The 114,697-nt window shown below is 40.4% G+C and overlaps 3 long non-coding RNA genes across 4 annotated transcripts in view; 1 reads left to right on the top strand and 2 right to left on the bottom strand.

Annotated features, from left to right (window-relative positions):
- The first annotated feature begins 22,830 nt into the window (after nucleotides 1-22,830).
- On the top strand, nucleotides 22,831-76,035 carry LOC147371270 (uncharacterized). The gene is made up of 5 exons (XR_015163390.1): nucleotides 22,831-25,594; nucleotides 30,469-30,599; nucleotides 33,784-33,914; nucleotides 58,149-58,280; nucleotides 74,766-76,035. It is a non-coding gene; the product is annotated as an uncharacterized LOC147371270 (long non-coding RNA).
- Nucleotides 76,036-97,118: 21,083 nt separating this feature from the next.
- LOC147371269 (uncharacterized) lies at nucleotides 97,119-103,951 on the bottom strand. Of its 2 annotated transcripts, none has more exons than XR_015163389.1 (3): nucleotides 103,742-103,951; nucleotides 103,016-103,113; nucleotides 97,119-100,354 (listed from the first exon to the last, which is right to left on the bottom strand). It is a non-coding gene; the product is annotated as an uncharacterized LOC147371269 (long non-coding RNA). The 2 variants fall into 2 exon arrangements; XR_015163388.1 differs by having other exon boundaries at nucleotides 98,789-100,354; nucleotides 103,016-103,126; nucleotides 103,742-103,944.
- Nucleotides 103,952-108,928: 4,977 nt separating this feature from the next.
- Nucleotides 108,929-114,697, bottom strand: part of LOC147371268 (uncharacterized) — an 18,708-nt gene continuing 12,939 nt past the window's right edge. Inside the window, exon 2 of the long non-coding RNA XR_015163387.1 lies at nucleotides 108,929-109,235. This is a non-coding gene — a long non-coding RNA (uncharacterized LOC147371268). The remainder of the gene's footprint in view (nucleotides 109,236-114,697) is intronic.

Below are 114,697 nucleotides of genomic sequence, written 5' to 3'. Positions count from 1 at the left end.
AGTCACCATCGGCAGTAATTTTGGAGCCCCCCCCAAAATAAACTCTGCCACTGTTTCCCCATCTATTTGCCATGAAGTGATGGGATCGGATGCCATGATCTTAGTTTTCTGAATATTGAGCTTTAAGCCAACTTTTTCACTCTCCTCTTTCACTTTCATCAAGAGGCTTTTGAGTTCCTCTTCACTTTCTGCCATAAGGGTCGTGTCATCTGAATATCTGAAGTTTTTGATATTTCTCCTGGCAACCTTGATTCAGCTTGTGTTTCTTCCAGTCCAGCGTTTCTCATGATGTACTCTGCATATAAGTTAAATAAGCAGGGTGACAATATATAGCCTTGATATACTGCTTTCCCAATTTGGAACCAGTCTGTTGTTCCATGTCCAGTTCTAACTGTTGCTTCCTGACCTGCATACAGATTTCTCAAGAGGCAGGTCAGGTGGTCTAGTATTCCCATCTCTTTAGGAATTTCCCACAGTTTATTGTGATCCACACAGTCAAAGGCTTTGACATAGCCAATAAAGCAGAAATAGATGTTTTTCTGGAACTCTCTTGCTTTTTCAATGATCCAGCGGACGTTGGCAATTTGATCTCTGGTTCCTCTGCCTTTTCTAAAACCAGCTTGAACATCTGGAAGTTCACGGTTCACGTATTGCTGAAGCCTGGCTTGGAGAATTTTGAGCATTACTTTACTAGCATGTGAGATGAGTGCAATTGTGTGGTAGTTTGAGCATTCTTTGGTATTGCCTTTCTTTGGGATTGGAATGAAAACTGACCTTTTCCAGTCCTATGGCCACTGCTGAGTTTTCCAAATTTGCCGGCAAGTTGAGTACAACACTTTCATAGCATCATCTTTTAGGATTTGAAAGAGCTCAACTGGAATTCCATCACCTCCACTAGTTTTGTTCATAGCAATGCTTTCTAAGGCCCACTTGACCTCACATTCCAGGATGTCTGGCTCTTGGTGAGTGATCACACCATCATGATTATCTGGGTCGTGAAGATCTTTTTTGTATAGTTCTTTTGTGTATTCTTGCCACCTCTTCTTAATATCTTCTGCTTCTGTTAGGTCCATACCATTTCTGTCCTTTATTGAGCCCATCTTTGCATGACATACTCCCTTGGTATCTCTAATTTTCATGAAGAGATCTCTAGTCTTTCCCATTCTATTGTTTTCCTCTATTTCTTTGCACTGATCACTGAGGAAGGCTTTCTTCTCTCTCCTTGCTATTCTTTGGAACTCTGCATTCAAATGCATATATCTTTACTTTTCACAAAGCAGTTGAAAATTTTGTCTGCTGCTGTGGACTGGCGTGCCTCACCTGGATCTTGCATCTTCTGTGTTTGGGTACCAAGATTATAATTCTTTCAGTGTTCTTTCTCACACTTGATTATTGCCATGTAAGTGGACCATGCATGTCAGGGGGGTGGCAGGGGGATGAGCCTGCAACCTGTTAGAATCCGCATCTGCATAAGCCTTCAGATGAGAAACTATCCAGGTCACCAGTCTAAACCTTTCCTTCTCACCTCTGATGCCTTTGGTGATCTTTTCTGTCACTGAGATTAATAGGAGAGTTTCTATGAATAAATGGGGTTTAAAACCTGAGCATACTATTTTTCATGATTTTATTAAAAGGGCTAGTTATGTTACATTAATTGTTTAGAATTTTATAATTATCAAGTCCTTTAAAAAAATACAGTTTTAATTCCTTGGTTTCTTCTGTGGAGCAAGATTTTGGATTTGCCCATAATTGCCGTCCATCATCCAGAAATCTCATGGACAGAAGAGCCTGGTACAGTCTATGCGTTTGCAAAAGAGTTGGACATGACTTAGTGACTAAACAAGAACAACAGTGTCCAAAAATCAGGTATAATTTAGGGTCATAAACTTTTCTTCTAACTTAGCTATGATACCTTGGACATGTCTTATAGCCTGTTTATGTGTAGGACTCTCATTTGCGAAATGAAGACATGGGGTTAAAATAGCAGAATCTACCTGAGGTATCCATTTTGGGTCATAAACTTCTTTTATAGTATATGTAATCTCACTGATCTCACACTGGGCTTCCCAAGTGGCGCAGTTGCAAAGAACCTGCCTGACAGTGCAGGAGATGTAAGAGACATGGGTTCGATCCCTGAGTCAGCAAGATCCCGTGGAAGAGGAAATGGCAAACCACTCCAGTATTCTTGCCTGGAGAATCCCATGGACAGAGGAACCTGGTGGGCTACAGTCCATAGGGTTGACATGACTGAGCACACAATCTCACTTACTCCCTAGGGTTTTTAAAAATCAGTGTGTCATATTATGTGTTTTATAATAAATAATTATAAATTTAAAACATCAATATACTATTGGGTTGACCAAAAAAGTTTATTTGCGTTTTTCTTTACATCTTATGAAAAAACCCAAATGAACTTATTGGCAACTCCAGTATTACAGATCTTAATCTTAGAAGTATAACTCAAAGTCCTGGTTTCTTCAGAATAGCCTGGATTTTATGTAACTTCCTGGTGATTATTAGCAGTGCCTATAATCGTCGAACTTTTCTAATTGTATGAGAAACTCTTTGATTACCTTATTTGACTATTTATATGCAATCTTCAGTTCAGTCGCTCAGTCATGTCTGACTCTTTGTGTCCCCATGGATTGCAGCATGCCAGGCCTCCCTCTCCATCACCAACTCCTGGAATCAACTCAAACTCATGTCCAATGAGTCAGTAATGCCATCCAACCATCTCATCCTCTGTTGTCCTCTTCTCCTCCTGTCTTCAGCCTTTCCCATCATCAGGGTCTTTTTAAAGGAGTCAGCTCTTCGCATCAAGTGGCCAAAGTATTGGAGCTTCAGCATCAACATCAGTCCTTCCAATGATTTCCTTCAGAATGAACTGGTTGGATCTCCTTGCAGTCCAAAGGACTCTCAAGAGTCTTCTCCAACACCACAGTTCAAAAGCATCAATTCGCGTCTCTGCAGCCACAGTGGAAGCTCACATTCGCTGGGAGGCGAATCCAGGAAAAGTTGGGACACTTGTCTCACTTCGTCTCCGAAAAAAAAACAAAAAAAACAAAAGCATCAATTCTTTGGTGCTCAGCTTTCTTTATAGTCCAACTCTCATATCCATATATGTCTACTGGAAAAACCATAGCCTTGACTAAATGGACCTTTGTTGGCAAAGTAATGTCTCTGTTTTTTAATATGCTGTCTAGGTTGGTCATAGCTTTTCTTCCAAGGAGCAAGTATCTTTTAATTTCATGGCTACAGTCACCATCTGCAGTGATTTTGGAGCTCCAAAAAATAAAGTCTGACACTATTTCCACTGTTTCCCCGTCTATTTGCCATGAAGTGATGGCACTGGATACCATGATCTTAGTTTTATGAATGTTGAGCTTTAAGCCAACTTTTTCATTCTCCTCTTTCACTTTCATCAAGAGGCTCTTTAGTTCTTCTTCACTTTCTGCCATAAGGTGGTATCATCTGCATATCTGAGGTTATTGATATTTCTCCCGGCAGTCTTGATTCCAGCTTGTGCTTCATCCATCCCAGCGTTTCTCATGATGTACTCTGCTTATAAGTTCAATAAGCAGGGTGACATTATACAGCCTGATGTACTCTTAATAATAGCTATAAAAGTACATTTAAACTTTTTCTAATTTAACAAATAACATCAGCTATTCAGTTTTTAAAAATTAGATTATGTAAGTAAACACATTATTAAGATGTCAGAAATAGAAAATGATATCTATCATGTATAACTGGGAAGTAATTGTACATTAAAATGAAAATATAAACTTAACTACATGTAGCAACATCAACAAAACTGCATTTTTTATAAGCTTGAACTTCTTGTATCTTACTCTTAAAATTGTGAAGTGTTTTATTGACTACATAGTTATGTTTTTGTTCCTAAATGATGAATTGAAAGGAAGGATTTATGTTGTTATCTACCAACATTTATTCTCAAAGAAGACATTTTATCATGAATAATCTTAAATTCCATTAAAAAATCAAACTCCATTTTATTGGTAAAATGTTTTCTTTTTTAACACTGGTTTTTATGGAACTAGAGACATGTATTTTGGTCAGTTAAGAACCTGTGGATTTGATAAAGAAAATATTAAGGAAACACATAGAATATCTTTATGTTCCTTGTGAATTTATATTTCGAGATCAGCCTTCTTTTTTTAAAAAGTTATTTTAATTGGAGGGTAGTTTCTTTACAATATTGTGGTGCTTTTTGCCATACGTCAACATGAATCAGCCACAGGTATACATGTATCCCCGCATCCTGAACCCTCCCCACCCCCTCCCCACCCTATCCCTCTAGGATGTCCCAGCCTTCTTTAGTGATCTCTCTTTAACTTATGGTACACCACAGATACAAATTAAACAATGACTATGAACAAAAAACTATCGAGAGCTGCCTAATGGTCAAAACTATGTCTCGGTTGTATTCTGATGGTGATGCACGGGTAAGGTCTGGCTCATGAACCACTACACTCGCTCACTTAACATCTTCAGCCAGATATGAGGCTTGTTCTCGTGGCTTGCTGCTCAGCCCAGAGCCCTTCACAGGCCCTCGAGGCAGGGCAGCCACAGCCTCTAGCTCAGATGCTGATCGCTCTGGAATCTCTGGACAGCTGGTCTTTGTTGCTGCTCTACCCCTGTGAGAGCATCACTCTGTGGGGACAGCTTTCTTCCAGCATGATTGCTGCTGCTGTTGCCAGTGGCCTTGAGAAAAGGTAGACTACTCTGCTGGACTGGTGCATTTCACCTGTGGGTGCTCTGCTCCGCCGTATAGTCCCTTGGTAAAACATAGACCAGGAAGTACATGTCATCATTTTAAGGTTTTGAGGATTTTGAGCGTTTTAAGGATTCAGTTTGAGGATAAAGAAAGGGAAGTACAACCTATATAAAAAAAAGTACTGCTTCAGTTTCAGATCCTCCTGGGAGTTTCTTTTGTTTTTTTCTTGACTGCGCCCTTTTTTCTTGGTCTACCAGGGGGCTTGTGGGATCTTAATTCCCCAACCAGGGATTGAACCTGCGTCCCCTGCAGTGGAAGCATAGAGTCCTAACCCACTTCTTACTTCAACAGAGTCTTGTGTCATTCTTGGTAGCCAGGAACAGCTCACCTCCCACCCAGGGACTCCAATCTCTGTTAGTACATTCAGGCTTCTGTGTTTGCTAAGTCCCTGTTTCTTCTTCCACCATCTCTTTTCAGTTCTCTTAAAAGGAAACTTTTTGTTCCTACCCCATTATACAAGGTATAAAACCCCTCATTCCTCAAACTGTTCAGTTTTTACTTTCAGCTTAGAGCAATTTTCTCCAGGAGTTTTTTGCTGACCTCCCCAGTAGGCGTTAGAGATAACCTAGGCATAGTAGGTTCTCACCACAGCCCTTGGCACATTGTATGGTAGCAGCTATTTTATTATCTACATCTTCCACTAGATTGAAGTTTCTTGGCGTGACTTTTTCCCCATGGTAGTCCCTGCACTTCACATAGGGCTAGCATAGAGCAGATGCTCAATAAATAGTTATGAATGGTGATTAGATGGACAGATGAATGAATGAAGCCTTTCCTTTTCTAATAAGAGAAAGGGATGAAGAGAATAGGTAGGAAAAGTACAACAGATGAAGAAGAATGAAGCAATCTTTTCCTTACTTGGGTCACTATGCTTTTCTTAAAAAAGGACGAAAGAAAATTAGCTTGTCAGCTTGTTGGTTGGTTGGTTTAAACTCTTGCCACAAGTGAAAGCTTGCTGCAGTGTGCCCGTTGCCTCTGTTTTGTTTTTTTTCTATAATGGTATTCATTACAAGAAACTTGTTATTAAAGTATATTATTTCAGAGTGTCACTGTATAGAATTCAGTGTCACAGATATTTATACTTGGTAATATATTAGCTGTCCAGTGCAGCTAATCACATGAATGTTACAAGTCTTAAGTTATTTCTATTTACCTGAGACATCTGATCCAGTAGGAAGAATATAGGACCAGAAAGCCGGAGGTTTTGGTTTTATTCTTATTTGACCCATTATCTATGTATCTAATATGAGAACACTAAACTTTCTATCAATAACTTCAGATATGCAGATGACACCACCCTTATGGCAGAAACTAAAGAGGAACTAAAGAGCCTCTTGATGAAAATGAAAGAGAAGAGTGGAAAAGCCAGCTTAAAACTCAATATTCAGAAAATGAAGATCATGACATCTGGTCCCATCACTTCATGGCAAATAGATGGGGAAACAATGGAAACAGTGACAGACTTTATTTTCTTGGGCTCCAAAATCACTGCAGATGGTGACTGCAGCCATGAAATTAAAAGATGTTTGCTCCTTGGAAGAAAAGCTATGACTAACCTGCTGCTGCTAAGTCACTTCAGTCGTGTCCGACTCTGTGCGACCCCATGGATGGCAGCCCATCAGGCTCCCCCATCCCTGGGATTCTCCAGGAAGAACACTGGAGTTGGTATGACTAACCTAGACAGCATATTAAAAAGCAGAGACATTACTTTGCTGACAAAAGTCCGTCTAGTCAAAGCTATGGTTTTTCCAGTAGTCATGTATGGATGTGAGAGTTGGATCATAAAGAAAGCTGAGCACTGAAGAACTGATGCTTTTGAACTGTGGTGTTGGGGAAGACTCTTGAGAGTCCCTTGGACTGCAAGGAGATCCAACCAGTCCATCCTAAAGGAGATCAGTCCTGAATATTCATTGGAAGGACCGATGCTGAAGCTGAAACTCCAATACTTTGGCCTCCTGATGCAAGAACCAACTGATTTGAAAAGACCCCAATACTGGGAAAGATTGAAGGTGGGAGGAGAAGGGGACAACAGAGGATGAGATGGTTGGATGGCATCACCGACTCAATGAACATGAGTTTGAGCAAGCTCCTGGAGTTGGTGAAGGACAGGGAAGCCTGGCGTGCTGTGGTCCATGGGGTCGCAAAGAGTCGGACACGACTGAGTGACTGAACTGAACTGAAACTTTCTATAACTAGAAAATTTACTTAATTGCATTTAAGTAAATGTTTCATCTTTGAAATAGTGCTTTTTCTGATATCTTAGATTGTGTGAAGATGAAATGACAAATATGACTATACTATCAGATACATGACAATACTGTCAGATACACTGCAAAACATGCCTGCTAAGAAGTACAGGAAGGGAAACAGCCTAGGAGTTAGGAATAGGCTAGCCTGTAGCTAGCGCTATTTATACTGTTTATTACCCACTTTTTCTCTACTGCTCTCTTATCAAACAAAGCATAAAACAAGAAAGTTAGAGATGTTTTGAGATTCCTATTAGCATTTATGTTCAATCAATCTAAAACTTGAAATGAGTGTTTTACATGTGTGCTGTGCTTGGTCGCTTCAGTCACGTCCCACGCTTTGTGACACTATGGACTATATAGCCCACCAGTCTCCTCTGTTTTTTGGATTCTCCAGGCAGGAATACTGGAGTGGATTGCCGTGCCCTCCTCCAGGGGATCTTTCCAACCCAAGGATTGAACCTGTGTCTCTTTATGTCTCCTGCATTGGCAGGCAGGTTCCTTACCACCAATGCCATCTGGAAAGCCCTTAATTTATACATAATCTCATGAAATTTCTGAAAGATTCCCATTGCTCTTTAATTCTTTCTTCCATTTCCTGGGCTGCTGTAGTTCAATGGCTGTTCCAGGTGGTGTTGTCCTTCCTTCTTTCTGCACCCCAGTGATTTTCTGAGTGTTCTAGAGCTGCCTTTCTACTTTGATGTATCTACACATGTCCTTAGAATAGAATATTCAAAATCTCCCCAGGAACCAGGAGCTGCTAAAAGCTCTTTGTGTTTCCCTCCGTAGCTATCCAAGATGATTTCAGTAATGTATTCTGTACAGCCCAGCAGGGGTTATGTTACCCAAAATATTTTCCTTGTTTCTTGACTTTTAGATTGATATTCAGAACACCTATTCCCCAGTATTCAGCCTGAAGGGAAGACAGTTCTCTCTTCCCCTGATAATGCTAAACCCAAAAGGCCAATTCCAATTAAGCAGTCTAGGCGATTCTAATTGAATGGTGAATGTTAGCGTCTTTCAAGGCTAGACCACCAGCCTTTAGGCACTTGGTGGCTTTTTATTCCTGTGCAATATAAGGTACGCATGCCTTGCAAAACAGAAAAGAATTTTGAAAATAGAGATAATTTCTTTTCAGGGGGAAAAAATCACTTCATTCGAGTATCTGCTTAGTTTCGCTGCTGAATTTGTACCTCCAAGGAGAAAAATAAGTAGCAGCTTATCCACAATTGTACTTTCCATTATTAGTTTATTAAGCGGGCTCTTTGTGCATGTGTACAATTTTCATTCAGACCATTAATCACTATTTGGGATATTTGTTCTTGGTTTCCTACAAATTGATAAGCATAGCTATAGGAAAATCTATGTGGAAATTCTTTTTCCCCATGGTTTGGCAGTTTCTGTTTAATTAGTCCTTGCAGTATCTCAGGCTTCACCAATCTGTGTTTAACTAGATGGGAAAAATTCTCAGGCGGCAGCAGGAACCCTCTTCTGTCCCATGAAATCAGAAAAAGTCATTACTCAGGTGCTTGGATAAATCTTCCTTTAAAAAAAAAAATAATAAACCTGCAATAATCTGGGTACAAGCCCTACAGTATGATTCAAACATAGGAACGAAAGTTTCTGTTAGGGGATTTAGTTTCAATCTGTAGATTTGTTCTTACTTGCTCCTGTGCAGCTGCTATTGTAGGCAAGAACAAGGGAAGAAATGATGCTTTGAGCTGGTGAAAACAGATGCCAGAAGCAATTACGACCAAATGGTATTTCAAAAAACAAACTGAGAAACAATTTCACAAAGTTTCCAGGAGGGTTTGTGCAAGCTCCACACAACCAGGAACAATGAAACACGCTACAGGAGGATTCAGTGATAAAAGTGACACTCCTCAGGCAGACTGAAGTCTTTACAGACAGCTGTGGAGTTGAGAGGCTCCAAACCTTTACAGTGAGCAATTTCCTCTAAAGAAGTAGTACACCCTCGGGTTTAAGAAGTTGGACTGCAGAGTCAGACAGGCCTGAGTGATATCAAACCTTGGGCAATCTACTTGACTCCTTTGTGACCCAATTTTCTTGTTCATAGAATAGGGGTAATAATAAGCTCTTTCTGTCATTCTGAGAATGGGATTAGATAATGCTTGCCTGGCACATTGAAAGTATTTAATGTACACATCAATAAATGGTGTCTCTTATTGCTGTTGTTACTAGCAGGTTGTACCTTGGCACGGACTTGATTGATCCAGAGCATTTGGTCACAGACTGAGCAGAGCCAAAGACTGTGTAGTCCATTGTAGCCTAGAACTGACTCAAAAATTGCATTTGGCAAAGAATTTAAAGACTGTAGCTTATACTTTCCAAAATGACTGCAACAATATTTCCCATCCTATTTGTTTGATTTTGCTTGATAATGTGACCTTGTCACTCCTCCCAAGAGAAGGGGTCTCTAGTTTCTTCCCTTGATTCTGAATAGTCTTGTGAGTGCTTTAACCAGTGTGAGGGAAGGACACTGTAATATTGGAAGCAGCAATACAGGCTTCACATGGTTGGCTGGAATGGTTGTGCCGGAAGCTGACTTCCCTGAGGCTACCGTGTTGTGAGGAAACCAAGCCACGTGGAGAAGCCTCAGATACGTACTTGGGTTGGCAGCCTTAATCTTTGAGTCATTCCCACCCAATCACCAGACGTGTGACTGAACAAGTCTTCAACTGATTCCAGCCCTAGTCACTGACTTACTCTCAGCCTTAGAGGCTTCCTGGGGGCTTCCCAGGTGGTACCAGTGGTAAAGAACCTGCCTCCCGGTTCAGGAGACATAAGAGTCTTGGGTTCAATCCCTGGGTCAGGAAGATCCCCTGGAGAAGGAAACAGCAACCCATTCTAGTATTCTTGCCTGGAGAATCCCATGGACAGAGGAGTCCACAGGGTTGCAAAGACTGTTGTTTCAGTCACGATTGAAACAACTTAGCACACAAGGTTTGAATCTTCCCAGCTGAGACCTCAGACATCATGGAACACAGAGGCGCTCACTCTTGGCTTTGAAATTGATATTCAGGATCGTTTTCAGAATGTCTTTTTAAAAATGTTGCCCAGAACAATGATAATGTTCTAGCTGTTGAGAGAAATGCCTTGATTTTCAGACAGTAAATTGTTAGCTTGATCTGAGTCTAACCACTAGAAGTGAGGGTTTACTTTTTTTAATGCTGAAGAAAATATTTTTATGACAATTACTTTGTGGTTTAAACACATTCTTCTGAACATCCCCAAATTTATAGGGAATCTTAATCCAAAGGAATCTATGAAGCTTCCTCAACATCTCAGACTTTAGGTAGATTTCACTGAGAGATTTTCTGGCTCAAATGAATAGCCTAACTCCTCCTTGATCTAGAGTTTCTCCTTCAGGTGACCTGGAGTCCATTATGGTCCGAATTATATAATATACCCGGCTCTGCCTGAATGCTATGATATTCAGGCCAGGATATGCCTGTAGTATTAATTTTGACCAATCCTGTGTTGTGCTACCAGCCACATGTTGTTGCTCTTTAGTTGCTCAGTTGTGTCCGACTCTTTTGTGACCCCGTGGACTGTATAGCCCACCACGCTCCTCTGTCTGTGGGATTTCCCAGGCAAAAATACTGGCATGGGTTGCCATTTCTTTCCCTAAGCCACATATGTCCATTTAAACTTGAAGTTAAATTATGCAATTAAAAACAAAGTAAATTAAAAATTCAGTTCCTCAGTTGCATTAGTCACACTTAAGTGCTCAACAGTCACATGTGGCTGGTGACCACTGTCTGGGATGGCACAGCTACAGTGCATTTCCTTCATTGCAGAAAATATTGTTGGATGGTGCTGCCCTTGAGCTTCATTCATGCCACTTAGATAAACAATAGCATATATGAAAATTTTTTATTATGGAAATGGAAAATAATATGATGAAATGGACCTGAGCATAGACATGTCTAACATTAACTATTTTGTTGTATTACATAATATCTGGTCCAGTGTTTTGCAAGAAATGCATAGTAATTAAGAATTCAGGCATTGACGACAAGCCGTCCAAGTTCAGGTCCTGCCTTCATCATTTTCTGGCTAAGTGACCTTTGGCAAGTTGTTTAACTGAGGCCCTAGTTTCCTTAACTGTAAAACAGAATGCGTAAGTTTCTAAATGTGATTGTTAAGCTCAGATGAGATAATGCTTATAAAAATACTTTATACAATGTCTAATACTTACAATCTATCAATATAAACATAAAGCATCATTGCTATTATTTTGTATAGAAATGTAATTTTTAGCTCAAAGTACTAATCACAGAATGTGTGCATAAACATAATCTAAGACTTTATTAAATCAGCTGGTTTTGGTACCAAGCAAATGGAAAGCAGTGCCTTTCTTCCCCATTCCTGTCCCTTTAACCCTGTTCTGCTGAATTGTTCTTCCCTTCCCTTGGGTGAGATTGAGGTTGACTCCATAGCTTTTCATGACCATTGAGTAGGTGATGCTATCCAACCATTGCATCCTCTGCTGCCCTCCTCTCCTCTTGCCTTCAATCTTTCCCAGTATCAGGGTCTTTTCCAAAGAGTCATCTGTTCACATCGGGTGGCCAAAGTATTGGAGCTTCAGCTTTAGCATCAGTCCTTCCAATAAATATTTTGGGTTGATTTCCTTTAGGATTGACTGGTTTGATCTCCTTGCAGTCCAAGGGACTCTCAAGAGTCTTCTCCAGCAGTACAGTTCAAAGTATCAATTCTTTAGTGCTTAGCCTTCTTTATGGTCCAACTCTCATATCCATACATGGCTACTGGAAAGACCATAGCTTTGACCATACAGACGTTTGTTGGCCAAGTGATGTCTTTGCTTTTTAATACACTGTCTAGGTTTGTTGTAGCTTTCCTTCCAAGAAGCAAACATCTTTTAATTTCATGGCTGCAGTCACCATCCACAGTGATTTTGGAGCCCAAGAAGAGAAAATCTGTCACTGCTTCTACTTTTTCCCCTTCTGTTTGCCATGAAATGATGGGACCGAATACCATGATCTTAGTTTTTTAATGCTGAGTTGTAAGCCGGTTTTTTCACTCTTCTCTTTCGAGTTTTCATGGACATGAACTTGGGCAAACTCCAGCAGACAGTAAAGGACAGGGAAGCCTTGTGTGCTGGAGTCCACGGGATTGCAAAGAGTCAGACATGACTTAGAGACTGAATAACAGCAACAACCATAGCTTTGCATGTCACATCAGTATCATTTACAGGGAATTAAGCAGTCTAACAGTTCAATACGTAAGCTCTAATTTCTTATCTCATTCAGCTCATCTCAGTTCTGGCTAACACTCTGAAATGAAAAGGTGGGCTCTGGTGGCTTGTTTCGCCCTTCTCAGTTCTGGCACTCCTTCGTCATTTACAAGGCTGCATCAAGATTCTCTGGGGTTGAGTGGGAGCGGTGGGTGGAGAAAATAACGCACTGGAAAGGTCTCCCCTAATTCTCTGAGCCCTCCATTCTCTCTGCTACTGCAGACATGCCTTACTGGCCTGTGGTGAGATTTTATGAATTATTAAGAGTGCCCCACAGCTGTGGCTTGTCCATCTGTGGGTCCCTGACACAGTGATGTCTCCTGCAGTCAGTCATGGACAGTTTCCTCCCCAGCCTCTGACTTCCAGAGTCTCCTCAAATTCTTCTTGGGGGTGTCATTGCAGCCTTCCAGGTAAACTTTATATTTAGGGTTCATATAAAGATGATTAAAGCTCAGCTCCCTTTGACAGACTGCCAGAATACAGAAAGGCCACCCCAAACACAGCAATCTAAACAAGATGAAAAGGCAGAGAAATACTCAGTAGGTAAAGGAATATGATAAATGCCCACCAAACCAAACAAAGGAGGAGGAGATAGGGAGTCTACCTGAAAAAGAATTCAGAATAATGACGGTAAAAATTATCTAAAATCTTGAAAACAAAATGGAGTTACAGATAAATAGCCTGGAGACAAGGATTGAGAAGATGCAAGAAATGTTTAACAAGGACCCAGAATAAATAAAAAAGAGTTAATCAATAATGAAAAATGCAATAAATGAGGTCAAAAACACTGGAGGGAACCAACAGTAGAATAACTGAAGCAGAAGATAGGAAAAATGAGGTAGAAGATAGAATGGTAGAAATAAATGAAACAGAGAGGAAAAAAGAAAAAGGAAAAGAAATGAGGACAACAGTAGGGACCTCTGGGACAATGTTAAATGCCCCAACATTCGAATCATAGGAGTCCCAGAAGAAGAAGACAAAAAGTAAGGCCATGAGAAAATACTTGAGGAGATAATAGTTGAAAACTTCCCTAAAATGGGGAAGGAAATAGTCACCCAAGTCCAAGAAACCCAGAGAGTCCCAAACAGGATAAACCCAAGGTGAAACATCCCAAGACACATATTAATCAAATTAACAAAGATCAAACACAAAGAGCAAATATTAAAAGCAGCAAGGGAAAAACAACAAATAACACACAAGGGGATTCCCATAAGGAGAACAGCTGATCTTTCAATAGAAACTCTTCAGGCCAGGAGGGAGTGGCAGGACATACTTAAAGTGATGAAAGAAAATAGCCTACAGCCCAGATTACTGTACCCAGCAAGGATCTCATTCAAATATGAAGGAGAAATCAAAAGCTTTATAGACAAGCAAAAGCTGAGAGAATTCAGCACCACCAAACTAGCTCTTCAACAAATGCTAAATGATCTTCTCTAGACAGGAAACACAGAAAGGGTGTATAAACTCGAACCCCAAACAACAAAGTAAATGGCAACAGGATCATACTTATCAATAATTAACTTTAATGTAAGTGGGTTGAATGCCCCAACCAAAAGACAAAGACTGGCTGAATGGATACAAAAACAAGATCCCTATATATGCTGTCTGCAAGAGATCCACCTCAAAACAAAGGACACATATAGACTGAAAGTGAAGGGCTGGAAAACAGATATTTCATGCAAATGGAGACCAAAAGAAAGCAGGAGTAGCAATACTCATATCAGATAAAATAGACTTTAAAACAAAGGCTGTGAACAAAGGAGGACACTACATAATGATCAAAGGATCAATCCAAGAAGAAGATACTACAATTATAAATATATATATGCACCCAACATAGGAGCACCGCAATATGTAAGGTAAATGCTAACAAGTATGAAAGGGGAAATTAACAATAACACAATAATAGCGGGAGACTTTAATACCCCACTCACACCTATGGATGGATCAACTAAACAGAAAATTAACAAAGAAACACAAACTTTAAATGATACAACGGACCAGTTAGACCTAATTGATATCTATAGGACATTTCACCCCAAGACAGAATCCATATTTGGTCTTCAGAATACGTACCCTTCTGTCCCACCATTGAGGCAAGAACAGTCACTCTGCTCTCAGGGGAATCAAGAGTTCATGTTTAAATTTTTTCTGGTGCAAGTCAGATATAATGGCCCGTGTCACCTAACTTTGAGCAGACCCTGGGGCAGCTCTCCTGGTTGACTCTGAAGCTGCCTCATTTAGTTGGGCTGGTGGGGAGTAGAAGCACTTCCTCCTTCTGCACCCTTGTGTGTTGGGTAAGAGGGACACGGAACCCGCTGACAAATCTCTCTGAGGAAATCCTCACCACCCACTTTCTTTACACAGAGGTGATGAGCCAGACGCCACCTTTGTATGGATCAGGTTTTACAGTGTTTCAGCCTTGAATTAATAAGCTCCGCTCAAACTGGCTTTGGCCTGATTTTACTCAGCTTTTGGGCCCCCACTACAATTCTAAGAGAACAAGAAAATTGATTTAACATTCTGTTCTGGTTGTGCTCATGTCTGACACTTGTAAGCTATCAACATAAAGCTATCAACATAAACATAAGGCATCATCATCACTATTATTATTTATAGAAATGTAATTTTTAGCCCAGAGTGCTAATCATACAATGTGTGCATAAACAAGATACAACACTTTATTAAATGAATTGGCAGACAAAGTACAAAGCAGTCAGTTTACAGGGATTCAGAAGTCATCACTTAGTGCTCAGGATACAGCTGCTGACTCTAGCACTTCAGTCTCTGAACAAGGAACAAGGGCAAAAACGGATTTCAAGAGGGTCATCCACATTGCACTGTGATCAGTGGAGGTCTACAGGGTTTCTTGGTGAAGGCCTTTTCTTTATAACTTGTCTTCTTTTTTTTTTTTTTAAACTGTGGCAACCTGTCTTTTGAAGAAGCGGCCCCTCAAGTCTGACTTTTCATTATCAGATTGGTTTGGACATTCATCTCTGTTTCACTGATCACACTGGGTAGTAAAAGAAATGTTGATCTGGTGACAGAAATGACCTGTTCTATTCCTTGGCTGTGAGAGACCCTTCTGAATGCAGCTCTTCTGTAAAACCTGACTCCTTCCCTGCCTATGAGAGAATACCATGCTCCACTGTCCTTGATTAACCGTTTTCTCATTTCCCAGAGGTACAGTCGGGGAGTTAGGTGACCCTCCAAGTTAATGACCATTGTGGTCACACATAGAAAGAACATAAAAATGGTAATGTAATATATCATATAAAATATAACATAATATTTGTAATATGTACATAATACTTAAAAGTACAACGTGACAGCAATGATAGTCATATTAAACCAGAGATATTTTAATATACACAGAATGAGTATAAACAATAATCATAAATCTCCACCGATTTGGATAAAATGAATATGGTAACCCCATTAAGAAAACCAGTGCTACCTTCTACTTACAAAATGGTTATTTTATGTAAATTATTCTCTGATATTTAAAAATAGTTTGCTCTTTTAAATAGGTCACCACTTGCTTTGCAGAGTTCTACGTTTTTTGTTTAAAATGCCAGCATGTTTTTTCATAAGAAATAAAAAAGATACATTTCAACTTAATTTTCAAATATTTTTATTAAATCCATGAAGGTTTTCTGTACTTGATAATCATCATAGGTTAAAAAAAATGCATTTAAAATCATCTTACTCTTAAGAAGATGAAATTGGATTTTTATTTATCTGTACCTTTTGGTTGGGTGGTAGTGGTTCAGCTAAGCGTCATGACTGTGCAGGATTATGCCAGGGCTCAGTGATGCATTCTCACAAGCTGCCACACCCTGTGGTTGAACTCTAGTGAGGGGCAATTTATGCCCGTGCCAGAGTCCTAGGATTTCATTATTGAAAAGACTTACAAATCTTGAACAAAATCTATGTGAAACCCAATGCAGCCTATTGGAACAGTAACTGATTGTCATATGTTTTCTCTGTAGGGCTTCCTGCTGACTTTGTAGGTCATCACCTTTGGGGGCTTTCCTGACCAAACATTATTTGTACAGAATAATGCCGAGTCTTAGAAGCCAATGGTATTCAGAAGCAACTAACTGGTACCAGACTCTTGACTGACAGTACATAATGGGTCATTACGCAATCTGCAACCCAACCTAGGGTGCGAAAAATTAAATTTGAGCTTTTGAAATGAAAATTAGCTATGCAGGTTTGCTAGAGAGAAAATATAAGACTTAAAGGCCATTCAAAGATGAATCCAACCATTTGCTGAGTGTGCTGATCTCTGTTGTGTTCCCCTGGCATTTGTCTCATATGTTTCTTCTGACAAACCAGGCAGTAAAAACATAATATTGATCTCAATCTTTTATACCCTTAGGAGAGGACCCTTCTATTCTTTTCTTGTTTTTGCAAGCCTGCAATTACAAGGCTTTGACGTTTGGGTAAAAGTAATGCTGTAGCAGAAATGATATGTTAATGATTTCTGAGATCTAAATATTTATATTCTGTCTTTATTTTCTACACTTGAATGAGATTGTAGGAGAATATTATATCACTTTTTAAAAATGTCATGTAATGGCATAAAATTATTTTCTTCTTTTAGGCTGCTAGTTAATTTCTCATATATTTAACAGAACCTCATTCTAAGAGTAAGACTTTTCAGTGACTATCTTTTATTGCTAAAAGAGGCAGAATTGCATAGTAATTAGGGATGGTACGGGGAGGGAGGAGGGAGGAGGGTTCAGGATGGGGAACACGTGTATACCTGTGGCGGATTCATGTTGATATATGGCAAAACCAATACAATATTGTAAAGTTAAAAAAAAAATAAGAAGAATGTAAATTTCAGAGTTCTCCACTTGGGTTTGGACCTTGGCTTTCCCACATAGTAATGATGTAGTCTCAGCAATAAAATTAGGAAAATGATCATATTCACCTCTCGGATTCATTCATTCTACAAATACTTGTTGTACACAGTCTGTGTTCGAGGAAATTTGCTGATCACCCAGAATACAAATTAGCAACACCACAGGGTTATTGCTTTTCTGGAATTTACAGTCTTGTATAGAGATATTATGTCCTGATAATCAGTCTACTTGGTTTTATTTTAAATTTAGTAGTGAGTTTAGATTTGCTTAGTTGTTTTGACTGGTGATCAATAACAGATTAAAGTGCTTAGAGTGAATGTATATGAATACACTGATTTATTATGCAGGAGGTTGCGTGGATGGAGAAGGAAATGGCAACCCACTCCAGTGTTCTTGCCTGGAGAATCCCAGGGATGGGGGAGCCTGGTGGGCTGCTGTCTATGGGGTCGCACAGAGTTGGATGCGACTGAAGTGACTTAGCAGCAGCAGCAGGTTGCGTGGAATAATGTGTAAAAACTTAAATTTCCAGCTGTAAGATAAATAAGTCACAGAGTTGTAATGTGCACATAAACAGTGTAGTCAATGGCATTGTAGCATCATATGGTGACAGATGGTAAATGGGTTTATCGTGGTGATTATTTAATAATGTATAAAAATTTAAACTCACTGTGTTGTACGCCTGAAACTAGTATAACATTCCATGTTAAGTAAAAGTTAAAGTTAAAGAAAAGATGACTTACACCTACATCGAATGGTCTAGTAGGATGTCAACTAAAGAATAATGGGTGTATAAACTAAAACAAAACAAAATCCCAATATACTCCAGAGCCTTATTACATGTTTTGGTTTGAGTGATCCTAGTTTGCAAACTGTCCTTTTGGTGTGTTCACAATAAACTTTTACTAATTGCTAAACCAAAACCAAAAAAAAAAAAAAACAATAATAATAATAAGGGGAAAAACAAACAGAAAATGAGATTGAAGTTAGAAAGTGAGCATATTGTGTGAACTGAAGTGAAAGTTACTCAGTCATGTCTGACTCTTTGCGACTGCATGATCTGCACAGTCCGTGGAATTCTCCAGGCCAGAATACTGGAGTGGGTAGCCATTCCCTTCTGCAGGAGATCTTCTCAACCCAGGGATCAAACCCAGGTCTTCCACATTACAGGCAGATTCTTTACCAGCTGAGCCACCAGGGAAGTACCAGGAAGTAAGTAAAATGTAAGGAGGGACTTGTATGAATATTATGAATGAATTTTTAATTTAAAATACAGAGAAATTATAAGGAAAGCATTCAAAAGATATGAGGTCTGTATTGCCATGGCAAAAATGAAAACAATTTCTTTTGACCTTGACAGACTGAAATTAAAAGAGAATTGCAGTAGCCAAGATCACAGAATGTCTAAAGTATATCTTTTTATTTTAAGCAGTACCTTTGGAAACAGAATTTGAGATATATGTATAAAGAAGAAAAAGATTATAAAAAGTAAGACTCATAAAATCAGCTGTTTGATAAATTGGAAAAATTAAAGAATATTAATGATTTTTTAAAAAAAATTAATATAACTCTTTGAGTTATATTAAATGTCACATTCAAAAATTTCTCTCCCTTCTACTTCTTTCCCAAGTCTGGTCTGCACCAAATAACATAAATGATATAAAGAGGATCCTTGAAACATTCAGACATTGAATTATATTAGTGAAAGTGAAAGTGTCACTCAGTCGTGTCTGACTCTTTGTGACCTCCTGGATTGTAACCCGCCAGGCTCCTCTGTCCATGAAATTCTTCAGGCAAGAATACTGGAGTGGGTAGTCATTCCTTTCTCCAGGGGATCTTCCTGACCTAGGGATCGAACCCGGATCTCCTGCATTGCAGGCAGATTCTTTACTGTCTGAACCACCAGGAAGTCCATCATATTATTAAGTATATGCAAAATTTAAAATATAAGGATATAAATCATAATTTAAAAATCAAATTGTAGTCCTTAAAGCAACTTATTATTAAAATTAATCCCAATATATATTAAAGTAACTTTAAGAGAATCAAGGAAATTGCTATTTAAACATACAGCAACATGAACTGTATTAGAAATTTAAAATAATTTTAAGTGAATCAATTTATGTTTTATACACTCAATATTTAGAGGAGTAAACCACTAAGCTCTTTTGAATAATAATTGGAGAATTATGACTGTACTAAATTGCAAATATTAAATTTGAAGAGCTTTTCCTTTCTAGAAGCACTCTACTTCTCTTGCTTCTTTGGAGGTGTTTTCCTATGGAAAGGGTCCTGCAATTCTAAACCCTCTGGGAACTTCAGACCTTCTCCTTCTCCCCTCCCCACCCCCTTCCCACTCCTCCCCAACCTTTCAATCCCCCTTCCCCTCCTCCCTTACACAAACAGGCACCCCTGGCTAATTACATGGCCTCTCAAGAAGGAAAAGGCTGCAGCCTCCCAAGTATCAATTATAAACCCTGGTTAAGATTGTGGCCTCTGCTGAACTCCATTAATTCTCAAGACTTAAACATCATCAATCAAAATAATAATAATAAAATCGTGACATTGAACAGTAAACTATTCTCATCTGGGAAAACTTGGGGATGGTAATATGGTCGTTGGAAAGTAGTTGCCACAGGATTACACATGCTACAACACGAAATTGTGACAGAATCTGAATCACTACTTGTTGATACTGTTAAAGCCTGGGGAATACATAGTTAGGTATTGTTTGGAGCAGTTAAATATATATTGGTGTGTGATGGCAGAGACTTGCAAGAAACTTTTACTATGAGAGGAACACATTGGTGTGTGCTGTCTTCTAAAACAAAACCTGAGGATGGATGGATGTTGTTGCTTAGTCGCTAAGTTGTGTACGACTCTTTCGCAACCTGTGGACTGTAGCCTGTCAGGCTCCTCTGTCCATGGGATTTCCCAAGCAAGAATACTGGAGTGGGTTCCATTTCCTTCTCCAGGGGATCTTCCAGACCCAGAGATTGACCCTGCATCTCCTGCTTGACAGGCGGATTCTTTACTACTGAGCCACCAGTGAAACCCAAAAAATAATATATGAAAGATGAGCCACGTCCTGCTGGGTGAGAAGAATGGTTTTGAAACACCTTGGGAACCTCTACAAAGCATTTTGTAGCTAGCAGAGATTAAGATCATGCAGAGCCTCCAGTGAAGATTAAGCCTGGCATGCTGGAGTTCATGGGGTCACAAAGAGTCAGACACAACTTAGTGACTGGACAACAGAAACAACCAATGAAGATTAATTTCAAGATGTTCTGGGGTGGATTTTCCAAGTGATTGCATGTGGTAAATGCGCAAGTGAAAACTGGCTGTTTCAACATCATTTCAGCTGCCTTTGATTAAATTACAAATAAAAATTGTGTACAAATTAGACATAAGTACACATTTGGCAACCATATATTCTGTCTCCAAACCCTGATGAATAAATGAGAATACTTAAAGTAAGTGGGGAAGAGTTAGAAGAGTTTTTTTTACACTAGAAACAAATGAAGACATTGACCAAAAAAATTCATGCATAGTAAAAATGCATATGGCACTTTATAGATGGTGTTAATTTTTCAATTTCAGTGATACTCAGGTCTTCAAACAGCATCATCAAATTCAGCAAGCCATTCACTTCAGAGAGACTCAATGGATAAGTAATCTTGAATGAACTGGGACATGATAAAATACAAGGAAGTTTTGACTTTTGGCCCAATATTTAAAAGTATTAACTATGGAATGAGGAAAGTTTCATAGGGATATTGGAACTGTATTGTGCTTGGCAGTGGAGTTTGAATAAATGTTCCAAAAATGCAATAATTTTTAGCCCTTCACTCAGTGCTCAAGGAACTTCACAATGAGGTCCCAGCCTACTTCATCAATGTTGTTCAGCTGCATGTCCCTAGAGCCTGAATGTGTCCTATTCTGTAGCAAAGAGGAATTGTTTGCTGTCTGTCGTACATGCCCCATAATCTTCACCTCCATGTAATTGCTTATATGTCGTTCATTGCCTTTTTCAGCATGCCAACCCTATTTAAGATGTAGCACAAATTCTTCTCTACCAGGAGTCCTTGATAGATCTCTCCAGTTACCTTTAGTGACTCAGCACTTTCCACCTTGTTTTACAGTTATTTTTGAGCACACCTTACCTACCCACACTAGACTTCTTGAAGGTAAAGTCTTTCTCTGATTCACCTTTCCAGTCTCTGTAGGAACTATAACAGTAATTACATACAGAAGACTCCTCATAAATATGTATTCAATGAATACTTGAATTAAAATGAAAAGATCTGTTGCAAAAAGGATTTGGGGAAAAATGCAAGTCTCATATGTTTATATGTTTTATGTGAGAACTGACACCTCATCTGAAAACTTGACTGGGAAATACTGTTGGACTGAGACCCTCAAGTCCTTGCTGTCTGTTGGCTAGAGACTCCTGCACTTTTTTGCCATGTGGGTTCCTCCAGCATGAAAGCCTGTTTCATGGAAGCATATGAACCGAGAAGGCAAAAGTGAGAATCTGCTAGTAAGATACAATCTCATGTAACCTAATTGCAAAAGTGACACCCACTGACCTTTGCTTATTCTATTGGCTAGAAGACAGTCATTGGTCCCATTCACATTTAAGTGGAGAGGATGGCACAATGGCCTAAATACTGGAAGATAGGGGGTACCAGGGGTCATCTTAGAAGTTGCCTACCACATTAACTGAAAGATTGTTTTGTATACTAGGCACTTTAAGAGTTCTTTGTCCTTCCTTATACTATAGGTTGCCTTATATCAAATTCTGAGTTTATAAAGCGTGTCAATATTTGAGGTCCAAATCAAATACTACCTTCTAACTAAGGTCTTCTTTGGCTTCTCCTTTCATTGTCAACCCATTATACTTTGTGTCCCTTTTATGGCTTACATTTTATTCTGAATTCACCAGGATAAATATAGCCAGTTCACCTTTGCCTGCCGTAATTAGTTTCCTATAGACACGGGAAAGGATGGAAGAATTCAGGATCAGAAGAACTATTTTTTGGAGGTTGTCTCTCACAGGCAAAAGTGAAGTCGCGCAGTCATGTCCAACCCTTTGCAACCCCATGGGCTGTAGCCTACCAGGCTCCTCTGTCCATGGGATTTTCCAGGCAATAGTCCTGGAGTGGATTGCCATTTCCTTCTCCAGGGGATCTTCCCAACCCAGGGATCGAACCCGGGTCTCCTGCATTGTAGACAGACGCTTTAAAGTCTGAGCCACTAGGGAAGTCTATAGTACTATAGCTTGAGCTAAAAGATAATAGCTATGGGAGATAAGTTTCAGAGGACCTATTAGAGCTGAATGAATGTTACATGTATCTTACAAAATTTAGGATTAAAAGTAATAACCCAGAAGACCCATCTAGTAATAACCCAGTAGACCCATCTAGACCCATCTGTATTAGAGGGAGTTCAGTCAATGTTTGGTGCTTTCCTTTTTTAGTTTTCTCTTCCCCCTTCCTGATATTCCCCCTCCTAATATGTACTCTGTTTGAAAATGATGCTTGAATTATAATATCAGGATTTGTTAAATCATTGATTGAATCTTTCAAGAAGTTTTCAAACAATTATTGAGCATCTCTAGTGCCTGGCAATATTCTAGACATTAGGGATACATAAGTTAGTAAATGGAAAAGAATATCATTTCTAGAAATGGAGCTTGCATTTTAGTAAAAAGACAGACATTAACCAATTGTGACAGATGATGACACGTACTATGAAGAAAAAGTGAGGAAGGAGATAGAATGACAAGGTGGGTACCATTTTATACAGGATGATAGAGTGACATTTACGTATAAACCTGGAAGAAGTGAGGGATTAAAACATGTGCATGTTTGGTAGAAAAGAGTTCCAGAAGGAGGGAAGAGCAATTACAAAAACTTTGTAGCAGGAGCATGATTGTTGTGGGAGGAACAGGAAGGAAGCCAGCAGAGTTAGAATAGGATAAACCAGAGGAAACAGAAAGAGATAAATTTAGATAGGTAGCTTGGGTGTTAAGAGGTGGTATAGCAGATCACGTATGATCCTGTACCTTATGGTCAAGACTAGGGCATTTAGCCTCAATAAGACAGGGTTCTCGGTGGAATATTATGGTCTCAGTTCAGTTCAGTTCAGTCGCTCAGTCGTGTCTGACTCTCTGTGACCCCATGAATGGCAGCACGCCAGGCCTCCCTGTCCATCACCAACTCCCGGCGTTCACTCAGACTCATGTCCATCGAGTCGGTGATGCCATCCAGCCATCTCATCCTCTGTCGTCCCCTTTTCCTCCTGCCCCCAATCCCTCCCAGCATCAGAGTCTTTTCCAATGAGTCAACTCTTCACATGAGGTGGCCAAAGTACTGGAGTTTCAGCCTTAGCATCATTTCTTCCAAAGAAATCCCAGGGCTAATCTCCTTCAGAATGGACTGGTTGGATCTCCTTGCAGTCCAAGGGACTCTCAAGAGTCTTCTCCAACACCACAGTTCAAAAGCATCAATTCTTTGGCACTCAGCTTTCTTCACAGTCCAACTCTCACATCCATACATGACCACAGGAAAAACCATAGCCTTGACTAGACGAACCTTTGTTGGCAATGTAATGTCTCTGCTTTTGAATATACTATCTAGGTTGGTCATAACTTTCCTTCCAAGGAGTAAGCGTCTTTTAATTTCATGGCTGTAGTCACCATCTGCAGTGATTTTGGAGCCCCCCAAAATAAAGTCTGACACTGTTTCCACTGTTTCCCTATCTATGTTTCCCCATGAAGTGGTGGGACCGGATGCCATGATCTTCGTTTTCTGAATGTTGAGCTTTAAGCCAACTTTTTCACTCTCTACTTTCACTTTCATCATGAGGCTTTTTAGTTCCTCTTCACATGGTCAAATATTAGTATTTCTAAAGGATCTCTCTAGCTGTCACATAATGAGTAGAATTTAGGAAGCAGGATGGAAGGAGAGAGACCAGTAAGCAAGTAGGCTATTGCATTACTCCCAGTGAAAGAGGATGAAAATTTGAATGAAGTAGAACAAGCAGGATTTTCTGATTGGTTTGATATGGGCTGTCAAAGAACAAGAGTAGTAAAAGATGGCCCTTAGATTTTTGGCCTAGAAGAATGGTGTCACCATTGTCTGAGATGGAAAAGACTTTGGAAGGAACTGGTTCAAAGGTGGGGGATAATTCATAGTTTCATCTTGGACATGCTAAGTTTGAGGTTCTACTGAACATTTAAAGTGAGATTTCCAATGGGAGTTTAGCTTTGTGGAATTTGAAAGAGAGGTTGCATTCTGAAGAAGCAGATTTGAGAGTCATCAGCATATGGATGGTATCTAAGAGGTCAAGCCAGGACTAGATGTGGACAGAGAAGAGCAGCAGTCCTGGGGCTAAGTCCGGGAGCCTCCCAGTGCCAAGAAAGCCTCCTTCATCTGGAACAATGTGTTCTATTTCACCAATTCTTTGGCAGAGCTGCAAGCTTTCTGTTCTCCAGAGGACTAGGGCTCACTGCCTACTCTGCTGATGGGAGGCACTTTCTCCTGGGAGAATGGAATAAAGCATGGTGAGAAAAAGCTGGAGGCAAAACCCTCAGCAGAGGAACCAATAATGGTGAATTACTCTGAGTGGCTTAAGATTCGTATAAAGATCAGCTTCAGGGGCTGAAGTGGAAACAAAGATGCATCCATTTCTTAGGGATAAAGAGCCATCTTCCTGGGTGAACTCCTACATCTACATTTTATTCTGGCAGTATTCCAGAGAACTAGAAGTTATAGAGAACAAAAAGGTTAAAAATTAGTAATGAAAAGAATAAAAATAAGATTGGGAAGTTCAGTAAAGATTAAATGATATTGGAAACCAGATTAAATTATTGATCTATTGTCTACAACACCCACCCACACCCACTGCAAAAAAAAAAGAACATACAATAAGATAAAAGAAAGGGGAAGGCAGCAAGCAAACTATGAACTAAGAACAATTAAAAGAAAATTTAAAACTAAAGGTCAGAGAGAATAAAAGAACATCCCAAACAAGCTAAAGTGATTTTTTTTAAAGTAAACAATTGATTTCAAAGTCCGAAAGGTTAGCTAAATTCAGCTAACCAGTTGAATTTAGTAAGCAGTAGCATATGTTCCAAAGATCAGCCTGAGATTTCTTTAGGCTGCAGCTGAAAAACTTGCAACACGTTTCTCCTTTTATGGCTTGACCTTGGCATGCAGCGGCCCTCTGGGCAGGAGGGGCCCTGACTTTTCCCCTCATACCTCTTCTGTCTGGTTTCTGCCAACTTTTCTCCAGTTCTGTGGCTCCTGGTCTCCCTGCCCTTCCACAGGAATGTGTCTCTTGGTAGCATCTCTGTCCCTGGGGACCCTCCCCTCTGGCTGTGACTGATGGAGTAAAGGTGAGCCCCTGACCCAACTTGGCTCATTCAGAGTCTCCTTCCTAGAAATCTGGATTTGTGACTGAGACCCACTCAGAGTTGGTTTCTTTAATAATAATAACAGCAATATAAGCTAATATTTATTGAAGATTCACATGCAAGGTATTGATATTTAAATATGTTTTCTTGGTTAAATTTTTCAATGACTTTATGAGGTAAGTGCTTTTTTGGAAGAAACTGAGGTCAGAGAGGTGAAATGACTTGTCCAGTGTCACACAAGCCTAAATGGCAGAATTAGGATTTAGGTTCATTTCTGTCCGGTCCTGGAGCCCATGATCTTAGCTTTTACGCAGTACGGTCTCTGTTAAACAGCAAAGAGAGAAACGTGGGAACTGGGATGGCTGCCTTTTGCCCACATGAGCAGAGCAGAGAATGAACTGAGGCCGAAGTGCATGAAGGCGCCAACATGCGGGAGGGCCCCCCTGAGCTTTTCTTCTGAGTCCAGGCTCTATTCTCTCACCGCGTGTCACGTATCATCCCCGCTTAACCCCGATAGGTGTTCCTTTTGGAGCGTCAAGGGTCAGACTATCAGTTGGATTTCTGAGACTCGCAGCTAAAGAGTTCTAACTAGCGCCCTTCCTTCCTGTGGCCGACGGAGGACCTCACGGTCCTACGCTGCTCGCGTTTGTTTCGCTTCCCTTGCTTTTGAATGAAAAGTGGCCTCTCCTGTCTGACTCTCAGTCCGCTTTCCTTATGTACAGAGTTCAGGTGGTTTCTGATTCTTGGCCAAGTTCATGTTTATTAAAATAAGATGAATCACAGACTTTCAGAACTAGAAAGGTTGAAACTTCCTCCTTTTTAGGGAAGGATCCAGAAGATGAGATTCAGGGAGGTTGACAGGCTTTTGCTGGGGCAGAAGAAATAGTGGTGAGAAACGCTTTCTGCCGTGTCCCAGAGATGACCGAGCCAAGCGCTTTGGATCTCTTGGGATTGGACTCTTTTTTTCTCCTCTTTTAATGGGGAGGAAATGAAGAGATTTGTGTGACCTAATGTCCTCCTTACTTCTTAAAAAGAAGCACTGTCTTACATTACCACAACTCAGCAATATAATTAGAGGATCATTGACCCATAGAGCTTCCAAATCTCTTCAGCGTTTTCCCTGCCCACCCCATCCCCTGACATATCATCTCTTGAAGCCATTCCTTCTAAGAGGTTGTCTGGCCTCTGCTTCAACATTTGAAGTGGCAGGAAACACTACTTCATGAAGCAAAAGATTTCACTTTAATGTGTGTTTGTACTTTTATGCTCTTCTCTCATCCGTAAAGAGTTGGGAGCACAATAATATATATGCATATATTTCATAGTCTCCTTTTTGCAACTGACATGCCACAGATATTTTTCATATTGACACAAAACCTCCATTTTGGCAATTATAAATATCTTCATATTCTGTATAACTTCCTTAACCAAAATGTGTATAACCTTGCCTTAATTTTTTACTTTTACACACAGAATACAATCTGACTTTGATTTGGACAGTTTGGTTATTAGACCATAAAGAGGTCAAGATTTAACTTGTATTCCTTGGCTCTAATTGTATCTTCTAGATCAGCATTGGAGAAATCTAATCTCACTTTCATGAGACAGTTCTTTTCAGTGTTTTTTAAAAAAACTATCATGTTCCTCTTAAAATTTGTCTTTTCCAATGTAAACATCCTCAGCAGTTTCAATGGTTCCTCACAAGTTGCAGTTTCCAGGCCCTTCACAAGACTGTTTGCTGTCTTCTGGATAAGCTCCAGTTTGTCAATGTCCTTTGTAAAGCATGGTGCCAAAATTAATTGCCATAATAACAATAACCATAATAATAACCTCCATTTATTAAGTTTGCACAATGTTCCAGGAACTGGGCTAAAGGCTTAGCTCATTTAATCCTCACAAAACCCTCTAATGTATGTGTTATTATCCTTTTTTTTTAAATGAGGAAATCAGTTTTATTAAGAATATGTTAACTAACATGTCCAAGGTCACATAGATAGGAATACCCAGCTAGATTAAAATATGCTCTGTGTTCTGACCACTTTATAATGGTCCAGAATTTTCCAGCCTTGTAACATTTAGGACCTAGATATTAAATTGTTGTGACTTCGTTTTCTTGTTTCATGATTTCATGTTTATGGAAAGTATGGCAGAGATCAGTTCTTCTGGGACAGGCTTAAAAATACTCACTCATTCATTTGGCAAATACTTATTGAGAGCCTACTTCCTGTCAGACCCTATTTTAGAAGATGACAATACAGAGATAAGCAAGGTAGACAAGGGGCCTTCTTTCATGGGGTTAACATTCTGCTGGGGGAGACAGACATTCTATAAGTAAACATATAAGTGTGGTAATTTCAGATGGTGATAAGTGCTATGAAGAAAATAAGACAAAGTAATGTGCTAGAGAGTGACTTGTTGGCGTCTGGTTGGGGTGGGGCAGGAGAAGATGATGAGATTTGACCAGAGGGTGCCTGCCTGCTGGTGAGGTCTGGCCTTAGATCTGAATGATGAGAAGGAACCAGCCATGTGAAGATCTGAGGCTCTGGGGGAAAGAACATTCAAGTCTCAAGAAATGGCAAGGGCAAAGGTCCCAGGATCAGGCTAAGCTTAGTGAGTTCCAGAAACATAAAAAAAAACTTATGTGGCTAAAAGCAGAGTGACCCATGGAAGAGTGGAGAGGGGTAACTTCAGAGAAGGCAGGAGTAGATCGCATGAGGTCCTATAGGCCATGCAGAGGAGTTTGGATTTTTTCTAAGTGTAATGGGAAACCCAGGTGGAGTTTTAAGCAAAGCAGACTGATCTATTTCATCTTTTTAAAAAATAACATCAGTACTGTATAGAGAACGGATTTCAAGGGGCAAAAATGAAAGCAGGGAGATGAGTCAGGGGCAGGCTCTTACCCTGTCCTGGTGAGAAATCATTCTGGTTCAGATCAGGTGGCAGCCGACCCAGCTGTGACTCAGATCACTGGAGAGAAGTGGATGAGTTCAGAAAAAAATGGGGGAAGAGTGGACAAAAATATCTGATAAATTGATTTTGGTAAGAACTGATTTAACTCTTGGATCTAGGAAGAGGTTGGGAATGTTGTGCACACCTGAGGTGTATTCATAGACCTCTGCATACTTTATACAGGCCACAGACATATTGTTTCTCACCAGAGTCCTATAATGTAGCTAGTATTCCCCAAAGCTATTTCTGACAAAGAAAGTGGGATTTAGAGAGGCTAAATCACTTGCCTCAGGTCATGTGGGTAGCAAATTGGGAAGCCAAGATGTACACCCAGGTATCAAAAGCAGTGCGCTTTCTTCTATGCAATAGCACAGCTCATGGAGCTCAAGGATCAAGGATGGCACAACTGAAGGCCCAAAACTGCAATTTGCCTGTAGGGCGAGAGGTGAAGAATGGGCTTCCCTGGTGGCTCAGACCTTAAAGAATCTGCCCGAAATATAAGAAATCCAGGTTTGATCCCTGGGTCAGGAAGATCCCCTGGAGAAGGGAAAGGCAACCTACTCCACTATTCCTGCCTGGAGAATCCCATGGACAGAGGAGCCTGGCAGGCTACAGTCCATGGGGTAGCAAAAGAGTCAGACATAACCGAGCAATTAACACTTTCACTTTCAAAGAATCCCACAACAGCCAAGTCACATGTGAGGACGTGTTCTATTATCAAGGGGCTCCATATTGCCATGATCCCCTCTGCTTCCTTGGAGAGCTAGCTTCTATTTTTGGGGTCTTATGTCTAAGAGATGTGAGCACATTGGGTGGAGTAGTGGAGTCAGAAGTAAATGATATGATTAAGCAGAGGGAGCAAATGACTTCTGAGAAATGATGAAAAGATTGCAGCTCTGTTCAATGATGACTAAAGAGAACATCAGACTGTAAGTATTTCATTGGTAGAAACAGCAGGAAGACAGGAATGTTTTGTTTTGTTTTTTTCTCCCAAAAAGTAGAGAGGAAATGCATGAAGGGACAAGAAGAGAGTTCCTGAATCCGCTCTTAATTTTATGACCATGGTGGATTATCATAACTATGTCTACATATTCTCATCTCAAAAAGATGCGCTGAGATTGAGGTTGTCTCTCTAGAAAGGCATCAAAATCCACAGAAAACATGTCTTCTTCTTTGTGTTTATTTGTTGATAACAATTTACTAGCACTCTACTCTAGGGCCAAAATATGGGTGTCCATTTTGAATAGTTTTATTCTATTCAGAAGCCTTTTTATTTTTAATGAGACATCTATTATCATGACAATTCCTCCACAGTAATCATCTGTCTTCAATCAAAAGTATTCATACACTGAAACGTATCCACTCTCATGTGCCAGGGTCTTACAGGAGTCTGGAGAGAAAGGCTAATGCTGGTACCACGGATCCCTATTGTCTGAGTCATGCTACGCGCTAAAGAATGGGGAGGCTCAAGTTTCAGACACAGGCTAGTTATTTCCTTGCATTTGCACAATATACGTTTGTCTGCACACTTGTTAGTGAAATGAGACACCTGCTTGATAACGGGGACAACTGTCTGATACATTGTGTATGTTATCTCCCTATTTACAGTAAGAAAATTATATCTACCAGGCTGCAAAGCTAGAGAGCCTCAGTTTCTCAGCTACTTCTGGGCTACTTGCAAAAGCTAAAGCCACTGAGGGAAAGGCTTCTTGAAAAACACACCTGATTTTTTTTTTTCAGATATATTTAAAATATCATGTCCTTTTTTTGAGGTTTTTGGCCCTCTGCACTTGCTTCTAAAGCATGGTTCAGAGGCAGTCCTGCAGCCCAAAGGTTAAAGAGAAATCCAAGTGGATGTGCCATTTTAATGGGCTTTGAATGAACTCTCATGTGACACTTTCTTTCAGAGTTGCTTATGCAAGTTACACCTGCAAAAATGGGACTGAGTCCAGTAAGGAAGGACGTAACATTTTCCTGAATATGCAAAAAATGAGTGGGGTGTAGTCTGTATTCCTGTGTGCTCTGGGCAGCCTCGTGGGTAAGTGAGCATTTGTTTCCTATATGCCATCGTTGAGTTGAAAATGAGTCACACACTCATGAAAAGAATGGTCCTATCTTCTTTTGTCTAGCTCTGTATGCTTTTTGTGGTTACTGAATTTGTCTTAATGGGAATCTTGACTGTTTCTCTTTTGAGGGAAGTTTTTAGAATTTATTTTCAATCTGGAACAGGATTTATTTAAATATATTGTCCTTGATTCATAATTTGATTCACAGAAATTTTCTATGGGGGGAAAAATCTTTTAGGTTCATGTAATCCCAAGTATTTCAACTAGTTTACCTTGAAAATAATAATACATATGATGTATTAACTGTCTACTCTGTACCAGCCACTGTGCTATGTCTTATAAATTGTTTCTAATCCATGCCACATGCCCAAATACAAGTAGCAAGAGCCCCTTCTTATGGCAATGGGAAACAAGGGCCAGAGAGATGAAGTCACTTGCCAAAAGTCACAGAGCTGGTTGTTGAGTGAATTTGGATGTGTACCCATTTCTGTCCAACTTCAGGGTCTACAGTCCGAAAGTGAAAGTGTTAGTCACTCAGCTGTGTCCAACTCTTTGCAACCCCATGGACTGTAGCTGCCAGATTCTTCTCTCCATGGGACTCTCCGGGCAAGAATACTGTAGTGGGTAGCCATTCCCTTCTCCAGGGGATCTTCCAGACCCAGGGATCGAATCCAGGTCTTCTGCACTGCAGGCAGATTCTTTACCATCTGATCTACCTGGGAAGCCCTATAGTTTATGGAGTTGGAAAGAGCTGGACACAACTGAGCAACTAAGCACACATACTCACCATCTAGACTACTTCCCTAAGGCACAGCTTCTTTGAAATGTTTGAAAGTGAAAGTGGCACAGTCAACCCCATGGACTATACAGTCCATGGAATTCTCCAGGCCAGAATACTGGGGTGGGTAGCCTTTCCATTCTCCAGGGGATCTTCCCAACCCAGGGATCGAACCCAGGTCTCCCGCATTGCAGGCAGATTCTTTACCAGCTGAGCCACAAGGGAAGCCCAAGAATACTGGGGTGGGTAGCCTATCCTTTCTCCAGCGGATCTTCCTGACCCAGGAATTGAACTGGAGTCTCCTGCATTGCAGGTGGATTCTTTACCAACCGAGCTATCAGGGAAGCCTTGAAAACGTTATCTGATGACAAAGTGAAGTGAAGGTCACTCAGTCACGTCTGACTCTTTGCGACCCCATGGACTATACAGGCCATGGAAATCTCCAGGCCAGAATACTGGAGTGGGTAGCCATTCCCTTCTCTAGGGGATCTTCCAGACCCTGGGATTGAACCCAGGTCTCCCACATTGCAGGTGGATTCTTTACCAGCTGAGCCACGAGGGAAACCCAAATTTCTGATGACAAGTTTGCCCCAAATTCTTATTAGAAAAGGACAGGTCATAAAGTAACCAGGTTAACAACAATAATCCCCCATTTTTATATTTTGTAGACTAGAAACACTTCCTGTCTTTCCCATATGTGCAAAGAGGCTCCTTGGCTACTGGAATAGCCTCCATGATTGAAGGGGCTCTGTGTCTAATCTAGGTTCATTCAACTCTGCCTGGCTTTGGCCTTGAAACTCCCAGACCCCAGATATCTGAGAGTCTTCTGGGGTGCACAGAAGGATGAATTCTTGCCCCATTCCAGGTTCTTGGCAAGAGGGAAGAATAGCATGTGGCTCAGATTCTGATGTAGGCTTGCAGGAGGATTTTCAAACTCCTGGAAGAAGGGGAAAGGAGACCAGAGCAGTAAATTTAATAAGAAACAAAAGAAACTTATCAAAAGGAAAACATCTGAAAAGTGTCAGCAGAGGCTGTGGTGCTAGACTGTCTGTAATCATAAACTACTATTTCAGGAAAACCTGCCGAATGGCTGGCATGTTAGAGTCGCACAGTTCAGATACTTTTCCCTATTTCCTCTTGAAAGCTGGAGGAGGGCATGCTTCTGAGGAGTTTACCATCTAAGTTCCAGGTTCTTTGTTATATATTCATTTTGCTTTCCCCTGTATTCCATTAGCTGTATTTCTACGTACTCACAGCAGTGGAGCCATTGAGAGTATGGGGCAAATTCCCATTTGTGGAAGAGGAGTATCTCCAGTCTGAGGGTGTTACAGAGCTCTGATTTTGGTTGGTTTCTAATGTACATTGATTTGGATTCTAGACATTTTTCTTAACCGATTACGGAATATCTAACCTCCCCACCTCCCCAGATCCCATCTGGCAGTCAAGGCGAATTTTCCAGAGAAGTTTGTTCGCGGTTATGCAATCATCTACGCCTGATGCATGGATTCCCGAGCAGTTTGGCCTTCTCACGTCTGTCTCCCCTCTATTTCTTCAGGTGCACATTGGAGAGAACTTTCCATTACCCATTTTCTATTTTTACAACTTGGCATTCATTTCCTCTAGCTACTCTATCTGATTAGGAGCAGCGGCCAGGCTGGCACAGCAAGCTGATGCAACGCGCAGAGCCTCTGCTCATCAGGAAATGAGTGAATTCCTTTCCATAACTGTCAGACAGGGAAAGGGCAGGGTCACACTCAGCAGGTCCTAGCTGGTTGCTCCCCAGCCGGCCACCCCTTCCTTGTAGATGAAAAGGCCTGCTCTCTCTCTTTCCTATCTGCCATATCTACATTTCCTTCAAAGGCACTTCTGCTACTACTCCAGCCCTCTCTGGTTTACTTCTCTGGTTTCTCTGACATGTTTTGCTAGGTTCCCCTCTCAATGAAACCTACATTGATCACATTGAAGGTTGTCTCGGTTATAATGCATTCAGTCACTGATATTGGAAAACCCAGTTCAAACTGAATTAAGCCAAAAAGAATGACTGGCTCACAGAACTGGAAGTGCATCCAGAAGTGTGTGGATATCAGGATTGGTCTGATCCAGGGACACAACAGTATCACCAAGGACCTGGTGTCATTTATTTTCTCTTATATGCAATATTATCAGCTTCGTGTTAAGGCTGCTGAGCTGTGGTGGACCCAGTATGGGTGATAATAACTCCTAGTTCTACATACTTCCATTTCCCAAAGAGTAAATCTATTTACTACAATGTTCCAGCAAACCCTCCCTGCTGTCTTACTGGCCCAAACATGTATCTGGGGCTAGGTGGTAGGAACAGTCTGATTTTCTTGGGTCCTAAAAATATGCTCTATCCTTAGAGTCAAAATTGGAGTCAACATTCCCAAAGCTCGTGGGCTGCTCTCTATGACAAAAATATGAGTAAGGGTATTGGATATTGGAGAGGCAAGTGTTTCATCAGTCAAGTGCAACCATCTACCTCCCTTGCCTGGTAAGCTCAAAACTCTCCATTTCCAAGCTTAATATCAGCTTTGTCTAGATATACAAGATTTGTCTTTATAGCTTTGTATATATTTGTACATATGTCTTTATATCTTTATATATTTGTTTGGATCTACTTAAAGTGATTGTTTTCTGTAGTCATGTACTGATGCTCACAGTAGTATCTGCTTCTTGGTGACCCGCTTATCCTCGGCTTATCTTAATTTTCTAGACTTTTCTGCAATAGGATTCTGATTACCTACTATCTGGATCTCCAGAAGGTCTTGAGGACAGAGTTTAAAATGCAGGATTCAGTCTCTGATTTAAAGAGACAAACTTTTTCACAATCCACGCTTTTCTAGGAATGGTTAGAAGTTGAGAATGCATTCCAAGTGACAGAGGGCTGAGAGAGACATGCTGGGGCCAGCTCCTGCTCTCATCAAAGTCAACTATTAAATTTGCAGGAACTTTGTAAACACATTGTTAAACACGGTCATTAAAAATTAAAATTGCAATTTAAATATATTTACAATTAAATAATGTTTAAAGTTAAGTGTTAGCCGCTCAGTCGTGCCCGACTCTGCGATCCTATGGACTGTAGTCCACCAGGCTCCTCTGTCCATGGAATTCTCCAGGTGAGAATACTGGAGGGGGCTGCCATTCCTTTCTCCAGGGGATCTTCTTGACCCAGGGATCAAACCCAGGTCTCCTGCACTGCAGGCAGGTTCTTTACTGTCTGAGCCACCAGAGAAGCCAATGAACACTCTAAACTCATGGTTTCCTAATTGTTTTACTATATTTTGCTGTCGTATAGGCTCTTGAAGCTATTTCTAACTATTGTGCATATAAACATTGTATATACTATACTATCCACATATGTACAATATATATACTGAATCATACTGTACAATAGAATAGTGTACTATTTGCAACTCTCCCCAACTGTGCATTCAGTGAAGTAATGTTGAAAACTTAAAATTGGCCAGTGTGAGAGTATTTATACAGTAGAAATTGGCAGACACTGTAAATCAGGGATTTTTTTGGTTACTAAGCATTTACCAGCACAATGGATCATTTTCCAAATGTAAAACAAGAATGATATCTTTATCTATGTTGCTAGCTTGATAAGAGGTTATAAGTCACACAAAGGATTGAGCTCAGGGTAAACCAGTTTAAGGCTCTTGGCTATGACTATTGCTTTCCCTGCCTTGTTAATAACATATATTTAATATCATATGATCTTTAAGGGCTGACTCAGAGTAATCATTAGGAGTATGAAATAGCAGTACATGGTGAGATTGGTAAAGTTATAGGAAGAGATAAAGCTCTGTGCAGTATGGGATAGAACGATGCTCCTACCTGACTCCTGTGTGATAAGTGAGCCCACCATCCAGGCCACACTCTGCTCCCGGCCCCGCAGTAGCTTCCTCAGGGGTTTCTTCATCAGCCTCCACCTCTCTTCTTTGCCTCCTTTTCTTCCTACTTTCTGCACTTGCTAGAAATGGCCAATGCCTTGGCCTTCAAAGGTCACTGCCGTATCATGTTGGCTGGAACATTTGTCTCTTACCTTACCTTTCTGCAAGTCAACTACTGCCTCTCTGTTACCGCCGATGTTGTTGCTTTATCCCGCGCCACTGCGGTTGATCTCTGTCCCTTCTGACTCTGTGCCTGCTGCTCATCTCTGAAACTTCCTTTTCTCTGCTTCATTTTTTCTTGTCTTTTCTGTCCCCTGTTGGCACCTCTTGGTTTGGGCACAAAATGAAAACAATTTCATTAATTGGCATTCTGATTCTGCTTGGTAATTCATTCATTTGGAAACTTCTTATTAACCCCCTACTGAATGCAGAGTGCATGTATTTATTACATATCCACTTGGAAAAAGTACTTTGTGCAAAGTCCTAGGAAACAGTTACAATATAGAGATGTAGAAGATTTAGAAGAAACAGAAAAGAGGTCAAATCCCACAAGGTGGTGGGGAGGAGAAGGCAGAGAAGGTCGAGAATACGTCCCCTTTACGTGTGGTTTCAGAAATTTCCTGGTTGCTTGGCAGTGCTGATGGACAGGTAGCTGGAATTTTAGCTCATATAATGCCCTATGTGTTCCTAATTATTTCTTGAATGTCTTATCTCTGTAACTGCATTGTATTGTAATTTCACTATGGGCTGCTGCTGCTGCTGCTAAGTCACTTCAGTTGTGTCCGACTCTGCGACCCCATAGACGGCAGCCTATCAGGCTCCCCCGTTCCTGGGATTCTCCAGGCAAGAACACTGGAGTGGGTTGCCATTGCCTTCTCCAATGCATGAAAGTGAAAAGTGAAAGTGAAGTCGCTCAGTCGTGTCCGACTCTTAGCAACCCCATGGACTGCAGCCCACCAGGCTCCTCCATCCATGGGGTTTACTGGAGTGGGGTGCCATTGCCTTCTGCATTCATTATGGGCAAAGGTATTTTTATCCACCCAATCCTGTCTCACTCCTAATGAGCACAAATGTACTCAAAGGTTGTGTATGGATAAAAATGTGTGCAACAAATTTGTTGCAGAAAAGCATGAATAATTAATCTACATATTCTGATTTGATTTGAAGCTTTTATAGCCTCTGTTGAGGAAAAACCTATATGTTTAAAAAGTCATTGAAGTTCAGAAGCAAAAAATATCTTAAGAGTTATTTGATCTAACTATTCCCAAGTGTGATCATATATCAGAATCAAGTAAGGGTGGATTAGGGCAGGGTAACTTTAGAAAGTGGTTTTCTGACCTTCACTATAGACCAACTGAATGAGAATCTGTTTGTTTTGTGACAGTTTCTGTTGAGCTGCCAGGTTTGGGACCCACAGATGAATTTTGACATCTAGAGTCTGAAAACCCCTATTTCTTCTCCTTGAGAGTATAGTAGTAACACCTTTGCAAACATGAAGATTGTCACTGGATGTCCCCAAGCATGCAGGAGTCATTTTTTCTCTCCATGGCCAAGTGAAATGACTTGCAGTCTCTCCCACATCTCTGAGAGTGCCCAAGGGGACACTTGTGCTAGCCTGAGTCTTTCCACGCTGGGGCCTTTTTCTCCAAGCTCTCCAGACTTCAGCTGTCCTTGGGGCTTACAGTGGTGTCCTCGTTTCTCCCTCCTTTGCTCAACAATGCTAACAAGAAACTGTTGGGATCGATGTTTATTAAAGTATGCATTGAGAATCATTCTCTGGCAGGCAATGCACTGAGAAGAGAATGTAATCTCCCCACAGTCAGAAATGATAAAACAAACAAGCAAATATGATCCCTACCTTCATGAAATATACAGTCAGTTGGATGAGAAATATCCAGGTGGTGCTAGTGGTAAAGAACCTGCCTGCCAATGCAGGAGATGCAGGTTTGATCCCCGTGTTGGGAAGATCCCCAGAGTAGGAACCCACTCCAGTGTGCTTGCCTGAAAATTTTCATGAGCAGAGGAGCCTGGCGGGCTATAGTCCATGCAGTCACAAAGAGTCAGATGAGACTGAACACAGTCATAACAATATTGGGTTAGCTAAAAAGTTCAGTTGAGTTTTTCCATAAAATCATACGAAAACCCCAAATGAACTTTTTGGCCGCCCAATATCTGTAAAATCTCTATCTAAAGCAGATAGAGATGGAGTATCCTGAAATACTATGAAGAAGAAGTATAGACAGCAGTAAGAATAACTAGGAAGACTTGATTTATTTGGATACTTAAAAGATGGCCTTCCTAAAGGAGTGATAATTACACTGAATATTATTTAAGATTATAGCATGTGTCAAGGGATGTGACAGGGATGATGGATACTAAAAAGAGACTTGTAGATCGTACCTCAGAGAGAAAGTAGGAATGTGGCATATGATGACACTGTTGAGAAAGACACTGCAAAGGAGACAGGATCCAGGAGAGCCTCCAGAAACCCTGAAATAGGGCTGCTACATAGAAGCCGAAGGGAGACAGAATTCGAAAAAGAAGAGCTGATCATATATATCAAGTGCCTATGAGTCAATCAAATGAGGTCTTACAAATACCTAATGGGTATAGGGTCATGTGGTCATGGACAACCTACACATTTAGTTTTGATGGTGTGGAAGGATGAAAGTCAGACTGAAGTAGGTTATAGGGTGAATGGGGAGGAGAACTTTTAAAGAGAAAGAAAAGATAATACTCTTTAGATGCTTAACTGTGAAGGAGAGGAGAAAGAAAAAGGAATAGTTGAAAGGGATTTTTTTTTATTGTGACAAAATATAGATAACATAAAATTTACCCTTTTAACCATGTTTAAGTTCTGTAACATTAAGTATATTCACATTCTGCCACTATAAGCCCCATCTACCTCTAAGAACTTTGTTATCTTCTCAGACTGAAACTCCATACCCATTAAACAATAACTCCCCATTCTCCCCTTCACCCAGGCCCTTGGCAACCACCATCCTGTTTTCTGTCTTTATGAATTTGACTGCTTGAAGAACCTCAATATTTGTCCTTTGGTGTCTGACCTATTGCACTTGGCGTAATGTCTTCAAGTTTCATGCATGCTGGAACAGGTGTCAGAATTTCCTTCCTTCTTAAGGCTAACCACTGTCTCACTGCATGCATACCCCACATTTTGTTTATTCATTTATCCATTAGTAGACACATGGGTGGCTTCCACATTTTGTGTGCTTAGTCGCTCAGTCATGTCCAGTCTTTGTGACCTCATGGACTGTAGCCAACTAGGCTCCTCTGTCCATGGAATTGTCCAGGCCAGAATACTGGAGTGCATTGCCATGCCCTCCCTCAGGGGATCTTCCCAACCCAGGAATAGAACCCAGGTCTCCCATATTGCTGGCGGATTCTTTACCATCTGAGCCACCAGGGAAGCCCTTCCACCTTTTAGCTATTGGGAATAATGCTGCGATGAACATGGACGTGTATACAAATATCTGTTTGAGTCCTGGTTCAGCTCTCTTGCATATGTATTCAGAAGAGGGATTGCAGCACAATGGTAATTCTATGTTTAGTTTGTCAAGGACCCACCCTGCCTTTCCCACCGCAGCTGCACTGTTTTACATTCCTATCAGCAGTGCGCAAGCGTTCCAATGTTTCTACATCCTAATACTTGCTACTTTTGGTGTGAGATGATATCTCATTGTGGTTTTTTTTTTTGTTTTTTTTTTAAGAAAGATCGTTTTTTAACATTTTATTTATTCACTTGTTTTTGGCTGTGCTGCATCTTCACTGCTGTGCCTGGGAGCCCCGGTGTGGATGTGGGGGTGCTATTCGCTGCGGTGCGGGGGCTTCTCATCTCAGTGGTTTCTTTTGTTGCAGAGCACGGGCTCCAGGGCATGCGGGCTCAGTCGCCTCCGTGCAGGCTCTCCAGCGCTGGCTCAGTAGTTGTGGCACACTGCCTTACTTGCTCCGTGACATGTGGGCATCTTCCTGGACGGGGATAGAACCCATGCCTTCTGCATTGCCAGGATTCTTAACCACTGACCCACCAGGGAAGTCCCCTCATTTGGTTTTCATTTTCATTTTCCTGATGATTAGTATCCTTGAGCAACTCTCATGTACTTACTGACCATTTGCATATCTTGTTTGGCAAAATACCTATTCAAATTCTTTGCCCATTTTTAAAACCAGGCTGTTTCTCCACTGTTGAGTTTCAGGGGTTCTTTATACATTTTGGTTATGAATTTCTTATCATATATATGATTTGCAAATATCTTCTCCCATTCCGTAAATTCCTTTCTCCATCTGTTGCTTGCTTCCTTTGATATGAAAAAGGTTTTGAGTTTGATGTAGTCCCACTTATTTATTTTTGCTTTTGTTGCCTTTGCTTTTGGTGTTATAGCCAAGAAATCATTACCAATCCAATGCCATTAAAGTTTCCTTCTGTGTTTTATTCTCAGAGTTTTATAGTTTTGGCTCTTACATTTAGGGCTTTGATCATTTTGAATTAGTTTTTGCATGTCTAGTCCCAAAAGGCAGAAATCTCTTCAGTTCAGTTTACTGTAATACAATTTATCTTTCTCATTATATCCACTTTATAGAGTTGCTATAGTGATAAGACAAATATCTAAAATGATATCTATCACATATCACTTCTGATTTTTAATGACATAATAAAATTATTTTGCCACATTAGCCTTTCATAAATTACCCTAAAACAAGAAAAAAATGGTAACAAGAAACAGAAACTCCATTTTTAAGTAAAACTAAGACACAGCTATCCTGAACCACACTATATAAAAGCATAAAGCAGACAGAAAAGCAGTGATGCAGTGTTTGATTCACTCATCATCTGCGTTCAGGTTCGTCACGACCTGACTGTTCTTTTCTAAGCTACGGATCTGTATTTTATTTACATCAGCAAAACTGAAGGGCCCATTCAATTGGTTTTTTCCAAAACAAGAGTGGGTCTGTCTAGATGTAAAGCTAAACTGTGATCTCATAAGGGCTAGAAAATCTCTTGCTCATCTAGGATTAGTCTCAAAATGCAAGGGTCTCTTTGCCCCTAAATACACTGGATAATACCCACTGTGGAAAGAATAATCTACGGGTTAAACCTCACTCTTTGGTTTGTCTCTTCCTGTGGGAGTGGAGAGATTCCTGTCGCCAAATTCAGCATCCAGAGACCTTCAAACAGTACTTGTTTACCTTTTCAGTTTAAGTAAAACGGAATTCAAAGGAAGCATGGCTTTGAAAGCCCCCAAATTCTGCCTTACTTTTTCCTTACTGGTGCCACTAGTCCTTGCATTGAGTCCAGGTATATAGTTTCTCGGGGTTTCCCACTGCCCACAGCTTAGTGGCGGAAGGGCCAGTCCCCAGCTTTTTGACACCAGGGGCCAGTTTCACGCAAGACAATTTTTCCATGGATCAGGATCTGGTGGGAGGATGGCTTCAGGATGATTAAAGTGCGTTGCATTTATTGTTCACTTTATTTCTATTGTGATTACGTCAGTTCCACCTCAGATCATTAGGCGTCAGATCCCAGAGGTTAGGGACCCCTGCTCCATAGGCCATTTGAGATTGTCTTTACTAAAGGAGTTTAATTGGTCTTCCCCTGGGTGGTACAAGTTAGAGCAAGACCTACTTACTCCCACACGTTGATACAGAAAGATAAATGACAAGTGGTTTCAGCCCTCACCCTCCCACCCAGTACTTTCCATAAGAAAGATAAACAGTTGGCCAGACACTCAGAACAGGGAAAGCCAGAGTTGGCTCTTCTTTTCTCTGTTCCTGTATTAAGTGTAATAAAAGAAGTTGATGTTGAGGAATCGTTTTCCCTCACAGAATTCCCTCCTGTGCAATAAGAATGTAGGTGAAATCCTTTCTGATCTGTACCAAGCCTCTCTGACTACCTCAGAGGGAGTTCCACATAGAACATTGCAGAACATTTGATAACTAGCTGTGTTGTGGTTTGCAGATACGTGGCGCATATCCAGAAGAAAGAAAATTTAGCCTTTGCACCCTGGGGTGGACTGGCCTAATTATTCTATACAGACCTTCAGTCATGAGAAAACAGTTTAGTCCTCTCTCAGCCCTGCTTAACCCTGCTGGTGGCTCAGCAGTAGAGAATCCACCTGCCAAGCAGGAGACCCAGGTTCAATCCTGGGATAGGAAGATCCCTTGGAGAAGGAAATGCAACCCACTCCAGGATTCTTCCTGGGAAATCCCATGGACAGAGGAGCCTGGTGGGTTACAGTCCACGGGCTTGCAAAAGAGTTGGACACAACTTAGCAACTAAAGAACAACAACATCCATCCTCTGGTTTTATTTGGGACCTCTCAGGTGGCACCAGTGGAAAAGAACACGCCTGCCAGTGCAGGACTCGTCAGAGATGCGGGTTCAGTCTCTGGGTTGGGAAGATCCCCTGGAGGGAGGACATGACAACCCACTCCAGTATTCTTGCCTGGAGAATCCCACGGACAGAAGAGCCTGGTGGGCTATAGTCCATGGGGTCGCAAAGAGTCGGACATGACTGAAGCAACTTAGCGCGCAGCACAGCCCAGCTCATGGTTAATGGAACAACTGAGTGAAAAGGAGATTGCCACAGAGAGTCCAAACACACTGCATTATGGTGTAAACTTCAGTTACCACTTGGGCTGATTAAGGGATAAGGCTGATTAAGCAACATTTGTAAAGAAATGTAACCTGACTTTCAAACATGAATAATCACCATCAGTAGTTGTTGGAAGTAGGCAGAGGTAGTCCCAGGGTATTGGGGGAAGCAGGAAAGACTGGATGTCAATCTGTGTCTTGTTTGCAAAAGCCGTTGCTGAAGTGCTTGCACTGCTTTGCATCTTTACAAGATATGCTCCTCTCTCCAAAAGCATCATGGGCTCTCTTCCTGGTACCTGGAAACAACCAACTTCTTCATTATACTCATTCATTCATTCATCCATCTGACAAATATTTTTTGAGAACTGTCTATGCATCGGGCACTCTTCTTGGCCATGAGGACTCAGTGCTGAATAAAAAATGAAAAAATCCTGTCCCTTATGGAGCTTTGGAGGAACAGAGAATAAACAAGTAAATAATTAAAATGTTGCTGGGCTAAGAAGATTCCCTGGAGAAGGGCCCACTCCAGTATTCTGGCCTGGAAAGTTCCATGGACTGTATAGTCCATGGAGTCACAAAGAGTCAGACATGACTGAGCAACTCTCACATAGTCTGTTAGATGTGTTGAGTGACTGAGCGGGAGATGAGAAAGGAATTGAGTGAGAAGGGTAAGGAGAAGGTGTGTGCATACTCAGCTCTGTCTGACTCTTTGCAACCCCATGGACTCTAGCCAGTCAGGCTTCTCCGTCCATGGGAACCTCCAGGCAAGAATACCAGAGTGGGTTGCCCTTTCCTCTTCCAGGAGTCTTCCTGACCCAGGGATCAAAACTGCGTCTCCTGCGTCTCCTGCATTAGTAGGCGAATTCTTTATCACTAAGCCACCTGGGAAGCCCAAAACAGAGGGCAAGATTGGAATTTTCAGGAAGGTGGCTGCAATAGGCCTCTGTGAGAAGGTGTCAGGAAGGTGGCTGGCATAGGCCTCTGTGAGAAGGTGATGCCTGAAGAAAGACCTGAAGATGGCCTGGAAGCAAGCCATGTATACTTCCGGATGATGATTTCAGGCAGAAGGAAGAGGCAGTGCAATGGTGCTGAGACAAATGCAGCTAGAAAACTGGAGTGGATGGAGTAAGGGAGGGAGTAGGAGGAATGAGAGAGGAAATTGGTGTGTGTGTGGTGGTGGGGGGTGGGGAATGGGTATAGGCGTTCAGATAGGGTTGCATAGATGATTAGAAAGACTCTATTGGTATCTTGGATCATCAGGAAGAAGTGGAACTTTTGAACCTTTGTAAATTGAAAGTTACATTTGGTCAAAATCTCTGGCCATAGGGATGTTAAGCATGCCTAATGACCTTATGGCCAGACATGGATAGGTAACTCCTTAAATAATAACCATCTAAACAGCAGGTGGTAAGAATTGCCCTGAATGTCTAAACTTCTAGATCTCACAGTCAGATAAAATTACTAGTCAAAAGTTACCTAAGTTAACTGAAAATGCAATGTTTTTCTGAGATTTAAGTATCATTTAACTCAGAATATTTCAGATTAGTTTAAAAATTTTTTAAAGAATCAGAACCGTAGTGTTCTGTTATGTAGGATTTTGCACCTAATTTAAATTTTATATGTTTGAGGAAATCTGGAATCTTAGATTGACAGACTTACAATTTCAGTTTCAAATGTGTAACTGAATAATTGATTCTGGTGAATATTAATAAGGTTATATACATTATATTTTAAAAACCTCAAATTTCATCATAGACATAAAGTTAGTCTGATATATATGAATTAATTATTTTGAAGGGTTTGCCAATCAGACATTTTTAAATTAAAAGAAAAATTGTTATTGTTTAGTTGCTAGGTTGTGTCTGATTTTTTATGATACCATGAACTGTAGCATGCCAGGCCTCCCTGTCCTTCACTATCTCCCGGAATTTGCTCAGACTCACATTCATTGAGTCAATGATGATATCTAACCATCTGTTCCTCTGCCATCCCTTCTCCTCTTGCCCTCAGTCTTTCCCAGCATCAGCGTCTTTTCCAATGAGTCAGTTGTTCACATTGAGTGGCCAAAGTATTGGAGCTTCAGCTTCAGCGTCAGTCCTTCCGATGAATATTCAGGGTTGATTTTTTTCTTTAGAATTGACTAGTTTGATCTCTTTGCAGTCCAAGGGACTCTCAAGAGTCTTCTCCAACACCACAATTTGAAAGCATCGATTCTTTGGCACTCAGCCTCCTTCATGGTCCAGCACTCACATACGTTCACTGGAAAAAACCATAGCTTTGACTATATGGGCCTTTGTTGGCAAATAATACCTCTGCTTTTTAATACACTGTCTAGGTTTGTGATAGCTTTTCTTCCAAAGAGCAAGTGTCTTTTAATTTCATGGCTGCAGTCATCATCTGCAGTGAGTTTGGAGTTGAAGAAACTAAAGTCTGTCACTGTTTCCACTTTTCCTCCATTTATTTGCCATGAAGTGATTGGACCAGAAAACATGATCTTAGATATTTTGAATGTTGAGATTTAAGTCAGCTTTTTCACTCTCCTCTTTTGTTTTCATCAAGAGGCTTTTTAGTTCCTCTTCACTTTCTGCAAATAGAGTGGTATCATCTGCATATGTGAGGCTGTTGATATTTCTCCTGGCAATCTTGATTCCAGCTTGTGATTCATCCAGCCTGGCATTTCACATGATGTACTCTGTATATAAGGTAAATAAAGACGGTGACAATGTACAGCCTTGACATACTCCTTTCCCAATTTTGAACCAGTCTACTGTTCTATGTCCAATTCTAACTGTTGCTTCTTGATCTGCATACAGATTTCTCAGGAAACAGGTAAGGTGGTCAGGTATTCCCATCTCTTTAAGAATATTCTACAGTTTTTAGTGATCCACACAGTCAAAGGCTTTGGTATAGTCAATAAAGCAGAAGTAGCTGCTTTCTGGAACTCTCTTGCTTTTTCAATGATTCAACAGATGTTGGCAATTTGATCTCTTTTTCCTCTGCCCTTTTTAAATCCAGCTTGAACATCAGGAAATTCACAGTTCATGTACTATTAAAGCCTGGCTTGGAGAATTTTGAGCATTACTTTGCTAGCATGTGAGATGACTGCAATTGTGCAGTAGTTTGAACATTCTTTGGAGAAGGGAATGGCAATCCATTCCAGTATTCTTGACTGGGCAATTCCATGGACAGAGGAGCCTGGCAGGCTAGAGTCCATGGGGTTGCAAAGAGTCTGACATGATTGAGAGACTAACACTTTGAACATTCTTTGGCATTGCCTTTTTTGGGATTGGAAAGAAAACTGACCTTTTCCAGTCCTGTGGCCACTGGTGAGTTTTCCAAATTTGCTGGCATATTGAGTGCAATGCTTTCACAGCATCATCTTTTAGGATTTTAAATAGCTTAGTTGGAATTCCATCACCTCCACTAGCTTTCTTCTTAGTGACAGTTCCTAAAGGTCACTTGACTTTGCACTCCAGGATGTCTGGCTCTAGGTGAGTGATCACACCATCATGGTTATTTGGGTCATGAGGATCTTTTTTGTATAGTTCTGTGTATTCTTGCCACCTCTTCTTAATAGCTTCTGCTTCTGTTAGTTCCTTACCATTTCTGTCCTTCATTGTACCCATCTTTGCATGAAGTGTTCCCTTGGTATCTCCAATTTTCTTCAAGAGATCTCTAGTCTTCCCCATTCTATTACTTAGAATATATTAAGTACATAAATAATGTTTACAACATTTGAAAGTGTTTAGGTTACCAAGGTTATAAGTGGGAACCAATCAGCATCATTCCAGTCTCCTTGACAAGTGGTTGTAAATATTTGCTTGGTTTATAAATAGAGCAACAAACTGAACATAAAAACTTAGGGAAGAATTAGTTTTCAGCATCTGTAACTTTAATAAAAGGATATTAAAGAAATGTCCTACATAATCTTCTCTGTGCTGAGAAGCATCCTTAACTGTACCAGAATGTTCCTATTTATCAGCAGTTGTTTACCACATGGTTTAGAGCTCCATTATTGCCTCTTTCTACTGCTCATTTTCCCACCCCTATCTTCCTTTGCACCAAGTATTTCAATGAAATTACTACTTAGAAGGGAAGAAGACTGCTTGTGGGATTATGACGAAATTCTGGGCTGTGCCTTGGAGGGGATGTATAGCAGGAGGCAGACTTTTCCCCCGTCCTTTGATGGCTTTCCTTTGCTAGTAATTGTTCTGGAGCACTGGAATGTAGCCCAGGCAGAATTAATTTACAAGATTATATGTTGCACACATCTCTTCTGGAACCATGACTTTTCCATTATGCACCTTATTTCCTAAAATTTATCATTTCATAGCAAGAAATGCAGCTTGTGTGACAAAGAACAGTGTGCTCCAGCTTGTATCAGGCTAATGAGATATCCACTAAAGGGTAATGTTTATTCGCCTGGATTAATTGAATAACTATGTAGTTCTATGGTAGGGAGGGAAGGGGTTCTTAAATAGTCTTGAGAATTCCATTACAATCTACACCTTGAATTTCTGTTTTTGGTGTATTTTAAAGTAAAGCTACTATGTGTGATAAATCACTTATTCTGAATTACTCAGCCGTAAAAGGAATGAATTTGAGTCAGTTCTAGTGAGGTGGGTGAAACTAGAGACTTATACAGAGTTAAGTAAGTCATAAAGAGAAAAATATATACTGTATGTTAATACGCATATCTGGAGTCTTGAAAAACAGTACTGATGAACCTATTTGCAAGACAGGAATAGAGACTCAGACATACAGAACAGACTTATGGACACAGCGAGGGCAGGAGAGGGCAGGATGAATTGAGAGTAGCACTGAAATATATACAGTACTGACTGGAAAATATATCACTCCTGGGAAGTTGCTGTATGACACAGGGAGCTCAACCTGCTGCTCTATGACAGCCTAGAGGGGTGGGAGAGAGTGGGAGGGAAATTCCAGAGGGAGGGAACATGTGTTTAACTATGGCTGATTCATGCTGATGTATGGTAGAAACCAGCACAACATTGTAAAGCAGTTATCTTCCAACTTAAAATAAATAAATAAAAAAAATCCCTTATTCTATGTCCTTCCATAGCCATGATGAGGTGAAATTTCAGAGCTTTTAGGACCTGACTTTCAGAATGGGAACAAGGCTTCTAGAGGTTTTTTGTTTGTTTATACATGTTTCAGTTCAGTTCAGTCGCTCAGTCGTGTCTGACTCTCTGTGACCCCATGAATCGCAGCACGCCAGGCCTCTCTGTCCATCACCAACTCCCGGCGTTCACTCAGACTCATGTCCATCAAGTCGGTGATGCCATCCAGCCATCTCATCCTCTGTCGTCCCCTTTTCCTCCTGCCCCCAATCCCTCCCAGCATCAGAGTCTTTTCCAATGAGTCAACTCTTTGCATGAGGTGGCCAAAGTACTGGAGTTTCAGCTTTAGCATCATTCCTTCCAAAGAAATCCCAGGGCTGATCTCCTTCAGAATGGACTGGTTGCATCTCCTTGCAGTCCAAGGGACTCTCAAGAGTCTTCTCCAACACCACAGTTCAAAAGCATCAATTCTTCGGTGCTCAGCTTTCTTCACAGTCCAACTCTCGCATCCATATATGACTACTGGAAAAACCATAGCCTTGACTAGATGGAGCTTTGTTGACAAAGTAATGTCTCTGCTTTTGAATATGCTATCTAGGTTGGTCATAACCTTTCTTCCAAGGAGTAAGCATCTTTTAATTTCATGGCTGCAATCACCATCAGCAGTGATTTTGGAAACTGCAAAATCAGACTTTTGGAAAGTCTGACACTGTTTCCACTGTTTCCCTCTATTTCCCATGAAGTGATGGGACCAGATGCCATGATCTTCGTTTTCTGAATGTTGAGCTTTAAGCCACTTTTTCACTCTCCTCTTTCACTTTCATCAAGAGGCTCTTTAGTTCTTCACTTTTTGCCATAAGGGTGGTGTCATCTGCATATCTGAGGTTATTGGTATTTCTTCCGGCAATCTTGATTCCAGCTTGTGCTTCTTCCAGCCCAGCGTTTCTCATGATGTACTCTGCATAGAAGTTAAATAAGCAGGGTGACAATATACAGCCTTGACGTACTCCTTTTCCTATTTGGAACCAGTCTGTTGTTCCATGTCCAGCTCTGTTGCTTCCTGACCTGCGTATAGGTTTCTCAAGAGGCAGGTCAAGTGGTCTGGTATTCCAATCTGTTTCAGAATTTTCCAGTTTGTGGTGATCCACACAGTCAAAGGCTTTGGCATAGTCAATAAAGGAGAAATAGATGTTTTTTCTGGAACTCTCTTGCTTTTTCGATGATCCAGTGGAGGTTGGCAATTTGATCTCTGGTTCCTCTGCCTTTTCTAATTTCCAAATATATTAACCAAGAGAATGGTGACAGTGTAAAAAGGTGAGCTTAAATACTGCTTGAAGATTTATAAATTGAAGTTATAGTCATCTTCTCATATTTTGCTGTAGCTCCTTCTGAGTTTTGATGTGATAGATTTTATGGCTTTTTGTCTTTTTGTTTTTCTTAACAAAACACAGTTTTTGGGTTTTTTTTTTTTTTACTAATATTTGTGGAGGAAGTGGCAGCAAATGGAAAAGGATACCTTAATGCATGCCAGTGAAATAGAACTCAAGGGAACTATGTGTACAGTAATTATTGAATACTGTCAAGAACTTAGGAAAGGTTTTTTTGTTTTTTTTAAGAAAAAATAATGAAACAATTTTTTTTTTAACATTGGGCTTTCATGGGGTTGATCTAGGTTTTTTTCAGGAAAGATTTACTTGGGGAAGGGCTATTTCTTCATCACAAAGTCCTCCTAACTGTGTCCCTGACCCCACCTCCTTTCCCAGGTCAGCAGTTGTTCTCTCTTTTATATTTCCATGGAAACTTATGTCATTCAGGATTGAAATATTCATGTATATTTCCTACTTCTCCATTGTATCAGAGGGTCCCTGAAGTCAAGATCTATTTAAACATATAACAGGATGAAAATTATCAACAAGGAGAGAAAATAACCAAGGGACCAAATGGCAGGGGTGGGGAACTAAGAATGAGAGAGGGTTCTACTTGGGCAAAGTGTGAGATGTTCTCAGAAGGTCCCAAGTGCCTGAATATTGCAAAGGGCCAAGAGTAATGCAGATTCTCCCAAATCACGTATTCCAACAGTCAAGAACATTTGTGAGTAATGCAAGCAAAGATCAAAATTTTTATTGATTTAAATGCAACACAATCCCAAGACTAGACCACCAGGGAGTTGTATTTTTGTATGCCCTCTGGAGAAATTCTTGTTCCTGTGTGGGCATTCTCAATGCCCAGTGTAATGCTTGGTTTGTAGAGGGTCCTCAGTTCATACTATTGATTGAATGTGGAACTGAATAGCTTTTCTCTGCTTTGCATTCTCTGCTTTGCATGGGCTTATTTTCATTCCTTGGAATGGATGTTTTCAGATGTTCCCTTCCTTTGTATTTTGTATATTCTGGCTTAATAATGAATATTAGGTGATAATCAACTGTTACTAACCAACTGAGAAATTTGTACAAATAATACCGAAATTGCTTAACAAGCAAATTTTTCAAGTGACATTTTTAAGAGGCATTTAATGTTTGCATTTGTGTTAGTAATTCTGACTTAGAAGTAATGCAAAAGCTTTATTATTAGAAAAAAATGATTGATAACTAGGAGCCCATGTGGTGAATTTCAGGATGTTTCAAATGTACTCATCATCTAACATTTGACTCCATGGTTCTCCTTCCTATGCATTAGCAAATATTTTAGTGCTGGGAGGCAGGGGGAAAGTTAGTGATGCAGGCAGGTTGCTTACAGGTCCATATAGTCCACAGAGAATCTTTAGGCTCTCCGACAACGCAGGGGAGTGTGCAGTTTCTGAAAGCATTTCTGGAGGCTTCCTTTAATTTGACGCAGGCAGCAGGGTCATTTGTCCTCTTAAGTCAGATGTGATGGTGATAGCTGCTCTATCTTAGCCAAAATAGTTTAGGGAGAGAAGGGCATAGTGATGAGGGTGGCGAAAGTAACAGAGGAAGTAATTACGGCAGGGGGTGAGGATTGCGGACAGGGCTAGATGGAGCTGGGGAGAGATAGAATGAACATGAGCATTCTGATCACATGAGCCCTCCGTTCTGCAATTATAAGATAGCATCAACATGAATGGTCACCTCTTTATTCACCCACTACTGGTCTTCTGAAATGATCTCAAACGCTCCACTTTGGGGATTGAGATTAGGCTGTTGAGATTAGGGTAAAGCCAGATTGGTTGAAGAGGATTTGTGTCAAAGGCAAGTGATCTGGGAATTTTCTTTTGCTTTGTTAAATTTGTCTCTTTTCCTTCTTTAGGTGTAGTTAGCCGAACATTGGCTTCATGTTTCTGTTATAATATGAATTGTTTACCTACTATCCTTGCTTTGACTTTTCTAATTTACAATCTCCTTAATACTTAAAGCTAAGTCTTGCAAAAAGACTTCTGGCTTATTTTTTTCCTAGCTACTGCTAACATATTGCATGTGGTAGTCCAACTTGAACTTGCAAATCATAACATAATAAAATTCTGTTGTAGGAGATTTTTGGTCTCACTAACATTCATTTTGTGTTCATACCTAACTTTTCATAAACATTTATTTTGAGAAAAGTAATTTATGGCTTAAAAACTCAAAAAGTCCCTACTATAAATGACTAGAATTTCTTAAATAATAATGTGCTACGTCTATTCACTTGAGTTGTTCAATAATAAGTTATCATTCACTGATATTTTAACAATTCAACTGAATTTAGTTCAGTCACTCAGTCGTGTCTGACTCTTTGTGACCCCATGGACTGTAGCATGCCAGGCTTCCCTGTCCATCACCAACACCCTGAGCTTGCTCAAACTCACATCCATCGAGTTGGTGATGCCATCCAACCATCACATCCTCTGTCATCCCTTCCTCCCACCTTCAGTCTTTCCCAGCACGAGGCTCTTTTCCAATGAGTCAGTTCTTTGAGTCAGGTGGCCAAAGTATTAGAGCTTCAGCTTCAACATCAGTCCTTCCAATGAATATTCAGGACTGATTTCCTTTAGGATGGACTGGTTGGATCTCCTTGCTGTCGAAGGGACTCTCAAGAGTCTTCCCCAAAACCACAGTTCAAAAGCATCAATTCTTCAGTGGTCAGTCTTGTTTATGTTCCAACTCTCACATCCATACATGACTACTGAAAAACCATAGCTTTGACCAGATGGACCTTTATTGGCAAAGTAATGTCTCTGCTTTTTAATACACTGTCTAGGTTTGTCATAACTTTTCTTCCAAGGAGCAAGTGTCTTTTAATTTCATGGCTGCAGTCACTATCTGCAGTGGTTTTGGAGCCTAAGAAAATACAATCTGTCTCTGTTTCTATTATTTCCCCATCTATTTGCCGTGAAGTGATGGAACCAGATACCATGATCTTTGTTATTTGAATGTTGAGTTTCAAGCCAGCTTTTTCACTCTCCTCTTTAACTTTCATCAAGGGGCTTTTTAGTTCTTCTTCACTTTCTGCCATTATGATGGTGTCATCTGCATATCTGAGGTTATTGATATTTCTCCTGGCAATCTTGATTCAGCTTGTGCTTCATCCAGCCCAGCATTTCAAATGATGTACTCTGCATATAAGTTAAATAAGCAGGGTGACAGTATACAGCCTTGATGTACTGCTTTCCTGATTTGGAACCAGTCTGTTGTTCCATGTCCAGTTCTAACTGTTGCAGCACTTAAACTGTTGTTCAACTGTTGTTGATCTGCATACAGATTTCTCAGGAGTCAGGTCAGGTGGCCTCGTGTTCCCATCCCTTGAAGAATTTTCCACAGTTTGTTGTGATTCACACAGTCAAAGGCTTTGGCATAGTCAATAAAGCAGAAATAGATGTTTTTCTGGAACTCTCTTGCTTTATCGATGATCCAACGGATGTTGGCAGTTTGATCTCTGGTTCCTCTGCCTTTTCTAAAACCAGCTTGAACATCAGGAAGTTCACGGTTCATGTAATGTTGAAGCCTGGCTTGGAGAATTTTGAGCATTACTTTGCTAACGTGTGAGATGAGTGCAATTGTGCGGTAGTTTGAACATTATTTGGCATTGCCTTTCTTTGGGGTTGGAATGAAAACTGACCTTTTCCAGTCCTGTGGCCACTGCTGAATTTTCCAAATTTGCTGGCAAGTTGAGTCCTTTCACAGCAGCATCTTTCAGGATTTGAAATAGCTCAATGGAATTCCAACACCTGCACTAGCTTTGTTTGTAGTGATGCTTTCTAAGGCCCACTTGACTTTGCACTCCAGATTGTCTGGTTCTAGGTGAGTGGTCACACTGTCATGGTTATTTGGGTCATGAAGATCTTTTTTGTACAGTTCTTCTGTGTATTCTTGCCACCTCTTCTTAATATCTTTTGCTTCTGTTATGTCCATACCATTTCTGTCCTTTATTGTGCCCACCTTTGCATGAAATGTTCCTTTGATATTTCCAATTATCTTGAAGAGATCTCTAGTCTTTCCCATTCTATTTTTTCCATCTATTTCTTTGCACTGATCACTGAGGAAGGCTTTCCTATCTCTCCCTGCTGTTCTTCGGAAGTCTGCATTCACATGGGTATATCTTTCCTTTTCTCCTTTGCCTTGCACTTCTTTTCTCAGCTGTTTATAAGACCTCTTCAGACAACCATTTTGCCTTTTTGCTTTTCTTGTTCTAGGGGATGGTCTTGATCACTGCCTCCTGTACAATGTCATGAACCTCCGTCCATAGTTCTTCAGGCACTCTTGTCTATTAGATTTAAACCCTTGAATCTGTTTGTCACTTCCACTGTATAATCATAAGGCATTTGATTTAGTTCATACCTGAATGGTCTAGTGGTTTTCTCTACTTTCTTCAATTTAAGTCTGAATTTGGGAATAAGGAGTTCATGATCTGAGCCACAGTCAGCTCCCAGTCTTGTTTTTGCTGACTGTATAGAGCTTCTCCATCTTTGGCTGCAAAGAATATAATCAATCTGATTTTGGTGTTGACCATCCAGTGATAACTACAGAAACAAAACTGACAAATTTTGCTTTATGGCTTAGATTATATTCTCAGTTCTTGGAGACTGCTTTCTTTTCAAAATGTTCACAATAAATTATGTGTATAAGTTTTAAACAGCAGCTCCTAGAAGGACTTTTCTTCCTAGATCTTTCTGGTGATGATTTGAATACACTGAAAAAGATCCCTATAGATGGCTCAATAATTACGTTGGTTGGGATGTTGTCAATTGCAAATGGTAAAAGCAAGTGGACCTTAACTGGCCTAGGGGATTTATTGATTCCCTTTCCTAAACAGTCCAGAAGTAAGGCTAGTTTTCACATAAATTCGGGGATTTAAATGACTTCAATGTTCCACCTAATCAGTTGGCCGCATTCTCCAAGGAGTTCATCTCTCATAATTGAACAGTGGTTTTTGAAGATTTCAGGTGTTCTGTTCTAGCTCTTTCAACAGCTCTACTAGAAAAGAGAATTTCCCAACAGTTAGGAACAAATGCCAATTCTGATTCTCATTGGCCCTCAGCATGCATCTCTCTGTGATATCAAGAATGACAACATTCAAAAAGGGAACAGGTGAAATTAATTTTATTAATACAGTTGACCTTGAACAGCACAGGTTTGAAGTGCTTAGGTTTACTTATACAGGTATCCCCCCTCCCAGTTCAGAACAGTACTACACAATGTGCAGTTGGTTGAATCCGTGGCTGAGGAACCACAGATTTGGAGGGCTGACATGGAACAGGATCATCACTGGGTTTTTCTATCCATGGCAGGTCCTGGAACCGGTGCCCTAGGATATTCAGGGAAGGCTGTATGTAGATTTTCTACTGTGCAGCAGGGGTAGGTGCCCCTAACCCCTGAGTTGTTCAAGGGTCAACCCCCATTACAGGCAGGTTCTTTACTAGCTGAGCCACAAGGGAAGCCCATATATTTAACTAACACTTAAAAAATACACATTTTCAGCACATAATTGATGTAAAACTTATAAATGAGGGTTTTTTCTTTTTTTTTTTCCTGTACCAAGTATTCAGAGTCCGAAGAGTCTCTTCACATATGTATACATACAGGCTCAGTCGTGTCCATCTCTTTGCAACCTCAAGGACTGTAGCCACCAGGTTCCTCAATCCTTGGAATTCTCCAGGCAAGAATACTGGAGTCGGTTGCTGTTTCCTCCTCCAGGGGATCTTCTCGGCACAGGGACTGAAACTGCATCTCTTGCTTCTCCTGCGTTGGCAGGTGGATTCATTTCCACTGTACCCTTAGAACCAATCTCAATTTGGCCCAGCCAATCTTTAGGTGCTCCATAGCCACGTGTTGCCAATGACAATGTATTGTCTGTAGTCTCAGATAGATCATCCTAAAGAGAAATTATGCAGATATTCATGCATCTCAGATGCAGAAATCTTTAGCATGTCTTGCTTAGGAACAATGGTCATGAATGTTTCTGTTCTCGAAGTCATTAAATGTCAGGTTGATGTTCAGACCTCAAAGTTGGAGGGGGGCGAGTGGGATGTGGGGGGAGAGCAGATATTCCATAGATCTCTAATATCTCTCGGGACTTCATTCATACCATTTTTTTTTCTATTTTATCTTGCTTTGTTTTGAGCTTTAAACCATTTCATATCAAAACCACTGATCTGTTTTCTTTTTTTAATGAGACAAACTGACCTGATTTCAACTAATTGTAAAAATGGACTTTATTTTTCTAAGACTTATGCTTTCATTTTCTACATGTCATTAAAGAAGCTACTAAGGGAGAAGAAAAAGAACACATCTCTTCCTATTCTAGGATAATTTATCTTTTTAACCCCAGGTAGGATGTATAGCTGGAGAAGGCAATGGCACCCCACTCCAGTACTGTTGCCTGGAAAATCCCATGGATGGAGGAGCCTGGTAGGCTGCAGTCCATGGGGTCGCTAAGTGTCGGACACGACTGAGCGGCTTCACTTTCACGCACTGGAGAAGGAAATGGCAACCCACTCCAGTGTTCTTGCCTGGAGAATCCCAGGGACAGGGGAGCTTGGTGGGCTGCCGTCTCTGGGGTCGCACCGAGTCGAACACAACTGATGCGACTTAGCAGCAGCAGTAGCAGGATGTATAGCACAGCACAGGCTGTATAAAATCATATGATTTGATACATTTATACCATTGTTCCTAAGTCAGGGAGTTGATTAGCCTCCCTAATAATTTGTTCATTTTCTCTTTTTTTCTCATACCCTTCCTTCAAGGTAAATATTTGCATTGTGGGTTTTATAAAATCAAACTTAAGTGTAATTTTCACCATAATAATAAACTCTTAGACAGTAAACTGAGATAATACATCCAATACAAAAACTTAGTTAGGGCTTCCTTGGTGGCTCAGTGGTATAGAATCTGCCTGCCAATGCAGGAGACATGGGTTTGATCCCTGGTCTGGAAAGATCCTGCGTGCCATGGAGCAACTAACCCAGTGTGCTACAGCTACTGAGCCTGTGTTCCAGAGCCCGCGTGCTGCAGCTGCTGAAGCCCGGGTGCCCGGAGCTCATGCTCTGCAGCAGGAGCAGCCACTGCAAAGAGACACTCATGCCCTGCAACTAGCCAGTGGCCCCCGCTCACTGCAACTGGAGAAAAGCCTGTACAGCAACAAAGACCCACATGGCCAAAAAAAAAAAAACCCCAACCCCCTTATTGTTAAATAACTGTTTTCCTTTTAATTTCTAAATTTCAGTTTATACCAGAGAATAACTTTTTAACAACAGCTAAGCAGCAGTTAACAGTGGTTTTAAATGAAAATATAAATTGGCTTTATAACAATCATTTGTATTTTGGAACTGTGAAACAAGATTATTAATAATCTACCATCCTGATGTTGATGTTTGATACCTGTGGGAGATTCCTGTCATTTGTAGCTGCCTATATTAATTTCATACCTGCATAACAGATTGTCACAAAGCTAGTAGCTTAAAACAGCACCCTTTAGTAGCTCATAATTTTATGTGTTGGAAGTCCAGGCGGGTATTAACTGGATTCTCTGCTCAGAGTCTCACAAGGCTAAAATTAAAGTGTCAGCTGAGGTTCCCATCTCATCTGAGGCTTAGGGTCCTCATCCAAGTTACTTGGTCATTGGCAGGATCCATTTCCTTACATATATCAAATTTGTGGACCCTGTGTCTTTAAGACCAGAAGAAAAACTCCTCTTTTTTTTTTTTTTCTAATTGTATTTTATTTTTAAACTTTACATAATTGTATTAGTTTAACCACCTCTCAGAAAGGGCACATTTCCTTTTAAGGGTTCACCTAGTTAGCACAGACCCACCAAGGATAATCACTGTTTTGATGAACTCATAATCAACTATTTAGGATTCTTAATTACATCTGCAAATCCCTTTTACTGTATGAGTGATCACGGGATAATGCCAGGATATGGTAACCATAATACCCGTCTTAGAATTCTTCTACCACACTTCCCAGAAGGCCTTGAACACCTTTTCTCTATTTGATAGTTCTCCACTTTGTGAGCTCCGTCTTCCTCAAGAAAGAAAGAAAAGAAAGTGAAGTTGTTCAGTTGTGTCCAGCTCTTTGTGACCCCATGGACTGTAGCCCACCAGGCTCCTCAGTCCATGGGATTTTCCAGGCATGAATACTGGAGCGGGTTGCCATTTCCTTCTCTAGGAGATCTTCCTGACCCAGGGATTGAACCTGGGTCTCCAGCATTGGAGGTAGACGCTTTACCATCTGAGCCACCAGGGAAGTCCATTGGCAAGTCGGTATAAACCTCCATCTTTCTAAGGCAGTTTACAAAAAACTTACATTCTCAGAGTCCCTTGTGGTTAAGCTGCAGGCATGTGACCTTGGTATTAGCAGTGAAATGCCCTTAAGTGAGACTTAAGTGGGAAAATGAACTATAGGAGGAAGCAGGATAGGGCTGTCTCATTCACTTTGCTGATGTGAGTTCTATGGTGTGGTTCCAGTAATTCACCCTAGAGGCTAGTCTTGAGCTTGTTTCTCCAACCCACCCAACGATTCTCTGAGCTATCTAATAAATTTAAGATTTATTAGATAGACTCAGTTAGCTCTCAATAAGTTCATTTTCTATTAATACCTACATTAGGTGCAGTAGATTGTATTGCTTACAACTAATAGCCCAAGTTGATACAACTCCTAATATTCTTTATGTATATCCTGTGACTCTGGAGGAAATAATGTCTTTCTAATACAGTAAGATTCCATTAAGGTATTTTTCCCTGCTGCAAAATAAGTCTTTGATTTACTAGAGAAGTATTTCATGTCTATTATTTCTTTACTATTACCTTATTTACATTTTCTGGGACATAATTACTTTATTATAGGGGACCTGTAAGTTTTTATAAAACCAATGTGAAAATAATTATGCCTGAATTATATGCATGACTTAAATCTTACCTCAATATCCCTTCATTTCATGTCACCTTCCACCTCCCTTCCCTCAATCACACCAATACCCTTAAGAGATACAAATTAATCATTATTACTCAATTTTGTGCTATCTTCTCCAGGCATTAAACAATCATCAATCAAACTGACTAGAGTTTGCTTGGAAATGTTCCTCCCATTAATGTACTTGCATCTGTTTAATGGTGACTGGCAACAAGTTAATTGTCCATGCAGGATTCTTGTATGAAGCTTTTCTTCACAGTTTCAAAACTCTACATAATCTGCATTTTTACTACGCACAGTTTTTCTGTTTGGGTTTATGGTGTATGATTAATTGCATTCTAAATTCCAAGAGAAAAGGTTGATAGCTGCAGGTGTCTTATAAACAAACTTGGATTAGGCAAAAATGTTGCATTTTCTTTCAGATCCTTTAAGCCTGGTTAGAATTTACTGATTTATTTTATGTCTGCCATAATAATATTTTTAATCAGTGTCATATGCTTAAACTTCAGTTTTATGGAGAATGCCCTGACTTTAATGATAAATAATATCCCTATACACGTACACACATATAGAAGGATACATACAAAAGACACATTCCTTACTAAATATTCTGTACCTGAAATAATTTTAATTTGTTATTCAATTTTTATGTAAATTATTTAATAAATGATAGATATTTTGCAGATTAACCTCAATATAAGGTGGAAAATAAGTTCCAATTATTATTACTTTTTGTTGTTCAGATGTAGAGCTCTTTCCTTCATAGCACAAAGTTTACACTTCTGTTCATACCTAGGTTTGCATCCTGGTGCTTCTGTCTACTACCTGAGTGACAGTGTTCGTGTTGGTTACCTTGTTGATACTCGTTTTCTCATCTCTAAAATGAGGCAGTAGATTCTATTAAATATGATCCAAAATTCACCTGTAGGTGAGTAGTACTCATATATTGTTAAAGACATCATTCTCATCCTGCTGTCATTTATCATCAGTTTTGCAACTGTAATGGTTACTGAGGGTCTATGCTAGTCTACTATTTTTCTCTTCTGTCCCATTTTATATTCTGAAAGCATTTTAGCTGGTAGATATTTGTTTTTTATTTTTCAAGTGCTTTTCTGGTAGAGTTATATGGAAGAAATCATCAAAAGGATCTTAGGGATAATGACAATTGTTTAATGAAATTACTGTATTTAAATAGTGATATTTCATTAACAAAGTGCTAGTAATCCATTTGCACCATTTTTACCCATCTCCATTCACTAGCCAATCTGCACAGATAAGAGTTGATCTCAGAAATGGAGACAGAAAAACTCATTTTATCTAAATGTTCCATTAGGTGAATATTTTCACTTCTAATAAATGTATTTTAGGTACTTTAACAAAACTGCTAAGTATTCTGTTAAAATTTCTGTTCCAAGTTGTTGCTAGGATATTTCATGCACAGGGCTAAGTACCCAATAGATTCTAAACTATAAAAAGAGTAATATGCATAAAACTCATACTTCCTGGACCCTTAAATACCCAGAATCCTTCACTGGGTGCTATCAGTTAATTTACATTGTTTGTCACCAACAAACACTAACTCTTAATGACTAAAATAGTAAAGGAAATTTATTGGAAAAATAATAGCTCATGGAAGTAAAAGAGAAGCTTTAAGAGCTAAGTGTAAGAAATAACAAGAAACAGAGCAGCTCAGGATTCTGGGGGGTTTTAGGTGCAGGAACAGATACCTTTAAGAATTAAGATTTATAAAAGATGAATCAGCTCCAAAGATTCCAATTATGCAAACAGACAGGTGTTTGCTTAGCACCCATTCCAAACCCTTCTCCTTCCTGCCAGTAGGGGAAGTTAGGAAATGAAAGTATTCAGTTTCCCAGTCTCCCACTTAGGCGTGTCTAAGTGACGCAGTTCAAGCCCTGGCCAGTATTTCTAGTCCTCTGCTTCTTTCTGTCTGGACGGTGGGCGCGAGGCCTGAAAGCGCAGTAGCCAACCTATAACCGCAAGAACCACAGCATACTGAGGATGGTGATGCAGGGAAATAAAAAGAGGCTTGGCTTCCTGATCCTTTCAATGAGCTGGCATTCCTGCCATGGCCTGCCATCCCCAGACTTCTTATTTTGGACCTAAAATATACCTTATTCGATTATGCCACTGAATTGTGCTTTTGGTTCTGGTACCTGAACACATTTTAACTGAGAGTCATTTAAGATTTATTTTCTGATTGACTTAGCTCACTAGCACAGTCCTTGGCCATGGGAGTCCTGGGCACTGTTATTTAACATTCTCACTGTGGCTGAAATGGCAAGATGATTAGCTTGCTCATTTCCTGGTCTTCCTGGGCATGGCTGGACCACAATTCCAATCTCCTTTGTCATTAGGGATAGTCACAGTCCTCAGAATGTGAGCAGACCTGATGGATGCCACTTTCCTGATCTGACCTGTAGAAATGTTTCCTGAATGCTCAAATTTACTCCTTTTCCAGCTGGATGAATTGAAGAGGATTCCCAGATAATATTGGCAATTATGTGTTGCTGATGGTGAAGTCACAAGATGGAAGTAATCTGGGTCTTTGAGTCCTCTGAACCACTTGAAAGACAGCAGCTAAATCAGAAATACTCACTGCACATTTATGTGAGCAAGAAATAATTATATTTTGAAGCCCTTGAAACTAAAGGCATTATAAGTTACAGCAACTAGCAGTACTTTAACTAACTCATACCCACTAAGATGGTATGAAATGGGAGAAGGAGGCAGGAGCTGCCCTGGAAATATGAGAGTGCCTTGTCAGGAAAAAGAGAACACGCGCTGGGCAGGCATGGTAGTCATCCACTACTACAGCCGCCAGTTGGTCCACTGGACACTCAGTTATTGTCCATTCATGAACCGTTGACGGGGACTGTGGTAGGCCGAATGATAGCCCCCAACATGTCCACGGACTTCCCTGGTGGCTCATCAGTACAGAATCCGCCTGCCAATGCAGGAGACGCAGCTTCCATCCCATGGTCGGGAAGGTCCCCTGGAGGAGGAAATGGCTTCCCACTCCGGTTTTCTTGCCTGGGAAATCCCATGAGCAGAGGGGCCTGGTGGGCTACATTTCAGGGCATCGGCTTAATGGCTACACAAGGACCACCACCAAGATGTCCATAACCTAATCCCTGACGCATTTGAGTGTTGCCTTACGTGACAGAGGGGAATTAAGGTTACAAAAGTAATTAAGGCTCTAACCTAAAATCAGTACATTGTCCTGGATTATTCGGGTAAATTGTAATTGTGCTTGTCCTTAGAAACAGAGGAGGGAGACAGGAGAGGACGTGAGAGGGCCTGCCCTGCCTATTCTAGTTTTGAGAGTGGAAGGAAAGGACCACAGGCCAAGGAGTATGATGGCCTTTAGAAGCCGGAAAGATAAGGAAACAGATCCCATCAGAAACTTACAGACATGAATGGAGCCTTGCTGGCATCTTAATTTTAGCCTAATGAGACCTGTCAGACTTCTGACCTATAGAACTATAAGATAACAAATTTGGATCATTTTCAGCTACTATGTGATAATTTATTACCAAGGCAATAGGAAATAAACACAGAAGCCTTCTATGTGCTAGGCATTTCATTGTACTTCCTGGGAATATAACAATGAATAAAGATATGCTCCCCTTCCTTCAAGGAGAGAGAATAAAAAAACAATAATTTCCAAGGATATTCAATTGACTTTTGAAAGTTTGCGGGGAGGAGATGGGAGAAGTGATGAAACCAAGGGCAGCAAAAATCTTTCCAAGAGGTGAGTAGCCCATGTAAGAGTCCAGAAGTAACAGAGAGTGCTACAAGTATTGAAAACTACAGGTTGTTCTCATTGAAAGGAAGGTAGAATTTGAGAGATGAGGATAAGATCAGAAAGGCCCTGGTAAATCTCACTGGGAGTTTAGACTTTTCTACAGATAGCAATGAGACATCATGAAAGGGTAAGAAAGAGAAGGGACATGATCAGAGTCCATTCTAGAAGTAGTCTGTAGTTTCAGAGTAAAGCATATATTAAAAGGGGCTAGGAAGGCCAATCAGGAGATTAACAGAGATCGCTCCTGTGTTCACTGCTTCTCAAGGCGAAGGACATTTCTATGGACAGAATGTTTGTGTCCCCCACCCCCCAAATTCATATGTTGAAACCGAGTCCCCCATGTGATTCTGCTTGAACTTGGTGACTTCGGGAAGTGATAAGGTCATGAGAGTGGAGTCTTCTTCATGAATGGGATTAGTGCCCTTAAAAAAAAAGCCCCAGAGAGATCCTTTGTCCTTCCTGCCTATGAGAACACGGTGAGAAGACTCTCTAAACCAGGAGGCTGACCCTTACCAGGTAAGAAACTGAATGTGCTGGTACCTTGTTGTTGGACTTACCCACTTTCAGAACTGTGAGAAGTCAATGTCCGCTGGAGATAAGCCACCCATCTATGGTGCTTTGTTACAGCAGCCCTAAGGGACCAAGACAAACACCATCTTATTCCCCAGAACTTGTGGAACATACACCCAAGCTCTGTAACACAGCAGAATGACAGGTTGTGTCCTATACCGAGTACAGCTAAGACCTGTCTGAAAACTGCCTCCTGGTCAGCAGGGCAGGGGTGGGCTCATGATACTCCAGAGGGAAAAGGTCATCCTTATGGTCACAAGTTGGTAATCCTCAAAGAGGTGATTTGAAAAGGGTATTGAGAGGTTACGTTATGAAAGGATTACAGTATGTACCCAGTAAATACTGAAGTGATGTTTTGTTGATTTAATTTTCTTTATTGAACTGCTGAAAAGCAGCACTATCTTATTACGGAAGGGCTAACTGTTCTCATTAATCTCTAGTGCCCAGAGCAATGTCTATGATTGGTGCTCAAGCAATATTTATTTTTGTATGTGTCAGGCACTGTTGTAAGGACAAAGTCGGCCCTATTCAGACAGCTCAGCTATCCTAATGTTAAGGGTGAGAAAACAGGCTAAGAAATCTGGAGTCACACTGAGCTCTAACTATAGAGGCTATTATTTCATTCTGTTAGATTGTATTTGTGGGACCTGTGAGTTATCCAATGATAATATCCAGCAGATAAGTGAAAGTAAATGACTGAAGTTCAAGAGAAAAATCTAGCATGCAGATGAACATTTCACAATAATTTGCATTTAAGTTGCAATTGAAGATAAAGGATTGGAATGACATAACTAGGTAGTAACTTTCAAACTTTTTGATGACAGTTAAAAATTGAATTTTCCAGGCAAAAGTACATGGCTATGCAAGAGTGCATAGCCATTCCCTTCTCCAGGGGATCTTCCCAACCCAAGGATCATAACCCAGGTCTCCTGCATTGCAAGCCGGTTCTTTACTGTCTGAGCCACCAGGGAATCCCCAACTACACACACACACACTCTCACAGATGCATGTTGGTCTCCCGTAATAACGCCTATCCTTATTCAGTGTGATATATTTCCTTATTTTTTATTTTCTTCAAAGCAATTTGACTTCATTTAAAATTGCTTCTTGCAATCCATTGAACTGATTACACAGTCTAATAGTCCATTAGACTATTAGACTGCTCTACAGTTTGAAAACAACTGCCTATAGTAATTGATAGCAAAGAAGTCACCAACTGATGACCAAATGATCACATCTGCCAAGAAAATATGTTCTGTTTGGCTGGCTGTTTCTGGTAGGCAGATGTGTTAGTCTTGAGCAGAATTTTATTTTATTGTATTAATTTTTAAAAATTATTTTTAAATTTTATATTGGAATATAGTTGATTAACAATGTACTAATTCCAGGTGTACAGCAAAGTGATTAATTATACATATACATATCTAATCTTTTTTAAATATTGGAGGTTTCATATAAAAATCTGGCTTTTGGATTCATTTGAGAAATGAAAATATTTGCTAATAGTTGTTTTACTTATTGGCAGACGTTGACTGAAGCCAAGAAGTAGCTGCTTCCTGGTTCCTTGTAGGCTTAGTGATTCTACTGACTCATTACTGCCCTGATGCTGAATTTCAGCTGCCATTTAAGATCGTGCTTGTGATTTGTTTTTCTTATAAGAGAAAAGGTAGTTCTTTACTGTATCAAAAAGTAAAAGAGCATTCAATTCAGTTCAGTTCAGTTCAGTCGCTCAGTCGTGTCCAACTCTTTGCGACTCCATGAATCGCAGCATGCCAGGCCTCCCTGTCCGTCACCAACTCATGGAGTTCACTCAAACCCACATCCATTGAGTTGGTGACGCCATCCAGCCATCTCATCCTCTGTCGTTCCCTTCTCCTCCTGCCCCCAATCCCTCCCAGCATCAGAGTCTTTTCCAATGAGTCAACTCTTCGCATGAGGTGGCCAAAGTACTGGAGATTCAGCTTTAGCATCAGTCCTTCCAATGGACACCCAGGACTGATCTCCTTCAGAATGGACTGGTTGGATGTCCTTGCAGTCCAAGGGACTCTCAAGAGTCTTCTCCAATACCACAGTTCAAAAGCATCAATTCTTTGGCACTCAGCTTTCTTCACAGTCCAACTCTCACATCCATACATGACCACTGGAAAAACCATAGCCTTGACTAGATGGACCTTTGTTGGCAAAGTAGTGTCTCTGCTTTTCAATATGCTATCTAGGTTGCTCATAACTTTCCTTCCAAGGAGTAAGCGTCTTTTAATTTCATGGCTGTAGTCACAATCTGCAGTGATTTTGGAGCCCTAAAAAATAAAGTCTGACACTGTTTCCACTGTTTCCCCATCTATTTCCCATGAAGTGATGGGACTGGATGCCATGATCTTCGTTTTCTGAATGTTAAGCTTTAAGCCAACTTTTTCACTCTCCACTTTCACTTTCATCAAGAGGTTTTTTAGTTCCTCTTCGGTTTCTGCCATAAGGGCGGTGTCATCTGCATATCTGAGGTTATTGATATTTCTCCCGGCAATCTTCATTCCAGCTTGTGATTCTTCCAGCCCAGCGTTTCTCATGATGTACTTCTGCATAGAAGTTAAATAAGCAGGGTGACAATATACAGCCTTGACGTACTCCTTTTCCTATTTGGAACCAGTCTGTTGTTCCATGTCCAGTTCTAACTGTTGCTTCCTGACCTGCATACAGGTTTCACAAGAGGCAGATGAGGTGGTCTGGTACTCCCAGCTCTTTCAGAATTTTCCACAGTTTCTTGTGATCCACACAGTCAAAGGCTTTGGCATAGTCAATAAAGCAGAAATAGATGTTTTTCTGGAACTCTCTTGCTTTTTCCGTGATCCAGCGGATGTTGGCAATTTGATCTCTGGTTCCTCTGCCTTTTCTAAAACCAGCTTGAACATCTGGAAGTTCATGGTTCACGTACTGCTGAAGCCTGGCTTGGAGAATTTTGAACATTACTTTACTAGCGTGTGAGATGAGTGCAATTGTGCAGTAGTTTGAGCATTCTTTGGCATTGCCTTTCTTTGGGATTGGAATGAAAACTGACCTTTTCCAGTCCTGTGGCCACTGCTGAGTTTTCCAAATTTGCTGGCAAGTTGAGTACTTTCACAGCATCATCTTTCAGGATTTGAAATAGCTCAACTGGAATTCCATCACCTCCACTAGCTTTGTTCGTAGTGATGCTTTCTAAGGCCCACTTGACTTCACATTCCCGAATGTCTGGCTCTAGGTGAGTGATCATACCATCGTGATTATCTTGGTTGTGAAGATCTTTTTTGTACAGTTCTTCTGTGTATTCTTGCCATCTCTTCTTAATATCTTCTGCTTCTCTTGGGTCCATCCCATTTCTGTCCTTTATCGAGCCCATCTTTGCATGAAATGTTCCCTTGGTATCTCTAATTTTCTTGAAGAGATCTCTAGTCTTTCCCATTCTGTTGTTTTCCTCTATTTCTTTGCATTGATCGCTGAGGAAGGCTTTCTTATCTCTTCTTGCTATTCTTTGGAACTCTGCATTCAGATGCTTATATCGTTCCTTTTCTCCTTTGCTTTTCAATTCTTTTCTTTTCACAGCTATTTGTAAGGCCTCCCCAGACAGCCATTTTGCTTTTTTGCATTTCTTTTCCATGGGGATGGTCTTGACCCCTGTCTCCTGTACAGTGTCATGAACCTCAGTCCATAGTTCATCAGGCACTCTATCTATCAGATCTAGTCCCTTAAATCTATTTCTCACTTCTACTGTATAATCATAAGGGATCTGATTTAGGTCATACCTGAATGGTCTAATGGTTTTCCCTAGTTTCTTCAATTTAAGTCTGAATTTGGCAATAAGGAGTTCATGATCTGAGCCACAGTCAGCTCCCAGTCTTGTTTTTGTTGACTATATAGAGCTTCTCCATCTTTGGCTGTAAAGAATATAATCAATCTGATTTTGGTGTTGACCATCTGGTGTTGTCCATGTATAGAGTCTTCTCTTGTGTTGTTGAAAGAGGGTGTTTGCTATGACCAGTGCATTCTCTTGGCAGAACTCTATTAGCTTTTGCCCTGCTTCACTCCATACTCCAAGGCCAAATTTGCCTGTTACTCCAGGTGTTTCTTGACTTCCTACTTTTGCATTCCAGTCCCCTATAATGAAAAGGACATCTTTTTTGGGTGTTAGTTCTAAAAGGTCTTGTAGGTCTTCATAGACCTGTTCAACTTCAGCTTCTTCAGCGTTACTGGTTGGGGCATAGACTTAGATTACTGCGATATTAAATGGTTTGCCTTGGAAACGAACAGAGATCATTCTGTCGTTCTTGAGATTACATCCAAGTACTGCATTTTGGACTCTTTTGTTGACCATGATGGCCACTCCATTTCTTCTAAGGGATTCCTGCCCACAGTAATAGATATAATGGTCATCTGAGTTAAATTCACCCATTCCAGTCCATTTTAGTTCACTGATTCCTAGAATGTCGACGTTCACTCTTGCTATCTCCTGTTTGACCACGTCTAATTTGCCTTGATTCATGGACCTAACATTCCAGGTTCCTATACAATATTGCTCTTTACAGCATCGGACCTTGCTTCTATCGCCAGTCACATCCACAACTGGGTATTGTGTTTGCTTTGGCTCCATCCCTTCACTCTTTCTGGAGTTATTTATCCACTGATCTCCAGTAGCATATTGGGCACCTACTACCTGGGGAGTTCCCCTTTCAGTATCCTATCATTTTGCCTTGTCATACTGTTCATGGAGTTCTCAAGGCAAGAATACTGAAGTGGTTTGCCATTCCCTTCTCCAGTGGACCACATTCTGTCAGACCTCTCCACCATGACCCGCCCGTCTTGGGTGGCCCCACGGGCATGGCTTAGTTTCATTGAGTTAGACAAGGCTGTGGTCCTAGTGTGATTTGATTGACTAGTTTTCTGTGATTATGGTTTCAGTGTGTTTGCCCTCTGATGCCCTTTTGTAACACCTACCATCTTACTTGGGTTTCTCTTAACTTGGACTTGGGGTATCTCTTCACGGCTGCTCCAGCAAAGTGGAGCCGCTGCTCCTTATCTTGGACGAGGGTTATCATGGCCTGTTCCGTTTATTTATGTTCAGAGTCATGTACTCACTTGGCTTTGTGATCCTTAGTCCTATCGAGTGTCCAAGACATTGTACCAAGGATGGAAGCCTCAACAAGATCCACAAAAAAAGAAAGCGGACAAAGAGCCTTAGGCACTGAAAAGTAATAACCAGAGGATTTGGAGTAAATGCATAAGGATAGGATGTGAAGAATATTGGAGGTCAAGAGCATCCACTTTAGGCTGTAAGGTCTTTATGATGATAATACCACACTAAGTGGCTTGTGGGATCTTAGTTCCCCAACCAGGCATTGAACCCAGGCTCTTGGTGGTGAAAGCATGGAGTTCTAACCTCTATACCGCCAGGGAATTCCCTGTACAGTCTTTTTTTAAGTCAAAGATATTTGTGGATTTAATTGGCAAAAGCTGCCCAAGAAGATTCTGCTCTCTTTATGTGATTCATCTCAGTATCTGATCCTCAGTGTCAGGAAGAAATGCAAAGGATTTCATAGACAGGACCTGTTACAACTTCCAGGATTTAGAGGATGAGGATACTGAATGCATTAGCCAGCGATTATTTTGATGGCGATGTTTTTGAATTCAATAAAACTTGAGTTTTCCACACACATCTTGCTATTTAGAATAAGATTCATGAGAAAGAGGCAGTAACGGAAGCCCCTCGTCTCAGTGTGGATTGGAAGTAAGCACACTAGCACAACTCTTACCATCCATTGGAGAGTCTCACATCATCTCCCACTCATTGGTTCAAGAGCTTGGGACAGTTATAAGGTCGGAAGCGTGGCAAGCGTTGAGTTCATCCTGGTGGCTGCTCACCATCATGGCACATCATTGAACATATAAGATGAGCTGAAGTCCTAAGAATGGGGCTTTGAGAAGGTTTTAGGTCACATGAGGAAGTCATTTACAATCACCATTAACTGTTGGTGGTAGTGGTTTAGTCGTTAAACCACAGTTTGTGTCCAACTGTTGTGACCCCATGAACCGTAGCCCACCAGGCTCCCCTGTCCATGGGATTTCCCAGGTAAAAATATTGGAGTGGGTTGCCATTTCCTTCTCCAGGGGATCTTCCTGACCCAGGGATTGAATTCAGATCTCCTGCATTGAAGATGTATTCTTTACCGACTGAGCCACCAGGGAAGACTGAACTGAGGGTGTTCCCTATAGTTCTTGGAATAAAGATCGTTGAAAAAAATCAGAGGTTTTACATTTCAGCTATATCATAAAGCAATCAGAAATCCCTTGGAAATTAACAACTGGATTTTGTATTAGACAATGTGAAGAAGAGAAGCAAAATAAATTCTGCTGTCATTTTCACAAGAGGTACCACACGCTTAACCCCTAATCAAAAATAATTATAAAAATGATTCCTACCTTCCCATTATCTTTTGTTTAACAGTAAGGAAGAAGGAGAAAGGAAAAGATGGAGGCTTCCTGCCTAAATGTCATTCTTGGAAGCAAAGGAGTGTTTACTTTTCTTTTGTCCTTTCGAATCCCAGGGGAGCAACGCAGGCGGGGGCTTCTCTTTGCCTTTTCATCTGCCTGGAAACAGCACACAAAGGCAAGGCTTTTCCATGCAGGGCAGAGACATTTGTGTTTTCTTTTCTTCTATTCCCTGTTGAGCTGAGCCTTTTAAAAATCTGTCCACTCTGCTGCTTTTGTGTTATAAGCACTGTGACTTGCGTTTGTTCTTTACGTATCACATTTTCCGTGTTAGCAAGTTAAAATGAATGAATATTTTAAAGTGTTTACAAGGGGCAAATCTATATGTCTTTGATTATGAATAGAGGCAAAACTGCCAAGAACTATAAGGGTAAAATTGCCTAGAATGAATATACATAAAATACTCCAGGTGTTATATAGCCAGCCATAGCATGAACTAACCAAATTTTGAAGACCTAAGCTTTTACAATGAATGAAGTAATGCGAATGGTTATTAGATGTTATAAAGAAACTTTCATTCCCTGCAGAGATATTGTCAAGTATAAGACAAAATGGCCAATATAATTATAAGGCAAAAATGACTTATTATTTCTTATTAGTTTAAGGAAGGTCGGTTTCTTACCCTAAACTCTTTAATCAAATAAATCCCTTCTCCTTTGGGGAGGGAGACCATGAGTTTAGCTGGCTTAGCTGAAACCTCTTCATACGAAGCATGAGGTCAAGAGAGAAGGAAGGGGCCCTCGTCAGGATCTCTAAGATCTGGTAGAGATCTAGTTGAGATGTTTGTGCTCAGCCAGGTGGCAGGAGAAAAAAGAATGAGAGAATAAAGGGCTAGGCATGTTTACAGGACATTGTTGTTGTTATTCAGTCGTGTCTGACTCTTTCGCCTCCGTGGACTGCAACCAGCCAGGCTGCTCCATCCATGGGGTTTCCCAGGTAAGAATACTGGAGTGGGTTGCTGTTTCCTCCTCCAGGGGATCTTCCTGACCCAGCGATGGCACCCGTGGATGGCAGGTGGATTCTTTACCACTGAACCGCCTTGGAAGCAGTTATAGGACATAGCGAGAGACAAATAAATGGTAGTTCCTGTGATTAGGATAGAAATGGTCTCCAATGAAAATAGAGTCCTGCTACTTATATCAGAGAAGGCAATGGCACCCCACTCCAGTACTCTTGCCTGGAAAATCCCATGGATGGAGGAGCCTGGTAGGCTGCAGTCCTTGGGGTCGCTAGGAGTCAGACACGACTGAGCGACTTCACTTTCACTTTTCACTCTCATGCATTGGAGAAGGAAATGGCAACCCACTCCAGTGTTCTTGCCTGGAGAATCCCAGGGACGGGGGAGCCTGGTGGGCTGCTGTCTCTGGGGTCGCACAAAGTCGGACGCAACTGAAGCGACTTAGCAGCAGCAGCAGCTACTTATATAATAATAATATTGATACTTTACATGTATTGTGCATATCTTTTATTCTTTGAGGTATACTCATATATTGTCCTATGTGATCCTCAGAAAAACTTGGTGAGGCAGTAATAGAAGGTTATTATAATTTTATTGATATTTTCATTTTGTAAGTAAAGAAACCAAGGCTCGGACACCTGTCTGTAGTCAACTCAAGGTGTGCAGCCTCTAGAGTAGAGTCCGAAACTGCTAATGCTTCTATTGTAACAATGCATGGTTATACACTCTGGGGCTTGGAGTAGAGGTATGTCTTTTCACCAGCTTTTCAGAGCTACCTTATGAGACCATTAAGATTGTGTAGAGCTCTTTGTATTTTACAAGGTTATTATAAACAATCTTGAAAAGTGTGGTCAACTTTCTGTGGCATTCATTCACTCAGTCACTATTACAAAAGGAAACAGAAGTTATTTGATATATAATTATTGAATAAATTGAAAGATCTGCCATGGCATAGTGAGATCAATGAATTTCCAGGCTGCATCTAATCAAACTAGAAAAAGCAATGATTTGCTTTTCACATTTTATGATTTGATGATGACAAGGTCCACCCTATACTACAAAAGCCACAAAGACCAGATATTGTTTTTTTTCATAATTTAACCTTTAGTTCATTCAGTTCAGCCACTCAGTTGTGTCCAGCTCTTTGTGACCCCGTGTACTGCAGCATGCCAGGCTTCCCTGTCCATCACCAACGCCCAGAGCTTGCTCAAACTCATGTCCATCGAGTTGGTGATGCCATCCAACCATCTCATCCTCTGTCTTCCCCTTCTCCTCCTGCCCTCAATCTTTCCCAGCATCAGGCTCTTTTTCAATGAGTCAGTTCTTCATATCAGGTGGCCAAAGTATTGGAGCTTCAGCTTCAGTATCAGTCCTTCCAATGAATATTCAGGACTGATTTCCTTTAGGATGGACTGGTTGGATCTCCTTGCAGTCCAAGGGAATCTCAAGCATCTTCTCCAATACCACAGTTCAAAAGCATCAATTCTTTCACTCTCAGACTTCTTTATAGTCAAACTCTTACATCCATACATGACTACTGGAAAATTCATAGCTTTGACTAGACAGACCTTTGTCAGCAAAGTAATATCTCTGGTTTTTAACATGCTATTTAGGTTTGTCATAGCTTTTCTTCCAAGGAGCAAGTGTCTTTTACTTTCATGGCTGCAATCACCATCTGCAGTGATTTTGGAGCCCAAGAAAATAAAGTCTCTCACTGTTTCCATTGTTTCCCCTTCTATTTGCCATGAAGTGATGGTACCAGATGCCATAATCTTCGTTTTCTGGATGTTGAGTTTTAAGCCAGCTTTTCAGTCTCCTCTTTTACTTTCATCAAGAGGCTCTTTAGTTCCTCTTTGCTTTCTGCTGTAAGGGTGGTGTCATCTGCATATCTGAGGTTATTGATATTTCTCCTGGCAATCTTGATTCAGCTTGTGCTTCAATCCAGCCGGGCATTTCACATGATATACTCTGCATAGAAGTTAAATAAACAGGGTGACAATATACAGCCTTAACGTACTCCTTTCCCAATTTGGAGCCAGTTCATCATTCCATGTCCAGTTCTAACTGTTGGTTCTTGACCTGTATACAGATTTCTCAGGAGGCAGTTAAAGTGGTCTAGTATTCCCATCTGTTTAAGAATTTTCCACAATTTGTTGTGATCCATGAAGTCAAAGGCTTTAGCATGGTAAATGAAGCAGTAGTCAATGTTTTTCTGGAATTCTCTTGCTCTTTCTATGATTCACCGGATGTTGGCAATTTGATCTCTGGTTCCTCTGCCTTTTCTAAATCCAGCTTGAACATCTGGAAGTTCTCCATGCACATACTACTGAAGCTTAGCTTAGAAAAGAAGTGCTTAGTCATTGGTTGCCTGTTTTCAACTTTAGTAGATAATGGTGAATTGTCTTTCAAAATGCTTGTACCGATTTACACTCTCACCAGGAGTGGATGAGTGTTTCCATTGTTCCATGTCCTTGTGAACACCTGGTCTTATCATTCTTTTTAATGTTACCATTTTGATGGGTTTATAGTGGTACTACAATATGATACTAATTGCATTTTCTTAATTACTGATGAGGTCATTATGTTTTCGTAAGGTCATTGGGATATTTTGATTTCCCCGGTGGCTCAGACGGTAAAGCGTCTGTCTACAGTGCGGGAGACCTGGGTTCAGTCCCTGGGTTGGGAATATCCCTTGGAGAAGGAAATGGCAATCCACTCCAGTACTATTGCCTGAAAAATCCCATGGACAGAGGAGCCTGGTAGGCTACAGTTCATGGGGTCGCAAAGAGTCGGACACGACTGAGCGACTTCGCTTTCACTTTGGATATTTTAGTTTGTGATTACCTGTTTAAATCTCTTTGTTCATTTTTCTTGTTGCCTGTTCTTTTTCTATTTGATTTAGAGTTCTTGATTATTCTGGCTACAACCCTTTAGTAGTTATAAGCTTTACAAATCTCCTCTCTAACTTTCATGTTCTGAAATCTTTTTTACAAAAGCAGTTCTTAATTTTAATATATTACAATTTCTAAAAATTATTTCTACATGGTTAGTATTGTTCCCTGATTAAGAAACTAAGAGGTACAGGCTTCCAGTTAAAAAATAAATGAGTCACAAAGATGAAATGTGCGGTATAGGGATATAATCAATAATAATGTAGTATATTTGTATGATGACAGAACTAGAGTTATCATAATGATCATTTTGTACTATAGAAACACTGCATCACTCTGTTGTACACTAGAAATTAATATAGTGTTGAAGGACAATTATACATCAAAAAGAAACTCATAGAAAATTAAGAGGTGAGATTTGTGGTTACCAGAGGAAAATGGTTGGGGAGAAGGAACTGGATGAAGGTGGTCAAAATGTACAAACTCTAGTTATAAGATAAATAAGCACTAGGGATATAATGTACAACTTTATAAATATATTTAACACTGCTGTATGTTACATATGAAAATTGCTGAGAGTAATCCCTGAGAGTTCCCATCATAAGGAAAACATTCTTCTTCTTTTTCGTATCTGTGTGAAATGATGGATGCTCACTGTGTGGTAATCATTTCATGATGTGTGTAAGTCAGATCATTATGCTGTATGCCTTAAGCTTACAGTGCTGTATGTCAGTTGTATCTCAATGAAACTGGAAGAAGAAGTAGTTAATTTTTGAAAAGAAATAAATAGCCTGTATCCTGAAAACATTCTCCTATATTAGATACTTTATTATTCTGTCCTGTTTCGAGCTACGGTCTTCTTGGAATTGATTTTTGTGTATGGTGGGAGTTAAGATTCTATTTTGTTCCAAATGGATGTCCAAATTAGACAGAATCTTTTTTTCAAAATACTGACCTTTCTTTACTGTTCTTCATGCCTGCTTTGTTGAGTATTAGGTACATAAATGCAAGGATATTTTTTCTTTTCCATTATGTTTAGTTATATTTGTCCATGCTTTTTTTTTTCTTTATTACTGTAGCTTTATAGTAAGTCTTATACCCAGTAGACCAAATCATCTGATCTTGTTTCCCTTCCTCAAGATTGCATTGATGTTTTTTGGCCTATGGTAATTTTCATTAAAATTTTAGAATCAGCTTGTTACGTTTCACAAAAGGTCCTGTTCGTGTCTTGACTGGAGAAAGTAGATGTTTCTGTAATATTGAAACTTGTGATCATGCACAGTGTGTATGTTTCCATTTATATCTTTTTTTTAATTTTGATTTTTAATTTACCTCAATATTTTGTAATTTTCTGTAAAAAATGTTTCACACATCTTATTCCAAGGGAATTGTTATTTTTCCTTTCTCTAAATGTTATAATTTTAAAATCTTACTTTTTAAGAAACTTTTATTGCTCGTTCATAGAAATGCAATTACTTTTTGAATAGTGACATTAAATTCAGCAAACCTGATAAATTTACTTATTAATTCTAAAGCATTTATAAATATTTCAGATTTTTTATTTACACAGTCAAACTTGCAAATGTTCAAACTATCACTAATTACCGAAGAATTGATGCTTTTGAACTGTGATATTGGAGAAGACTCTTGAGAGTCCTTTGGACAGCAAGGAGATCGAACCAGTCCATCCTAAAGGAAATCAGTCCAGAATATTCATTGGAAGGACTGATGCTGAAGCTGAAGCTCCAATACTTTGGCCACCTGATGCGAAGAACTGACTCACTGGAAAAGACCCTGATGCTGGGAAAGATTAAAGGCGGGAGGAGAAGGGGACGACAGAGGATGAGCTGGTTGGATGGCATCACTGAATCAATGGACACAAGTTTCAGTAAACTCGGAGAGTTGGTGATGGACAGGGAAGCCTGGCGTGCTGCAGTCCATGGGGTTGCAGAGTCGGACACAACTGAGCGACTGAACTGAACTGATGAGGAGGGAACAAAACAGTTCTCTGTCCTCATGGGACAATCAAGGGGAGTGGACATAATTTAAACTAAAGGTTACACTTGAGTGTAAAATAGGATTTCTTTTCTGTCATGTGTAAAACACTTAGAAGGGGCACCCAAGGACAAGGAGGAAATGCAAAAGGTGTAGCAAAAAAATACCAGTCTTATTGGTTGAAACAGCCATCTCCCCAAAGGCATGAAATGCAATCAGGTGATTTATCTAGAGCCCTTCGTTCAATTTGTTTATATTTTTGAAGCAGGGTTCGCTGGTACACGGAGGAAGAAGCGGTGCTGGTACTCGCTCAGCTGCTCCGTCCCCGTGTCCCAGTGGGGGTTGGACACAACTGAGTGGCTGAATTGAACTTGCAAATAGTAAAATTTTATTTTATTTTATTTTTTGGCTGTGCTGGGTCTTCATTTCTTGTGTGGAGCACGAGTTCTAGGTACATGGACTCAGTAGTTGTGGCACACAGGCCCAGCTACCCCAAGGCCTGTGCAGCCTTCCTGGACCAGGGGGTGAAACTGTCTTCTGCAGTGACAGGCGGACTCTCAGTCACTGGACCACGAGGGAAGTCTGTAAATTTTATTTTTAATCCAATGATAATGCCTTTTTTTTCTTTTCATCTGAATTTTTTTTTTATCTTTTTAGGCTCAACAAAGCCTTTGACTGTGTGGATCACAATAAACTGTGGAAAATTCTGAAAGAGATGGGAATACCAGACCACCTGATCTGCCTCTTGAGAAACCTATATGCAGGTCAGGAAGCAACAGTTAGAACTGGACATGGAACAACAGACTGGTTCCAAATAGGAAAAGGAGTATGTCAAGGCTGTATATTGTCACCCTGCTTATTTAACTTATATGCAGAGTACATCATGAGAAACACTGGGTTGGAGGAAGCACAAGCTGGAATCAAGATTGCCAGGAGAAATATCAATAACCTCAGATATGCAGATGACACCACCTTTATGGCAGAAAGTGAAGAGAAACTAAAAAGCCTCTTGATGAGAGTGAAAGAGGAGAGTGAAAAAATTGGCTTAAAACTCAACATTCAGAAAACAAAGATCATGGCATCTGGTGCCGTCACTTCATGGGAAATAGATGGGGAAACAGTGGAAACAGTGTCAGACTTTATTTTTTTGGGCTCCAAAATCACTGCAGATGGTGATTGCAGCCATAAAATCAAAAGATGCTTACTCCTTGGAAGGAAAGTTATGACCAACCTAGATAGCATATTAAAAAGCAGAGACATTACTTTGCCAACAAAGGTCCATCTAGTCAAGGCTATGGTTTTTCCAGTGGTCATGTATGGATGTGAGAGTTGGACTGTGAAGAAGGCTGAGCACCGAAGAATTGATGCTTTTGAACTGTGGTGTTGGAGAAGACTGTTGAGAGTCCCTTGGACTGCAAGGAGATCTAACCAGTCCATCCTAAAGGAGATCAGTCCTGGGTGTTCTTTGGAAGGACTGATGCTAAAGCTGAAACTCCAGTACTTTGGCCACCTCATGCGAAGAGTTGACTCATTGGAAAAGACTCTAATGCTGGGAGGGATTGGGGGCAGGAGGAGAAGGGGACGAGAGAGGATGAGATGGCTGGATGGCATCACTGACTCGATGGACGTGAGTCTGAGTGAACTCTGGGAGTTGGTGATGGACAGGGAGGGCTGGCGTGCTGCGATTCATGGGTCGCAAAGAGTTGGACACGATTGAGCAACTGAACTGAACTAAACTGAAGACTTTCAGAAGTGTGGAATAAAATTAATGACAATTGGAAAACCTTGTATCATACTCTATCTCAAAAGGAAATTTCTAAAGTAATCACCATTAGGTAGATTTTGCTGTAAATTGTGTGCTCATGTGTCTGTGTAATTTATTTCAGTTTAAGAAATAAACTATAGTCCTAGTTTTCTAAGAGTTTTATAATATATGGGTTTTTGAATTTTAAAGTGTTTTTCTGCAGCTATTGAGTTGAATTGCTTTATTTTTCTTATTCTGTTCATTGGGTATTATATTGATTGACTTTAAAAAATTTTTTCCAACATTTTAAACATACAGAGAAGGTGGAAAGTGTTGCCATGAATGACCAGTAACATTTCACTAACTTGCTTTATTAGATTCATCCACTATCTGTCCATCAGCCCATCTTATTTATTTATGAATTTCAAAGTAACTTTCAGATTCATAGACTTCTTTCTAAAGATTTTAGTTTACATATCAACAATTAGAGTTTAGTGCTTTTTGGTTTTTCACAGTTTTCTTTGGTTTGACATATAATAAAATGCACAAATATTAACTATAAACTTTAATGAGGTTTGAAAAATGTATTCATCTGAGTAACCCAAAGTCTTATCAAGGTATAAAATGTTAACATAACCTCAAAAAGTTGCTTTATGTCCCTGAAACAGCAATCTCTGACTTTATACTTCCAGAGGGATCTCTGTTCTGATTTTTTTTCTACAGTAGATTAATTTTAAATCTTCTAGAATTTCATATAAATGAAAGTCATACAGTACTCTCTTGCCTAAGGCTTTTTTCTTCCAACATAAATTAAAATTTATACACACTATTGCTTGTATCAGTAGTTTTTATTGCTTTTTTTTATTGCTGAATAATACCCCATGAATATATTATGTTTATCCTTTCTCCTTTTGATGGTCACCTGAGCCGTTCCCAGTTTTGAGATGTTATAAATGCTCTTATAAATATTCTTTCGTGTCTTTATGTAGATGGTAGTCTTCATTTCTTTGGGGTAAATACTTAGGAATGGTATTGCTAGGTTGTAGCATAGGTATGTGTATTTTATAAGAACTGTTGGATGATTTTCAGTGGTTATACCATTTACATCCCCACAAACCTTATAGTTGTTTCACAGCTTCGTTGACATTTGCTGTTCTCAGTTTTTTAAAAATGTTGCCATTCTGATGGCCACATAATGAAACCTAATTGTGGGTTTAATTTGCATTCTCTATTGAATAATTAAGTTAAAAGCTTTTTCATATATTTATTGACCACTTGTATTATCTTGTTTTATGAACTGTCTGTCCAAATTCTTTGTCTAGGAGGAGCTAAGATGGCAGAGGAGTAGGACAGGGAGAACACTTCCTCTCCCACAAATTCATCAAAAGAACATTTAAACGCTGAGTAAATTCCAAATCCTTTGTCTGTTTTTCTAATGGGGTTGTATGCCTTCTTGTTACTGAGACCACCTTTTGTGTATTCCAGATACTAGTTTAGCATATGCTATTCCCCAGTTCATAGGTCACCTCTTCATTTCTTAGTAATCTCTGCTGATAAGCAGAAGTGTTGGGTGTAATATAATTTACCAGTTTTATTTAGTTAATATTGTATTCTGTGGCTTACTTGTATTCTCCCATTTTCTTTTCTTCTAAAAGCCTTATGATTTTAGGTTTTACCTTTAGGTTTATGATATGCCTCAAATTAATATTTGTGTATGGCATGGAATAGGGAACAGTGTTCAGTATTTTGTATATGGACTTTCGGTTCTAGCACTATTTGGTGAAAAGTGTTTCATCACCCAGTGAGTGTCTTTAACGTTTACTGCAGTTATTGATATAGTTGGATTTAGGTCTACCATTTTATTCTCTGTTTTCTGTATGTTTGGCTCTGTTCTTTTCCTGCTTTTCTTGAGCTTACTTGAATAACTTTTAGATTTCTACTGGAATTTACATATTGACTTCTGGGGTATACTTCTTTGCATTTATTTTTATGGGTTGCTGTAGGAATTAAAACATATATCCTTGGGACTTCCCTGGTGATCCAGTGGTTAAGAATCTGCCTTGCAGTTCTGCAGGGGTGCAGGTTCGATCTCTGGTCAGGGAACTAGAAGCCCACATGCCGTGGGGCAACAAAGACCCTGTATGCTACAACTCGGACCCACGCGGCCTGTGTATATATGTACACACACTCACACATCCTTAACTGTTCACAGCACACATATCAAGTAAATATTATACCACTTCACATCACGTAGCAGTTTTGTAATAGGGTGTATTTCCATTTATCTCCACTTCACTCAATCCTTCATGCTGTAGTTTTCATTTGTACTACATATATTGTTTTATCTTAACCTCATAAGACAATGCTTAGATATGTATATTAAAGAAGTTAAAAGAAAAAATGTTTTATATTTACTATATATTTACCTAATGGCTGACCAGTTACTACATTTTTTTCAAGTCTTCCTTTGTAAATGTATTTTATAACATTACTTTTCTCTTTATTCTATTGTTCTATTTGTCCCTACAGTATCTAATGAATAACTGATGGCTCGTAACTAATCTTAACCTTTCCTCCAGGCTATGTTCTCAAATCTTTTCTTCCAAATAGTGTAACGAGAAATGGGGTGGCAATGAAGAGTCCTTTGCTTTTCTTTGAGGTAGAGAATGATCGTCAACATGTAAAACCTAACTCAGTGAACTGCCTTCAAGTAGAGCCTCTCTTAGACAATTTTATATTCTATGCATTGCCTTGCACAAAGCCTTGCACAAAGAAAACTCTCAATGAATATTTATTAGACTGTTGGATGAACAAAGAAACTCCTTTTTTTCCTTACCTACAATGAAGGAGAACCTGTGTTATGGAAACAAAGTCATCACTGTGAAAACGTATAAGGACAACTGACAAGAAATGCAGTTATATTATTGCTTCTCAGTGAAAATAAACAAGTAACAGACAATCAAGTCTATTTCACTTTGTACATGAGATTAAAAAACTGACTGCAGTCATTCAGGAGAATCCTACTGGAAAGGGGATGAAAAGTTATAAATCTTCCAGAAATCTGCCTATTGTATATCATATCTCATGTCATACCCTGTCATGTCACATTAATCCATCACAAGGCAGTTTAATTTCAGAATGAAGAAAGCCAGAAGTTGATTTTTTAAGGACATTAAATTATCACCTAGCCTTACTATCACAAACACAGGGTCAGCTTATGAATAAAATAGTACCTGTTTTATTTTCTATAAGATGCAGACTGAGATGCCTGTCTTTTTTTTCCCTTTCCTTTTTAGTTTTTGTTTTCTCTTTTTGGAAGCAGGTACATTTTATGCTTGTTCAGCTCAATAAAATGCTGAACTTGTAAACTGAGAGGTGACTCCTTGAAATGATAAATAGGAGGGAGGCAGGACTCAGATGAACCCAGCAGCTGGATTTCTCAACTGTGACCTGCTAAGAAAGATGAGCTATGGGAAACTAAAGAGAAAAGGAGGACAGTTTAATTAAAACTGGCTCAGGATGGAAAGCTTAATGAATTGCAGTACAAGGGCAGAGCAGATCTTGAGATCCCCAAATCCTAAGGGGGGACCATCAATAATAAAGATGCAATTATCTGAACAGATTGCTCACCAAGATTCAACTTGTTTTTGATAGTGCCACGTGTGATTTCCCAGGGCAAAATGATTTGGCGGAGAAATAACCTGGGCAGAGTGTGCTGAAAATAGCTGCTTTATAATTACATTGCTGCTTTCTGTAAATCTGATAATGAGGTAATATCTGATCTGCAAAAATTAATCATGCATTCAGAGAGTTCTATATTACATGTCACATGAATGAGATTTCCAACTCAATAGATACAACCTAGTCACAAAAACCTCTGGGAAACTGAGTTCAAAAAACCAATTACGGATCAAAGAAACCAGATTTGCCTTCAAGTCTGCAATGTCATCTCATTAGGTCAGAGATCTGCTGAAAGCACAGTCTCCTGCTGCCCCTGAAGCGTCCTGTACGGATCTGAGGGGTTCTTGGGGGCTGAGTGATCTTTTGGGAAGTCTTGTAGGAGTCCAGTGTGTTAGTGTTGTTGTGAATTAAATGCTCCTGGGTTAGTTTACTACTGCTTCTATATCAAATTGCCATAAACTAAGTATTATCACTACAAAAGTTTATTATTTTACAATTTTGGAGGTCAGATGTTTAAAATGGGTCCACAGAGTGGCATTACTTCTGGGAGTGTTAGGGGAGAATCCGTTTTCTTGCCTTTTCCAGTCTTTAGGGGTCATCTGCAAACCTTGACTTGTGCTCCCTTCCTCTGTCTACAAAGCCAGTGGCGTAGTATCTTCTTTCGTAACCTCTGCTTACGTCCTCACATCTCTGACACTCCTGTCTCCCTTTTATAAAAACCCTTGTAACTACAAAAAACCATAGTAACTACTACTAGCCCCACCTAGATAATCGAGGCTCACCTTCATAGCTCAAGATCCTTAACTTAATCATAACACAAGCTCTCATTTATTAGGAAAGATATCATGTGCACAGATATCCAATTCACAGGTTCTGGAGATAGGATGTGAACAGCTTTGAGGGACCAATATTGAGGCTTCTATGCCTCCTGAAAGGGCAACATGATTTGCAGAAAAAATTGGCGACCTTTGGCTACCAAGGTCAGACTCGTACTATTTTCTACTTCCTTGATGTAATAGCTACATCCATTAGGTTGTGTCAGCTCTGAGTCAAAGAAAAATTCTGCAGAGAGCTTCTATAAGGCAGGGGGTTTATCTGTTTCAGGAAGTTTATCTTCCTGGCAACAGGAAGTTCAGACATGGGCACTTCATGGTTTCTTGTCTTCTTCCTGTTTTCTCGCTCTGTCATCCTTAGGGGTGACATGAGCCTCAGGTGTCCTCCCCGCTTTCCAGGCTGGGAGGAAAGCAGAAGGGGCAGCACTAACGGACTTCTACTTGTGTCCTGATCACAGGAACTGACTAGCAAGGCCCCCCTTCCCGGGAGGCTGGGAAGATGAATTTTCACCATTTGATCTCTGCATTGGAGGAAAGCAAGCATGAAGGGAGTTGAGTCAGCAACCTGAGTATTGTCTCTATTAACCAAGGGGAATTCCAAGCCTCTATGTTCCTCTGCCCCCACACCTAACCAATCAGTGACTGGATAAAACCAGCTGTCTTGTGTTATTTGAAGTATGTTCTCCTGCTCACCCAGTTTTCCACCGGAGTCCCCAGTAGGCAACTAAAAATAAACAGTGTTTACACATGCACCCAGACCAAATATTTTTCAATAAAGTTACTTAAACAGACCCAAACAATAGTTATGATTGTAGTTTTCTATGCAAATCAGTCAATTAAAAAAAATGTAAGTGATGGAATCAATATGTTATCTCAACACTTAAGAAGAGCCTCTTGTATTTAAAAAAAAAAAAGAGAGAGAGAGAGAGAGAAGAAGAAGAAGAAGAGCCTCTGTAGCTCCTGCCACTTTTCACCTCTCCTTTCATCACAATGGTTGGAAATTCTGGGCAGCCTTTTTGTCTGACATGTCCATGGCTCCTGTCCACAGTTGATGGGCTGGGTCAAAAAAATCCCCTTCTCCTCTCTGGAGACACCACTTTTTAGCCAGAGTTGATTCATTTAAGAATGGATAGCTGATGAAAACTAGTCATTTTTTTGTCCCCGAATTTTAAAATTTGAAACGAGAGAGAGAGGATCAGTCTCCCCATGGATGACTGAATTATGACCTATAAATCAGCTTTTGGTCCCCATGTTCTATCTGTTGACAAAGGAGCAGACACAGCTAGTTCTTGGAGGAAAACTGAAGCAGAAGAGCAGACGGAGCACAAAGCTGATTCTAGATCACTCTCAGAGCCCAGCTACATTCTGGTGCTTTGTCTGGTTACTGGCCTTTGTTATTATGACAATATTGAGGTTAGCTCAAAGAAGTGTTCTGCTGTTTACAACCAGATGTAACTCCATAAAATGTAGAGTTATTAGTGGTCGGTGAAAAATTATGTCTGTAAAAGGACTACTTATGTTACGACAAAAGAAATTACTTCAATTACTTGAAAGGCAGAATTATAACCACTGGACTGTAATTAATCAAATTGTGGCTTTATTTCTTCACTAAACTCCTAATACATCATCCAGTATAGCAAAATATGATAAAGTATTTGAAATGGCATTAGTGAAATTCAAAACATATGCATAAAATCTGAACAAGTACTGTATACCAAAAAGGAAACTTGAAGTATTTTGCAGAAATGAAACAAGTGTTAATTTCATACTTTATTTCCCACTTCTGGGATAGACTTGAGGGGATTTCAGTGTAATACAAAAAAGATTTATTATTCTGAAAAGGTTCGGCTTGGGATTTGCTAAATTTGGAAATTAAGAAAGTGCCATATTTCTATTTCTCACAGGAATCCAGCTCTTAATATTTTACATGAAAATAACTTTATCAATCTTACTTTTAATACTAACTTTAAGATGCTAAAATCTGTCAGTTAAGAAACCGATTACATTTCATTGAAAATATAGCTGTAATATAAGGCACTGAAATCTTGGTCTGCAATGGTGAGAGTGTACACTATATTACATATTATGTGCTAATTCATAAAGTTTCTTCATAAAACTGCAAGCAGAGCTGTCTCAAACATCTTGTTAATGAGCCTTATTCTGCATCCTCTGGGAATACAGATGGGGTTTGCTTCCAGTCCTTCTGGAGGCGAATAAGGAAATGGGACTGACTAGATTATAAATCCAGATGAACTCTCACATGAAGAGAGTGTCATCTGTGCCATCTGTTCAGGCTGAGCTGGAGATGAAATATCAGGTGTCATGGGCGCAGTCTCTACAGCACTTCCTTCCAGTGTGGCCGCAACGTGTCCCAGGCTGCTTCAGTTCCTCTTCTGCTGTGCTCACCGTCCTGTAACTTGGCTCAGGCTTCTCCATCTCTGCAGCTGATCAGCCCTTTCCCTGAGATGTGCCTCTCTGACACAGAGCTTTCTGAGCACACTTTCAGAATTTTGTCTTCTCAGCTGCCGGTTTGCCCTCCCCTATCTGCTAACTGTAAATATTTTGAAGACATGTATCTTCAGCCACTTCTTCCTTAGTTCCTGTATACTACTTCATGTCCGCTGACATCTTTGTGCAATTTCCCAAATCCCCTCTTGAATTTTGTTTCGATTCCTCTACATGCCAACTGGACAGTTGCAACTGGATTGGTCTTTCAAATTTAATAAATTGCAAACCTCACACATCTTTGAACCCTCAAATATTTATCCTGATTTTGCAAGTGCTATTAATGGCACTGCTGTATTCAGTCTTCTGGGTTTTAAAAATGGAAGTGGCTTTTTATTTTGCCTTCTCTTTCCCTTCCCATTTAAAAAAACTGACAAGGTTTGCCTAGCCTTTCTTGGCAATTCAGCCCTCATTTGTTCCATCTTTTAATCCAGTTTTTACCACCATAATTTTGGCCGTCATTAGCTTATGTTTAGACTAAGCAAGTTGTTGGGGGATGTTCACTGCTGTTGTGGAGGCTAAGGCTGACAGTTCACCTTGATTACCATGGCTCTCAGTTCCATGATTCAGTCAGTGAAGATGCACCAAAGCTTTCTATTTCCAGGGAATAAATCTTAGGAGACTTTGATCTTGACAAAATCCCATGTTTGCTGCTGCTGCCGTCAAGTCACTTCAGTCGTGTCCAACTTTGTGTGACCCCATAGACGGCAGCCCACCAGGCTCCCCATCCCTGGGATTCTGCAGGCAAGAACACTGGAGTGGGTTGCCATTTCCTTCTCCAATGCATGAAAGTGAAAAGTGAAAGTGAAGCCGCTCAGTCGTGTCTGACTCTTAGCGACGCCATGGACTGTAGCCCACCAGGCTCCTCCGTCCATGGGATTTTCCAGGCAAGAGTACTGGAGTGGGGTGCCATCGTCTTCTCCCAATCCCATGTTTACTTTGTCCTAACATCTCAGAAGCCAGACTGACTGTTAAAACAACAGGAAGGATTTCTTGGTGTTGCTGGTGTTCTTCAAGGCAGAGGTCCGGCCGTCTTCTTGTAATTTGGCCATATCAAAATAAAAGTCCAATGTAGAGGGGGAGTTTTTAATGAAGCTAAGATACCAGTTTCTTGACAGCCTTCAGAGATGCCCTGTTAGCACTCTTTTAGTACAGAGTGTTGCTTTCAGCTCTCCCATCTACCTGTGTTTTGTAGTAACTCTATTAGAGAGCTTTGGTGAGTAAACGATGATTGTTTACACAATGAGTAGCCCCCAGTAAGGAACCTTTAGGACTTCCGTTCACTTCTCTGCTTTGTGTAGTCTGTGTAGAGTAAGCAGAATTCGTCAAGTGGTTTCTAACCCATCAAATAAAATAGATCCCAGCACATATTATGGCTTCATTCGTGGCTCAGATGGTAAAGAATCTGCCTGCAATGTAGTAGATTCAGGTTCAATCTTTAGATTGGAAAGGTCCCTGGAGAAGGGCATGGCAACCCACTCCAGTATTCTTGCTTGGAGAATCCCATGGATAGAGGAGCCTGATGGGCTACAGTACGTGGGGTTGCAAAGAATCAGGCATGACTGAATGACTAACTAGCACATTTTACGGATAGAAACAGCCAATTTTGGAGCGTGTTCTAGGGTCGTTCATGTGGACCATGGCCTTCTGAAATTAAATGGAGCCAAAACATTTCTGTATTAACTCTGTTTAAAGACTTAATCCTGTAGTTTTCTGTCTGATAAACCTGTTTCCACATCTTCTAATTCTGTAGTTTGTCTGGGAAAAGGAGTTTAAGCCTTAATTGCTGAATTAGCTTATGCTTTTTTTTTTTAATTGGGAAAAAGCACATTTACTAAGAACCTGCTAATTATTTATGAATACTAGTATGTGTGATATAAAAAAGGAGCCCCATTGACTCAAATATTGTGCTTCTTATTTTGGGCAATAGTAAAATTTCTTGTTTTAAAAATTCTATGTAGGACACAATTCCCCTATTTGGATAAGTCTGCCTAATCAATATTATTGAAAAGTATGATGATTAGCAAATGCAAAACTTAGCCTTAAAATTTTTCATTTTTTATTGTGAAATACCTTTTATCATAGTTGATTGCTTCTAAAACCTGAACATGTAATAAATGACAAATAAAAATCGCCAGCTGCCAGGGAGAAGGCGAGTTGACAAGTAGTTGTCAGTGACTGGACACAAACAGATGTAACATGTGGACAAGATGCTGATCACTCAGGTGTCACCCTAATTAACAGCTTTGCATTAGTAACAACGCATTTTGGTGAATTTTAAATTCAACTCCAGTCCTTAACCATCACTTAACATTTCTTGTAAAATTGATGTTATTATGCAGTCTTGAAATAAAAATTATTTTATATCCAGAAGACCATCTGTTTTGTCCCAAGGGAAAAACAGTAGAAAGTGCCAAAATTTGGGGAATAGTTAGAGGATTTTCTAAGACAGCAAAGATTAGTGTAGCCAACATAAGCATCAGGAAAGTGGGGTATCACGGATTAAACATTCATCTGTTGAAAGGTCCCAGCTGGCTTATAAAACAAGCTATTCAACTCCCAGTGGTACATCACTGAATTACTAAAAGCAAAACTGCAAATTTAGCAAAATAGAAAGTTCAAATGAGCCCTTGGTACTATTTAGAACATCTCCTAAGATCACAAGCAAGCCTATGAAACAGTGTGTTATTGTGATGGTACACATGACTGCTGAGGTCCGAGAGTGATTTAGAAAAATATTTATACTCTAACAGGGAAGAAAACTTAAACCAACCTTTTTCAATGTGTGTTGGTTGGCTATTGGCATCAGAATTCGCCGAGATGCTTGTTTAGAGCGTCCTTAGACTCTGCCGCTCATCCTCAAAGTTATAATATGAAGGGCAGGGACAGAAATAAGATGCATTTTAACAGAGTCCCAAGATAATTCTGATGTACCTTACCATTTAAAACTATCCTTAGACTCATAGTTTGACTATAATCCTGAGAAATAAAGTGGAATGCAAATATATGTAACGTTTGTGGTTAATTAAGCTAAAAAGAAGATGTGAACTTTTAATATAATGTATTTTAAGTGAGAAAAAAATGATAATGGTGAATCCTACAATCAGTGGTATTTGACAATGAAACAACTATATTTCAGCAACAGTGAGCTTATAAGTCATGTAGGAAAAAAAGACACTTTTGAGTTGCTTTATGAATATTCTTGATGGACCATACAGTCATGATCCATATGTACCCTCTGAATGAAGTCACTCTTATTGCCAAGGTGGGAAGTTCAAGACACAACTTATGGTTAGGACTGGAAAAAGTCAGTCAGCTTATTCAAGAAGTGGTCCAGGTCATCTAAGTTGGGGCAAAATATTTAAATACTGTTTAGAAAAAAGCCCCATGGTGAAGTCAAGAGTAACATAGATCTAAATCACCTAATCGAATGCCTGGCAGATATTCTCAACCAGGATGGTTTTAACCTCCAGGAGGCATTTTTTTTATTGTGACACTGGAATAGGGGAGAGGATAGATACTGGCTTCCAGAAACGCTGCTAGATATACTTCAATATGCAAGACAGACCCCACAACAAAGAACTGCCCAACCCACAATGTCAAGAGTGCTAAGACTGAAAACTCTGCTCTAGAGAATAACATTTTGCAGCCTCCAGTTTTTAGGCTGACCCTGGACTTAGAAAAGAAAAGCAAGAATACAATACTTCTTTGTCCTCAACAACCAAAGACATCATTTTAAAATATGGAGAAGAACCAAAGTCCTGACAGTCCTGCTTGAAACATTCTTTTCCTTCATAAAATGAGAGACATTCTCAGATTGGCCAGTGATAGCAATGAAAGACCAATGTATAATTCTGAAAACTGAGATTCATTAAGGAAGATGAAATGGGAGACAAAAGAGAAAATCAAGGGGAAAAAAAGAATGATGAAATGACAAGGTAAGAGGGAATAGAAACCAAAAATGGAAAGAGCAACACTGGTGGTCCAGTGGTTAAGACTCTTCCAATGCAGGGGGCATGGGTTCAATCCCTGATTAGGGAACTAAGATCCCACATGCTGCATATGACCAAAAACAAAATAAAAGAAAGAAAAAACAGAATAAAGGCCTATGTAGCTACTTTGCTTATCCCAAAGAACCTGTCCAAATAGGAACAAAAATAACACAAAGCACAGCTACTGTCATATTGTCTAATTTAATCCTGACAATTATGACATTAAGAAATGGATATGATACAAGCGTACCCATTTTTGAGATGAGAAAACCAAGGTGTAAGCATATTGAATTTGGCCACCTGGGTTCCTTGGTGTCTGCCAAGGACTCTGAAGCTGGAGGGACAGCTGCAAAGATAAAAGGCTATTGAGAGATGATTTTGGAAGCAGTGGGGATGGAGTGAATAGGGAACTGCATGGCCAGCTCCCACCGACAGTGGAGCCTGCACTGGATCGAGTGGGAGCAGGGCCAGCAGTGTGGATCGAGTAGGGGCAGGGCTGGCAGTGTGGATCGAGTAGGGGCAGGGCCAGGCTCCGGGTTCCAAGCAGATGCTTTTCTCAGGGAATTGGCCCTGTTCTTTGCTGATTAGGACCTTTGTTTCCCGACAGCTTTTTAAGCTGACTCTCCAGCATTTTCATTGGATGAATAAAATCCTCATATCCTTCCAATGACTCCTTTTCATCTTAAGTCAGTCGGGTTAGTGTCAGTGGTGTACAAGTAAGAAGCCTAACCAGTTCAGGGCTGGAAGGCTAAGATACCTCCTCAGAGTTATTTAAATAGAAAATGGGGAATGGCATTTGAAATAAAAATAAAAAATTCTCTCTCACCTCCCACATTTCAAAGACTTGCTCCTCTGACCATGAAAGGTGATTCTACTGGGGGTGGGGGAGGAGTGGGGTCGGGGAGCAAGAAGATCTCTGCAGAAGCCTGGGTAGTACTCATCACTGGCCCTCAATGGATTCACCTTTCGTTACAGTGAAATATCTGAACCACGTCCTTTACAACTTCCTATAACACACCTCAGTACATTCTTCCCCAATTCTTCTCAGGCCTGCTTCCTTCTCGTCTCAGCCTAAATACTCCCGCCTCAGAGATGCCGTCTCTGATCATCTATAAAGTAAGTGATTCACGTTCCCATCTCTTGGCACAAGCTCCTTTTTATTTTCTCAGGTAGCACTCATCATCTCCAAGTGTTTTTTATTATTTGTTGGTTTACACGTTTATCTCCTCCACCCAGCACCCCCATGCAGTCTTTTCTGTCTTATTTCTAACTGTATCCTCGATGCTTAGAATAGCTCTGGCATTGAGTGAATGTTTTATTGGATGGATGAATCAGTGGATGAAATCTATCCTTAGGCTGTCATATATGTTCTATACTTTCAAAAGAACTGAAATTCATGTGTTTTAATATTCTTGCCATGTGGAGATTAGTGCCATGTGGATCGTTGTTGTTCAGTTGCTAAGTCGAGTCCACCTCTTTGGACAGACCCCATGGACTGCAGCACACCAGGCTTCCCTGTCCTTTACTATCTCCTGGAGTTTACCCAAACTCATGTCCATTGAGTTGGTGATGCCATCCAACCATCTCATCCTCTGTCGTCCCCTTCTCCTCCTCCCCTCAACCTTTCCCAGCATCAGGGTCTTTTCCAATGAGTCAGCTCTTCGCATCAGGTGGCCAAAGTATTGGAGTTTCATCTTCAACATCAGTCCTTCCAGTGAACACCCGGGACTGATCTCCTTTAGGATGGACTGGTTGGATCTCTCTGCTGTCCAGGGGACTTTCAGGAGTCTTCTCCAGCACAAAATTCCAAAAGTATCAGTTCTTCAGCACTCAGTTTTCTTTCTGGTCCAAATCTCACATCCATACATGACTACTGGAAAAACCATAGCTTGGACTATATGGACCTTTGTCAGCAAAGTGATGTCTCTGCTTTTTAATATGCTGTCCAGGTTTGTCACAGCTTTTCTTCCAAAGAGCAAGCATCTTTTAATTTCATGGCAGCAGTAACCATCCACAGTAATTTTGGAGCCCAAGAAAATAAAGCCTGTCATTATTTCCAATGTTTCCCCATCTATTTGCCATGAAGTGATAGGACCTGGTGCCGTGATCTTAGTGTTTTGAATGTTGAGTTTTAAGCCAGCTTTTTCACTCTCCTCTTTTACCCTCATCAAGAGGCTCTTTTAGTTCCTCTTTACTTTCTGCCATTAGAGTAGCATCATCTGCATATCTGAGGTTGTTGATATTTCTCCTGGCTATCTTGATTCCACCTTGTGATTCACCCAGACTAGCATCACATGATGTACTCTGCATATAAGTTAACTAAGCAGGGTGACAATACACAGCCTTGACGTACTGCTTTCCCAGTTTGGAACCAGTCCATTGCAATCTTAATCTCTTCTGCCACCGCTTCTTAATCTCTTCTGTTTCTGGTCCACACTGTTTCTGTCCTTTATTGAGCCCATCTTTGCATGAAATGTTCCCTTGATATCTCCAGTTTTCTTCAAGAAATCTCAGTCTTTCCCATTCTATTGTTTTCCTCTCTTTCTTTGCATTGTTCACTTAAGAAGGCTTTCTTATCTCTCCTTGCTATTGTCTGGAACTCTGCGTTCATATGGATATATCTTTCCCTTTCTCCTTTGCCTCCAAATGGATAGGACTTATTTATTCAGTCGGATAACAATTCTAAATGTTCATAGAGCAGAGTTTTAAAAATTAAAGAAATATGGAATCTTATTACCTTAAATTAATTTTATAAATCTCCAGGTACTTTTGAAAGAAGTTGAATTGTACAGAAAACCTAGTATTTTCAGTCTCCCTTTCTCACAAAGCCTATTTTAATTTGATGTAGCAAAGTATTGCTTTGTTAGCAATTCAAAAATTGTTTACTGAGCTCGTCAGTATCAGTGACTATGTTTGTCACTGGAGAATTAGTTGTGAACAAGGTAAGCATAGTCTGTGCACTTAAAGAGCCTGTAGTTTTGCAGAGACTCTATTCAGAACATATATAAGTTTGATGACAGATCTGTCCAGAGTTCCAGGGAGAGGGCCTAGTCTAGACTGGGATGGAGAGTGGGTGATGGACAGTAAAGCCTAACCTCAGATCGGCAGGGGAGTTAGCAAAGCAGGAAAAAGGGTGGGAGGCATGAAGCAAAGGCCTCAGCAGGTATAGAAAGAATCCCCATGAAGGAGTGCTATGAAGAAGTCAGGCCAGAGTGATACACACTGATCACAGCACAGGGGACCAAGGCCAGTGAGCGGCTTCTGGGCCACGGGGTCCGAAGCAGCCAGTTCCTCCTAGCTAAATTTCTCTCACCAGCATTACAGCATGTGTGTTGGTCTAAACCCTTTCCATCAATGTGCCCCTTAAATATCATCTCTTCTAGGAAGCCTTTCCTAATGTTTCAGACGAAGGAATCCTCTCCCCTTTGTACTCCCACGGTCTATCACTTTACTTACAGACTGCCTAGTCGACCATGCAGCTTGTACACTGCACAACTTAACCAACCATATGTGTCACCTCGGCCGGTATATGTGGGTGTGAATGTATCATGTATTTCCCACCGGTCCTTAAGCAACTCAAGCACACAGTTCTCATTGGCTCATCTGTGTACTTACATCTGTGACAAAAACATTTCACTGGGTTAATAATCTAATTGTATCAGTATGAATTTGGAATGTCAATGATCTGTTAGTTTGGGGGAAAAAATTACGAAAAAGTACATATGTAAATGGGTGAGAACTTGGTAAAGGAACGTTAACAATGTTCAGATGTGAGGAGAGTGAGACGCTGACCAAGCCACAGGCTGTAAAGCTCAGTTCATTCAGCCATTTTGTTTTTAAAATTTCAGAGTTTGCTGTATGTTTTGTGACTTCATATGCAGATGACACCACCCTTATGGCAGAAAGTGAAGAAGAACTAAAGAGCCTCTTGATGAAAGTGAAAGAAGAGAGTGAAAAAGTTGGCTTAAAGCTCAACATTCAGAAAACTAAGATCATGGCATCCAGTCCCATCACTTCATGGGAAATAGATGTGGAAACAGTGGCTGACTTTATTTTTCTGGGCTTCAAAATCACTGCAGATGGTGACTGCAGCTATGAAATTAAAAGACGCTTGCTCCTTGGAAGGAAGGTTATGACCAACCTAGATAACATATTAAAAAGCAGAGACATTACTTTGCCAACAAAGGTCCATCTAGTCAAGGCTTTGGTTTTTCCAGTAGTCATGTATGGATGTGAGAGTTGGACTGTGAAGAAAGCTGAGCGCCAAAGAATTGATGCTTTTGAACTGTGGTGTTGGAGAAGACTTGACAGTCCCTTGGATTGCAAGGCGATCCAACCAGTCCATACTAAAGGAGATCAGCCCTGGGTGTTCATTGGAAAGACTGATGTTGAAGCTGAAACTCCAATACTTCGGCCACCTGATGTGAAGAGCTGATTCATTTGAAAAGACCCTGATGCTGGGAAAGATTGAGGGCGGGAGGAGAAGGGGATGATGGAGGATGAGATGGCTGGATGGCATCACCGTCTCGATGGACATGGGTTTGGGTGGACTCCGGGAGTTGGTGATGGACAGGGAGGCCTGGCGTTGCGCGGTTCATGGGGTCTCAGAGAGTCAGACATGACTGAGTGACTGAACTGAACTGAATTGAACTGAACTTCAAAGGGGGTCACAGGAACCCAATCTGTTGAAGTCATTATTGAGTTTATTACTTTGGGTAACGCCTCATATGTGTTGTTTTTTCCCTTTAAGAGGTTGTTACAATAATGCATGTTTAAAACATTAAATTACCAGTAGGAGACATGCTCTATAATGGGAGATAGCCTTTTTTTTTTCCTTTTCCTTTCTTTTTTCTTCCTTCATTCCTTTCTACTGTCCCCCTTCCTTCTTTCTTCTCCTTTACAAACATAGCAATCATTTAAACTATGCATCTGTTGACCAGAAGGCCAACCTGACCTCAGCTTTGAACTGCTTTCCCTGTGGTTGTGTTGAATAGTCTCCCCCTCTCACCACCATCTGGTGTTGTTACTCTGAAACCTTTTTAGGGAATCTGTGTTCAAGATTGTGTGTGTGTATAAACACATCCTCAGGGGACATTTTTCTTAAAATTGTGTATAGTAACTCAGAAAAGCTTAATTTGTATTCCCCCCTCCTTAGTCTATTACATGTTAGTGAAAGCATCAGGGTTACAACTGATAGGGATGGCGTGTATACTCCATGGAACTCAACTTTTCTCTCATGGCTTTTCCACACACATACAGTGTGTTTAAAAAACAAAAAAACAAATGTCTTCTCCATTTATCTATCTTGGTGGAATTGAGAGGCCCCAGGAAACACTTTCCCGAGTGATATCAGGTTTTGTGGGTAATTCCCTCTTCTGATTAATCAGAAGCACTGAAGTTTTTGTAGCACCAAAGTCAACTGTGTCAAACACAAGTGTAATCTAGGAGCAGCATCACGTTAAGCCCTGAGACCTTAAATTAGTACATTAAGGGGCACATGGCCCAGGACATGGGAAGCAGTATAATTTAGCATGGAGTAAAAGCAAGAGGAAATGAATGTTGCCAGATGGTCTCAATGAAAACCTTGGACATAAAATTAAAATGTGCAGAAAAACATACATACAATGTTGAAATCTTGACAATCATCTACACTGTATTTTGCAGTTTATACTAGACTATATAACATTTATCAACTAAAAGTTTTTTTCAAAGTAAATTTTTAAAAATAAAAAAAATTCCCTTCTTACTGAATCAAAACTTAATCTGCTGAAGTCATCGAGAGATGAACTACTCAGGTTACAATCTGTTCCCTTCATTCCAGCATTTTTCCCCAAACTGACACAGAATGTTAGAGAGATAGTGTCTTTGCTGGGGATGGGGGTAGGCATGGGGGAAACTTATGATGAATTATCAAGATGTGCTCCTACCTCAGGGGAAATGAACATTTCATACAAGGAAGCACATATCTAGCAAAGGACAAAATCATCCAGATTTGGCTGTGGGCTCTTGGAGGGCTTACTTAATGTACATAAGTATAGAGATGATGCTTGACTAACTTTGAAGCAGTGAAGAGAGGTGATGTATTCTCTGTGTCTGGCCAAGAGTAGTGATTCTTCAGAGTTCTCAGGATAAGCCCAAATCAGGATATTACAAGGAAATTTTCCGTCGGAAAGTTCTCTGGCTATTTGAGGACCTCTATACATTCAGCACTTCAGACACTAGAACCTCTAAGTAGTCTTTCTGTGACGCAGGAATACATTTTTATAGTGACAATCTTTTTATCAATGCCTTTTTTCAAAATATTTTGAAAAGAAAATTTACTCAACAAGTGTTTCTTATTTATTTTTTAAAATTCTATTTACTTACTTTTGCTTTATGGCTCTGATTGGTCTTTGTTGCTGAGCAGGCTTTTCTGTAGTTGTGGTGAGCTGGGGCGACCCTCTAGTGTGGTGCCTGGGTTTCTCATTGCCGCGGCCTCTCCTGTTGCAGGGCAAGGGCTCTACGGCGTGCGGGCTTCAGTTGTGGAGCTCCTGGGCTCAAGAGCACAGGCTCAATAGTCGCAGCAGATGGGCTTAGTGGGTCTGTAGCATGTGGGGCCCTTCTGGATCGGGGTCAAACCCGTGTCTCCTGCGAGAGGGAGGGTTCTTTGCCACTGAATCACTAGGGAAACCCAACAAATGCTTTTTTAAAGTGTCTATAATGTGCCAGACACTCTTATAGAAACTATATATGTATATATCAGAAAAAAGAGGCAAAGGGAAAATAGAGATATCAAACTAAGTGAGAATTTAAGACTGAAGATTTTATTTGTAAGGTTTTTGATAAAACTGCCCAGCTGCCTATATTATATTTTCTGAAAAATTTTTTTAAAAATGAGATAACACTATCCTGAATTATGTGTCAATGAACTAGAACAGCTTAGCACCACCCTGCAGTCCTGAGAATTGGGACTATGTCTTTCCAGGCTGTTCTGCACAGAGACACCTGGATTGAGATACCAGGCTAACATAAAGAGCACATTGGCCCTGGAATGTGCGGTGCAGGCCTAGACAGTAAGTGTGGAGCCTCTCCTATGAAATATCTGTCCCTGAGGCATGTCAGATAGTAATAACAGTACAATTTGCTTAATTAGGAAATCAAAATTTCATAGAACATTTGTTTGTTTGTTTGTTTCCTGAGCAGAAACTTCTACCCTCAATTATCCAGATCATTTTGAGGCACTTGGTCAACCTGAGTGAAATGTAGATAAAACTGTATGAACCCATCTGGTTATCTATAGCCCTTCACATCACGGTGAATAAGTTTACAGAATTCCCCTCAAAGTAGTAACACTGCATAGTGAGCAAGGCAAAGGAGAGAAATCTAAGCAGAGGGCTGGAAGGATCAAAAGACAAATGTGACTGACTCGACACATTTAGCTGGGTTTGGTCATGAATTCATCCTGAATACCCTTCCATCCTTGAACAGTTCAGGGAAATCCTAAGTGTGTAGAGGGAACAAACTGTTGTGTTTGGTTAGAAACACAGCAGGAGCAGTGGCTGGAAGAATAATGTGGTATCTTAACAGCAGGGTTCTGAATGGCCTGTCCAGTTATTTGGACCACATTCTTTTATTCACTCAATGAATATTTATGGAGCATCCACCATGTGTCAGGAGTTGTTCCAGGCAATGCAGTTCAGTGTGATTCCATCTTCCAAGCAAGATGGAAGAGGGTCCAACATTCTATTTCACTGGAAGTGGATGCTGTGCTTAGTCACTCAGTTATGTCCGACTCTTTGCAATCCCTGTGGACTGTAGCCTGCCAGCTTCTCTGTTCATGGGATTCTCTAGGCAAGAATACTGGAGTGGGTAGCCATGCCCTCCTCCAGGGGATCTTCCCTCCCCAGGGATTGAACCCAGGTCTCCCACACTGCAGGCTGTTTCTTTACCATCTGAGCCACCAGTTTAGTTCAGTTCAGTCTCTCAGTCGTGTCCGACTCTTTGTGACCCCATGAATCGCAGCACGCCAGGCCTCCCTGTCCATCACCAACTCCCGGAGTTCACTCAAACTCACATCCATCAAGTCGGTGATGCCATCTAGCCATCTCATCCTCTGCAATCCCTCCCAGCATCAGAGTCTTTTCCAATGAGTCAACTCTTCGCATGAGATGGCCAAAGTTTTGCAGTTTCAACTTTAGCATCAGTCCTTCCAATGAACACCCAGGACCGATCTCCTTTAGAATGGACTGGTTGTATCTCCTTGCAGTTCAGGGGACTCTCAAGAGTCTTCTCCAACACCACAGTTCAAAAGTATCAATTCTTCGGTGCTCAGCTTTCTTTATAGTCCAACTCTCCCATCCATACATGACCACAGGAAAAACCATAGCCTTGACTAGACGGACCTTTGTTGGCAAAGTAATGTCTCTGGTTTTCAATATACTGTCTAGATTGGTCATAACTTTCCTTCCAGGGAGTAAGCGTCTTTTAATTTCATGGCTGCAGTCACCATCTGCAGTGATTTTGGAGCCCCCAAAAATAAAGTCTGACACTGTTTCCACTGTTTCCCATCTATTTCACATGAAGTGATGGGACCAGATGCCATCAGGGGAGCCCCCAAAAAATCAAGAAAACAAACAAGGCAATATCAAGTGGTGATAAGTGCTGGGAAGAAAGTGCAATGGACAGTGAGATGACAGCGTGGATGGGGCAGCCATTAGGTCGTCCAGGAAGACCTAAGGAAGTGACATTAAGGCTGAGACAAGAAGGAAGCATGCATGAGAAAGTCCTTGAGAAGAATTGTTTGCGGGGCAGGGAGGGGACAGGCTTCAGGTTGAAATTAGTAGTATGGCTGAAAAGTAATGGTCAAGGAACAGGAGCAGTCATGGATGATGTGGTCAAGTGAGGTGAACATAGGGAGGGCTGGGTCAAAGAGCACTGTCAAGGTGATGGTAAGGAGTTTCTGTATTTCCCTAAGTACAATGGAAGGTAATAAAATGTTTTAGTTAGAATGCATTGAAGTATGAATGCACAGTTTTTTAAAGTTCATTCCACTGCCCTTTTATGTAAAAAGTGGATTAGAGATGGGCAAGACTAGGAACAGGGAGACCAGTTTTACTGACTAGTAAAGCTATTTTGAGAATTGAGTAAGGGGTACTGGTACCTTGAGATTAGGAAAGTCACAGAGGAGGTAAAGTGGACAGATTTTAGGTGTATTTTGGAGGCAGATTTGATAGGAGTTGATCATGAGTGATTAGAGGGAAAGAGAGACATCAAGAATGGCTCCTAGGTGTTGGATGACTGGGTAAAGATGGAGAAGACTGGGGATGAGATGATTTTAAGGGGAACCCACATTTCTCCAGGTAATGGGGAGCAGTTTATTTAAGTTTTATGTTTTTTTTTTTTTTTTGAGCAGGAAAATGGCATGACTAGAATTATACTTCAGTGAGACAATAGGTATCCATGAAATTGTGTATGAAAGAATTAGAGATGTGGGTCCTTTGTCTTAATTCAAACATTGTTATTCAGCTATATAATAATATATATCTCTATAAAGTAAGAGGTACTAAAGTTCTCTTTGGATTATCTTATCTGTAATTGTTTATCAAAACTTCCCAAGTACCAAAAATTAAGTTAGAAGCTCTGAAGACCAAGATGTATGAGACATTCCCCTAGTGGAGAAGCTTGCACCTTACCTGGAGTCATAGCAAGACCACATCTAACTTTCATATTGAGGTTTAACTTTCATTGTTGTTTTTGGTGCAAACCAAAGTATTATGGGAGTTCTATAATTGGGGTGATGGTGTCTGCCTGGGATGGTTGCAGTGGGCTGGGAAACTTGTTTGGTGAAGTACTTAACCTTCAGGTAGAAGAGAGATTTGGTCTTTGTTACAAAGCCCCTCTGCATGACAAGCACATGTGGTTGGTGTGCTCTCTACCATGTTTGTGTACTTTAAAATTTTCTCTATCCTCTTCTCCACAGAGACTGGTGGCTTTAAGAACAATTTTTTAGGTCTTCAGCCATTATTAAGGGGAGATATTGTTAAGAAATAATCAACAGATGGCACACTGACATGTGCAGGGATGTTGAGCCGCTTTGTGGGCGGAGGAAATACTCTGAATAAGGCCATAGGGCACAGTGAGAAACCGGAGTGTCAGATGTGGAAACTACTTGGGCTAAAGCCAACTTCATTTCTTCCTGTGACTCTCACTTTGCATTTTAAAAGACCCAAGTCTCTGCCATCACAATCCCAAACTAGTCATCTCTCCAGAGCCCAGTGCAGTAACAAATGGGCACTTGAGAAGGTGCGCTGTTTGTTTCTTTGGGTCAGTAGGTCCTGTTGTGGTCACTGCTGTTGTTTAATTGTGCCAGTGAAGCTGAAACAACTGGATGGAAAGCCAAAACCAGAGGTGGAGTGGGGAACAGCAATCCATCTTTGGCTTTGCTTGTATTGAAAACAGCCATTGAGTAGCTTTCTTAATTTTTCAACCCTTCAAATTGTTATCCCACTTGATGGTAACAGATTCCTCAGGGCATAATCAAAAGCTATCAGATATTGACTCCTCTTGGATAGATGAGAAGGAGCAAGGAGGAAAACTGCAGAGAGCATCTTCCAGGCAGAGGAGCTGCTCTGTGCAAAGACACAGAGGTGCCTGTGGGCCGTGTCCCATCTTGCCCAGCGTGTATCTGGGGGCGGCGGGGCGGGGAGGGGGGGGGGCGGCGGTTAATACGGTTATTCCTACCTGATCTACATAAGAACTTCATATTATTCACTCTCTGATCGCATTGTCTACTATCATATTCACTCTTTCTGTTCCCTCCAAAACACCTTTATTTTCTCATAGATGGTCTAAGAGTGGAAGTGATCACTTGCAGAAAAGAGTGTAAGAAAGAGGAGCTGCACCATCGCATTATCTGGCGGGGTCATCGTGTCCCTGCTTCCATAAGTGACCCTGTACCCGTTTACCTTTTTTTCTCTGTTCTCAAGTTAGCACGCTGAAATGAGCAGTTTGTTTCTCCTTTCTTACTAGTTTTCAAAAAAAAAAAGCACATCTTTAAAACTCTTAAATTAGAAATACAAATAAATGCTAATTTTGCAGCACTATGAACTCACAGATCAGTGTGTCTCTCTGTGGCACGTAACTCCCACTGCACCATGTTCCCTGGGGCTGCACACTGCAATATACTTCAAGTGTAATGTAATATGTTAAAGACTCATTAAGATTGCACAATGATTTTTCACTTAACAAACTAAAGACAAACCTTAAAAAAAAGATAAATAGAACTATCTATGTCACTTTTCAAAATAATATATACTATATAATACACTATGAATGTATTGTAAATAAATTTCCTGTCCTTTCCAACATATGCATGCATATAGGAACATGACTTTATAATGTTCATCTACAGACTGCTTTCTTCTCTTAGCAGTACCTCCATTAATGTTTATAAGTGTGATTATAACATCTCAAAATCAATTTATAAATGTAAATTTTGAGCTTTTCTCAAATATTCCCCAAATAATCCAGAGAATTTCCTGGGATAACTTGTGTGGACCCTAAAAATAATCTTCTGGGCTATTTTTCTCTCTATAAAGCGTCAACTTCTTCTCTCCTTCATGGCCTGTTCTTAGTGCTGTTTAGGGCACAGTGTAACTGTGTTCCCCTTCCCTTCCTAGAGACAGCGTCTTTGCTACTGGTTGTGGCATCTAGTGATCTAGTGTCTGGGAGAAAGATGCCAATGCTTGATGTCGAAGATCTGCACTACGTGTGCCATGTCCTACCCCTGTGAATGTAATCGAAGCTAATGGCGATGTGATTTCTGTTCTTAGTGTATCTGGTTTTTTGTTCATTATTCTCTCTTTATATCAAAGCTCTCCCTCTTTCTCCTGGTACTCATGCATTCATCTGCTCATTCATTCAATAAGTACATAGGCTGAGTAATAGGGGGACAGGGCTTCCCAGCTGACTCAGTGGTAAAGACTCTGCCCGCCAGTGCAGGAGACACAGGAGATGTGGTTTCAATCCCTGGGTTGGGAAGATCCCCTGGAAGAGGAAATGGCAACCCACTCCAGTATTCTTGCCTGGAAAATCCCATGGACAGAGGAGCCTAGTGGGCTGCAGTCCATGGATTTGCAAAGAGTCGGAAATGACCAAGCAACTGAGAGCATCGGAGCAGAGCAATACATGCTCAGTTATTCAGCCAGCCATTTCCTCCTCCAGGGGATCTTCCTGACCCCAGGATCAAAGCCCAGTCTCCCGCATCCCCCACATTGGAAGGCAGATTCTTTACCACTGGTGCCACTTGGGAAACCCAGAGCAATAAGGAGATAGGAAACAAAACAGAAATGACCTCTGGCCTCATGGAGCCTCCAATCAAGTAGAAAGAACAGGCATTGAGCTGGTAAACATAACAACAAATATGTAATTTTATTAGGAGGAAGACTACAGATGCTGTGAGGGGGAATGATGATGGAAGTACAGTCTTTGCTGAGGACTCAAGAAAGCTGCTTTCAGGAAGAGAGTCAGTGAGTGGTTGGAAAATGATAGGCTAAAAATCTAGCACCGACTTCCCCAGAATCATCTTCCCCCTGACACTCTGGTCCATTTTCCTGGAAGTTACCTCGTGTCCCAGCTTCTCTTCTTAGAATGAGCTCATTCTCCATGATTCCTCTGTTCTTTGATAAAAAGGATTCTGACCAGCTGACCCCAGATCTCAACATTTCGAGCTGAGGATAAACAAGTTCTGGAATAAACGCAGTTTCAAATCTATCCATTTTCATACCTTCTTGTACAAGAGGGTTAGAAACAGCTTCTCAGTAAAGATCTAATTATCCAATCTAGGTAATTTTTATAATTGAAGCAACTATTTGATGAAATGTCTTCATTAGAGTGCTCAGATTATTCAATGGTATTCTGTGGTGCAAGGATCACTTAATAGCTTTCACAGTTGTAGAAGAATAATGGATTGAAAGAAGAGAGAAATATTAGTGTTTTTTTTTCTTTCCTCAAACAGGTTTGCTTTTGTTCTTTGAATAATAGGGTTTTCACATGAGGGACAGAGGAAGACTGAGAGATACGGAGGGAAGGAGAGAGGGAGAAGGGGAAGAGAAAGAATCAAATGGTTATAGTATTTTCAGTACCAGGGTTTTCAGTCCTTCTCTGCGTCCCCTGGTTTAATGACCTAATATGGATGATATACAGTTATACCCAGTACTTGCATTTTTAGAGCTAGGCAATTGTCTTTCACCTCATCTTTTTGAACTATTTCATTTTTCTTTTATGACATTTCTATGGGCTCGCCTTCTCTATGCTCAGACCGGTGACAGAGGATGGTAATAGGTAATGGGTTGTTTCAAATCAGAAGTTTAGGATGGCCTCATAAAGTCTTCCCCACACATCGGAGTCATTTATAAAAATACATGAAGAAGTTATGGATCTTCTGTGTCTTAGGAGAATGGCAGCTAGGAGCCTGGCATTTTTGAACAGCTCATGGGCTTCTGAGCATGGTTCCTGTGTGGAAATAAAAAGATATACATACATAGCTCAGCGAGCTGTCAGTGGAGATGCTGTGAATTAGAGCAGAGCTCAAGAAGGTCACGGAAATTAGAGGGCATTTCTCTGCTCATCACTCAATCTGGGGTTGTTTGTCACCTTGGCACTGTATCATCTTAAATCACCAATTGATCTGAAATATCTTAGAGAAATATTTTGTGTCAAACTGCTTAGGTTTTAACTCCTTTTTCTGTTTTCCCAAGAGACATTTCTTATGGTTTAAAGCTTCCTGAAAAGTCACCTTGTTGTATCACTGAATTCTGCTGTGTTATTGAATTTTTCATGTGCTTTCCTATACGTGCTCCTACTGTGGTCACTGAAGTGAGAAGTCAGGAGAATGGGGGCAGAAAAGGTAGATGTAAATGCATGTGCTGACCGTGAGACAGCCCTTCAGTTCTGGGTGCTGTCAGGTGGGGATGTTACGGGGGCTTATGTCTCTTCCACTGGGCAAGATGCGAGAGATCCTACGGCTTCAAAACACTCCTATATCCCTGCTCTAACACCTCTCTCTCCTCCCTGTTAATCACCGCCTACACTTAGGGAAACAATTCTGTGGACTGTCAGTCTTTCAGCAATGAGAGAGATGATAGCAAGACGTCATCCCAGGATCTGGAAAGCCTTGTTAAAAAAAAAAAAAAAAAAAGACTATTCACAGCTCAAGCAAAATTTTGCCTCTCATTAAAAAAAAATAAAAATAAAATTCCTCTAATTGTTCAATCAGTTAGTATTGTAGAAACCTGGAACCTCTTTATGAAATGCAGTATACCTAAATGGACTTACTTTACTGTTTTGTTGGTATAATTGCAAGTGTATTTCATCCAAAAAAAGTATCAGTCCCATGGATTGATCAGTTATTATCTGCCACACACTCAGAGCTTAGTATCTTCTATGCAATCTTACTTCATCCTTACAATAACCCTCTAAGTATAGATGTTGCTATTACTCTTGTATTACAGATAGAGAAGCTGAGGTTTAGAGAGAATGCAATAACACATTTATATGGCTAGGAAGTTGGTAAAGCCAGAATGGAAACTGGCATCTGGGCCCTAATTACAAATTTCATCCTCACAGAATTAACATTAACTGACAAATTTGGGGAAGGCATTTGGTTGCTTCCAAGAGGAAGATGTTTTTGAAGTAAGAATGTTATCAAATGCAAGTTCATGGACCAATACATAGTGAGACCAAACAGACAGAATCATCAGTGTTTGGAGCAGAAAGTGAAACGGTTAGTTGCTCACTAGTGTCAACTCTTTTGCGGCCCCACGGACTGTAGCCCACCAGGCTTCTCTGTCCATGGGATTTTCCGGGCAAGAATACTGGAGTGGGTCGCCATTTCCTTCTTCGGGGGATTTTCCCTACCCAGGCATTGAACCATGTCTCCTGCCTTGGCAGGCAGATTCTTTACCACTGCACCACCTGGAGCAGAGAGAAAGGTTTATTTCAGGGCTATACGAGGAGATGCGTGACCTGTGCTTAGAAACCCTGGGCTTGCTATGGTTTTCAGGGTAAAGTTCTTATAGGCAAAATTTGGGTTGAGGACTGCAGGGAGTGTAACTTTCTTCTGATGGCTTTGTGGTGAGGTAACAGGGCGTGTTCCAGGAATCTTGTGTTCAGCCTGAATGTACCATCCTCTACCTGGAGGGTGGGGCAGAGTTCCAGCAGAGAATCTCGAAAATATTGCTCTGTATATCCCTTGAGGGGGACCCAGGACTCCGCCCCATCCTGCACTCCTTTTTCTTGACTGTTTCTCCTTTGTTTCTGCATTACCTCCTGTCCCTAGTTAGTAACTGTTTGAATCTGCTGTTTGGAACTCAGGGAAGATCTAGGAGGCTGAAACCTTATTTTCCTACAAACAGGAAATGGGGGACACAGAAAGGGTTTGTGCCTGGGAGGACCCCAAAGGGTTCTGGTAGCTTTCAAGAATGTTGTAGAATTTTCTTCTGAAGCATTAAGCGGAAATATTCGTGCTTGTTAGTTTTGTGCCTGATGTGTATATAATAAGATAAGTACAGAATGCAGTTTATGTTATGCCGGTTTTGTAACAAGAACACATTGTAGGATTCTTAGATTGGAAAAATAAACTGTCCGGAGATGAGTAAGAATCCAGATCACCTTAATAATACCTCTGTGCTTTCTAGGTATTTTTAAGTTATTTTTGTTCAATATAAGGATGTAAGTAGAACATATTCAATGGCCATAAGAGCAAAAAAAAAAAAAAAAAATCCTCACAATCTTCCTGGAGAAAGCTTTCATTATTACTCTCATTTTATGTACTAAAGAACAGACATATTGAAATATGTCAGTACTAATTGTACAATAAGTTAACATTTACTGAGCACTTAATATGTGCCAGGTTGCCAGGTAGTCATCTAATTTTCACAATAACTCTATGAAGTAATTACTCCCATGTTACAGATGATCATAAAGCTGAGACAGAGTTACATGCGTACCTTTCCCAAGGTCATTCCAGATCTAATAGCCAGAACAAAAGCCACTATCTATCTCTAGAATCTGTGCTCCCAGTCACTCTGTAGCATGGCCTCTCCTTCTACATACACTATGGTATTTACAATTTACCCACACTAGATGTTGCCATTAAATAATTATTATATTTACCTTCTGGAGTTTCTTTCCATGGTGACCAAAATTCATAGCTCTGGCATTAATTTCTTTCATTATTCAGTTAGTTCAGTAGCATTTTTGGTTTTTATTTCCTTCAGAACAGAACTATTATGATGTTATTCATTCATTCACTTATTCAGTCATTTTCAAGTTCATTCATTAATTTATTCAATAAATAGTGATCCAGCCTGCACTGTAAGGTACTAGCTATAATCCACTTGGCTAGGCATTTGGGAGAGTTACAAAGTCTCTATGGATACATTAAAGAACCCACAGCTTAAGGGAAGGGTCAGTGTAATGGAGTAAAACAAAGTCAAGTTGAAGAGCTAACTTGACCACGATTCAGGGTAAGGTATTTCTGTAACATAGTTGAGAATTAAACCATGTAGGAGTTAAAAGAAGGGATGCATTTTTATCAAGATAGAGGTCAGGAAAGATTCATAAAGGAAATGGAATTGAGACGGAATTAAAGCTGTCCTAAAGGATGAATATTTGCCATCGAAAATGTTTCATTCAGAAAAGACCTTAGAGACTTTGTACCTAATTCTCTCATCTTAAAGAACATTAATTTATTTCCCAAGGTCACTCGCTCTCATCTGTAACCCTTTCTTCAGTTCCAAATCTGGATGCTTGCTTAATACTTCCCCCCTCCTTTGGCTTTGCTTAGTACTATTTTTACAAATAGTTTAGACAGATTGTCTTGAATTCAGTATTGCTTACCTTGCTCACATCTTAAATACTCTCAAGAGGCGAATAAAATAAAGCAGACCTTTAATATTAATTAATAAAAAATCATTAAGGAAAAGTAATGCTGACTAGGCACACCTAAAGCAGAGTCTGATAGATTTAGTGCCAAGTCAGGCTTGGAAGCGAAGAGAAAGTAGCAGATGGAGTTTTATGCTGGTAAGAACAGCAGGTGGGAAACAGGTAATAGCAAACAGATGGGCCCCATAATATAGAAAGACCACCAGCATCACATTTTCCACTGCTTTGTTCCCAAATAGTAGTGAGATTCAAGAGATAGTTCATTGCAAACAGCCTATGGAGCACGAACTCTTACAGGTATAATGCTGGCACCATGAGAGGAAAGTACAAGCTCTGTACTGAGGTTCAAGAAAAGTAGAAAACACAAAACAAGTACAAAAAGAGAGCAGTTGAATGAAAAAAAGGGACAAATAAATGCTAAAAGAGAAATACAAATAAAGCGTTCATGGAGGAGGTAGCACTCAAGATGAATCTGATGGGTGGGCCAGAAAAGCAAAAGGAAATGTTCAGAGTTAGGTAAATGCTTAGAGAAGATTTACTTAATTGCAAATGGCAGATAGAGATAAGCAAATATATGTCATGGACAGCTGTGCAATAGGGTGGAGGAGGACCATAGTCATCACTGAATGGCTGGGAATGTCACTTAAAACTTTTTCTCTTTCCATTTTTTCATGTCTAAAATGAGCTAGTTTCTACAGTCCCTTCTGAGTTTAGGGGTAGGTAAAATCACTGCAGATGGTGACTGCAGCCATGAAATTAAAAGATGCTTACTCCTTGGAGGAAAGTTATGACCAACCTAGATAGCATATTCAAAAGCAGAGACATTACTTTGCTAACAAAGTCCGTCTAGTCAAGGCTATGGTTTTTCCAGTGGTCATGTGAGAGTTGGACTGTGAAGAAAGCTGAGTGCCACAGAATTGATGCTTTTGAACTGTGGTGTTGGAGAAGACTCTTGAGAGTCCCTTGGACTTCAAGGAGATCCAACCAGTCCATTCTAAAGGAGATCAGTCCTGGGATTTCTTTGGAAGGACTGATGCTAAAGCTGAAACTCCAGTACTTTGGCCACCTCATGCAAAGAGTTGACTCATTGGAAAAGACTCGGATGCTGGGAGGGATTGGGGGTAGGATAAGAAGGGGACGAGAGGGGATGAGATGGCTGGATGGCATCACTGACTCAATCGACATGAGTATGGGTGAACTCCGGAAGTTGGTGATGGACAGGGAGGCCTGGCGTGCTGCAATTCATGTGGTCACAGAGTCAGACATGACTGAGTGGCTGAACTGAACTGAACTGAATCTGTAATCTAGAATCTTCATAAATATATTAGACTAATATTTCCCAAAGTATGGAACAGTTTTTGCTACCAGTGGAATATGTATTTCAAGTGGTATATATGTAATATTTATACTAAAGAATGGTAAGGAGAAATAAGAAAGCCTTCTTCAGTGATCAATGCAAAGAAATAGAGGAAAACAATAGAATGGGAAAGACTAGGGATCTCTTCAAGAAAATTAGAGATACCAAGGGAACATTTCATGCAAAGATGGGCTCAATAAAGGACAGAAGTGGTTTGGACCTAACAGAAGCAGAAGATATAAAGAAGAGGTGGCAAGAATACACAGAAAAACTATACAAAAAAGATCTTCATGACCCAGATAATCACAATGGTGTGATCGCTCACCTAGAGCCAGACATCCTGGAATGTGAAGTCAGGTGGGCCTTAGGAAGCATCACTATAAACAAAGCTAGTGGAGGTGATGGAATTCCAGTTGAGCTATTTCAAATCCTAAAAGATGATGCTGGGAAAGCGCCACACTCAGTATGCCAGCAAATTTGGAAAACTCAGCAGTGGTCACAGGACTGGGAAAGGTCAGTTTTCATTCCAATTCCAAAGAAAGGCAATGCCAAAGAATGCTCAACCTACCGCACAATTGCACTTCTCTCACACACTAGTTAAGTAATGCTCAAAATTCTCTAAGCCAGGCTTCAACAATACATGAACCGTGAACTTCCAGATGTTCAATCTGGTTTTAGAAAAGGAAGAGAAACCAGAGATCAAATTGCCAACATCCATTGGATCACTGAAAAAGCTAGAGAGTTCTGGAAAAGCATCTACCTCTGCTTTATTGACTATGCCAAAGCCTTTGACTGTGTGGATCACTACAAACTGTAGAAAATTCTTCAAGAGTTGGGAATACGAGACCACTTGACTCCTGAGAAATCTGTATGCAGGTCAAGAAGCAACAGTTAGAACTGGACATGGAACAACAGACTGGTTCCAAATCGGGAAAGGAGTACGTCAAGGCTGTATATTGTCACCCTGCTTATTTAACTTATATGCAGAGTCTATCATGAGAAACGCTGGGCTGGATGAAGCACAAGTTGGAATCAAGATTACTGGGAGAAATATCAATACCCTCAGATATGCAGATGACACCAGCCTTGTGGCAGAAAGTGAAGTAGAACTAAAGAGCCTCTTGATGAAAGTGAAAGAGGAGAGTGAAAAAGTCGGCTTAAAACTCAACATTCAGTACCATACTGTCAGTATGGTACTGGCACAAAGACAGAAATATAGATCAATGGAACAAAATATAAAGCCCAGAGGTAAATCCACGCACATATGGACACCTTATCTTTGACAAAGGAGGCAAGAATATACAATGGATTAAAGACAATCTCTTTAACAAGTGGTGCTGGGAAATCTGGTCAACCACTTGTAAAAGAATGAAACTAGAACACTTTCTAACACCATATACAAAAATAAACTCAAAATGGATTAAAGATCTCAACGTAAGACCAGAAACTATAAAACTCCTAGAGGAGAACATAGGCAAAACACTCTCTGACATACATCACAGCAGGATCCTGTATGACCCACCTCCCAGAATATTGGAAATAAAAGCAAAAATAAACAAATGGGACCTAATTAACCTGAAAAGCTTCTGCACATCAAAGGAAACTATTAGCAAGGTGAAAAGACAGCCTTCAGAATGGGAGAAAATAATAGCAAATGAAGCAACCGACAAACAACTAATCTCAAAAATATACAAGCAACTCCTACAGCTCAACTCCAGAAAAATAAATGACCCAATCAAAAAATGGGCCAAAGATCTAAATAGACATTTCTCCAAAGAAGACATACAGATGGCTAACAAACACATGAAAAGATGCTCAACATCACTCATTATCAGAGAAATGCAAATCAAAACCACTATGAGGTACCATTTCACACCAGTCAGAATGGCTGCGATCCAAAAGTCTACAAATAATAAATGCTGGAGAGGGTGTGGAGAAAAGGGAACCCTCTTACACTGTTGGTGGGAATGCAAACTAGTACAGCCACTATGGAGAACAGTGTGGAGATTCCTTAAAAAACTGGAAATAGAACTGCCTTATGATCCAGCAATCCCACTGCTGGGCATACACACTGAGGAAACCAGAAGGGAAAGAGACACGTGTACCCCAATGTTCATCGCAGCACTGTTTATAATAGCCAGGACATGGAAGCAACCTAGATGTCCATCAGGAGATGAATGGATAAGAAAGCTATGGTACATATACACAATGGAGTATTACTCAGCCATTAAAAAGAATACATTTGAATCAGTTCTAATGAGGTGGATGAAACTGGAGCCTATTATACAGAGTGAAGTAAGCCAGAAGGAAAAACACCAATACAGTATACTAATGCATATATATGGAATTTAGAAAGATGGTAACGATAACCCTGTATACGAGACAGCAAAAGAGACACTAATGTTTAGAACAGGCTTATGGACTCTGTGGGAGAGGGAGAGGGTGGGAAGATTTGGGAGAATGGCATTGAAACATGTGAAATGTCATGTATGAAATGAGATGCCAGTCCAGGTTCAATGCACGATGCTGGATGCTTGGGGCTGGTGCACTGGGACCACCCAGAGGGATGGTATGGGGAGGGAGGAGGGAGGAGGGTTCAGGATGGGGAACACATGAGAAATAAAAAAAAAAAAAGAAAAAAAAAACTCAACATTCAGAAAAAAAGATCATGGCATCTGGTCCCATCACTTCTTGACAAATAGATGGGGAAACAATGGAAACAGTGAGAGACTTTATTTTCTTGGGCTCCAAAATGACTGCAGATGGTGACTGCAGCCATGAAATTAAGAGATGCTTGCTCCTTGGAAGACAAGTTATGACCAAACTAGATAGCATATTAAAAAGCAGAGGCATTATTTTGCCAACAAAGGTCCATCTAGTCAAAGCTATGGTTTTTCCAGTAGTCATATATGGATGTGAGAGTTGGACTATACAGAAAGCTGAGCACTGAAGAATTGATGCTTTTGAACTGTGGTGTTGGGGAAGACTCTTGAGAGTCCCTTCGACGGCAAGGAGATCCAACCTGTCCATCCTAAAGGCAATCAATCATGAATATTCATTGGAAGGACTGATGCTGAAGCTGAAACTCCAATACTTAGGCCACCTCGTGGGAAGAACTGTTTTGAATAGACCCTGGTGCTGGGAAAGAATGAAGGTGGGAGGAGAAGGGGATGACAGAGGATGAGATGGTTGGGTGGCATCACCAACTCAATGGACATGAGTTTGAGTAAATTCCGGGAGTTGGTGATGGACAGGGAAGCGTGGCGTGCTGCAGTCCATGGTGTCGCAAAGAGTCAGACATGACTGAGCAACTGAACTGAACTGATATGTAATACTTATGTTAATAATTATAATTTATAAGGCTTACTTCTATTTAAAGCAAGTGATACTGATTTCTAGGGTTTTTTTATTTTGTAGCATTAAAAGTTTTTCCTTAAAATTTCTATTTAAGTGAAAAATGTGTACTAAGTTGTAGAAATGCTTATTGTGCAGGGATTTCTCTCCAAAAGAGAAGATAATCCCAAAGATTATGCTCTGATTGTCATGCAATATATTAACCAGTTTTGAGTCTAATTTAGCCAATCATATTCCAGAATTTTTTCTTTGACTGACATCAATGTTTAGTATCTTTCTTTGAACTATATATGAAACCTTGCTGGGTTCCTCATAAATTAATCTTTCCCATGCTTGCTATGTATTTGCATTGAATTATAGTTGCAGCTTTTCAAAAATTATGCTTTTGCATACAATGTATTAGTTAGGGTTTAAGCAAAACCACATGTACATTTATTTAAATATGTTTATTAATAATATATTAATTACAAGGACTTAAACTTACTGTACTCTGGGAGCCAGTTAAGAGGTCTAGGTAAGAGTGCACACTTGCTTCTGTGTCTGCTTCTGGCACCTGACTCCACAGGCAGTTGGGAAAAGAAGGATGTGAAGCAGGGTCAGAACAGACAGGCTGGATGAAGGTGAAGCTGGTGCCTTCCATCATGGAGCTAACTATGCATCTGGTCCAGGAATCAGGGAAGCTGCCAGCAGAAGGATCTGGCAGGGGCCCAGCTGCTGTCCCAGGCCAACATGGTGAGCCTGTAGATAAGTAACAACACGCTTTAGTGCCAACAGCTCTTGGTGCCCTGTTGGTGTAGTTGCTGCTGTTCAGTTGCTCAGTTGTGTCCAACTCTTTGCAACCCCATGAACTGCAGCACACTAGGCTTCCCTGTCCTTCACTATCTTCCAGAGTTTGCTCAAACTCATGCCCATTGAGTTGGTGATGCCATCCAACCACCTCATTCTCTGTCATCCCCTTCTCATCCTGTCCTCAGTCTTTCCCAGCATCAAGGTCTTTTCCAGTGAGTTGGCTCTTCATATCAAGTGGCCAAAGTATTGGAGCTTCAGCATCAGTCCTTCCAATGAATATTCAGGATTATTTCCTTTAGGATGGACTGGTTGGATCTCCTTACAGTCCAAGGGACTCTCAGGACTCTTCTCCAACACCACAGTTCAAAAGCATCAAAAGCACCAAAAGCACTTCTTTGGTGCTTAGCCTTCTTTACAGTCCAACTCTCACACCCATACATGACTACTAGAAAAACCATAGCTTTGAGTATATGGACTTTTGTCAGCAAAGCAATGTCTCTGCTTTTTAATACACTGTCTAAGTTTGTCATAGCTTTTCTTCCAAGGAGCAAGTGTCTTTTAACTTCAAGGCTGCAGTCACCACCTGTAGTGATTTTGGAGTCTAAGAAAATAAAATCTGTCATTGTTTCCACATTTTTGTCCTGTGCCCACCTTTCAAGCATAAAGGAAACAAGTCGGCCACTACTCCTCTTCTACTTTCTTAATCTCGTGCAAAATCTCTCTTGAGGCCTAACTCCGTGGGTAGAGAAGGGAATTCTGGAAAACATAGTTCCAATGTAGCCAAGTTGACATCATACAGAACAATCACATACTATTCATCATAAAATTTGGTGGGATGGGGAGTTCACAGATGCCTGAAAGCCCATTGATAGATAGCCTATGTGCTATAAAAATCCTGGATTACTACAAATCCCTTTCTTAGTTGTACATGATAATATGAATGGTATCAATGACTCATTCATATAAGAAAACACTGCCATTCAAATTTAGGCTTATCAGTGTCAATAAGTTTTAATAACTGAAAGGGTGTATCATATTTGTTGCCTTTATAATTTCTTCTTTATCCCAGAGCAAGAATTTTTAGAAGTTTGCTAGTCTCCTCTTTGATACTAAACAGTCACATTCTTAAAAATGGTTGTTCTTTTTCAAATGTAAGCTTTGTTTTCCAATTTTCTAAGCACATGCACATATTATTACAGGTTTATCATATGTGCCATGGACGTTAGTTAAAATTAATTATATAAAATAAATGAGTATAATAAAATTAATTATATAAAATAAATGAGAAAAAAATAAATTTTTTTCTTTGATATCTAATGTTTCTGATATTTTTAAGCCATAGGATTGTGGAAGATACTGTTATTCTTTCTGGATTTTTCAACTTCTTAACTATTGGGTGCCTCTTCATGCCTACCCTTGCATCTTGGTTTTGAGTCAGTAGGAAACATTTTAATTAGATGGTCTCTTGATCTTTTGACCAATGTTCAGCTCCACAAAAAGGAAAGGAAGCAGCCCCTTCTGATCTGCTCACTGCTCAGTGGAAGGCTGTCTGTTACAGAGCTAGACAATAACAGCAAGATGTAGGGGGTTTAATGCGGTGCTGCTTTATCGCTATGGGAACGTGGATAACTCTCTGAGAGTTGTTTTCACAAAGAAACTGCTTCGTGAGATTTCACTGAACATTTCCATTTTCATTGTCAGCTGGTTCTGAAAATCTCACATCTTACAGTGGACTATGATGACACGAGTTTACATGTACATAAATAATAAAGAAAGAAATCTTTATCTCTTTGTTTTTGTTGTTTAGTGGTTAAGTCATATCTGACTTTTTTGCAATCCCATGAACTATATAGCCCATAAAGCTCCTCTCTCCATGGGATTTCCCAGGTAAGAATACTGGAGTGGGTTACCATTTCCTTCTCCAGGGGATCTTCCCAACCCAGGGATGAAAGCTGCATCTCCTGCATTGGCAGGTGGATTCTTTACCACTGAGCCACCAGGGAAGCCCATCTCTTTACCCATTTTTAGTTTTTTACCTGAGATGTCCATACTTCCTGGTATTCTAAAAACATTATGATGGGGGCAGAAATCAGCAATTGATGGCATCAGGGTAAGAAGTTATTTTAGTTATTTTTCAAAATCTAGTCATTCAAAGATTATGACTATTGGAAAATAATTCTTATAACATTATTGTTGTTTAGTCACTAAGTTGTATCTGACTCTTTCTGACCCCATGGACTGCAGTACACAAGGCTTCCCTGTTCTTTACTATCTCTAGAATTTACTCAAACTCATGTCCATTGAATCAACGATGACATCCAACCACCTCATCTCATCCTCTGTTGTCCCCTTCTCCTCCTGCCCTCCATCTTTCACAGCATCACGGTCTTTTCCAGTGAGTTGGCACTTCACATCAGGTGGCCAAAGTATTGGAGCTTCAGCTTCAGCATCAGTCCTTCCAGTGAAGATTCAGGGTTGATTTCCTTTAGGATTGACTGGTTTGATTACCTTGCAGTCCAAGGGACTCCCAAGAGTCTTCTCCAATACTACAGTTCGAAAGCATCAATTCTTTGGTGCTTAGCCTTCTTTCTGGTCCAACTCTCACATCCATACATCTATAACATAGAAAGTTCAGTTCAGTCGCTCAGTTGTTTCTGACTCTTTGAGACCCCATGAACTGCAGCAAGCGAGGCCTCCCTGTCTATCACCAACTCCCGGAGTCCGCCCAAACTCATGTCCATTGAGTCAGTGATGCCATCCAACCATCTCCTCATGTCATACCCTTCTCTTCCTGCCTTCAATCTTTCCCAGCATCAGGGTCTTTTCCAATGAGTCAGCTCTTTGCATCAGGTGGCCAAAATATTGGAGTTTCAGCTTCAACATCAGTCCTTCCAATGAACACCCAGGACTGATCTCCTTTAGGATGGACTGGTTGGATCTCCTTGCAGTCCAAGGTACTCTCAAGAGTTTTCTCCAACACCACAGTTCAAAAGCATCAATTCTTCTGTGCTCAGCTTTCTTTATAGTCCAACTCTCACAACCATACATGACTACTGGAAAAACCATAGCCTTGACTAGATGGACTTTTGTTGACAAGGTAATGTCTCGGTTTTTTTAATATGCTGTCTAGGTTGGTCATAACTTTCCTTCCAAAGAGTAAGTGTCTTTTAATTTTATGGCTGCAGTCACCATCTGCAGTAATTTTGGAGCCCAAGAAAATAAAGTCAACCACTGTTTCCACTGTTTCCCCATCTATTTCCCATGAAGTCATGGGACTGGATGCCATGATCTTAGTTTTCTGAATGTTGAGTTTTAAGCCAAGTTTTTCACTCTCCTCTTTCATTTTCATCAAGAAGTTCTTTAGTTCTTCTTTACTTTCTGCCATAAGGGTGGTGTCATCTGCATATCTGAGGGTATTGATATTTCTCCCAGCAACCTTGATTCCAGCTTATGCTTCATCCAGCCCAGCATTTCTCATGAGGTACTCTGAATATAAGTTAAATAAGCAGGAAGACAATATACAGCCTTGACAGACTCCTTTTCCTATTTGGAACCAGTCTGTTGTTCCATGTCCAGTTCTAACTGTTGCTTCCTGACCTGCATACAGGTTTCACAAGAGGCAGATGAGGTGGTCTGGTACTCCCATCTCTTTCAGAATTTTCCACAGTTTTGTGATCCACGTAGTCAAAGCTTTTGGCATAGTCAATAAAGCAGAAATAGATGTTTTTCTGGAACTCTCTTGCTTTTTTGATGACCCAGCAAATGTTGGCAATTTGATCTCTGGTTCCTCTGCCTTTTCTAAATCCAGCTTGAACATCTGAAAGTATTGCTGAAGCCTGGCTTGGAGAATTTTAAGCATTAATTTACTAGTGTGTGAAATGAGTGCAATTGTGTGGTAGTTTGAGCATTCTTTGGTATTGTCTTTCTTTGGGATTTGAATGAAAACTGACCTTTTCCAGTCCTGTGGCCACTGCTGAGTTTTCCAAATTTGCTGACATATTGAACGCAGCACTTTCCCAGCATCATCTTTCAGGATTTGAAATAGCTCAACTGGAATTCCATCACTTCCACTAGCTTTGTTCATAGTGATACTTCCTAAGACCCACTTGACTTCACATTCCAGGATGTCTGGCTCTAGGTGAATGATCACACCATCATGATTATCTGGATCATGAAGGTCTTTTTTGTATAGTTCTTCTGTGTATTCTTGCCACCTCTTCTTAATATCTTCTGCTTCTGTTAGGTCCACACCTTTTCTGTCCTTTACTGAGCCCATCTTTGTGTGAAATGTTCCCTTCGTATCTCTAATTTCAGTTGTGGATGTGACTGGTGATAGAAGCAAGGTCTGATGCTATAAAGAGCAATATTGCATAGGTACCTGGAATGTTAGGTCCATGAATCAAGGCAAATTGGAAGTGGTCAAACAGGAGATGGCAAGACTGAACGTAGACATTCTAGGAATCAGTGAACTAAGATGGACTGGAGTGGGTGAATTTAACTCAGATGACCATTATATATACTACTGTGAGCAGGAATCCCTTAGAAGAAATGGAATAGCCATCATGGTCAATAAAAGATTCAAAAATGCAGTACTTGGATGCAATCTCAAAAACGACAGAATGATCTCTGTTCGTTTTCAGGGCAAACCATTCAATATCATGGTAATCCAAGTCTATGCCCCAACCAGTAATGCTGAAGAAGCTGAAATTGAATGTTTCTATGAAGACCTACAAGACCTTTTAGAACTAACACCCGAAAAGATGTCCTTTTCATTATAGGGGGCTGGAATGCAAAAGTAGGAAGTCAAGAAATACCTGGAGTAACAGGCAAATTTGGCCTTAGAATACAGAATGAAGCAGGGCAAAGGCTAATAGAGTTTTGCCAAGAGAACACACTGGTCATAGCAAACAGCCTCTTCCTACAACACAAGAGAAGACTCTACACATGGACATCACCAGATGGTCAACACCGAAATCAGATTGATTATATTCTTTGTAGCCAAAGATGGAGAAGCTCTATACAGTCAGCAAAGACAAGACCGGGAGCTGACTGTGGCTCAGAACATGAACTCCTTATTGCCAAATTCAGACTTAAATTGAAGAAAGTAAGGAAAACCACTAGACCATTCAGGTATGACCTAAATCAAATCCCTTATGATTATACAATGGAAGTGAGAAATAGATTTAAGGGACTAGATCTGATAGAGTGCCTGATGAACTGTGGACTGAGGTTCGTGACATTGTACAGGAGACAGGGATCAAGACCATCCTCAAGAAAAAGAAATGCAAAAAAGAAAAATGGCTGTCGGAGGAGGCCTTACAAATAGCTGTGAAAGGAAGAGATGTGAAAAGCAAAGGAGAAAAGGAAAGATATGCCCATTTGAATGCAGAGTTCCAAAGAACAGCAAGGAG

The sequence above is a fragment of the Bos grunniens genome, chromosome 5, assembly GCF_055505025.1.
Source record: "Bos grunniens cultivar Pamir isolate PY7600 chromosome 5, Bosgru_T2T1.0, whole genome shotgun sequence".
In the NCBI taxonomy this organism is placed as follows: Eukaryota; Metazoa; Chordata; class Mammalia; order Artiodactyla; family Bovidae; genus Bos; species Bos grunniens.
The sequence above is the reverse complement of the archived record's forward strand: the minus strand, read 5'-3'. Positions and strand labels throughout refer to the sequence as shown.